This window comes from Marmota monax, unplaced genomic scaffold, assembly GCF_021218885.2.
Source record: "Marmota monax isolate L192 unplaced genomic scaffold, Marmota_monax_Labrador192_F-V1.1 WCK01_AAM20220418_F8-fsc00056, whole genome shotgun sequence".
In the NCBI taxonomy this organism is placed as follows: Eukaryota; Metazoa; Chordata; class Mammalia; order Rodentia; family Sciuridae; genus Marmota; species Marmota monax.
The window spans coordinates 12755435-12899613 of NW_026695212.1; the positions used below are offsets into that span (position 1 = coordinate 12755435).

General features: G+C 35.2%; 2 protein-coding genes across 2 annotated transcripts; one reads left to right on the forward strand and one right to left on the reverse strand.

Moving 5' to 3' along the window:
- The first annotated feature begins 19547 nt into the window (after positions 1-19547).
- Zdhhc17 (zinc finger DHHC-type palmitoyltransferase 17) lies at positions 19548-119153 on the forward strand. The gene is made up of 17 exons (XM_046430661.2): positions 19548-19743; positions 57683-57786; positions 67031-67153; positions 71858-71935; positions 72533-72677; positions 77461-77525; positions 78171-78333; positions 84843-84968; positions 94141-94283; positions 96095-96195; positions 108174-108298; positions 109106-109168; positions 111720-111813; positions 112650-112733; positions 113965-114122; positions 115053-115147; positions 116266-119153. Exons 1-17 carry the CDS (start codon positions 19651-19653, stop codon positions 116402-116404), a joined length of 1899 nt encoding a protein of 632 aa, XP_046286617.1. The 5' UTR covers positions 19548-19650; the 3' UTR covers positions 116405-119153.
- Positions 119154-123228: 4075 nt separating this feature from the next.
- On the reverse strand, positions 123229-141854 carry Csrp2 (cysteine and glycine rich protein 2). The gene is made up of 6 exons (XM_046430750.2): positions 141706-141854; positions 130136-130248; positions 128139-128307; positions 125521-125650; positions 124000-124093; positions 123229-123538 (listed from the first exon to the last, which is right to left on the reverse strand). Exons 2-6 carry the CDS (start codon positions 130245-130247, stop codon positions 123462-123464), a joined length of 582 nt encoding a protein of 193 aa, XP_046286706.1. The 5' UTR covers position 130248; positions 141706-141854; the 3' UTR covers positions 123229-123461.
- Positions 141855-144179: the final 2325 nt, after the last annotated feature.

Here is a 144179-nt window from a genome sequence, read left to right on the forward strand (position 1 = left end):
GAAGGTTCAGCACACATATTATCAAGGTCTCTGTCCATTACCCCAATGACCCTATAAGCTTCCTATAGAAAAGGGATAGGAAGTGGAGAAAATTCTATATTAAATTCTATATTCCTGATCCTGCAAAATAGCTCCTACTGCCTTACCAAGATGGCAAAGAAAGGACTATAAGAGGAAAAAGATGGACAAGATACAGAAGGAGCTTCACTAAAATATAAAAAGTATAATTCCATACAATAAACTCGATCTTTTTTTTTTTTTCTGGTGCTGGGGATTGAACCCAGGGCCTTGTGCATGCAAGGCAAGCACTATACCTACTGAGCTATATCCCCAGCCCTAAATTGATCTCATAATATAAAATATAGCAGTTCATTTACACTAGCACTCATAGTATCTACATAGATAAAAAATGACTAACCTCTAAATTTCACTTTTACATACTTTGTGTTGATCTTATACTTCAATTTATTAACATCTTAAAATACCACCCACTATGAGAGTAGCTTATAAGTTTTAATTACTAATTTTATAGCAAAGTTTTATTGCATTTTGTTGTCTTATAGGTTGTATAGCAATGCAAAAGTGTGACTGAAATAAAAATATACTTTATTATAAAAGTAGTATATGTTTAAGTATAAATAGTTGAGAAATAAGACATTATCTTCATCTTTCTTCTCATTTAAATTCTACTTCCCAGATATTACCATTTCATATGTGCCATTCCAGATGTTTAAGTATATACAGTGCATTTTCCCCCTAAACGCACTTATGCTACACATACACATATACATAACTTTGTAACCAGCTTTCTCCATTTAGCAATCTGTCCATGCCACACAGATATGTCATAGTATGGTTTTACTATAACACATTTGTTTCTCTATTTAAACACAATTAGAATGATTTTAGATTTTTCACTATGACAAACACTGCTATAATACATAACTCTGTAATATATGTTCTTGCATGCTTATATGATAAATCTGTTGGGTGAATTTCTAGAAATGGAATGCTGGGTCAAAGAGTAGGTGTACTTGAAATCTAGATAAATACCATGTGAACAGCTTGTGCCAAGCTGTGCTCCTACCAGCAGCATGTGTTTGAGAGGATCTGTTTTTAATCTCCAGCCTGGTAGTAAAAAATGGTACAGCATTGTTATTTTAATATGCATTTCTTTTATCATGAATGAGATCTAGCACTTTATCATAAATTTATTAATCACTTATATTTCTTGTTCTCTGAACTGTATTCTGTGGGGGGGATGGAATCTTTTTTATAGTACAGACAATTTCTAAGAAATACATGTTTTTGAATTTCACATTAAACTCCTGAAATTTTAAAAGTATACAATTGAACTTAGAATTAGATTGGCACTATGGTTATATATAATGGATTTTTGATATAAGATAACAGTTTGCATGGGTCCCAGTGGAGACTCCCTTTTCCCATAATGCAAAGCTGCAGTCTACTTGCATCTGCACTGTCATTCTTAATACATGGGAACTACAGTCTCAGAGATTCTCATCTTTTTAAAATTCACATCCTCTCAAAACTGCACAACAGTATAGTTTATTGTAGTTTAAAGGCTCAAAAATATAAAAATCATAGAGGATGTGCTGGCTCAACGCCAACAATACAGAAAGCAGCTTATGAGAGGTTATATAAGAAAGAGTAAGACAAAAATGATTATGCCACATGTAAAACTGAAAAGCTGGGATTGGCCCAGATGGAAAGTGCAGCTGTGAAAGGAACAAAAGGCAATAGTCAAATGCAAAGAGAAAATCGCTAGTAGTAGGAAGAGTATAAATACTAGAATGCCACACAAAGATTAAGCAAAGGTCCTATTTAACTTCTGATGATATCCAAAATAAATACTTCAACATACAGAAGCTACTGAGCATGACAAACCAACTGTTACAGTTTTTGTTTGTGTTGTTGGTGATGTTTTTTGTTGCAAGTACAGGAGCCTGACTCAAACTAGTTCAGGCTAAGAAAGAATTCACTGGTTTATATAAAAGGAAGTATAGGGATCAACAATTTTCAAGTATCAATGAGTATAGGGCTGACTCTTCAGAGTTCTGTCTTATACACCAGTTCTCACCTGCTTTTCCCTGAGCGTGAGCTTCCTCCTCAATGGGTTTTTCCTATATGGCAGAAGAGATGGCCACTTGCAGCATTTAGGTTTTACTACAGAGCAACTAACAGATGCCAGGTGACCTCTCATGTGCTGGGAATACATACATAAATAATACTTCATTTGTATTCTTTTCTTTATTTAATAAAAATTTATTTTCAAGTCCATTTCCAGAGAATTCTGTATTACCTTTACCTAAACAACTTTATCTTTTCTTGGCCTATTTTCATTCTTTTTTCACATGTGAATATTGTAGTAAATTCCAAAAGTATACAGCTTTGTGCCTTTTACTTGCCATTTGCACTCACCCAAGAATGTAATCTTTATATTTTTATTAATGGTTGCCTAATTGTCTATTGATCAATGTACATTTTCAAAGCATAGTTAAATTTTTTTTTTAGTTGTAGATGGACAAATGCCTTTATTTGTTTTTTTTTAAGAGAGAGAGAGAGAGAGAGAGAGAGAATTTTTTTAATTTTTTTTTTTTTTTTTTTAGTTTTCAGCGGACACAACATCTTTGTTTGTATGTGGTGCTGAGGATCGAACCTGGGCTGCACGCATGCCAGGCGAGCGCTACCACTTAAGCCACATCTCCAGCCCCACCTTTATTTGTTTTTATGTGGTGCTGAGGATGGAACCCAGTGTCTCACATGTGCTAGGCAAGTCCTCTACCACTGAGCCACAACCCCACCCGCTAAAGCACAGTTTTCATTTGGAAAGTTTATAATGGATCAGGGTGAATTCAAATTATAAGCAGGGTGTCCTGGATTATCATCAAAGGAAAAGAAAGTGCTAGATTTCCTAGAAACCTGCCCTTCGTTTGTTTTAGAGCTCTTCTCTCCTGTCTTCTTGGAATATTTACTGGAAATATACTATATGACAACAGGCATTGTGCTAAGTGCTTGAGATAGATAAATCCATACATGCATATATCTATGTATATGAATAAATATATATATTCCTTTCATTTAAAATTAAAAATGTTCATTTTGACAGTTTCAGATCTCTGTTGCAATAACTTAAGAACTGCTATATATCCTTCACATCTTCATATTTCTTCAGTTTTCCTCAAATATTCAAATTTTATTATTATTTTCTCTTTCAGAATTTCAGACATGATGTTCCATTATCCTTAATATATTCCAGCATGTATTTTCTACCTGAAACACAGCAAATGACCAAAACCAGGCAATTAATATCAATGCAAACAATATTGTTTAACTAACAATCATATTTAGACTTTATCAATTGTCCCAATAATATCTATTTCAACAAAACAAAATTCTGGCTCAAATGCTGCTGGAACAATTACTTGGTCTTTGTCTTTCATGACTTTTTTTTTTTTTCAGATTATAGGCTATACATTTTATAGAATACCCCTTAATTTGGGTTTGTCAGATGTTTTCTCACAACTACATTCAGGATAAGGCTTTTGGCAGGAATATCTTATTCCCAGTTCGTCACTTCAGTAAGTCAAGCATTTTCTTGGAATAGGGATGACCTGTGAACAGTTAAAGGACAATGATAATTATAAGACCTGTGGACGGTTCACTTTTGTTAAGGGTGCGTCAGACTTAAAAAAAAAAAAAAAGGCTCAAGTAATCAACTTGCAATTCAAGGCAGCCTATGAAAAACCGAAAATTTATTTTATGGTTTGATATGAAGTGTCCCCCTAAAACCTGTGTAAGATAATGCAAGAATTTTCTTTTTTTTTAAAGAGAGAGAGGGAGGGAGAGAGAGAGAGAGAATTTTTTTAATATTTATTTTTCAGTTTTCGGTGGACACAACATCTTTTGTTTTGTATGTGGTGCTAAGGATCGAACCCGGGCCGCACGCATGCCAGGCGAGCGCGCTACCGCTTGAGCCACATCCCCAGCCCCAAATGCAAGAATTTTCAGAGGTAAAATAGATTATGGTAGGTATAACATAGTCAGTGAATTAATCTACGGATATAAATTAACTGGGAGATAACCACAGGCAGTTAGGGTGTAGCTGAAGGAAGTAGGTCACTGGGGATGTACCTTTGGGGTTTATATTTTGTCCTTGATGTGCCAAGCTCTCTTGCACTCTGCTTCCTGGCTTAATAACCTGAGCTGCTTTCTTCTTCCATGCCCATGATGTTTTGCCTTATCTTGGACCCAGAGCTATGGAGTCGGCCAACCATGGACTGAATCTCTGAAACTGTGAGTCAAAATAAACTTCCTCCTCTCTGTGGTTATTGTCAGGTATTTTGGCCACAGTGATGAAAAGCTGACTAAAACAGTCTCCAAGGCAGTAATTAAAGAGGTATTTGTCTTCTATATACATACAGCAAACCACTAGTAATCAGACTCAAGGTTGAACTGTGAGGTAACAGAGATACAAAGGAGACTGAATGCAGTGCCTTGACAAGTCTTCTGTTGGGAGGGAATGAATGGAATCCTGAGACCTGTCATGGTATCATTTAGGTGGACAAGACTAAGAAATTTCCACTCCAATATCCTAAACTTTGATGGCAAGGACAGCTCCCTGTGCTTTGTCTGAGGAAAATAGCCTCCTCTTGCCTGTAGACTTCAGGAGGTGATAGCATATATATAAACAAAGAATGTTAAGACCAGAACTGGTTAATATTCACCTGAAGGAACAGAGAATACAGTGGATCTTGAAAACATTATAACAGAAAAGGCAGAATATAAAGGTGGACAAGAATCGACATTGGAAAACACTTGTAGTTTCATGATATGGCAAGGAGCCATAAAACTCTAGAAGGGATACAGGCATATAGCAGACTAGAGAGATTCTAGAAGTACCTTGATATAAGGAAGGTGTCAGAAGGCTAAGGGAGGTTAGAATGTCAGAAAATTTATAATAGGAGACCTGAGAATCTACTATCTATGTTCCTTGTATGAGCCCAAAACACATACTCATCTCTAATGAGTATGCAGAATTCCACTGGTGGGGGCACCATTGGCATACCTGGGAAACTCAATGATGGCTATCTACTGTAGTTGACAATAAGAAGTGCTGCTATGGAACTGGACTTCTTGATGCAACTGAACTGATAAAAATTCAAAGTAGCAGAGACTATATGGTAGCACCTGATGGACAGGAGAATGTATCTAATTATAGTAATGGGCTGCAAGGCCAGAGTGGCAATCAGAATGCCTTTACCCACAGGGCTCTATGATAATGGCCCATAGTGTTCCTTGGAGCAAGTTAAATGAGCCCTCATTAGGGTGTTACTTGACTTATATGTATGTATACTAGAAAGAATGTACTACTGGTGAGCAAAAGGCTGATGCCAGCTGTCTCAATGGACAATTATAACCTGTCACCCAGTTTACAGATCTAAGCAGGTTCTCAGACCTAAAGCTCATTATCTGAAGGGGAAACTGAATAATAAGCACTAGCCTACTACTATATATTCCCTTAATAATTCCCCAAAGGATATATACCTATTATTGGGAAACGGTAAACTGAGGAAAGAGGAACATCAGTCATTTAAAGGCCTGGTGGATATGGGGTCGAGATGACACTAATACCAGGAGGCTGGAAGCATTATCACAGCCTCCAGAAAGAGTGGGAGTTCATATATGGGTTTGTCTCATGGTGATCCAATGGAGTCACAGACTCACTCTCTGCTTATATGTCTAGTTGTCAAGTCAACAATTGAAATGTGTATATATAATAACTGGCAGAACCCTCACAAAGGATTCCTGAATTGTGTAGTAATGGAAGAACCAGATAGGAAGAACCAGTGGAAACTACTGAAACTACACATCTTCACTGGCTAAGAGAGTAGAGCAAGAGGAATTTACAACATAATAAGAGGAAATACAAATATCAGTGTCACCATCAAAGACTCACAGAATGTAGATATGTTGGTACCCATCATATGCTTGTTTAAGTCACTTATTCAGCCGGTTTGGCCACTGCAAAAACCAGACTCATCATAGCAAGTGATGGGGAACTATTGTAAACTTAATGTAAGCAATCTCAGCTGCTATACCAGTGAGGCACGTCTACTATAAAATAACAACATAGCTTTTGGTGCTTGGTATACTGCTCAAGTGAATAGGTTCTTCTCGATCCCCACTAATAAAGAGGAGCAAAAGCAGTTACCTTTTATGTGGGAGGGACAACAGTACATATCATTCTCTTGCCATAGGTAGAACTATGTTAACTTTTCTGCTCTCTGTCACAATATAAATAGTCCACAGGACATTGGTCAACTTGATATTCTGTAGATTATCATTTGACACAAATGACATCATGCCAATTGGACTTTTTCAGTGCAATCACTACCAAGGATAACCACACATGGGCAAATGAAACAATCATTACAAATAAGGATAAAGCAATATAATTCTCCATTCCCTCCAGGATGAAGACTTGGATGACCAACCAAGCAAACAACCTAGATGGGATAGTAATAGAAGAGATAGGGGATGAATATCAATTTTGGCCTTGAGTCCCGTTACAATATCAAAGACTATTTGCTCCTCTAACACTCCTGTATTGATTCTTTTGTAGGCACTGGGGGAAACTACCATCTTGAAGGCCCTGTGATAGACTACATATAATGGAAACTATTAGCAGATCTGGGTAATATACACTGTGAATAAATCAGACATCTCTGGGGTAGTGCACACCTATAATCCCTGTGGCTCCGGAGGCTGAGGCAGGAGGATTAAAAGTTCAAAACCAGCCTCAGCAAGTTAGTGAGGCCCTAAGCAACTCAGTGAGACCCTGTTTCTAAATAAAATACAAAGACAGGCTGGGGATGTGGCTCAGTGGTTAAGTACCCTTGGGTTTAATCTCCGGTACAAAAAAAAAAAGAATACATATAATTTTTATCTACGAACATCAAACTTTGAATTTTACAGAAAAATTCTGTCACAAAATATTACAAGGGTACCTCAGTACCAGAACTCCCACAGATACAAAAATCCATGGAAAAAATCCCTTATAAAATGGCATAGCAACTAACTTGCATATATCATCCCATATACTTTACATCATCTCTAGGTTACTTATAATACCCAAAACTGTATAAATGCTTTGTAAATAGTTATTATGCTGTATCATTTAGGGGAAAATGACAAGAAAAAAGCCTGTATGTGCTCAGTACAGAACCAATTGTTCTTTTTCAAATCTTTTCAATCTGAGGTTAAGTGAACCCACAGATCCAGGACCTGTAGATACAGAGGGTTGACTACACTCAGGATTTTTTTCAAACACTTAAGAATGTAAAACACATAGCTATGGACCATGAAAAAGCAGACAATTGGTCAGATTTAATCCATAAGGCATAGTTTAGCAATCTATATTGTATGCTATTTAGGGTGATCTTATTTCCTTGGTCAAAGATTGGTTTAGTATGCACAAGTATTTAAATCCTGATCAATGAGACCTGCAAGTTTTCCTTGAATCAAACAAGAACACGAGGAGGAATATCCTTTAACTGCCTGTGGAGGCTGCTTGTGTGATGAATAATGCCTATAGCTGCTGAAGTCACATGGAGAACATGAAGTTTCTCTTCTTTATCTGAGAATAACAAAGCCGAGAAAGGAATCTGAGAGAATCTTCATGACATTAACTGAGTGGTTCAATTAACTTGCATAATACTTGGATCTTCATATTACTGAACTGTTGAATTAAAGTGACTCCAGACTTCTTGTTGCAAGAAATAATAAAGGTTCTTATATGTAAGTCACTTTAGTCAAATTTTTCTGTTAAACTGAAAGCCAAAAATATTCTAAATAAAATAAAGGACTCAGAAGAATAATATATGTTATTATAAATGCTGCCTTAGAAAGATATCTAAGTTATTCTAAGATAAAGTGAAAAAAGCAAGATGTGTAGCATTTTGTAAAGTTAAGATGGCATGTTTTAAGGATATATGTACAAATAGATACATATTTCTCAGACGGAGAAATGTGTTGTAGAGCAGTTTTGTCATTGTGTGAACATCATAGACTTAGACAAACCTAAATGGTTTGGCCTATTAAAAATCTAAGCTATATGGTATAGTTTATTGTTCCGAAGAGTACAATGAACAAAACAACATGAAATTAAAAATGCACAAGAAAAAATTATGCAATCAAGAAATGCAGTAAACACGAGATGCATGAGGCTGCTGCTGGTGAAACTTGGCATACTGTTTCACAGTGACATTTGTTTTTTCTTCAGTACTGGGGATTGAACCCAGGGATACATCCCCAGACCTTTTTTTTTTTTATTTTTGAGGAGTCTTGCTAAATTGTTGAGGCTGGTGTATCATCTTCCCTGGTAGATGGGATTACAGGTATGTGCTACTTCACTCATATTCACAGTAACCCTTTTTTCAATAAGTACTAGAACACTCTAAAATAACAATAAAAAGAGTGTGGCAAATTCTAAACACTGTGTCACAGTTATTATCATAATTGTGTATTAAATACTATACAAAATTATATATGCTATACTTCTAAAAATATTTTTAGTAGCTGAGTGTAGTGGTGCACACATATAATACCAACAACTAGGGAGGCTGAGGCAGGGGGATTATAAGTTCAAAGCCAGCCTCAGTAACTTAGTAAGGCCCTCAGCAAAACCCTTCCTCAAAATAAAAAAATAAAAAAGGTTGGGGCTATGGTTCAATAATTAAGTGTTCCTGGGTTCAATCCATGGTACAAAACAAACTAACAAACAAACAAAAACCCCTGCCTTTTTTTTAGATAAATTATTTCACTTTTATTTTATTCTTTTAATGCAGTATCTCTGGCCATGTCACCTTCTTCCTGAGTGAAGTTTAGAAGGGTATTATAATCTAGAAGAGTAGGGAATACCATATACTGTAGCTACAACCATTTGGCTCCTCTTACTTCCCAGAAATATCCAATGGACTGCCTTTGGGTGTTGGTACTGTCTCTTGTCTCATTTACCATGTATAGTAATGATTTAGAAGTGGGAAGACGTGCTTTTACTGTTGGCAGTTCTTCTTAGTTTTTACTAATAAGACTTAACCAGTCTGGGAATTATTTAGGTAAGAAAGATAAAGAAAATATTAAGAGGATTGGAAAAAAGTAGACCTAAAAATGAAGGATTTAGGACAGAAATCAGGAAAATTTTCTGATAGTAAAAACTTCATAGACAAAACAGAGCAGAGGTTGACTGCAGAGACTGTGGACTTTCAATTATAATAGTTTAAAAGAAAATTATTATATAAAATGGTATTATTATTATTAGAATTAAAGAGATGAAAGACATCTTGAAGAGCACCTATTCCAAACTCTTTATTTTACAAAAGACAAAACTAAGGCTGAGAAATTAGATGAAATGACAAAAATTATACCATTAATTAGCTGTAAATCCAGAAAAAATATTTAGTTTCTTTTAATATTTTTTCTTTGACATCACATTTGTTAAGAATTATTTTGTCTAAAGACAACAGTATAAACTACATGGCTTCTTAAAGTCCTAAACAAATTAAGAACATTAGTCAAGAACTAAAGCTATAATTTATCATGATCAGAGATTGTTTTCATTGGGGTCCATGGATAATGCTTAGTTGCTGAACCTCTTTGATATTTATGCAAATTTGTGTGTATATATATTTGGAAATCTGTAAGTTCCCAGTACGTTCCCACTAACAGCAAATATCCCCAAAGTGAAATTTATTACCACCCTCGGGAAATAAAATTAGGTAAGAGCATTCAAATCCAAAGCTGATTTGGTGTGGAGGAAAATGCATGTTTGGGAGATTCACAAGATGTTCATCTACAGCACAGACTTTCTCTACTTAATATCTGTTTAAAAAAAAGGCCTAGAAAATTTACCAATTCATCAACCAAGAAATGAAGGTATTGTATCCTAAAATTAAAAAGAAGAATAAAAAAATTGGCATATATACAAAGATGTAACTTGAAATAGCAGAGAAGAATGAATGGGCATACTCCCTAATTTTGCCATCTTATTCACCCAACCTATCTCAAGCTACATGGATAAATATTCTAAATTCTGAAAGTCATATGAATATTCCCAAATTTGTGGAGAAGTCAACCTCATTCTCCTTACATTTTTTATTTTCTCACTATACATTACTAGAAATAACTACAAGAAAAGCTGGTGAAATGGGGACTATAAACTATGGGTTTGACTTTCTGGTAAAAGCAAAGGCTTTTAAGGATACAACTGAGACAGGAAAACTACTTAATGCCTGAGGATGTCTCCCTATGGGATGCGATATAATTCCCACCTAGATGGATGGACAAAACTTAGGATTCAGGTTTTCTAATACAGCCTGTATCTTGGTGTCCTCGACCAAGCTTCTCTCTCCCACATAGTTTCCCAGAGGTACAGAAAAGTAAACAGAAGATTAAATATTTAGTCCTCAAGCAGAAACTCAGAGTAGAAACCAAATAGGTCTCAGATATGCAGGATAGAACATAAAAAGATCACCCATGCTGTATCACAGAATGTCCATCAGGACTGTCAAATCTGAGCAAAATGGAAAGAAACAGCATGGAAACTATGCAAACATATTACAGCCAGAAAACTTTTTTTTTTAATATGATAAAGTACAAAAATCACCCAGTTTGTTTCTAGCCTTGGTTTGGGTCAGTAAAGATGTATGCAAGTTAGTCCTACAGTCATGCTGAAAAACATAAATGATTTTAACTGCTTAATAAACATAAATGGCAGTATACAAAGGACAACCAGGACTGGGCAGAGGTGTGGAAAGGATGTGGGAAGTCACTGGGAACACGTCTTGACTTTTCCACATTTTACACTAATTCATACAAAGGGCTATGTCATACAGTTTCTCTCAACTGCTTTCATTGCCTAATGGTAACAGTTTAAAAAGTTTATTTTTAATAAGAATTAATTTTATTTCCTCTTAAAGTTGTACATTAATTATAAGTACTATATTGGTAGCCAACAATTTTCTGGGATTAAATTGTCACAAAAAAGCTATTAAGTACTATATTCGACATTGGATCAGAAAATCTAATCATGGTTTGTGTGTGTGTGTGTGGTGTTGGGTGTCAGACCTAGGGCTGTGTGTGCTATGCAAGCCCTCTACACTGAGCTACATCCCTAGCCCCAGAAATGTAATCTTAGCTCAACAACAGTATGTCTTCTTTCTGTCTACTCATGATACATAATTGTTTTAGTTAGTTTTTTTTTCCTGCTGTAACCAAAATACCTGACAAGAACAATTTTTGAGGAAAAAAAATGTATTTAGCAATCAGTTTCTGAGGTCTCAGTCCACAGACAGCCAAGTCCACTACACTACTCTGGGGTAATCTGAGGTAGAACATCATGGCAGAGGAAAGCAGTTTAGGACATGGCAATCAGGAAGCAGAGAGGGCTTTGCTAACTAGGAACAAAATGTTCCCCAAAGGCACACCCTTATGACCTACTTCCTTCAGCCACACCCTACCTGCCTATAGTTACCACCCAATTAATCCATGCAAGGGGATTGATGCACTGATTAGGTTAAGACTGTCATAACCCAATAATTTCACCTCTAAACCTTTTTGCATTATTTTGCACATGGGCTTTTGGGGGACCCTTTATGTCAAAACCATATAGCATGTACCAAATTCATGGCCTATTAGCTGTTGTCTACATATATGATTTCAGTAATTGTTAATGCATTATTAGTCAGTTGCAAACCACCTCATGTGCAGATGTCTAAAGACTCCCTGGTGCAATTCCATATAGCCATCATGTTAATTCTTAGGTTTCATATGAAGATTAAATAATGCACATGAAGAACTTGACTAGCACACAAAATATGTATGAGTCAGGACCCCTACAGGAAACAGAATTCCTTCCACTTGGTCCAGATGAAGAAGAGTTAGTGAAAGTACTACTTAGAGTGATATGGGAGGACTAATGGGATAAATGAGGGGTGGTAGTCATCCATAACTATAAGTACCCTTCAGGCTGAAGGGGCATAGCATGGGAAAGAAAGTCTTACAGAAGTTGAATGAGAGCTGGAAGCTTAAAAAAAGCACCATCAGGTAAGCACTGTAGACTAAGGGATGAGGCTGTCAACAAAGATGCTTTGTTGGGAGCTGGGGTTGTGGCTCATTGGTAGAGTGCCTGCCTGGCATGTGTGAGGCACCAGGTTTGATCCTCGGCACCACATAAAAATAAATAAATACAATAAAGATATTGTGTTAAAAAAAAGAATACTTTGTTAAAGCAGGGTGTGACTGGGAGGAAGTATTCTGACCTTCCTCCTGCCTTCCTGCCTCCTTCTAGAGCTAGAGACTCCCATTGGCTAAACCCAAACAATGGCCAACTGCTAGACTCCAGTTTTGTTAGAATCAGAGGCAGACAAGAGAAAAGAATAGATTTGAGATGGAGAAAGGAAGGAAGAATGCTGGTTAACCAATATACTTTGATTCATTTTATTTATTGATTGGTACCAGGATTGAGCCCAGGGGTGCTTAATCACCAAGTCACATCCCCAGCCCTTTTAAAAAATATATTTAATTAGAGACAAGGTCTCACTGAGTTGCTCAGGGCCTTGCTAAGTTGCTCAGGCTGGGTTTGAACATTTGATCCTCCTGCCTCAGCCTCCCGAGTGCCTAGGATTACAGGCTGGGATTATAGGTATGTACCACCACATCAGCCTGTGACTCATTTTAAACCAAAATATACTATCTCAATCTTAACAAAGTGGATAGAATATTGTTTTTCCTCCTGCCATGGAAATAAATTATATGGAATTTTGTTCATATATAGACTCACACATGCCTTCCTTTTTTTCTTAACTTTTTCATTTATAATTCATTCATTTAATAAATGATTATGGAATAGCTACTTTATCCTGCTTCCCTTTTAGAATAGCTACTTTGAGAAATATGTTGGTATCAAGTATAGTATTGTTATTCTTTCCTAACGAAGACTATCATTTATAAACCACTCATATCAATTAATATGCATTAAAATAATATCATATTATAAAAATTCTCAGTATGAAATTTTCATTTATAAAAGGAAACAGTACTTGTTAAAATGTGTATTTCACATTTTAAATATTCCTATATTTGAGCAATCTTTTTGGGATTGTATGCCCATTTTAAAATCTGATGAAAGCTATTGATCTCTAGAAAAAATGTGCAGAAGGGCTTTCATTGGTACTATCTCTGGAGGGAGCAGGGCAGGGTCTTAAGCTTACTCAGTGAACTTTCTTAGATACTCCTCCTCTCTCTTCATGTGCGGGTCCTCAGGGGTTTTGTTTAGATTTACTGGTGCCCTGGAATATTGCACAGAAATGGTCAAAAGGCAAAGAATAAAACTTAGTGGCACTTCCTACCATGGCCACAACTTGAGTTATTCCTAAAGAGTAGTAAAATGATGGATCATTGGCGCATAACAAGAGAAATCTGCCCTGACATATAGAATGAGAAAGGTGTTAAGAGGTTTGAAAAGTCTGTAAGGAATCTTGCCCTTTCTAGGGATCCCTTCTTTCCTGAGTGAAATTAACCTATAGGTCTGGAAGCAGGATATTTGTAGACAAGTTCAGATTTAACAATTCATCTTCTCTCTCTATGCCTTCAATACATACATTGCTTCAAATCCTCATTTTTCTCAACACAAATCTTCTATCCTCTTTTTTGCAAAAGATATTGATAACCCTTGAAGGCTGACTCCCAGTTATTAGCACTAATTCCACTCTCTTAAGGACAAAATAAAAAGTTTTGTCTTTAAACATTCTCTGGAAAGGAGAGATGTGCATATCACACTGTTATGCTTTGTTTCCCAAAGTTTCATGTGCTAGAAGCTTGGTCCCCAATGTACAGGTATTAAAAAGTGGTGGGCCTTTAAGAAGTGGGGCCTAAGGGAGGTGATTAGGTCAGAACTGCACTCATGAAGGAATTAACATTGATCTCAAGGGGTGTGTTAGGTCTTGCAAGAATGGGTTAGTTTGAGAATGAGGCCTTCATCAGATGCTAATGCTAGTGTCATGCTCTTGCAACTTCAAAACTGTGACCTAAATAAATCTCTTTTTATATAAAGTACCTAGCCCACATATAAAAAATGTTTATCATCTATAAAGTACCCAGCCTCAGGTATTTTGTTATAGCAACACAAAACAAATTAAGATACACACCTACCCCTCCCCTAATAAAATCAATGAGTAATAATAAAACATGTATATATTCCTTCTAAGGAAGCAAGTTTAGGGGAAAAATAACCTGTTCTGATAAGTGATTAAATGTTTTCATCCTGCTGGATTCTTATAACTACACAATTTGTAGACGATTTTGGGAGTTTCGGGCTTTACACACTGAATTATCTACTGTTACATAACAAATTATGCCCAAATTTAGCAGCTTAAGAAAATAAATAATTGCATTTTACACAAATTTGTGGATCAGAAATCCAGGGGAAACTTAAGTAGGGGGCTCTGGCTCAGGGTCTCTAAAGAGCTTGTGGTTGAGGTATCAGCAGGGCTAGAAACCATCTGAAGGCTTGATTGGAGCTGGCGGATCCACTTTTAAGATTACTTACTCACAGGCCTGGTAAGTCAGCAGGGGTTGTTAGCAGCAGGCAATAGCTTTGTGCCAGATGGACAGCACCACAGGACTCCTTGGGTGTCTTCATGATATGGCTACTGGCTCCCCCAAGTTAGGGATATAACAATGAACAAGGCAGAAGCCATGATGCATTGTATTACCTGGCCTCCAAAGTCATACCCCTTTTTCGTACAATATCTTATTGGTTATACAGGTCAACCCTACTCGGTGTTAGTGAGGGCAAAGGTGAGAATGCCAGGAAGCAAGAATCAATGGTAGCCTCCTTGGGAGCTGGCCATTACCAATGCCAAATTTCACACATTTCCTTTAATGTTCCAGTTTGATTTCTTCTACATCAATGATTCACACTGAATATGACTGTAAAAAAAAAATGTCTCTACTTTGCTTAAAATAGGAGTACTGTTATATGTACTTGCTTTCTTTTCAACTCCTGTTTCATCCCAGTTCTAAGTAGTCAGTATTCTATTTAGTTCTAGAGTCCACAATTCCAATGAGACATAGAAATCTGTGAAATGGCTTATAAGAACATTTTATCATTAATATACTTAATGAATTCATATGATTACATAATAGTATTTAGCTGGGCTAAATAATCTGACTGGCATCTTAAAAATATCTCTGACTACATTATGGTTATTGTTTCCAATATTCATGCAGAACAAATGTTTAATAAGTAATTGCCAAATGTTAGAATGAACGAATATAGTAAAGTTGCAGTCAGCAAAATCATCATATAAAAATCAATTGTTTTTCTATACACTAACAATGAACTACTTAAAAAGAAAACAATACCATTACAACAGCATCAAAAAGAACAAAATAAAAATAAACTTAACCAAAGAAGTAAGATACTTGTACAATGGAAACCACAATTTATTGATGAGAGAAATTAAAATAATACAAATAAATGTAAAGACTTCTCATGTTAATAGATTTGATTAACATTCAGAAATTAAATTAATATTATTTATAATGTTCATAGTACTGAAAATGATCTATAGATTCTAAGCAATCCCTTTCAAAATCCCCATGGCATTTTTTTATAGAAGTTGAAAAAAATCCTAAAATTCATACAGAACCACAGAAAATTGAATAGCCAAAAATGATCTGGAGAAAGAATAAAGAGGCATGACATATCCTGATTTTTAAATATATTAGAGTGCTACAGTAATTTAAAAAGTATGGGACTAGCATAAAAATAGATAAAGAGAGAGCTCACTAATAAACTACACATACGTGGTCAACTGATCTTTGACAATGGTACTTAGAATACACAATGTGGAAAGGACATTCTCTTTGACATATGGTGCTGGAGAAAGTGGATATCCATACGCAAAGAGGGAAATTGGACCCTTATCTTGTAGCACACATAAAAATCAAATTAAATGGGTTAAAGAATGAAATGTAAGACCTGGAACTGTAAAAATTCCTAGAAAGAAAACATATGCGAAAAGCTTTATGACATTGGGCTTGGCAAAGATTTCTTGAATATGACATAAAAAGCACAAGCTATAAAGGCAAAATTAGAGAAGCAGGATTACATTGAGTTAAAATGTTTTTGTAGCACAAAGGAACCAACCAACAAAGTAAACTCAACCTATGGAATGGGAGAAAATATTTGCACATCACATATCCAATAAGGGATTAATATCCAAAATATGCAACAAACTCTTACAACTTAATAGTAAAAACAAAACAAAAAAAACCCACCCAGATAACCCAATTAAAAGTGGGTAAAGGATTTAAGGACAAATGGACAAAAGGTATGTGAAAAGATGCTCAACATTACTAATTATTAGAGAAATTCTAATCTATACCACAATGAGATATCACACCTGTTAGTATGGCTACTAGAAAAACAAACAAAAAACCAAAAGATAACAAATTTTGGCAAGGATATGGTGAAACTGGAACCATTGCACAATGTTGATAGGAATGCAATGTGGTTTATCATGCTATAGAAAATAGCATGATAGTGTCTCAAAAAAAAATAAATAAAAATGTTGAACTACCATAGCTTTCAGCAATCCCACTTCTGAGTATATAAAATTGAAACCAGGATTTCAAAAGGGATTCATATGAACTCCTGTGTTCCTTGCAGCATTATTCACAATAGCTAAGATACGGAGCCAACCTGAATGCCCATTGGTGGGTGAATGGAGAAAGCAAATGTGTTGTATAAATGTAATGCAATATTATTCAACCTTTTAAAAGAAGGAAATCCTGTTATATGCAACAACATGGATAAACCTGGGGGCATTATGATAAGTGAAATAAGCCAGTCAGAGAAGGATGAATTCTGCATGATTCCATTTATGTAAGGTATCTAAAATAGTCAAGCTGATAGAAACAAAGACTAGAATGGTGGTTTGCAGGGTTGAAGTGGGGGAAAAACAGGGAGTTTCTGTTCAATGGATATGAAGTTTTAGTTATGTAAGATGGGCATGTTCAAAATATGTGTACAACATTGTGCCTATGGTTAACAATGCTTACCACGCACTTAAAGATTTGAGAGGGTAGTTCTTACCACAATTAAAAAAAAAGTATTAAATGAAGCAAGTAAATCATTGAAGATAATTGAGAAGAAATATGTGGTAGTGGCAAGAGTAGTAGATGGGGGGGGATTCAAAAGGCTTCTAGATGTGATCCTGCTACTAGAACCAGGGATTCTGTGACTTTAAGAGGGTTTCTACATTTCTCAACCATCATTTATTCATTTGTGAAATGATAGAATTGTACTAGACCTGAATGATTGCTAATGCCATCTTCAACTCCAGTAGTCTCCTGATGTTACATATGAAACCTTATTTCTATAATACCCCATTCCCTGTCTTTAAATCCATTTCACAATTCTTCTCTAACAAGGGCTAGTCTTTTCTTGGAATTTTTATATATTTTTAGCTACTATTCTGTATTCCTCCATAATTTTATGCCATTCTTTTGTCAGCCTATCCAATCAGTATACTTTTTGGCGGTGCTTACACTCCAGTGAATATATTGTCTCAAATTTGGGGTATGCTGTTAAGAGCTCTATAATTACCAAATGGACTCCAATTATATCTAATGAATTCATTTGATCCATACTGAACACAGCCCAATTCAACATGTTTCTGAAGAATATCTGCTTTTTTTTTAGTTCAGTTGTTCATTTAAAAACTATTTGTCTTCTTACAGTGAGCAAGGCAGTCACAGACCTAAGCTAAATTGTTTCAACTTTTCAGTTTTTAGTATTTTCTCTATGTTAAAGTTATATAATTCTCAGAAGTCACAAATAAAAACGTCTACAGTAGCATTAGTGAAATATTCTCTAATGTTCTCCATGCCTAGTTTCTTCACTCCTTCAATTCATTCAATACTTTATTAATGACACCTCTCAATCTCTTCAATTTCTTTTCCTTACTCCCATCTTCTATTCCAAGTAAATGCATGGCATAAGGAAGGGTATGGAAGAGCAAGAAGAAAACTGAAATGTTGAAGTAAAAATGATTTCTCAACACATAAATAGGTTCTTAAAGCAATTTGATGCTGGAAAGACAGACCCCTCATTCCATCTAGCTTTGTATGAAGATTCTTGATTTGGGGCAGGACTAAAAGAATGAAAATCAGCTGTGCTGGGAGGGCACACATGTATAAAGCCAGCTGCAAAGTTAAGAGAACGTTCTTTTTCTCATAGCCAACAAGCAGCTATAGAATGCCACATCCTCTTTACCAAGGAGCTATTTTCATTTACTACTGCGGGTACCCAGTTACTAAGTTGCCCTAGCTCAAGACAACATCCAATCGCTTGTTATTTCCTGCTTTTCTACACCCCGCCTTAGAAACAATGTCCAATCCTGAACTGATCCCCAGTCTCCCCAGACCCTCCTCAGGATCCTTTGGCGGGAACCTAAATCCTGTCACATTCTTCAGTTCCTCTGGTGTGCCTTTTCTCCTGATTTACAAATAAACCTAATTTTGTAGGACCGCAGGCTTCTTTCTGGTGGTCTTTGGCTGATTTGACTTTAATATTAGACAGGCTGGTAGCACGAACATTTCCCGATCTCAGCTAAATCTTCCTCTGAGCTATTTTGATGTACAATCTTTAATAGCTAAAAACAAAGACAAATGTTTTCTAAAACTGACACCAGCCCATTTCTAGGAAGCAATCTCCCCTTCACGTTCCAATATCCTTTATAGTCCTAATATCCTTTTAAGAATGGCTTTAGTCATTTTATCCGGGTCGCGCTTCAGTGAATTCAGTTTAAAAGACTTCGATTCAGAATTCCTGGGTTTTACTAAAATGCAGGCTTTAAGCTCCTAAGTATTTTTTAATGTGGTACTAACGCAAGGCCAAGGAGGGCAAGCCGGGGTCATTTAAAAAAGGTTTATCCAGAAGGAAGTCCCACGAGTTCTTCCACACCCCCCGCCCCACTCCCGCAGGATAGGTTGGGAGGTGACCTTTTTGACTGTGGAGGAAAGGGATGCTTCTTTCGTCTTCAGGAACGATGCGCGCCTGGACTCGAGCCTCAGCGCCCCAGAGCCTCTCCCTGGGTCCGGGTGCTGGCTCCGCCCGGGTCTGAGGAGGGCGCCCGGGATGGGAGAGCCGGGCGCAGGGCGTGGGCCGCCTGGAGCTCGGGAGCTCCGTTTTGGCTCCCCTGTCGCCGCTAGTTCCCGCAAGCGAACCTATCCGTGGCCGCGCCGCCTCCGCGGGGTGGCCGGAGGCACACTTCTGCCTGAGGCCGGGGACCCGCCTCCCGGCCGCTGCGCCCACGCCCGGAGCGGTCCTCTGGCCCCAGCGCAGTGCAGCAGCGCGCGTTCCCGCCCGGGCCGGCCGTGCTTGCGCGCACGCGCGCAGGGACCCGCACCCTCCGAGCGGGGAGGGGGCAGAGGGGGCGTCACGGGGGCTGGGGAGGGAGGAGGCGGCGGCCGCGTCGCCTCCGGCGGGGCTCGCACTTGCCTTGGCGCTCGCCCTCCGCTTTGCCCGAGCCCCGCGAGGGTGAAACGCTTTCTCCCGGCATGCAGCGGGAGGAGGGATTTAACACCAAGATGGCGGACGGCCCGGATGAGTACGATACCGAAGCGGGCTGCGTGCCCCTTCTCCATCCAGAGGTGAGGGACCGCTCCGAGAATATTCCTCCCCTGCCTCCCCGACCTTTCTTCCCAAGACTCGCCGAGGGCGGTGGCCGACGTGTGTAGGGTAGTGGGACATGCCGAACTTGGAGAGGGTGGGGAGGCAAATCCAGGCCCGAGCGCGGCTGCGAGCGGATAACGGGGGAGGAGATAGCGGGGCGGGCCCGACCGGGGCGGGCTCTGGGACGCAGTCCCTGGCTGTCTCTAGAGGACCGAGGTGGGGCTGTGCATGGTTCTGCTCTGCCATCGCACTCCTTGCGGGTGCACAGGTGACCCGGGCCCAGAACCGCGGTTTGAGCCCCGGGTGTTCCTCCAAGCCTAGGAGGGCGAGGGGGCGAGGAGGAAGCGCGTCTGTTTTGGATATGTTCTTGTCCTTCGCGGGCCGGCCGAGTGGCACTGTTCCTTCCGTTTAGCTCACTGTTTCTTGGCCATAATGATGTCCTTCCACGTTATGCCATAATAGTACCTCGGGCACCTTGTGCCAGGTGCCCTTATTTGAGCATTTGTCCTTAAGTGATGAAAAAGAGCGGTCAGAACTTTGGGGAATAGACCCACGCTCACATTAGCTTGTCAAAGTACCGCTTTTTTTTTTAGGAGCTAGGGGAGAAGAGTGCAACACGTTTCCCATCACAATCTGAGTATCTTCCCGTGTAAGTAAACAGTTCTCTGCTCTAGGATCAGTCACATTCTGTACTTGTTTACTTCTTAGTTTGTAGCTGAGCTAGGGCTAGTTAAGGCCTGGAAGCAATTCTTGATGCATTCTGGGTTTTAATGATCTACATTGACCTGGGGCTGGTGGAGGGCCGTGGCTTCCTGAAGAAGTCAGGTATTTTTTTTGAGGTTCAAGAATGAAAACAAATCAGTGTTATGGGGTGAACAAACATGGAAATCTTCTAATCTGGTTACTTTGCATTAGAATGATTCTATTTCTGGGTTTGTAGCCAGCTCCTCTTTTTAAAATAAAATGTAAATAACAATCACCTTCTCTTATATTAATATTCAGCCACCCGCACATTCATCCTTTTGGCTTACCAGAAATAGTTGGGTCACTTCCTTAGGAATATATCCCTGGGTTATATTTTTTAATGTGGTACTAACACAATAGAAAAGGCTACTTTGGATTTCTGACAGAACTAAACATTTTTTTTTTTTTAACTATAGTGGAAATATTTCAGAACTGGCATTGGAGATATTTCTTTTGGTTTATATACTTAGGCCCTAAAAATATGTCAAGAAACGAAGTAGTTTTCAGATGATGCCTTGAAAATGTTGCTAAACACTTATCTGTTTCTGTGGATGTATTTCATATACTTAAATGTTTGTTTATTTTCATGTACATTCTTCATAAACCTTTGTGTTGTATGTTGTCACTTTAAGAATAATGTTAACTGGTAACAAATTCAGAGATTGCTCTGAATTGGGAGGCTTAAAGTTTAGAGAAAGTGTTTAGGTTGCCATTTAATAGGATAATCATATTGGAAGTGAGAATTGGTGTAAATGATATGTGTGTGTTTGTGTGTGTACATATATTGTTCCCTCTTACCTAACAAGCACAAGATATAATTCGTTTAATTCATTTGGACCTTAAGCTCATAATGGTGCACTGGGGTCTTTCTGTATTTTTTTTCTGTGGTTAGTGTCTTATATCTGGTACAGACCTGGTATTCTACTGCTTCCTAGTAGTGTGTTCTTGGTCATACTATTACATTTCTAATTTTATCATTTATAATAATGGGGTGATAGTAATATTTAACTAATGGGCCACTGAGAAGATTAAATGAGATAATGTATTTTTGTTAAAAAATGTTTTTCGTCTCCCTTGGAAAGAAAGCCATTCTTTGTCTTGGTGATCAGTGATAGTTCTTTTAACTACGTTTTAGAGAACACAGCATTGGGTCAGACAGACTTGGATTCTAATTATGAATCTTCCCTAGGTAGCTAAGTGGTCTGAATCAAGCACATAATTTCTTTAAACATCACTTTGTTTATTAGAAAATAGAGATGTTTCCTAATTTGCTTGCTGTTAAGGGATTAGGTGAGACTATGTTGAGATTTAAGAACTGTCACATTGTAGGTACTCAGTTAATGTTACTTCTTTTTCCTCTCTTCAGAAGGAGGGAAGTGTTACCATATTTATTTTGGTTTTGGTGAGTGATTTTGAAGCTTATGTGGGTTTTAATTTAGTGGAATAGGATCTTGCAGTAATGTTTTTATTTTACTTTTTATCTTCAGATTTAGTGTTATCACAAAAAGTTTTTCACTAAATATGTTGAACAAGTGAATTTTTGTGGAATAAAGAAATCAGCCATTTCTTAAATCTCCAGTTAATATGCAAACTGTCCACTGTTGAAACCTTCCATAGAGGATTATGCAATTAGATGAGCAATGAAAGTCTCTTTTTTGAGGCATTTGGGGGTATGAGAACCTTACTTTTTTAATGAATTAAATAATCCATTTAGTTTATCCTGTTTGAGTCGGGCATTGTTCTGGACTGAGTAAGACTTCAACATTTTTGTGGTAAATTCAGTGAGAGGCAATGTAGAATATTGGTAAAGAGCTAAGTTTTTCTGTTGTCAAATTGAAAATCTGGGTTTTGCCACTTATTACCATGATGGTAAGTTGCATTTTCCTCATTTATAAAATTGACTTTAATGTTACCTTTCTTTTAGAGTTATCATATTAGGTAGGGTAATGTTTGTAAAACAGCCTTCAAAGACCTAGGCTGCCAAGCCAATGGAACCTTCTAAAAGCCATGGCATATAGTAAATCCTGAAAGGGAAGTTGCTATTACTTTGTTTTCTGTTGAAATAGATGATTATTAGTTTATCATAATAGAAGAATTAAAGGCTTTTTGCAAAAGATGAACTGATTATCAGGGGATTAGGGTGAAAGTCCTAGCTCTGTGACCTTGAGCTATTGAGCTAGTAAGCTTTTAACTGCAAATAGTTTCTTTGCTTTTAAGGTAAAGGGGCCAGACTAGATGATCCCTAAGATTTGTTTGAACTCCGATGTTCTGATTATAAATTGTGATTTTCTAAGAGAATCAACTTGGAACATCTAACTATTAGGTACATAGCACTGTATTTGGTTTTATAGGTTACCATTATGGTTTGGATGTGATATATACCCCAGAAGCTCATGTGTGAAATGGTGGAAGAAGGGTTAGAGGAGAAATAATTGGGTTTTGAAAGCCTTAACCCAATCAGTGAATTATCCCCTAATAGTGATCAACTGAGTGGTAACTGATGGCAGGTAGGGAATGGCTGGAGGAAGTGGGCATTGAGGGTAAGGGTTTGAGTATATATTTTGTATCTGGTGAGTGAAGTCTTTTTCTGCTTCCTGATCATCATGTGAGCCACTTCCCTCTGCCATATTTTTCCACCCTAATGTTCAGCCTCACCTTGAGCCTTGAGGAATGGAACTGGCTGTTAGTAGACTGAGCCCTCTGAAACTATAAGCCCCCCAAAAAACTTTTCCTCCTCTGCAGTTGTTCTGGTCAGATCTTTTAGTTATAACAGTGAAAAGGCTGATTAAGATAGTTATAATAAAAAGAATAGTGTATATTTTTCCGGAAGGTGTTGCTCTAGTTAGGAACATATATGCACTTAAAACACTTGACAGAATCCAAGTAAGTCTGGATACTGTAGCCTAAGTAGTGTCAGGTTTCTGTCTCTAGAATGGTTAGAAGAAAGACTTTGAGGGACAGATAACCATATGCTGGCCTGCAGACTAGCAGACTTGCTATCACTCGTCTTCTGTTTTACCTACTAATACATCTTCTGTAAATTACCTCATCTCTTCATACACCAAAATACCCTCTCCTGCCAGAGTGTCTTAAGAGCTCTCTATTTCAGAAAGCTCTGACTTGTATGTGAAACAGTGGAAGAAGGTTTAGAGGAGAAATAATTGGGTTATGAGAGCCTTAACCCAATCAGTGAATTATCCCCTAATAGTGATCCACTTGAGTGGTAACTGAAGGCAGATAGGGAATGGCTGGAGGAGATGGGCATTGGGGGAGAGGGTTGAGTATATATTTTGTATACAACTGGATTGCCTAGATCACCTGTGACTTCCATTCTTGCTTTCTTTCTTTTTTTCTCTCAATTTCAAAACTTGCTACTATCATTTTTCCTAGTTCTCCTGTTTTAAGTGGTAACACTTTTTATTTTACATTCATTTATCCCCTTTCTTGTCTCATCATTTTTATTGTTTGAATATTAAACTGAAGTATCACAACATCTACTCTTCATAGATTTAATAAAATTTACTTTTTGAGGCTTGTCTTCAGTGATACTGATTTTTGTTTCTATTTCTAGTCTTACTATGTATTTAGAGAAATATATTTGCATACGTATGTAAGTTAACTCATTTGCTTTCAGAAAGCAGAAAATGTATTTGGAAGTTGATTTTCTTCTGGTAGGTTATGGCATCTGTTCTTGTTCAAACAAATCTTCCTGCAATCTTTAGGATCTGATGCTTCTTTTTTTCCAGCAAAAAATGCTATAAGTCATATAGTTGTAATTTAGATTTAAAAATACTCAGTAACTACTGAGTCAATACATGTAAAATTAAAATGTACTAACTGGTGACCTCAAGGATTGTGGCAAATCCTCTTAAAGCGTCATCTCATTGTAGTATTTTACTGTTCAATTTTATTACAGACGGACAATTCTTGAATAAAAGCAAAATGTCAAATATTTTAACTTTAGAGTTTGAAAAATAATGATTCAGGACAATATTTTATTTATAAAATACACAAATAAAAAATTAATCCCATGGAATATTTATTCAATCCTAGAATAATAACTTCATTTAGTTTTTTTTTAAAGAATTGTAAGCCACTAATTCAAGAATTGTATAAAACTTCAACTTTCTGTGTAGTAGATACTCTGAAGAACGTATATTCTGTTGTAAAGGCTTAAACAATATTTTTTTTTCATTTTGAAAATGTACCAGACAAATCACTGTTGTTTTTTTTTTTTTGGAAGTAGTGATTGAACTCAGGGGCCCTGGGCCACCACTGAGCCACATCCCCAGCCCTATTTTGTATTTTATTTAGAAACAGGGTCTCACTAAGTTGCTTAGTGCCTTGCTGTTGCTCAGGCTGGCTTTGAAGTCGGGATCCTCATGTCTCAGCCCTCCTAGCCGCTGGGATTATAGGTGTGTAACCACAGGGCTCGGCTCAACTCACTATTTTTGAGAATTAATATATACTAAATATAATAGAATCTTTCTTTGATAAATCAAAATATGACAGTGTCTAAGTGTTGTCTTTTTTGATTTTCAGTGCTATTGTTGAGGATATGGAGATGATAGGGCCAAATGTACCTGAAACAATTTTTGTATATGTCAGATGGCTTGTAATTTTTATCATGTGTTTTTTTCAGCCAGGTATGGTAGTGCTTGCCTGTAATCCCAGCAGCTAGGAAGGCTGAGGCAGGAGGATTGCGAGTTCAAAGCCAGCCCTTAGTAACTTAGTGAGGCCTAAGCAACTGAGCCAGACCCTGTCTCTATATAAAATATAAAAAGGGCTGGGGATGTGGCTCAGTGGTTAAGCACCCTAGGTTTAATCCCTGATACCAAAAAAAAAAAAAAAAGAAGAAGAAGAAAGAAATTCTTATTGAGATGTTACTATTCTATACCCTTGTTTAGCTTTGAAGAATAATTTTCTATTATGAACACTTACTTTATTAAGAATTTAATGAATGATGAATAAAACTAGTGACTACCCCTATTTTCATGAGGGGAAAAAATGTCCTTTGAGCTGAATACAGAAGTTCCTCATTTTGTTAATGAGAATCCTCTGGTTGCAAATGTCAGCAACCCTGTTGAAACTTAACATGGGTTAAAAAAAAAAAAAAAAAAAAGAATTTACTGTCTCAACTCCAAAACTCAGGTGGCAAGAGTGCAGTTGGACTCAAAGAACTTTGGAACCTGAGATGAGAATTCCCTAAAACTCTGTGTCTTATCTCTGTCTTCCTTTCAGCTTTATTTTCTTCAAATGGAAAGCAGCTTCTTTCCTACATGTAGTGTGGACATGGATGCCAGCTTTATTTATTTTTATTTTTTGACCATGTATCTCAAATATAGCTGCATATTCTCCCTTTTTCCACACTGAAAAGTGCCATTTTTGGTTCTGATATGGTTTATATGTATACTGTATGACTGTGGCACTGTAATTGGCCAAGATCACTTGGTTGGAGTTGGGGGAAAAACAGCTGGGTAGTCAAAACTATTTCTGTCTTTTATACTCTTATGAGAACTCTATATTTGGTTTGTTTCCAGCCTTCTAGTTTTTAACATACTTTAAGAGATGTTGTAATTACATTGAACTTATTCATCACAGTAAATGTTCTAGATGAGCTACTGAATAGCATTCTTTATGAATTAAATCTGGACTAGGAATTGCTAAATGTTTTTTGTACAAGGCCATATAGTAAATATTTTCAAGTTTGTGGGCCACATGAGTTCTGTAGCAATCACTCAACAGTGTGGATGTATGAAAGCAGCAATGAGCAAAGTGGAAATGAATAAGCATGCTGTGTTCCAATAAAACCATATAAAATTAGGTGATTGGCCAGATTTGGGCCATGGGCCACTGTTTACTAACTTTGGTGTACACAATGCATAGACACTCTTAAGATATTTATGTTAAAATATATCTTAACACAGAATTCTATTGATCTCTGATATGTAATAACTTCATTATAAATGGATATATATGGGGGAGATGGTTGGATGAAGTAAGAGTATGTGTGTGTACATTAGAATCTCATGGGGAGCTTTGTCAGAATATACGTTTCTATATATAACCCCTCAAAATTTCTAATTCATTATGTGGGTTTGTGATGTGTATTTTGAAAAAAGTTCCCAGATGATTTTGATAAACATTTTATTTTTATCTCCAATGTCACTTTGATATGTGGGAAACATTTATTATAGGAGGGGGAAGGAAGCTCTTTCGACATTTAATATATGAGACTTTGTATTGAGAACTTCTAATGTTATCTCCTTACTCTTCTAGACAAAAATAATGGTAATAATTGGTAACACCAAATTATAGCTATGAACTAGGCATTATCCTAAACATATTTGTATATATATTCATTTAATTCTCCCACCTTTGTGTATCTGTTTTACCACTGAGGAAATTCGGGCAGAGGAAAGTCAATTATCTTGCTGATCAGTGGCAGAATTGCATTTAAATTCAGGTTGCTTTTGTTTTTATAGCACAGTACAATGTGATAGAGATGATACAGTTGTAGAATTGATTATTGTTTGATAGGATTAGTTATCTATGATAGCAAAAGTATTCATTTATGTTTTGTTTTAGAATATTTTATACTTGATTTTATAGACTTAATTTTTTAGAGCCATGTTAAATTCATAGCAAAAATTAGTAGAAAGTACAGGAAGTTCCCATAAGTTTCCTGCCTGTAAAACTACATAATCTTACCCACTACCGACATACACCAACAGAGTGGTGCGTTTATTGTAATAGGTCAGTCTACATTGATGCATCATTATCATTCAAGGTCCATCCTTTACGTTAGAGCTCACTCCTGGTGTTTTAACATTTTATGGGTTCTAACAAATATATGTGTGTGTATCATTACAGAAGGTCCTCTACTTAAAATTTTTAACATGGCGTCAGAGCCATATGCATTCAGTAGAAACCATACTTCAGATACCGAGTTTTGATCTTTTTCTTGGACAACAGTATAGGAATACTCTCATGATACTGTAGGTTAGGTTTATTTAAAGCTTTTTTAGCTTATGGTGAATTCATTGGGGCCTAATCCCTTTGTAAATTGAGGAACAAATGTACATTGTCATACAAAATAATTTAATTGGCCTAAAAATCCTGTGCTCTGCCTATTTACTTGTCCCTCTTCTTTGAGGTAACCATTGATATTTTTAATGTCTTCATAGTTTTCTCTTTTCCAAAATGTCATATAGTTGGAATCATAGAGTATGTTGCTTTTCAGATTTCCTTCTTTGACTTAATAATATTTATTTCAGGTTTTTCCATGTCCTTATCAGACTTGAGAGCTTATTTCTTTTTTAGCACTGAGTAGTATTTCATTGTTTGGGTCTATACAAGGATATCTTGGGTTCTTCCAAGCTTTGCTCAAATACTTTTTGCTGTAGTTCTGCAAAGTACATGATGAACTGTTCAAAACCCTATTTTTGTTATTAATAATAATATAGTATAAAAACAGTTTTGTTTTTTTTTTTGTGGTGCTGGGGATCGAACCCAAGGGTCTTGTGTTTGCAAGGCAAGCATTCTACCAACTGAGCTATATCCCCAGTCAGTTCTTCCTTGATGTTGAAGGTTAGGGAAGATTCATTTTTTTGGCACTTGTTCTAAGGCACATTCAGCAACCCTTTGACCCTTTCTTTAAACATCATTCCCCGTTAAAATTCCCTTCTTTAAATTGGGGCATTATAGTTACATCTCTAATAATGGGATTCATTGCAATATGTTTGTACATGCATATAACATAATTAAATCAATTTCATTTCCCATTACCTCTCCTTTTCCTCCCCTGATCTCCTTCTACTCTACTGATTTCCTTCTATTTTCGTGTGATTCTCTCCCTGCCCCCCATTTTTCTCTAGCTTCCATATGCGAGAGAAAAGATAGAACCCTTGACTTTCTGAGTATGGCTTATTTCACTTAACATGTTGTTCTTCAATTCTGCCCATTTTCCTGCAAATGACATAATTTCATCCTTCTTTATGGCTGAATAAAACTGTTGTGTAAATATACTATGTTACTATATTTTCTTCATTCATTCATCTGTTGACAGACATGTAGGCTGGTTCCATTTTGTGGCTATGTGAATTGCACTGCTATAAACATGGGTGTGCATGTATCACTATAGTATGCTGACTTTAATTCTTTCGGATAAATACTAAGAGTAGTGTTATGGCTCCATTCATAGTCTTTTGAGGAACTTTTATACTGATTTTCGTAGTGGTTATACTAATTTAGAATCCCACCAACAGTGTATAAGTATTCCTTTCTCAACATCAAAATTTCTCAACATCACTAACATCAAAATTTTCTTTTTTCAGCCTATTATTTCTCCTGCTTAGTGGAAATTAATAATAAGGTAAAATATATTTCATTAACTTTGAAAGAAGGTGATTTTCTTTGGAATAACCCTAAATGTTAATGGGATTGGAAATAGATATTCTCAGTGTTAAATCTGTGACAAAAGTTGATGAGAGAACAGGTGGTACTGATTTATTTATAGGTGTCTCAGGTTTAATCCTTTTTGAAGAGTCCTGGGATCATTTGTATTATTTGTAAATCAGTCTAAAGATTTGTTGGTGGTCTGCATTCTTGTGTTTTGGATATATTCCTGGGAGAATGATGTATAACATCCGGCAGTTAGTAACTGCATCATCTTGGGTAAATTAATTCACCGTTGGTACCTTAGTCTTCTTGCCTGAAAAATAGAGATAGCAGCATGTACCTTAGAGTTCTTGTGAGATTGAGTTAATGTACTGTGTGTTATAGATTTTAACATGTATATATTTTCTCAATCTCTGAAAAATATTTGTGTTTTACAGTTAATACTCTTCTTACTTCGGTTAAGAAGCACTAGTGATTAGTTATCATTGCCTGTGAAGGGAATTGTGGTTATTCCTGATGGCATAATTGCATACCTGCAGCTTCCATTTCAGTCAGCAGTCTGTTTGAGAAACATTTGACAAAATATGATTTCCTGATGATATGAAATGCTATCATCAAAACTTGTAGAATGTATATTAGCTTAGAAAAAAAATCCCAGAGATAATAGCAATATTATTTTAGGAAATACTGTATTCTAGTGTTCCTGGTAGCTCATAATCAGTATTGTAATGAATAACTTGGGGATTGGTAACTCTAGCATGAACAGTGATTCAAAAAAGGTCAATCTTGAAGTTTTACCAATATAGTAATTTTATTTTTCTCCTTTTGATAGGTCCCAAACAGTGATAAATGCTTAAAATCGTTCTAAACAAGTTTATAAAAGATCTGTTAATTAGTGTAAAAAATCTTCCAGTTAGTAAATAAAAATTCTAAGTGATACAGCATAGTATTGTAGTCCAGTTGGCAGTGTTTTTTTTTTTTTTCCTTTGTAATACCTACAGTAATGGTACATCTTAGTCAACAGCATCTTTAGTTCTATGAAATTCTTGGCCTAAATATTTGAAGTTTAGAACAGTACCTGGGAAATAGAATTATGTATTATTGATCTTAAAATCACTACTTTTTCCTGTAGTTCAAGATTCTGAGAGAAGATGAACACTATTGTTAATCTTATTTGTATCTTGAAGATTTTATTTGTCCTGTACCTTCACTGAAATTGTAATTTATTCATTAGTCTTTGTTCATATTTGATAAGTCTAATCATTAATAAATTGTAGACATTGATTTCAAAGGAAATTTTGTTTTCTTTTTGAGCACTCATAAATATTAAGGATTTTCCAGTTATTTATGTAAGAAGTTAATTAATTTGATTCCAAAAGCTCCTATTATTTAAACTTATTTTTTATTTGTGTCCATTTTCTTGTAATTGAATGTAATCACATCCAAAAAATGGACATTCTTAGAAAAAAATTTTGATACACTAGAATCTAGCATTATTACATACAGATCCATGTAAACTTACTTTCTGTACTGCTAAACTTAATACTTAATTTATTTCATATCATTGAATAATGTTTTGAATTTTCAAGGTACCAAAAGTTTAAGCCCTCACACTATTTTTTTTGTCTTAAGAATCAATGACACATGATTATTTTTATACATTTAAATAGTCCCAGAGGTCCTTGCCTCCAGTAAATATATACTTCTCTTATTCCTTAGAGGTAACAACTAATTTTTGGTGCAAGTGTAAATATTTTATATAATTTGTTTTGTTTCTATTATATAAATAGTACATTATAAAGGTTTTCTAAATATGTTTGGACACATTCTATGTAGCACATAATAGTCTTTTCTATTCTTTTTTACTGTTAAGACTTTCATTATCCAGTATGATAACAAACATGGCTGTTTAAATTCAAATCAAAATGAGTAACATAAAAATTTAGTTTTCGGTCATGGTACATTTGGCTGTGTGTGGCTACTAACTAATGTTATTGACCACACAGGGTTATAAAACATGTCTCCATAATTGCAGAAAGTTCTGTTTGACAACATATGTCTGCACAGTGTTTTAAAAAATTGTATATCTTTTAAAAATGTTTTTTTTACTGCACAATTATTTTTATTGAAGTGTATTTAAGTTATAAATGGAACAAGTTTTAAATGTTTAGGTTGATAACTTTAAACATTTTAAGATAATTACAGATTCATGTGTGTTTGTGTAAAAAAACAAAACAAAACAACAACAAACCAGGACCCCTGGACCTGTTACTCAGGTTCCCTGAGTTGTAACAGTATGCAAAATTATAGTATATTACAACCAGGAGGCTGATACTGATATGGTTAAGGTCCAGAACATTTCTGTAACTATAAGGATGCTTTCTATTGTCCTTTTATGATCATATAGTCTTTCCCTCCAGCTCTCAACCTCTCATTAACCCTTGGCAACCACTAATCTACTCTCATTTCTATAGTTTTGTAATTTTATGAATGTTACATAATTGGAATTGTATAATATGTAACCATATGGGATTGGCTCTCCCCCATCGCCATTCAGCCTAGTTCTCTCAAGATTTATCAGGTTGTATGTGTATCAGTAGATCTTTCCTTTTCATTACTGAATGATAGCATGATATGGGTGTACAACAGTTTTAACTACTTACCCAAGGTAAGTTATCTGAGTTGTTTACAGGTTGGTTATTAAACATTTGTGTACAGATGTTGATGTAGATATAAGTTTTTATTTCTGTGGGATTAAACACCCAGGAGTACGAATCATACGGTGGTTGTTTCCTTTATTTCTCCCTCCCTCTCTTCCTTTTTTGGTGCTGAGGATGGAACTCGGCCTAGAATGTGCTAAACAAGTACTCTGTGGCAGAGCTATATCCCCATCTCTCCCATGATAGTTGTATATTAATGTTTTTAAGAAATTGAAAAGCTGTTTTCCAGAGTGGCTATACATTTATGTTGCAACCAGTAGTGTGTAGTGATTGATCCTATTTCTCTGCATCCTCACTGGCATTTGGTGTTGTCACTTTATTATTTCTGTCATTATGGCTTCTTTCTAATTTGGTTTTCCTTGTAACTAATCTCTGGGAGAGTCCTGGTAGGGGGTGGTGATAGGGAGGGGGATTAAGGTCAGGTATGTGTGACAGGTTAGACATGAAGTAGTGAAACCAGAATTCATGCAACAAATTTATTACATATCCCAGAGGTAAAGGGTGCCAATAGAAAGTGGGAAGAGGGTGAAGGATGGAGAGGGGATATCTTTGGGTCAATGGCAGTATACTGTTTGTTGACTTTCCTGTGGGGGGTTTTGGATTAGCTAGTGTAAACCATATTGGCTAATTAAACGGAGAAAATCAGGGAGCTTACTTACAGTATAATGGTGTTGCCCATTAGGTTTTTTTATCATGGTCAGATGCTGTGTGGTGTGATTGGTTTTGGGTCAGTGAGGTAAAGAACAAACGGACTTTGTTGCAAACAATCACACAAGAAGGAGAGTTTTAACTAGGCCAGTGATGACAGGGTTCTACCATATTTCAGATAAAGTTGGGCCTAAAAATGGATGGCAAAGTAACAACTATATTAAGCAAATTTGTACTTTTTAATTTTAGCCCATTTCAATAGGTATGTGATGATAAGCCATTGCCATATTTGAATTTCTTTAGTGGCTAATGAAGTTAATTTTCTTTTAGTGTACTTATTTGCATTTGTGTATCCTCTTTGGTGAAGTCTATTCTTGTATTATTAGTTTACTAGGGCCACTATTACAAAATACCATAGACTGAATAGCCAAAACTATAGGAATAGGGAATAGTTTTTTCCCTACACTTTTGGAAACTAGACACCCATGGTGTTGTCAGGTTTTCTTAAGTCTTGCTGCTTGGCTTGCAGGTGGCTACCTTCTCAAAATATCCTCACATAGTCACTTTTGTATATACATGTTTCTTCTTAAAAGGACAATAGGTTGGATTAGGGCTACTCTAATGACCTCATTTTAATTTATTTGCCTCTTTTAAGGCTTTACCTCAAAATGTAGTCATCTTTGAGGTTTTGGGGGGTTAGCGTTGGTAAATATATGAATGTTGGAGTATACAATTCAACCCATAAGAGGCTCTTTTGCTTATTTGCTAGTTGATTATTTTACTGTTGAGTCTTGACAAGTTTTTTTTTTTTAATGCATGTTCTTTAGGTACTATTCTTTTGTTGTGGTTTGCAATTATTTCTGTGTAATTTGCATTATTTTAATTTTTTTGGTCTTTATAACTAACAGTGTCTTAGAGCAAAAGAAAAATTGTGTTTTTGGTACTAAAGATTGAATTGAGGGACTCTTAAACACTGAGCCCTATTCCCAGCCTTTTTTTTAAATTGAGAGGCAGGGGCTCGCTGAGTTGCTTAGGGTCTCGCTAAGTTGCTGAGGCTGGCTTTGAACTTGTGATCCTCCTGCCTCAGCCTCCTGCACCACTGGAATTATAGGTGTCTGCTACCATGCCTGGAATCAGAGCAAAATTGTTGATGTAGCTTATACATTTTTTTCTGTTTATGGATTGTACTTTTTTTTTTTGTCAAATCTGAGATCTCCTGGGCTGGCCTTAGAGAGGTTTTCTTCTGTTTTTTTTTTTTTTTTTTCTTTAAGTTTATAATTTTATTTTTCGGTATTAGGGATTGAACCCAGGGACACTTAATCACTGAGCCACATCCCCCTTTTTATATTTTATTTTGAGCAAGGTCTCACTAAGTTGCTTAAGGCCTTGCTAAATCGCTGAGGCTGTGAACTCCTGATACTTCTTCCTCAGCCTCCTGAGCTGCTGGGGTTACAGACATGTACCACCATATTCAGCCTTATAATTTTATTTATTTAGTTTTGGGGGGGCTGGGGATTGAACTCAGGGGCACTTGACCACTGAGCCACATCCACAGCCCTATTTTGTATTTTATTTAGAGACAGGGTCTCACTGAGTTGCTTAGCACCTCACTATTGCTGAGGATGGCTTTGAACTCCTGATTCTCCTGCCTCAGCCTCCCAAGCCACTGGGATTACAGGCATGAGCCACCACTCCTGGGATAATTTTATCTTTATTTTATTATTATTTTTTTTTTTGGTGGTGGTGCTGGGGATTGAACCCAGGGCCTTGTGCTTGCGGGGCAAGCACTCCAGCTCCTGGGAGGATTTTATTTTTAACATTTAAGTTTATAATTAATTTTGAGTTAACTTGTATGAAGTATAAAAATTAGAGTGGGGTTAAATTTCTTTTTTTTTTTTTTTGTTTTTGTCCAATGCTTCAGCACCATTTCCTCCATTGAATTGCTTTTACAGTGTGGTAAAAACTCAGTTGAGCATATTTGTGTGTTTTTATTTCTGGGTTTTGTGTTCTGTTTCATTGATATATGTCTGCCCTTCAGTCAGTACTACACAGTATTGATTACTGTAGCTACATAGTAGGTGTTAAAATTGAGTAGACTATTTCTTCCTCCTTTATTCATCTTTTTCAAGATTATTTTAGCTGTTTATTTTTTTGTATTCCTATATAAATTTTAGAATGTCCTTGTCTGTATCTACCAAAAAAAAAAAAAAAAAAAAGTCTTGTTAGAATTTTGAAAGAAATTACATTATCCTTGTTTGGGTGAGAATTGACATCTTTGCCATGTTTAGTCTTCCAGTTCATAAATATGATATATCTGTTTATTTAGATCTTGAAATCCTTTCCTCAGTATTTTTGTAGTTTTTAAGCACAAAGGCACTGTAGATATTTGGTTGCACTAATTTCTGTCCCTTCATGTTCCCTCTGGCATTTCTCTTCTCTTATATCTGTTTTTGTTCAGCATTTCTCCTGTCCTTCAAACAAAACTAATACCATATTTTCTCTTTGATCCCATTTCCCTTCTAGCTGCTGCCTCATATGTCTGCTCTTATTTGTAACAGAATTCCCTCAATGAGTTGTCAGAATTGTCTTTACTTCTTTCCACCCACCCTTTCCTAAATGATCTCCAATCTGACATATACCCCTGCCTTCTCAAAGTATTGTGACTTCTTTATTGCTTAATCTAGTGGTCATCTTGCAGTCCTCATTCTTTTCTGACTTTCAGCAGCATTGATACAGTTGGTCTCTCCTTGGTCAACTTTCTTCACTTTGCTGCAGAGGAATACAGATCAAAACAAGATAAATATGATATCTCCCCAAGTTAAGAAGTCAGATAAATCTAAATATAGTGAAAGAAAAAGTCATATTTAAAAAAATATTTTTTTAGTTGTAGATGGACACAATATATTTATTTATTTATTTGTTTTTATGTGGTGCTGATAGACCCAACCTGATCTTTTCTTAAAATTGGGAGCAATCTCGCCACAAAGCCATGAAAAAGATAATTTCGGCTTTACTATAAATTACTGCAAATTCTGAACCTGCTTGGAATGCCTGCCCGTGCCTTGAACTCACCCATGCCTGGCTCTCTGACCAGATAGCATCCCTCTCTGAAACTTAGTGACACCTCATAAATATTGGCCTTCCCTGGCCAGACAACGACCCTCTCTGAGACTCTAATGGTCCTCATAAATTCTGATGTTGGGACCAGCAAAAAATGTAAACTACCATTAGTGTGATGCTTGTCAGAGTTCTGTTATCTGTAACCCCCCTTTGTGTAACTTTTTGGGCTATAAAGCTGGGCTGAAGGAAAGCTGGGGGGCTGTCTTGTTCCCGCCGTTTTGGGAGGGAAAGGCAGCCTGGCCGGTCGAAATAATAAACTTGCTTTAATTTGATTTTAATTGGAGTCAGTGGTCTTTTCTTGCGTCCTGGTCTAACACTGAGGACGAAACCCAGTGCCTCACCCGTGTGAGCAAGCGCTGTACCACTGAGCCCCAGCCCCAGCCCAAGGAAAACTTGTATTGCTGGTAAAGAGTCTAAATTAATTCTACTATATTGGAAAGCAGTTTAATGATAGTAAAGCTGGAGATACTCAGTCTTTTTAGTCATAAAATTTATTCATAAATTCTAATAGGTGCCCTCTTAAAGAAACCTTTTTTTCTTTTTTATACTGGGGATTTAATCCAGGGGTGCTTTCCAGGTAGCTACATCTTCAGCCCTTTTTATTTAAAGACCTTGCTAAGTTGCTTAGGGCCTCCCTAAGTTGCTGAGGCTGGCCTCAAACTTGGAGTCCTTCTGCCTCAGCCTCCCAAGTTGCCAGGATTACAGGTGTGTGCCAGCACACCCAGCTTAGAGAAACTGTTAATAGATGAAATTTGTGTAAGATTGTACATTGTATTATGACTTAACAGTAGTATAAAGTATAAGCTATCTAATTGTCTCGGTAAGGGAATGTATGTGGTTTATTCATGCAGTGAAATACTATTTAGTCAATGCATTGAATAAATTAGAGCAATGTGTATCAGCATAGATAAATCTCAAAAACAATGTTAAAAGAAAAATACTAGATGAGAAAGCATTAGCCACCACATTTGTGTATATGAGGTTATTAAATGAATACCCTGTCATCTCAACTTTTTTCCTGGAGCCCAAAGCTAGGAACACTAGTTGACAAAGGTTCCTTGCATTGTAAACAGAGGTCTCAAACTTGCTGGAAAGTGGTCATGATTGGCCTAGAACTCCATCACCTCTGGCCTGTCCAAGAGAAAGAGAATTTAATGTGAGGGCAATTCTTTGAAGCGTTAACCAGGGTAGGGGATTCTTCCTAAACAGGATGCTTAGCATGATTCTTGCTAAAATTGAGCTGTGAAGGCCTAACAAAGGTTGAGGTGGAGTTCTAGTTAAGATGAGGGCACACAGGAACTTGGTTAAGGAGAGGGTCTTTTGTTAGTACCCATAGGGTGAATTTCAGAACTCTCAAAATGTCCCACTAAACAGCCAGTAGTTGTACTTGTCCCATGATATTCTGAAGGTTGTAACTTGGACTTTGTTTCTTGTCACTTCTCTACACATATTCTTATCCTTTGGTAGGCAGAATAATTCCATCCATCCACTGTGCCCCCCCACCCCCACCCCCCATGGTAGGTTCTTGTATCTGGAACATATAAATGTTACCTTGTAAGGAAAAAGAATACAGAGAAGTTAAGGAATCTCAAGAAATAGATGGTTAAGGATCTCAAGATGGGAAGATTATCCTGACTTTAGCTCAGTGATAATGATTTTGGATTTCTGACCTTCAGAACAATAAGATAATAAATTGTGTTGCTTTAAGCCACTAAGTTTGTGACAGTTTATTTCATGGCAGTGATAAATTAATTATAATGATTTGTTTGCATAGCAGAGGGAGAACAGATAATAGGGCAGTTAACTGCTTAAGGTAAACAAGGAAGGCTATGGTGAAGTTTGAATTGTAAATTGAAGGGTTTGTAAAAGTTTGCCCAAGGGGCTCGGTTTGTGGCTCAGCTGTAGAGCATTCACCTAACATGTTTGAGGACCTGGCATGTTTGAGGCCCTGGGTTCGATCCTTAGCACCACATTAAAATACATACATACATACATACATACAAAGGTATTGTTGTAACTAACTCCATTTAATTAGCCCCATCTTTCCAACCCAATAATTTATTATCTATGCTGACAATCTGTCCTTTGCTCCTGTCTCATTCCCCCTCTCTAATTAAGGGAACCCTTACTGCTGTAAGGGGAAATGGGCCTTAACTCTGGCTGCTTCAGGCTGAGAGGGGGCGATGTAAGGCAAGCAGTTTGGGTTTCCCTTTTAGGGATGTTTTTGGTTGGTTGAGGGGTCTGTGGTAAAAGTTTGGTTTGGAAAAAACAGCTTGTAAAATTATCTGGGAGATGAGTGCTTCTCTGAGAGAAACAAGTCATGAGTACTAGAATGATATTAATACAAAATAAATGCTGTAGCATCTGGAAATTGTCAGTGAATATCATGATGGTAGAGACCAGACCTCGTCATAAGGTGCAAGAGCTAAGAAGTTGTTCCCATGACATGGCCTCTATTTGGGAATGTAAATTTTTAAGGATATTAGTTACATTGCCAGATTTATCAGGAATGTAAACACAACACTTAGTTTTTATAATATCACAGCCATCCCTTTATTTCAGTCTCTTAGGGCTAGATAATTATACTAGCAAATACAGATCAAGTCTGCCTATGTAGGAGGTTAGGAAGATTTGTAGGTATTAAATTGATTTTAAAAGCTTTTTGGGGCTGGGGATGTGGCCCAAGTGGTAGCGTGCTCGCCTGGCATGCGCAGAGTGCTGGGTTCGATCCTTAGCACTACATAAAAATAAAATAAAGATGTTGTGTCAACCGAAAACTAAAAAAGAAATATTAAAAAAATTCTCTCTCTCTCTAAAAAAAAAAAGCTTTTAACTCTTGACAGTCTCTTCTGATAGTTATTAGGCACTCCTGTCTAAGAATCCTTTCATAGCCTCCAGTCTTACTTTTGGTAGGGCTGACACAGTGTACATCTTAAGTTACATTAAAAGAATTATTGTTTTTCCTTTTAAATGCCCAGGTATGGCTCTGCTTTGGTTATAACTTTCTTGCCAGGTATTTAAGACCATGGTAGTCAAATTGACCTTGTTTCTATTATTAGGAGACAGCTGAGTTTCCTTAGGGGATCACTTTTAGGAACTTAGCTTCTCTAGTGCCATCTTCCAGTATAGGTCAGGGTCTTACTGACCACTTGGGGCTTTCTTTGAAAGCATCAGGGATGTTTCCTCTCTAGTAACCCTCCTCTGTAACATGTACACTGGTTGATGTTTTGCTCTCCAGTATCTCATTGATTCCCCCTTATCTGGAGGTCATGTGGCCCAGAGTTCCAAAGCTGTTAGAGAAGTCCCCTCATTTCCTGATTTGAGCTGATCTCAGAGGACAATAACCAAATATTGGCTATTTTCTTCTTGTCCCTTTTACTTACTTTAGTCTCCAAGTTTTAATTTTCAACATTTAGCAAGTCAGTTTCACCAGTCTTAAAAATTGGAGTATTGGGTTTTAACTTAATGTCTATCTATAACAGTTATTTATCTCTTCCATTTAATTGGGGTCAGTATTACTACTGGAAGTTAGTGTTATGTTCTGTACTAACAGAAGTACAGGTGATGGCCTATTATCTCAAATTAATTCAGGTTGTTATAGTGGATGTTGTACTTCTGTAAGGCACTAACAGAACAGTTATAAAGTTTACAAGGAAAGTACAAGAATGGAATTAAGGAGCAATCAGTAACCAGTGAATCAGTGAAAACCCACATCCAAGACTTGTAGAATGGCAGCTTGCACTAACTGCATTTAATTAGCCGACAGGTGCCGGTTATTGTCCTCCAGAAAGAAAGAAAGTCAGAAAGATGTGAGGTACAGAGGAGCTTAACCTTGGTGATGACACCCATCCCCACGGAGTTCTTATCTAATACCAGGCTTGAAAATCAGGATTGGGTCCTCCTCCCCATCCTTGTGTACACCCCCCCCACACACACACACACTGTGTTGAAGGTTAAACACCCAAGAAGTGCTAAGGCAAGCGTGGAAAGTAAGTTTTCTTTAAGGGATAGAACAGAAATAGTAGACTCCTGGAGAGGAGGGGACCTAGAACTGGGATCCATGGGAGTGGGGGTTTCTTGCCCCTTGATAGATCTTAGGTTTCCTTTCCTCTCACTGTCTCCCCCCTCCTTCTTGTCTGTGTGACCAATAGGCAGGAAAAGAGCTGCATGGGACACTTATTTTCTGCTCCTTGTGTTGGGAGGAGCTATTCCCTGAAGGTGTCAATAACCTTGAGATAGGGGAAGTGCTCTGGAGGTGTTAGCATTTTATTTCCTTTCTTTGAACTAGAATGGCTCCCTTCACACAATCATTTACTATCTAGGCTTGTTATGGAAAACCACTCCTCCAGTTGGGTGTGCTCAGGTTTGTTTAGGCCATTGGACCCAGATGACCTAGTGCTCTAAAAGTTCTGGGCTCCAAGCTGAGGTTGCATGAGCTTTTAAGGAAATTTGACATCATTTCTTAACCATTACAACATTGATGGGTTTGAATTCTTGGCCCTTCACAGAGAATTTACGATAAGTAATTCACAGGTGTAGAACAAAGTCAGTAAAACACTTGCTAGTGTTATCACTAAGTGGCCTTCACCACAGGCAACAGAGACTCTAAATGACTTGAGTTTATTTCCCTAAGAACTATATTTTTAAGAACTAAGCCTAGGAGGTTATAGTTTAGATAGCATTTAATTAACATAGCAATTAAGTGATGTAGCTACTTTCCTACAGAATTCAGAAAATTTCAAAGTATAAGTAAAATTTCTTCAGCCATACCTGTTGAATTTCTGGCCTTGCATGTTTACATTTTAAGAGAGGGAGACTCCTAGAGAAAGCCATTTACAATCCAGTAGATAGGTACCCATGGTTAATTAGGTTCCCTGAAGAGAAGCCTGAGGGTGGTGGTTTAACCCCTTCCCTAGGCATTGATTCTTCATCATAGTGTTCTTATAATTTCATTTCATAATCAGGTCTGGTTCCTCCATCACACGCTGACTATCTCTCCTTTACCCCATCTCACATAGACATGCCTTTTAATAAATGGTTACAAGGACCAGGCCCAGTGGTACATGCCTCATCAGTCTGGATTGAGGCAGAAGATTCATGAGTTCAAAGCCAGCCATAGCAAGTTAGTGGGGCCACAAGCAATTTAGAGTCTGTCTCTAAATAACATTTTTTTAAAAAAAGTTCTGGTGATGTGTGTGGCTAAATTGTTGAGCTCCCTGGGTTCAATCCCAGGTACCAAAAAAGAAATAAAACGGACAATGGTTTCTGGATTTAGCTTAGTGGTAGAGTTCTTGTGTAGCTTGCTGGAGGTCCTGGTTTTGAATGTCAATGATCAGTTTTATTCAGACACAGAAACCACACCTGGAGGCTAACTGTAGACATATTAATGAGCACCATCAAGGCCTATTTCAAGTGTAAAAGGCCTTGAGGCTCACCTGTGGGAACACCTCCAGTCAACTCCTTTGACCCAGAGGTGGAAAAAGGAAGGGGGGGGGGTGGGATGAACCCAGATGGAAGTTTTAAGAAGAAAGGTGAATCCAGAGGTAAAGGAAGACAGTAGCCTTGATACTTTTTAATGCCTTTTTAACATATATTTTGCTCCTTGATCTACCTAGAACCGTACTTAAACTCCTAAGCTGGCACACCAAAATGGGTTTTTCTGCTATCAGGCCCCCTCCCACATGGCGGGAGTTCTGTCTCTTCTTGCTTAAGTAAATCCTGCTCTGTTTACTCTTCCCTTCTGTGATTTCCTGAGGATTTTCTGACTTCAAAACTCCTTTATTGATCTCTATTGCTTACTCAACTGGATACCTAAACGCCTTTGTTTATTCTCATTGAAGATGAAATTTTTGCATTTTATCTAAGAAATTGTTCAAAACAGACTTCAGGATTTTCAGTTTCTTTACCATTCAAATTACATTTTGGTAATTAAATAATTTACATGTGTAGGTGACTCATAAACTTAAACAAAAATATTTTATAGTGCTTAAAAGATATTTTCTCCAAATTTTTGAGAATCTGTGTCTTGCCAGATTTTTAGAGTCTAATTGGAAATGAGTTCAGGACTTAAGTTTGGGCTGCTGGTAAGAGCAGTTGGCCTGTGGTAGAAGAAGCGAACAAGAGGGAGAGAAGGTGATTTCCACAAGATTATCAGTCTAACTAGATTGTGCATTAGAAAGATTCTATTCAGAATCCTAGAATTGGAGGATAAAATTGAGAATAACTGTCAACTGAAGTAAAAAAATTGAATATATTCCAAAATGCAAGGGTGTGGTGCTCCAAAGGACATTTCTGTCCAAATACAATGTTATTTATTTTCTGAAATATGTTTGGATAAGGATTGTTTAACAGCTTTGTACATGAAAGCACATGGAAGGTTATAAAAAAATAAAAATAAAAATGGAGGCAGACCTATGGACCAGCAATGTTTTATTCAGTCCAGAGGGGCACATCTTCAGGGGCAAAATGGCATTGGCAGGGGGCAGGGCCAGGTCATGGGAAAAGTTTTGGTGGTGGGATCATTTAGGGCAGGGTGGGAAGGCAGGTAGGGAAACAGGAATATAAATTCCTTTTGGGTTTATTGTTCATATCCTTCATTCCAGACTGTGAAAGGGGAATATTGAATTGGGGCATCAATATCTTTTCTGGATGCTTCCTGCTGTAAAGGAGCAAAGTAGGGGAACCCCCTTTCAGAATTCTGGGAGAGCACAAAGGGATTCTGGTGGTTGGAGCAGAAGAGGGGTATATGTGGAAGGAGCTTCAGGGTAACCACAGGCAGTTGTTGTGGTGTGCATGTGTGTGTGGTGTGTTACATGTGTAGGTGACTCATAAATTAAAAAAAAAAAAATTGTAATGCTTATTGTGGTTTCAGGAACTCAGATTGTGATGGAGGAGGAGAATGGCTTTGAGATGTTCCTGGGAGCCGGTTTGGGCTAACTGGGTCACCTTACTAAGAAGCTATTTCTGCATAAAGTTAAGAATACAAGGAAGAAAAGCTATTATGAAAAGGCTAAATATTAAGGTGAATAAAAGGGAGAATAACCAGGAGGATCACCAGGAATCAGCCAGTTCTTGCTTCTGTTGTTTCAGGTCTGGTGTGGCTGTTAAATATGATATGTAGAAAACATGGAGAAGAAAGAAATTTGGGTGGGGGTCAGGTCAGTGAATGTCTCTTGAAGCCAGAGATCCCAAATGAGATGTAGTGTTTGAGGAGGAGAAAGGTGAAGGGAGAGTAAATATGATAATTAATTTGTCTCTGAGTATTGTTAAGAAAAGATAGATGATCATCTGAGAAAGTGACATTAGGAATTTTGGGCAAGAGAGTCAGCAGCTTCAATTATATGTGAAAAGAGGTTCATTAAGAAATCAAGGGTGTCAGGACAAGAATGAGAAATCACAGGGGCAGAGGGGTTTTTTGTTGGGAGAAGAGTGGCAGGGTTTAATGGGAGGGGGATTGTCTTGCTGGAAGATAGTTACGGGATCCATGAGTAGTGCAAGCAGTAATTGGACTCTGGTTGGGGGAAAGGAGAAAAATGAATGAGGACTGAGAAGATCTGGGAGAGAATGTATGTATGGTAAGAACAGTGATGGGCTGATATAATGTAAATTTTCTGGCCTCAGGGATTGGGAGGGCTGCTGTTGTTGAAACCTTGAGGCATTGGGGCCAGCCTTGATAACCTAAGTCTAATTGTTTCCCCCTGACTTCTGGTAAAGAACTCCCAAGGCTTGTCTGAGTTCTGAGTGAAATGATAGGAAAAAAAAAGTTTATTAGGCTTTAGTAAATAAAGAGTTGAGGATATGAGAAGAGAATTCTGTAGAGTAGAAATGGTAGATGAAAACGAGGAGATGGAAAATTCCCCTTGGAGACCTTGTAGAAAGGTTTGGCTATGAGGGAGAATTTTGGTATTCAGATGTGAAAATAGTTTAAAAAGACCTAGGAGGGAAAGTATGTCACTTTTTGTGGAGGGCAGGGGAATATCATTTAAGGCTTGGAGTCTCTCTTGGTATGGTGTGGGATGTGGGGATTAGTAGGATGCCTAATTATTGTACCTGAGGTGAGCAGAGCTGGGCCTTAAATTGAGAAACCCGATACCTGCAGGAGGCTAAGGAGTTGAGGGTGGTAGTGTGATGTGTGGAATGTTCTAGGAGATCATCTATTAACTGTATGAGATGGCTAGGGGATAGATTTAGTGTGACCAGGTCATGTTGGAGAGCCTGACCAAAATAGTGGGGGCTATCTTGGAAATCTTATGGGAAAACGGTCCAGGTGAGTAATTAGTATCTGGGTCAGTCCAGTAAAGGCAAAAAAGTGGGTGTGAGGCAGGATGAAGGGGAACAGTAAAAAAACTCTCTTTCAGGTCTAACACTGAGAAATGTGTGGTGGAGGCTGGGATATAAGAGTGTAGGGATTTCCCACAAGACTTCCAAGATAGCCCCTACTATAGGATATGTGGGAACAACTGCCTCATTGATTTTCCTGAGGTCTTGTACTAGCCAGAATTAGCCATTGGATTTCTTTACACTGAGGATGGGGGACTTGTAAGAAGAGTGGGTTGATACGAGGAGATGGACTTGTAACACATGGGAGATGATAGGCTTTAAATCTTTGAGGATTAAGGGAGTTAAAGGATATTGGGGAAGGATAACATAGTGAGTGGGATCTTTTAGTTGGTATGAACAAGGGAATGGTGTTTAACTATTTTAGATTGAGAAGTATCCCAGACTGTGGATTAACCCCACCAAACAAAGGACAATCAGGAGGCTTAGGGGAAGCAGGGACCAGGTCTGGGCCAGAAAGTATTAAAAATATGGTAATGGACTTTGAAGGGGGTAATGATAGTGGAGGCCTTTAATTTGTGGAGGAGAGTCTGACCCAGTAGGGGGATGTGGCAGCTTGGCACAACTATTAAAGAATGGGATAATGAGAGGGATCCAAATGTGCAAAAAAGGGGACGTGTCTCTAGTGTATATATAGGAGTCCCTGAGACTCCCATAATTGTGGTATCTGCCATAAGAGTGGGTCCATGCCACTGAGAAGGCTCGCCCCAGTGTCAACCACAAACGAAATAGCCTCAGGGGGCTACAGGTTAGGGCAGACTTTTGCCCAATGTCCAGTCTGCACACATCAGAAGCAGAGATCGGGAGGTGTATTAGAGGGTCCATTGGGGCTAAGAGTAGGGAATTTTTTAGGGCTCTTGCTGAGGCCAGGTGGTGTTTAGTTTAAGCTGTTTGTATCTCTCCTTTTTGGTCTCATCTTCCCTATTATTAAAAACTTTGAAAGCAGTGTCTAGAAGCTGCTACTGGGGAGTCTTGGGGCCCTTTTCTAACTGTCTAGTTTTTTATAGATATCAGGTGCTGACCCATTGATAAAGTTAAAATGGAGAGAGAATGCCACCAGTACTATTAAGGCCTAGGTTGGTATATTTGGTAACAGCCTCAGTAAGTCAGGCCAATAAGAAGGTGGGGTTTTCATCAGGTCCCTGGGTAATTTCCTTTTACCTTATCCCAGTTAACCTGGGTATGAGAATTTTTTGCCATGCCTTCAAGGAGACAAGTAATCCTGTGCTGGAGTCTGGTAACTCCAGCATCTTGAGGCTTATATGTCCAATCAGGTTCAGCTGTAGGAATGGCAGGAGTCTCTGCTGCAGGATAGATAAGAGGTTTTTGACCATTAGGAGGTCAGCATGTTCTCTAGGTACTTGCTGAATACAGAAATGTTCATCAGGAGTCACGGATGGAAGTTAATATTGTAGTACACATCTGCCCAAGTAAGGTGGTAAGCCTGAGTCAGATGGGTGAACTCCTTCCTTTACTTAGGTTTTTCAGAAAATGAGCCTGATCTGACATCTATTTGGGACATATCTCCCATGGAGAAAGGGACATGTACCCACACTGTCCCTTCAGTCCCTGCTACCTCCCAAAGGACGGGTGTTTTGCTAGGAGAGTTTTAAAGTCATGTTTGGGGAGGGGATAGCAAAGGAGATGGGAAATGGGAGTTTGGGGTTTGAGAAGGAGTATCAATGGGGCTTTGATGGGGAGGCTGTGGGACTCTGGGGATGGGGCCCAACAAGGAAGCTGTGGGACCCCCTGGATCTGTAAGGAGGGGGTTTATTCGCTATTTCTATAGCTGTGAATGAGGAAAAGAGCTGTGAATCTATGAGGATTAATTGTAAAAAAGGGCAGGGCTAACATAATGAGGGCTTGAGCTGTGGATAAAGAAGGTCTGGAGATAAGTTATCTCAGATCACTTGCCATTCTGTAATAGATAATTTTTAAAAATTTGGAGAATTTCTTGATCAGAGGTCCTGTACCTGGGTCATTGGTGCAATTAGTTTAATTTATATTGTGGCCAAATCTGAGTGCTGAGCCTAAGAGGCATTTGACTTTGAGGTCAGTTTGGGAGTAAAGGGCCTTAAAATTGCTAATGAGACAACCCAAAGGGAAGTCCCTTGGAATGGACTGAGAAATTCTCATATTGGAGAGGTTTGACTAGAATGTCAAATAGTTTGAGATTAGAGCGTCCTCCAAAATCTTCCCAACACTAGACTGAATGGTTCTACCAGAGAATGAGAGAATGTCTTCACTCCATTCTCAATGGTGGGGGGACCCCTGGGGTCCCAGTGTGTCAAAGGGTGAGGTTTCAGGGCAGGGTACCTATCTACTGGAGACTGAATAGAAGTCTTACCTCTCTGGATAATGGGAAGGGCTGTGTTGGATGTAGGAACAATATGACAAAGAGGTCTCTGAACCAGAGGTCTGCAGGGTGTTATGGAGGGAGGGATTGGGAAGAGGGTGGCAAGAGTGAGGGGAGGGGGTTTGAAAGAGGATGCCTTCAGCACCAGTAGAGGGTTAGATATAAACCCGTGTACTGTCTACATAGCATAAAGCTGTGAAAACCTAGCCCAGAGTTGGGGTCAGTTATGGGTCGTGTACTGGCAGCTGGGAGCCAAAGTGGACTTAGAGGGTGTGAAGGGTCTCTCACTGTAGGGAGGGTTAACACTGTCAATTTGGGGATTCAGCCTTAGCTGCATGGGTGATCTCTGGATGTGCCCCCACCCAGAGATAACCATGGCGGTGGTGGACACTCAATGGTCACTTCCCAGGTCTCATGAGCAATTTATTGTGATTGTTGGGGAAGGGTAACTTTGTAAATTAATCAGATATCTCTAACAAATACATTTATGATTAATCCTTTTCTCAGATGAGTGTATTGAACAGCATTAACCATCTCTTCCTTGTTGAAGAAAAATCCTAGAAACAATGGGTATGTACTTAGATATTTTATAGACATCAACATTTTATTAGTAGTTTGACCACCTTGAAAAACTTGTAATTTTAAAGACATCTTTACTCTCATTTGTTTACCTAATTTAAATGGAACTTTTTAAATCACAGAAATTAAAGGTATTTGGATCCATTTATGAGCACTCATTTATCTCTGTCAATTTTGATACCATGTACATTATGTATGAACACAAGCACATATGTAAACAAAACAGTACACAAGTGTGCATATACAAGACAGGAAATGGAGATCCTGCAGTTGTTTGTAGGCACATCTCCACTGTAATGCTACAGATGTTCATACATTAAAGCCTCTATTGGATTGAGAGCTAACCCTTGAAAAATTTGGCCTCTGAACAAAAAGTGTGAAAACCTCTATAATAAAGGACTGATCAGAAAAATATATTAATTTAGGCATGCAGGATCAAATGTGAATTCACTATAAAGTGAGGTAAAAAATATAGAATTAAAAAAAATAAAAAACGAGTCCTAGAAGAAAGAAAAAATAACATGGCCGTAATTAAAATAACCTTCTATTTATTACTTTTGAGGATGAGGTTTTCCTCTGAACAACAACAACAAAAAGAGCAGAAATATGGGGGCCTGTGCTGAGAAAACTGTTTCTTTGGCTAGGGGACAGCTCCCCGATCCTGGATCCTCTAGGGGTCAGCAGTTTCTGTCTTTCCTTCCATGACCTCTGGCTGAGGGTGGGGGGCTTCACTCAAAATAGAGGTTACTAACTAACTTCTTGATAACTATTTTAATTTAAAGGAGGATATATGCCAGCTAGTCGTACCCTTAAAATTTTTTTTTCATATTATTCACAAACCATGATTTTGTATTATGCTCCTCAATTTGAAATAGGAGGCAAGACACCTAGTACTCTGGATGATATCTCCACTAGAGAAAATAAATAATATGGATTCCTGAACTAGGACAGATGAGGGGTAGTTTTGGTCTTTTTCCTGCCAGATGAGGATCTGGTCATAAAAGATTCCTCCTTCGTGGGCTGGGGCTGTAGCTCAGCAGCAGAGTGCTTGCCTAGCATGCATAAGGCACTGGATTCGATCCTCAGCACCACATAAAAATAAACAAATAAAATAAAAGCATTCTGTCCATCTACAACTACAAAAAAAAATCTAAAAAAAAAAAAAAGATTCCTCCTTTAGGGAAACCGAGTTCTTCTTATCAACATTATAATGTTTTGGGACCTGTATTTTTCCTTCAGTGAACAGGTAATTTGCTAAGAAAGGGACATATGGTTGTCCTTAGAAGTTAGGCAGGGCTGCAGGTAAATTGCTTCTTGGAAGAGAAAACATGTGAGTTCAGCATTCAGCATGTTCTGTCGTCCCCCATCCTTATATAACTAGTGATAAAAGATGAGCTAAAGGTGGAGTGATCAAGGGCAGTAACCATTCCGCCCAAGGGCCATTCATTCATTAAGGGCTCCTTCTAGGGAGGCAGGTTTTCTTAATAACAGGTGGAGGAGGGGGAAGTGTCCGAAGATATTAACATGTTCTCCTGAATTAGCCCCTAATCATTTATTACCTGCCGATGGGGAAGCAGTTTTCCCTTTAAGAACCCCAGGTCAGTCAGGAGTCTGTGGCAAAAGCCTGGGGGGGACACTGTAAAATTGTGAAGTCATCTGGAATGAGATTAATACAAAATAAATTGCCAAAGTTGTCAGGAATGTGGATCAGATTCAGGACATGAGAGCTTCAAGCAGTATTGGGGGGTGACTCTGGCCAGATGGCTTCAGTTATTTCAAGCCTTCCTCTGTCCTACCCACCAATTTTCTCCCACAGAAAAGAAACTGAATCAAGTCAGGGCAGACATTCCCAACACTTGGGTTAAGGGGAATCTAATCCACCTTTTTTGATGCAAGATGGTGGAGAACTTGTGGCTCCCCATAGGTAGCCTCTGGGCACACATCCCTAGGGTGTGGCCCCTGTGCTTCCTCCTTGAAGCTGGCCTTGGCGCCAGTGGTGACTATGGGAGCACCCCCTCCCATGCTATAGCGACAACTGGGGCTTCCTGGAAGGTGGGGTGAGGGTCTAGGGAAGTGGGACCATCCTGCGCAGACCTCCATTAGAGACAGTGACCTGAATGCAGACAAGCGCTCTACCCAACACAAACCTCACCTCGCCAGGTACACTGGTGACCTTTCCAGGGAATGAGAAGGCCCCTGGGGTATGCGGGAACAAAATGGCAGAAAGTGGCATCTGATCCTGAGGTCTCATGGAGAGAGAGAAAACTTGAGGTTCCTTTGAAAGTGGAGGGGTAAAAAGAACCCCAAAGCATTTAGTTTGCTGTTCAGGGAACCAAATGAAAGCACATGGAAGGGAAAACAAAGAGAAAAATAAAAATGGAGGCCAACCTCCTGGATCAGTGATATTTTATTTAGCACAGGAGGGACACATCTGGGGGGTGTGGCGTGCCACCACTAGGATTTGGGTTTTATAGCCTAGTCAGGTCATTGGAGGAGTTAGTCAGTTTGGCAGGCCCTTTTGGAGGTATGGGGTAGGGCCAGGTCCTGGGAGTTTTGGTGGAGGGTAGGGGTGGGAGGACAGGTAGGGGAATAGGAGTGTAAGTTTCTTTTGGTTTATTGTCCATATCCTTCAGTATATAACAGAGAAATGCTAAAGACATTACCTATTAAAATTGGGAGGAAATATATTCTCATTTTCCCCCCAACATTTAATTTGATCTTTTTTTTGCCAGTGCCATAGACCATGGAAATGGAAAACAACAACACTTATGGACAGGAGATTTGATTTTTCTTTTTTTTTAATTGGTTGTTCAAAACATTACAAAGCTCTTGACATATCATATTTCATACATTAGATTCAAGTGGGTTATGAACTCCCATTTTTACCCCAAATACAGATTGCAGAATCACATCGGTTACACATCCACATTTTTACATAATGCCATATTAGTAACTGTTGTATTCTGCTACCTTTCCTATCCTCTACTATCCCCCCTCCCCTCCCCTCCCATCTTCTCTCTCTACCCTACTACTGTCATTCATTTCTCTCCTTGTTTTTTTTCCCCTTTCCCCTCACAACCTCTTATATGTAATTTTGTATAACAATGAGGGTCTCCTTCCATTTCCATGCAATCAGAGGTTGTGTTTTAATATTGTGACCAGATATAAGAAATCTGTTAACAGTAGTAGTCAAACCTTATACAAGTTGTAACCAGCTCCAAAATTCAATGAAAATGATATATGGAGATATGTTTGCATTCTACTTAACAAAATAAGTAACTCTTAAAATTATGTTAGGGTCTGGAGATGTGGCTTGGTGGTAGAGTGCTTGCCTAGCACATATGGGTTCAATTCTCAGCACCACATAAAAATGGGTAAATAAAATAAAGGTATTGTGTCCATCTACAACTAAAAAAAAATTAAAAAAAATATGTTAGGATAAGCTAGCTAGTTTTTGCTTCAGTAGCAACCCTAAAATTTTAATGGCTTAAATGTTGGTGGTTCATGCTACATATACATTGTGCGTTATATAGTGGCTACTCTGGGACCTGGAATGATCATACTTGTCAAAGATTGTCAGTCTCCATGACAGAAAGAGAGAGGGAGAAACATGTTGCTTTTACTTTTATGTCATTGGTTAAAAATAAAGCTAATCTCACATACACTCCATTTTTCAAGGGGCAAAAGATTTACAGTCCTATTGTGTGCTTAGGAGGAAACTGGAAATATTTGATGAAAAACGCCGATGATTACAGTAGTTTTCAGTATAAAAATCAAGACAAAAAAAACCTGAAGAAAAATTTATTTATGTGACTATAAAGGAATATAATCTGCTGGGAGCAGTGGCGCACGCCTGTAATCCCAGAGGCTAGGGGAGGCTGAGGCAGGAGGATACCAAGTTCAAAGCCAGCCTCAGTAACTTAGTGAGACCCTATCTCAATAAAATAAAAGGACCAGGGATATGGCTCAGTAGTTAAGCATCCCTGGGATTATTCCCTGGTTGGGACACACACACACATACATACACTCACTCATAATCTCTGAAATACATTGAAGTCATAAGTCAGCTACTCTGAAAATGGGATAGAAGTCTATATCAGTATGGAAATGGTTAACATTTAATCTTGTTTATAAATAAGGGTATAATTCAAATTGTTAAACAAATTTTAGAACTCAAGTAGAATAAAATGGCCTAAGGATAACAACAGAAAATTCTTAATAGATGAAATAGAATAGGAAAGTATTTAAGTTTGAAATTTCAAATATTACTCTAAATGGGAGAGAATATAAGAATAACACTCAGTGCAAGTGAGTTAAATATTGTTAAATATTACTGTTGGGATTACAAATATTCTTTTCAAAACAGTTTATGGTTTGTCTAAGCCCTGAAAATATTCATACCTTCTCCAGGAAGTTTATACTAGTTGGAAAGAAGAAATGTTAATGAGTTAAAGGAAGTATTTATTTCATAACGGTACCAATACTATGCCAGCCTCTGCCCTAAGCACGGGAGTATACAAGAGATTATGATAGTTTCTGTCCTGTCACAGCTTTAGATTAAGGTGAATAGAATGTTAGAAGACGTAGAAGAGGAATGATTAAGAATTTTAACATTTGAGTTTATTTAGGACATGTAAGAATGACCTAAATGTTCAGTGATTATAAGTAGTTAATAATATCACTCCATTTCAGTGTATCAATATAAGCATTGGCTAAATACTTAAAAAAACTATATATAATAGTATGAGGACATATAAAGCAGAAAAACATAAAATGTGAGTACTATGATTACAGACTACATGAACCATTTGGGCAAATAAAGATTGTATAGCAATGTTGAAAGAAATCTGCAAGTTTAAGGTGAAAATTTTTTTCCGCAGACATTTGATGAACATTCAAGCTTGCCAAATTTACATGTATTGTTACAAGAACATGCATACATATGGACTAATACTAGAAGGAAATGAAGCGGAAAACCAGTTTTTTTTTTTTTTTTTTTTGTGACAGGCGTTGAACTCAGGGACTTGCACATGGTAGGCTGAAACCAGTTTTTAAAGAAGTTAGAGGTTGATGAACATTTTTCTAGTTAAAAAATTCCTTTATTGTCATATCATGTCAAACTTTCTTGTTGGAAGCAAGAATGTTAATTTGATATTTTGGATTGAGACAGTGGTGGTACATGAAGAAGATCGTTGCTGCAAGTTGGAGTCATTTTACTTATTAGAACCAACAGTGGAAACACAGTCGAATACATATTATATAAAGAACTTGTTATTGACTGAAAAAATTGGTTTGAAATCTTTCCATTAAAATATTCTCAACCAAATTATTTTTGTCCAGTCTTCCCTTAAGATGGTGCATTAAGTTCTTTAATAAAGGGTTCTGCCTTGAGAGTAGTGCCATCTGCTGGCACTGTTAATTAATTACATTTTAAAAGAAAGTTTCTTTATAATGTAGCGGCAAATGGTTTCTTTGCCATTCACCTTTCTCTTGGTTTTATGTTTTGTTTATGTTGTCTTCTCATTGTAAACAATATTTCCCTTTAAAAATTCATATGACATATTGAGAATTCAGTATACTACCTCAAGTTTTCCTTCTTTGCCAAAATTTTTTTTTGTGTGTGTGTTTCTTTGTGACAGTATGCCTTTATTTCACAATAAAAGAATAAAGAATCAAAGTTCTGGTCCCCTCCCCCCAGTGAACTCCATCTGTGTGCTATTTGTTTCATTTTGTCCTAAGGACACATCATTTGGTTCATCAATATTAAATAGGACTTAGAAGTGAATCAAGTACCCATAGAATTCTTTTTTCTTCTCTGTCTTCTTGTCAGACATGTTTTATAATAATTAAACTAATTTAGTTTCTTGATGACACCTGGCATCAGTCATTTGTACAGTGACAGTACTTCACAAACCTTTGGTTAAGCCCTTTTGATATGCTAATACATTTGTGAACTGTGCACCAAAGCAGGCAGATTACATATGTCTTGTGGTTAACTATGTGCCTAGAGTTGTGTTGGATTAGTTTCTTTTCCTTTTTTTTTTTTTTTTTGGTTTGAGAATGCATTTATTTAATTATTTGATAATTTCAGCATCTATTCATGAATCTATGTGCCATCATATTTTGCCCTGTTTGAATTACCTTTTCTCTTCCAGAAGTAAACAATTCATATATTTAAATTGTGTGCCATTCTGAGTAGCATGATGAAATCACAACATTCAGTGTCATCCTGCCTGGGACTGAATCATCTTTTTTGTTTACTGTACTCACACTATATATACTACCTGACCTTTGGTTACTTAGTTGCTATCTCCTATACCAGATCAACTGTTTGTCTCAGGTTTCAAAGTGTTTGTGTTCAAATCAACCCTATTTTACTTAATAATGGCCTCAAAACAAAAGAGTAGTACTGTTGGCAATTTGGATATGCCAAAGAGAAGTAAAAATGTGCTTCCTTTAAGTGAAAAGATAAAATTTTTTGACTTAATATGGACAGAAAAAAGATGCTGAGGTTGCTAAGACCTACAATAAGAACAAATCTCCTGTGTGAAGTTGTGAAGAAGGAAAAAGAAATTGGTGCTAGTTTTGCTGTTGCACCTCCGTCTGCAATAGCCACAGTGTGGTAAGTGCTTAGTTATGATGGAAAAGACATTAAATTTGTATGTATAGGAAATATTATATTAAATATATATCACTATATATTTTATATATATATATATATGTATAATTTATATGTATAGGAAAAGACTTAGTATATATAGGGTTCAGTACTGTTCTGATTTTACGTATCCACTTCTTGGATTGTATCCCTATGGAATAAGGGAGACTATATCCCAAGAGGGAATATGAATAATTACGAATTCTGGTATCTATTGTCTTTATACATGAGCCAGCATTTACCTGTACTTGCTGTATAAGTTTGAGTTACGTTATATTATGTTGATTTCTCTTGTAGTAGTATATATAGCAGTTATACCTATCTCAAATCTTCTCCTTCCTCTCTGCTTGTTTAGTGGCAGATCTGAAGGTAATCTCTCTTCTTCTGAATTGTCTCAAATAGCTGCCAATGCCAGGGCTGCGAAAACCTTTGACAACTAGATACATTTAGAATTTTTCAATTAGTTATTATTTATATCAATATATTAAGTTGTTATATGTTAGTTTTAGAAAGGACTTGGAGGACTGCCAATCCAGAAATGTCTGAATAGTTTTGAAAAGCAGCTGAACCTTTTTTTAATTGAAAAAAATATTTTCTAAAGCCTAAAACTAAAACAGATTTAATTGTGAGGTCATTAGGCTCCTGCAGATAGCTCCTGCAGCACCTTAGGTTCCTACATAAGCAAACCAAAACCTAATTTAACAAAACAAAAAAAGAAAAGAAAAGAAAATTTCAACTCTTTCTAATGTAAAATTGCTTGTCAACATCTAACAGACTTTACCAATCAGAAACCACCAACTAACTTCTAACTTGGAACTTTTTCACCACATGTATACCCAAATAGGACCAATGATTAATTGTAGCCAACCAAGTAATATATTTTGCTTCAGAGTTGAACTTTTAAAAGCCCTCAGCTCATGACGTAAAGCTTAGCTCTCAGAACCTCTTATGATTGTTAGTACTGCCCAATTTTTGAATTGTGCTTTGTGCAAATAAACTGCTAAGTTTAATTCAAAAAAAAAATTAAAAAAAAAAAAAACAGACTCTCAAAGCACATAAATAACAAAGTACTTTGTTTAGGAAGGGAATAAATGAGTGCAACTTTCTATCTGTGTATACTTGTTGGTCAGCGAACAATGTGAGCACATTAAAAAACAATTTTAAGAGGTAGGGATTTTGGTGAAAACCTATAATTCCAGCTGCTAGGTGGGGCAGTGACAGTGATAGCTAAGGCAGGAGGATCACTTGAACCTAGGAGTTCAAGGCCATCCTAGGCAATATAGCAAAATCCTCTCTTCTGAAAAAAGATTAATTTTAAAGTTTTAAAATTACAGTTAAGTCTAGTAATAATTACAGTTATCTTCATGGAGTGTGTTGTCCTTTGTCACATTTGAGGTATTAGAGATAAACCAATATTGAGTCTGTAGGAAATGAGAAAAATAAGTTCCATATTGCAAAATTTGGTAAAAAAGAAGGTTGAGATTTACTTAGACACCTTTCTTCTACTGCTTAAGGGTTAGGTTGAAAGACATCCTTAAAAAAAAAAATCAGTTATCTTTTACTGGAAAGTAAAAACAACCTAATAGATAGGGCAAAACAGATTTTGGTATTGGTTAATTTTAAAGTATTACTGAGGAAAAAGACTGATTTCCAGTAACATTTGCAAGATTGCATTTGGTAATATTGATTATGACAAAATGGCTGGTAGAGAAACTGAGAATACAGTTTAATCATCTTGAGTAAGTGAGGTCTCTAGGAATGAAAATGAAAGCCTTTAAATAGTAATCCTCAAAAATAAATTTATTTTTATGGTTGTTCATTATTTACATGTACAAGCAATATATTTGTTCCTAGTAACAAAGAATAGCAGCTGGTCTTAGCGGATTTTCAAGTTAGAATGCTTTCAGAAGTTATATTTTTTTGACATTGTGTTGTCTATTTCTGTGTTTTAACTTATTGGGAGACTCTTGCTCATAATCCTTGCATTCTGCATTGCAAAGTTCTTGAGGGCTAGATACAATGTTTTGTATATTTGTAGTACTGATTTGAGAGATAATAGAGTCTGATGTGAAAGAAAAAAATCTGTGATTCTGAAGGTCTATATTTAAAAGGTTGATGTTTGAGTTCATCGTGGATTCTTTTTTCTTGGCATTGGTTTTCATTTTTAGAACATTCAGTTTTTTATCTTGATTACCTACTTTTTATGTACTCTGAAACTTTGCGTTTGCTTTACCCTGTCATAGTTCTGGGTTCAAGTATTTTGTTGAGCTTTATGTATAGCAGTTTCTTATATTTTGTTGGATACATTATTCTGTTCTGCTTGAAAGCTATCACCAGTTTATTACTGTCTCAGGGGATTTACAGTCCTATAAAAGTCAGAATTGGAGATTTAAAAATTATTTTTCCTGTAGAGGAGAATAGAATCAGAAAAGAGAACCCAGAAATAAGGAAGTGTTACTTGCCTGAGAAGTATCTTTTCCCTGATTATATAGAACACAGAGACGTTGAAAAGTGGAATTCAGTGGAGAAAGTAAATGCAGAAATTTAAAAAAAGATGATGGATAAATCTTAAATATTTTATCACTTATTTAGAATGTTGAATATACCCATAATACTTAACCTGTTCATGTTCTAATTTTAATGGAATTTGAAATAGTTTCTTTAAAAATTACTTAGTAAACGTGCATATATTGTGAAATTTGGTTTAATTATGAGATCTGTTTCCATTCTTATGCTATATGGATATATAATTATTAGTGGTATTTTAATATTGGCTAAAACATTTTCATAAAGAACTGGGTAAGCATTAACTTGTTGGAAGATTGTAAATAAGCTAAATTTGCTTTTGTGAAACTTTTGGAATCCCTATTCTTATTGAAAATACTTGTATTTATAATTCTATATCAATTTTTAGAAATTTCAGATTAGTAGTCTAATTTATGGCTTACTTAGACTTTATCCAGTAAAATTCTCTTAATTTTGTATTGTTACATATCAGTGGTACGTGGTATATGATCAGAGGCAAGAGAATATAATTTGTTACAAGAAGTTATTTCCAGGGGCTGAGGATGTGGCTCAAGCGGTAGCGCGCTTGCCTGGCATGCAGTGGGCGCTGGGTTCGATCCTCAGCACCACATAAACGGTGTTTTGTCCACCAAAAACTAAAAAAAAAAAATAAATAAAATAAAAATAAAAAAAATTTTCTCTCTCTCTTAAAAAAAAAAAGAAGTTCTTTCCAGATGTTTTGTTAGGATTTATCCTGTTATTTATTTTTAAACATGTCAAATGTTGCAATTTGAACAAACTATATTAGAGCTGGACATTCTCAATTTTTCTGTTTTCATAGAAAAACAATTGTGTCTTAGTGCTGTATTATCTTGAGGAAGCTGATTAGAGCAAATTTTGTATTTTAAATAAAAATTGCATGCAACATATGAGATTTGAATACTGTCATACCCTGGTGTTGTTATTTAATTAAATTTTTATACAAAAAGTTATTTAAAGGATATGGATATGCTTAGAAATACTGTCATGCTTTTCTTAACGAATAGGACACATTCTGAGAAATGTGTTGTTAGGTAATTTCATCATCCTGTGGACTTCAAAGAGTGTACTTACACAGTCCTGAATGGATAGGTTACTACATACCTGGGCTGCAAGAGGTAGCTTATTGCTCCTAGTCTACAAATCTGAATAGCTTGTTACTGAGTTGAATATAGTAGGTAGTTGTAATATAATCACAAGTATTTGTATAGAAAAGGTACAGTAAAAATACTAGGTGATGGGAAATTTTCAGTTACATTATATTCTTATGGGATCACCATCATATGTGGTCTGTCGACTGAAATGTTATATGGCATATGACTGTATTTAAGCAGATGTACATTCTATTGGAGCTGTACCATTGTTCTTTATTTACCTAGTGGTAGAATAGTAAGTCTTCAGCATGAAGGTGTTTGAGAAAAGTAGTAGCTGGGAATAACAGAATAAAATATTTTTTATATTCTATGAGAATACAGAAGTTCTTTCCTTTGGGGACCTTAGAGTTTATTTGGGAAATAGGTAACTGTGTTGGAGCTAGGGATTATGTTAGAGTAATAGAAAAGCTCCCAAGAATGAGGGTTGACTTCATGAAGAGGTCAGAGTGTTCCATGGAACTAAAAATGGATTTCAGTTACTGATTGATCACTGGTCTTACAGTTTTTAAATTTTGAGGATGTGAACAATGAACAAAGTAAAACTTAATCATTTCAACAATGAAGATTCTTCAAACATCACAAAGCAAAAATTTTCGATTATTTTTTTATACCCTTTTTTCCCCTCATCTTTTGCTTCTATGATTTTGTCTTTAACAGGAAATCAAACCCCAAAGCCATTATAACCATGGATATGGTGAACCTCTTGGACGGAAAACTCATATTGATGATTATAGCACATGGGACATAGTCAAGGCTACTCAGTAAGTTTGTTGTTGTAGTTTTTTTCTTCTTTGACATATTTTGAGTGAAATATGAATCTGAATAACTCTTATGCTGGAAAAATTCCAGTATCTTAATTAGTTTATTTCCCATCAATTTATTGAATTTGTCTATTTGCTTTCGGATTTGATAATCTTCAGAGAAGTTTATTATTATGCCATAAAGAATATTAAGATTGATTATGGAGAATTGGAAAAAGTTGGTTAAAAGCATTATAAATGAAAAACATTAGTGCATATCCCATATTGCCCTCCTCCTTAGCCAGGTACACAAATTAGAAATAAAACGTAGTAAAAATCATATGTTTGTTTATTTATTTAACTTATATTGAGAGAGATACTGTAGTTACCTAAAATATTTTCAAAATACCAAATTAGATCAAACTTTGAGAATAGGACAAGGAAAATGACAAATCTAAGACTAGTATAATGCAAATCATGTGGAAGTTGAAATATAGCACGTATTTTCACCTGATGATAGAAGAGAACATATGTATTTTTTCATAGGTGCTTCAGCATTTTAGAGTTGTCTGAAGTTTGTTGCATCTATAAGAGTTAATACTTACTGGATAATTACCTCGGGTATATATGATTTTTCTAGTCTTTCTGATCATTTGCATATCTTCTTCAGTTACAAAGGATTTAGTGATGTCTATGATCAGTAAGTAGATCAAGTAAAGCTTAAATATTTGAAAATTTCTTTAGACATGCTTTCCTGTACTTTTAAATATTTTTCTTCATTTCCAGGTTGCTGAAAGCCTTTGGTTAATTTCCAGAGTACTGAAAGAGTTGATTTTGACCATATTTGCCAAGTTTTTATTGCTTTTATGAACAACTTTTCTAGGGCTTTAGTCTGCTGATGTTGCCTTTCATTCTTGAATGTTATTTATAGTCAAAGATCAAAGCACCTTTGTGCCAGCTGTGTTTAATTTATGAAACAAATTACATTCTTTTCAGTGAATATTAGAAATGAAAGTTTGTTATTCTTTATTAATTATATATATGTAACATTAAAAATTTAAAACCTTTTTCTTTCATTCATATCATTTGTAATTTAATAGGTAGAGGTCACTAGTTTTACGTTAGTTAGGAGATATTTAGACATTAAGTAACTTTATATTTTCACTAACTTCTCATGCTAGTTATAAATATGTTTTTTCTTTGTTGGTAGATAAGGACTGGCTTTGTTCTGTTTAACTGCTTTAACCTAATTTATTTTGTTGTTTGTTGTTTTCTGTCATTGAGTAGTTTTATGGGACTTCACATGTAGTTCATCCTGTTTAATTGTCTGTGTTTTGTTTTTGCTTTTTGAAAGCTTAGCCCATTTTTTTCCTTCAGTTTTATTACATATTTGCTTACGTGGACATTTAGTGCTTCATATCACAGATTCTAAAGACCTTACCTTTTCATCCCCCATTCTGCGCACGTACCTACCATGTATGTTTTTAATTCTTCTCAGTCTAATTTCTCTTTTTGGAACTTTGCTCCTTTTGGTATCTTTCTCTTCTTTGACATTGATATGTCCCACCCTAATGTATCATTCCTCTTCAACAAATGAGTATACAACTTTAGGAAATAAAATACCTCTCTTTATCCCACATATACCATTCTAACTATCTTGTTTCTTAAAAAGTATCTATGGGTCGGTTAGCAATTTTTTAAAAAACATTTATGTAAATTATGAAGCATTTCAGTCCTATAGAAAAATATTCGAAGTATAACTGTCAGATTAAGCAGACGCTAACATTTTGCTGTCATTGCTACAGGTTCCTCACTGGTGTACCCTTTCTCTAATCTCCTGGACAGAAACCTTCCTTGAAATTGCTAGGAATCATTGTCATTCACATCCATTATGTAAACAAAATATGCTACTGTAATATATGTTTAAAATTTAAATAAATCATATTATGTAATACCCTTGCAGGTTACTTTTTACATTTTTTGAGAACTGTAAGGCTATTGTGATTTTTTTTCCTTTGCTGAAAGATAAGGACCTCCTTTGTTCTGTTTAACTACTTTAACCTGATTTATTCTCTTTACTTGTTTGTTGTTTTCTGTCACTGAGTGGTTTTTATTTAATGTGAGTTCTTTTAAAATTTAGTCTTTTTGGAAGTATCTTAAATTCTTCTCTACTCAGGATCATAAAGATAATTATATGGAAGGGCAAGTGACAGTGACAGTTTTAGAGTGTTTCAATTGTTTTATTACTTGGTTTGACTGGTGATTATGTAGATATTTATTTTAGTTGTTTAAAATTCTATGTTTTTAAGTGCTTCATGTTTTAAAATGGAAACATCTATTTCTTCAAATAATTTTATGATTTTTGTCTTTTTACATTTGCATGCTTACATGGAATTTTAATTAGGTATATTTTAGTATGATAACATGATTCTAGCTTCATCTTTTCAATATAGATAACCAATTATATCTCAGACATTTTTTTAAAGAGAGAGAGAATTTTAATATTTATTTATTTTTTTTAGTTTTCGACGGACGCAACATCTTTGTTTGTATGTGGTGCTGAGGATCGAACCCGGGCCGTACTCATGCCAGGCGAGCGCGCTACTGCTTGAGCCACATCCCCAGCCCTCTTAGACATTTTTTTTTAATTGAACAGTTAATTCTTTCTCCACCGATTTTTTTTTAAATACATCTCTTTTATGCCACCTCTTATATCATTCATTTCTAGATACTTTTTTTTTGTTCCATTTGTTGAGATTTTTGTTAACACCACATGGTTTTACTAAAGCTTTCTTCTTACTCTTCAAAATGAGTTTGGGTATTATTGATCTTTCACTTTTCCAAAGTAAATGTTAGTGTTTTACTTGGAAATTTATGAAATACACATTTGAGATTTTAATTAGAAATGCATTTAATTTGTAGATCAGTTTGGGAAAAATGTTTCTGTAGGTCTTATTCTTAATGTTTTTCATCAGTCTTATTTACAGTAAGTAGCATAATTAAATATGCTTTATCATTTGATGTTTTGCTACAGTAATAAGGACATCTGATCCTGTTTTATTTGGATTTTTCATTTTAGTGATTATCTTGCTTGAAAAAAGATACCTCACAAAGATATGTAATACCCAGATGGAAGAATTAGAATGTGGGTTATATTTTCTAAGTCACAGTAATTACTTTCAGTATTATTCACTAGTCAAGCAAGAATTTACTGAACTTTACCTAGTAAATATACATTTTCTGATGATAATCACTCTTGAGAACTAATCAGGTTTTGGTATTTTCATAACAAGAACAAGTGGTTTCAAATGTTAGAAAATTGTTTCAGGTTTTTTAGTGTGTGCACATAAGGTTTTTATTGGTGACATTTTTAGATCTTTTCGAAAATGTGAATAATGATAGAAATATTTCCAAACATGAATTTGAGAAGTATAATTTTATAGCAGTAGTTTTTCTTAAATAAAAATAGTTACTTTCTCACTTGTCTTTACCTCCAAGGGGAACAGGTTAAAATCATTACCCTTTTTAAGAAAATATGACTGGTAGCATACTACATAGGCTCATCACTGCCCTTCTTACCAAAAAGAAAAGTCAGTAAATTTTGAAACACTTTTATAGCTTTTTTTGTTTTTGTTTTTGTAATAGGGATTGAACCCATGGGTGCTTACCACTGAGCGACATCCCTAGCCCTTTTAATATTTTATTTTGAGATAGGGTCTGGCTAAGTTGCTTAGGGCCTCATTAAGTTGCTGAGGCTGGCTTTGAACTCACGATCTTTCTGCCTCAGCCTCCCCAGCCACTGTGATTACAGGCAAGCGCCACCATGCCAGCTTCATTTGTCTGTTTTGTTAAAGGAAAAATACATATTCTCAGAGCTGGGGCTGTAGCTCGGTGGTAGAGTGTGTGCCTCGCACATGTGAGGCACTGGGTTTGATCCTCAGCACCACATCAAAATAAATAAATAAATATATTGTGTCCATCTACAACTAAAAAATTATTTTAAAAAATACATATCCTTTTTAAAATTTTTTTAAATTTATTTTTCCATTTCTTATTGTGGTAAGATACAAATATTAAATTTACCATATAAACCATTCTTAAGTGTACAGTTCAGTTATATACTTTCATAATATTGTGCACCTCCGTAACTCTTCTTCATCTGATAAAACTGAAACTATATACTCATTAAACAATAGCATTTCTCTCTCAGCCTCCCTGTTTCTATGATTTTGACTTCTTTAAAAAAACCACATATTAATGAAATCATACAAGTATTTCTCTTTTTTTTGGGTTTATTTCACTTAGCATAATATTGTCAAGATTTATTCATTTAGCACACATTAAGTTTCCTTTTTAAGGCTGAATAACATTCCATTACATGTCTGTAACAAATTTTTATAATAGTAGTTTTTTATAGCAGTAGTCCATCTGTTGATGGACGTGGATTGCTTCCACTCTTTATTGTGAAAAATGGTGTCATAAGCAGAGGTGTCCAAATATCTCTTTGAGGCTATGCTTTCAGTTCTTTTCAGTATATACCAAAGAATTGCAGAATCATATAATTCCATTTTCAGTGTTTTGAGGGACCATCATATTGTTTTCCACAGCGGCTGTCTGTTGTTGAGTGTTGTGAATTTGTTTGATGTAGTGATTTATTGGGTTGAGCCCTGTATTTCCTTCCTTATGTCTGGTGGTTGTAGCTATTTTTGAGAGTTGAATGATGAAGTCTTCAGCTATTATGGTAGGGCTGTCTCAATTTTGTTTTTGCTTGAGATATTGTGGTGGTCTGTTATTAGGTGAATTAGTAACATAGTTTTATCTTCTTGTTGTGTTGAATCTTTTATTAGTATATAATGTCTTTCTTTGTCTCTTGTCATCTTTCTTGATGTAAAGTTTATTGAGCTGGGAGCTCAGTGGTACACATCTGTAATCACAGCTACTGAGGAGGCCGAGGCAGGAGGATCATGAATTTGAGGCCAGCCTTAGTACCTTAGTAAGACCTCTTCTCAAAATAAAAAGGGTTAGGGATGTTGCTCAGTGGAAGAGTGCCCCTGGGTTTAATCCCCAGTACCAGGAAGAACAAAATGGTTTTTTGGTCTGATTAGTATAGTCACCACTGCTGTCTTCTGGTTACTATTTATTTACATGGAATGTTTTTTTTTTCATACTCTTCACTTTTCTGCCTTTCACTTTCCTTTTCTTTGGATCTGAAGTCTGCCTTGTAGACAGCACACAGTTACATAATTTGTGTTTTGTTGTTGTTTGTTTCATCCATTATGAATCTTTGTATTGGAGAGTTTAATCCATCTATATTGAAAGCAATTACTAATAAAGAGGAACAGCTGCCATTTTACCATTTGTTTTCTGTATGCTTTATAGCTTTTTAGTCCTTATTTAGTGCGTTATGTCTTTATTGTGTTCTATCAATTTTTTAAAATAGGGAAATGTTTAAATTCTTATTCCTGTAGCTATTTTTCTTTGATTGCTGTAGGTGTTACTTTTAACATCCTAAAATTATAGCTCTAAATTAGAATTTGGTTTTGAATGTATATATACTACTTTTTTTTTTTTTGGTACTGGGGATTGAGCTCAGGGCACTTGACCCCTGAGCCACATCCCCAGCTTTATTTATTTATTTATTTATTTGTATTTTATTTAGAGGCAGGGTCTCACTGAATTGCTTAGCGACTTGCTTTTGCTGAGGCTGGCTTTGAGCTCGCAATCCTCCTGCCTGAGCCTCAGGAGCCCCTGGGGTCACAGGCTTGTGCCACCGTGCCCGGCTTATATACTACTTTAAATTTTTTTTTTAGTTGTAGATGGATACAATGCCTTTATTTTATTTTTATGTAGTGCTGAGGTTTGAACCCAGTGCCTTCCTCATGAGAAGGTACAACCCAGCCCCAAATACTACTTTTAATAATACACAAACTGTGTTTATTTATATTTTTTTCATATCCCTTTCAATTGTTAATTTCACAGATTTACCTATTTATACATTGTGTTCTCCAAAACCTAAACAAATAATTATTTTAAATGCATTAGTCCCTTAAATGATGATAAAAACAATATGTGGATTTAAAAGTCAAAATTGCATTAACATTAGCTTTTTAACTAGTAGTTTCTTTAAAGATATATTAATCTCCTAAATCATGTAGGAAGTAGAGTTACAAATCATTGTTAAATACTAACTTTTGTAATCAGTTATGTATTGACTTTTATTGAAATCTTTATATGGCTTTAAGCTACAATCTAGTGTCCTTCCATTTTACCCTACAGGATGTCCTTGAGTGTTTCTTGCATGGCAGGTTTAGTGGTAATGAACTGCCTCTCATTCAGAGATTTCACTCTTTTTAAAGGGAGAGGAATGTCTTAATTTCTCTCTTTTGAAAGGCAGTTTTGCTGGATACAGAATTTGTGGTTGACATTGATTTCTTTTTAATACTTTAAATACATTGGCCTGCTGACCTCTGACTACCAAAGTTTCTGATGAGAAATATGTTAAAAAGATTTCCTTCACTTTATTTAAAAAATATTTTTGTACACAATACCTTTATTTATTGTTTTATGTGCTGCTGAGGATTGAACCCAGTGCCTCATACACACTAGACAAGTTCTCTATCACTGAGCTACCACCCCAGCCCCTCCCTTCTTTAATTCAGTCTTTTTTTTTCTCTTTCTACTTCTTACATTTGATAACTTCTCCTGTTCTAGGTTCATTTGCCTACTCTTTTTTTGCCTCCTCAAATCTGCTTTTAAATCCATCTGGTGAATTTTTCATTGTCTTTTCAGTTCCAGACTTTCTTTTTAGGTATTCCTTTTATTTATATTTTCATTTTGTTCACACATCATTATCTTTGTCCACATCTTCCTCTGGTTCTTAGAGTATCTTTAATTCAGTTGTTTTAAAGTAGTTCTCTAATACATAAGCCATCATGTCTTTTTCAGGGACAGTTTGTATGGATTTTTTTCCCCTTGAAAGGTTTATACTTTATGTTTTTTTTTTTTTTTAATATGCCATCTAGTTGTTCTGTTGAAAACTGGACATTTGAATGTAATGATGTGGTGACTAGTAAATCAGGTACTACTACTTCCCCAGGGTTTATTTATTTATTTATTTTCCTTTTTGATTATTAAAGATAGTCTCTGTGCCAAGACAGCTTGAGGGTATAAACTTCAGGCTCTCGCAGGACTTTCTGAATCTGCGCCCTTCTCTGGGCATGCATAGTTTCTGATTTTCCCTATGTATGAGTTACCATTGAATAACCTACTCTTTATTGTTTATTCTCAAAGGAGGAAAAAGAAAAACGAAAGAGAGGAAGAAAAGGGATAAATAAGTAATTTCACCCAGAAGGGGAGAGGTTTGCAACAGTTGAGGGTATGTGCTACAATAATGGCCACCTCTTTTTGTCTGTACCTATGTGATCTGAAGAAGCAATTAGAGCATGGGTCTCTAATATGTGGATGACAGGGTCCACCCTGATTAGCTGTATGCTAATTACTCTAGGAACAGATGAAACAGGTGCATTCCTGCCTGCCAGGGAATGGAGGGTAGGGATTGGTAGTGTGAGTGGGCCAAGCACTGAAATTAACTGCAATTTACCATCCAGGCATTCACCTGGAAACTGCAAGCCTTCAAAAGACTCCAGAGTTCCAAAATAGATACATCACACATACTCTGCCAGTGCACTTTTTGTCTAGGTAGAGAAACAGATTTGTAATGCTTCCTATTCTGCCAAACTCCAAGAATCCTCCTCAGGAACTTTTAAATGTGAGAAAATAACCAGTGTTTCTGTGTAAGGTTCAAAAGATTTCCTTGCTCACTTAACATCTCATTCATAGATTTCACTCTTTAATATGCCTAGTTTAATTATCAGGTGTTTCTGAAAGAAAACAAACAACTGAAGGTATCATTGTCATCCTCTCCTGCTATTTCTTACCTTAGGTTGATGCCTCTGGGTCTGTCTGTCTGTTTCTCTATGTTGCATACATGCAAATCAGAACCAGGGACAGCAGCAGTTTGAGGGCTGTGCTAAATATTGGTAGATCTAATTTATTAAACAAGAGATGAATATAGGTAGAAGTTCCATTGTTTGTTTCTAGCAGCTCCTTATTGTGCTTCCTCTCTCCTACCCTCACCTTGAGGTGCACCTTTTTGGATATCACTGTGCTTAAGAAATTAGAAATATTGTAGATGTACTTAAATTTGTTTTTGTGTTACTTATTTCCAGGGATCCAGTGAAGATAATTGTTGTGGCTTGATGATGGAATCTTAGTGGTTTATTGTATTGTTCTTTTTACTTTTGTGTATATTTAAAAATTTCCATACTTAAGCTCTTTGTTTGCCACAGAGTGATGGGAAATAGCAAGTGCAAATTAGATTGTCTGTGTGTGCCTCTCTTTTATTAGATATGAATGTCTTTCATAGAGCTCTTCCAGTGGACTTTCTCTTAAGTCTCATTTGGATCGACTTGAATTACAGGACTGTTCTTCACCTACTTCCCACACTTGCACACCCGTTTTTATTTGCTTTCAGGAATATCAAAGGTAGATTTATAAATAGAGAATGCTGGGGCTTTTAAACATTCTTTCCTTTTGATGTTCTGCTAATTATTACATGTTCATTGCTATTTATTTTTATGTATTTTATATTTTTTTAGCTTGATTGTATGTATTTTTACAATCTGCCTCAGTGTTTCATGAATAAGTAGTGCTGTAAAGAAAAATGAGAAACTGATTTTCTCTTCCAGTTAATGAGATTCTGTGGTTTCATAAATGAGATATTTTAGAACTGTGAAATGGATTAAAGCTGTTGAAATATTGGTATTTTAAAATCTGGGGGGCTCAGGATGTGACTCTACAGTTGAACACTTGCCTATATGAATGAGGCCCAGGGTTCAATCCCTGGCAACATGTGTGCAGGCGCGCGCGCACACACACACACACACACAATGAGTTTAGAAAGTCAGATGGGGAGAAGGAAAAGAAATGTGATATTTTATGTTTAAATACATTTTAATTTCTTTTTAAAATACACACTCACATTTTAGTTGTTGCTGGACTTTTATTTATTTATATGCAGTTCTGAGAACCAAACCCAGTGCCTCACACAGACTGTACAAGCATTCTACCACTGAGCTATAACCCCAGCCCATATTTTAATTTCTGAGTCTGAAAATGGAGCAATATTGTCTTCTTAAAATGTTATTTTCATCTTTGAATTTGTTGTTAAATAGTAGTAACAATCCATATTTTCTTTTTTTTCAAGATATGGAATATATGAACGCTGCCGAGAATTGGTGGAAGCTGGTTATGATGTACGGCAACCAGACAAGGAAAACGTTACCCTCCTCCACTGGGCTGCCATCAATAACAGAATAGATTTAGTCAAGTATGTATTTTATGCTTTGATTAATTATTAGTTGGCTTTATTTTTAAATCATTGGGGGTAATGATCATAAAATGAATAATTTCCAAAATTCATGACTTAAGTGTGTATCTGTATATCTTTTTTCTTGAAAAAAATTACTTTTAACATACATCAACAATATGAGCCAAGCACTTTTCTGAGTGCTTTTCCATGTGTGTTTCCTTTCATTTTAATTCTTGAAATAACCCTAAATGAAATGTAACAGTTACTACCATCTCAGTGATGAGAAACAGAAGCACAACTTTTAAATATACTACACACAGCTATTAATGGCATGCAAATAATAAGTTGGAATTGGGATCTGAATTTAAGCAGTCTCACATAGCAGTCACATTCTTACTACGGATTCTATGGGGAAAAGCAGCAAAAAGAAAGAGGGTTTGAAACAGTAATAGGCAATAGTCTTATTTAATTGTTCATATCAGCTTAACTGATAAGTGTTTCATGTATGAAGTATAAAATGATTTTTATTCTTCACTATTAATCTGTTGTTTTAATATTAGAAAGAAATAGTCACAGAGGCAGAGGATACAACTCAGAGAAAGAGCCCTACCCAAGCATGAGTAAGGCCCTGTATTTGCTCCTGAGCACTGGAAAAAGAAAAAGAAAAAAGTTAGTGCAGCAAGAATTGAACTGATAGGAAGTCTTTCTTAGTAATCTTATTTGGTAGTCTTTGATACTTTGAACATTTTAGAAAAGACAATCTAAAATGAGCTGGTTGGAGATATATAGTTAAGTGTAGCATACAGAGTCTAGAGGCAAATAGAATATTAATGCCAGATAAAAGAATTTGTCCTTAAAAGTCTTAAGCAAAGATTAAACAAACAATAACTCATTGAACACCATGAGTCACTTTCTTCTAGAGAGTGTATTTCCATTTTCTTTGTTCCTTTTTTCTCTTGTTACATCTCTTTAATTTTCCCTGTGTCTTCAGTATGGATCGCCTTATATCTAGTTGTTTTTGTCAAAAAATGTATTTGTTTCATCTTTGTGAAAGAAATTTTCACATTGGATGAAAAATTTTGCCTTTTATACACTGAGAAGATCATTTCAGTTTCTTGGCTTTTGTTACTGTTAAGCAATTATACTAAGCATTTAAGATTTTCTCTGTTTTTTGGTTTTCCTGAGTTTTACAATGATATATCTAGGTGTCAATTTCTTTTTATTTTGAATGAGATGACAAGGAATTTTGATTCTGTGAATTGATGTTTTCCTCAGTTTTGAAGAGTTCAGCCATTGTTGCTTCAAATAGTGCTCCTGCTCCATTCTCTTTTAACTTCCCTGCTGGAACTCCAGTTGAATATATGTTAGTTGTGTTTTTTTTTTTTTTTTTCTTACTGTACCCTCTTTCTTTTCATTCTGTATGTTCTCTTCTTTTGTCTCTGCTTCACTTGGGAAACTTTTTCCAACCTGTAGTTCATTACTCTCTGTGTTATCTCCAGTGTTCCTAATTTTGGGGTTCCTAATTTTTAAAATCTTATCATTCTGTTTTAGAATTTTTGTTGTTGTTACTGTTTTAAATCTGTATTACTCAAATCATTAGTTGTTGAAATTTTTAATCTTGTCTCATATACTCAAACATAGCAAATACCATTATTTTATAATCTATCTGTAAAATTATAGCTTCTGTAGCTCTCTGTGGGTCTGTTTCTATTCTGTTTTTCTTTGACATGCCTGATTGTCCTTGGAGATATATATATATATATATATATATATATATATATATACACACACACACACACACACACACACACACATATATATACATACTAGACATTGTGTTGGAAAAATTATATGTTGATTAATTTGAGACTTATGTTGCAAAGATTTGTTTTTGCCTGGCCCAACCTAATTTCAAAACTTTAGATTTCCCAGATTTTGGTAGCTGAAGACTATGCTGTATTAGGTTTACTTCTATTTCTTCCTTCCTTTATAGAGCAGCTTTTTGGGGGATCCCAACCTTTAGTTTGCTTTTTATCTCCTTTGCTTCCCTCCTGGCCAACTCTTCTGCATCAGCAAATTGTCTTTAAGTCAAAATGCTGGGCATTCTTGTAACTTCTTCAGGTTTTAACTCTTTCCTGAATCTTGACTAAGTAAATGCTGTTAATTTTATTAGGCTTTGCTTTTTAGGAAATGTTTCTTATATTTCATTGAGCTTTCTTTGTTCTTTTTAAATGAGAGGGTTAGGGTTGGTTCAAGTCACATAGGCTTCCCTGATCTCTATTTTCTCATTAAAAAATTATTTTAATCAAAATAATACATAAAGAATTTTAAAAATCAGGTATTGTTCAAAGACTTACAATGAGAAACATCAGCCTTTCTCTACCCTTTAGTTCCATATTTAAGAAGTAACATTTTCAATACTTAAGTTGTTCCATCCAGTATTTACTCCCCCCCCACCCCTAGTAGGGGTGGGTAATGGGTATTGAACTCAGGGGCGTTCAACAACTGAGCCACATCCCCAGCCCTTTTTTGTATTTTATTTAGAGGCAGGGTCTCACTGAATTACTTGGCACCTCCCTTTTGCTTAGCCCTGGCTTTGAACTCAAGATCCTCCTGCCTCAGCCTCCAGAGCCTCTGGTGTTACAGGTGTGTGCCACAGCACCTGGCCAGTATTTACTCTTAAACTTGATATGTTTATGTTGCTACTTTTATATGTATTTTTTTAATGCAAATGATAGCAAACAATTTTGTTTTTTCATTTAATCCATGTCTTCCAGGTTTTTTATTATCACTACAAATAGAGCTGCATTATTCTTAAAATCTGTATAACTGGTGATATGAAGTATTTATTTACTGATTTCCTTATTGATGGACAGATAAATGGATTGATTCTAGTGTCTTTGCTGTCACAAACAACACTTCAATTGATATCTTATACACATATCATTTTGAATATGTTTATATCTGGAATTCATTGGAGTAAGAAAAATGCCAGTTTTTAATTTGAATAAATATTGATAACTTTATATTATTTCTTGATTTATTAATTTTTAACATTATATTTTGTCTTTTTTAATATTTAAAAAAAATTTTTTAGATGTGTAGACCGTTATTTTATTCATTTACTTATATGTGGTGCTGAGAATCGAACCCAGTACTTCACACATGCTAGGCAAGCGCTCTATCACTGAGCCATAGCCTCAGCCTATATTTTGTCTTTTTAAATAGATGTTCTAGACTGCCTTTCCACTAATTCTTTTTCTGTTACTCTTTCATGGTTTAGTTACATCATTATGCAATGTTTAAATTGTTAGGTGTATGTAACTATGCACTGCTAAGCACAAAAGCTATTCTGTGATTAACTGTTCTTGTAGAACTTTGGATTTTGTCTGAGTTGTCAATTTGCTTCATGTGTTTTTCATTTTTTTTTAACTGTCACTAATTCTTCCCATACACTTAGAACTGGAAAAATCCCCCTTATGCCAACAGTATTAGTTAATTTATCAGTTTTGTTTTGGTGGAGGAGGGAAGATGATATAATTCTTAGACTTCTCCACTTTGCTATGTCAGCCCAGACTTTTTGCTGTGTAGGACTACCATACAACCATTCCTTGAGATTTTTGTTTGCCATAATTTCGATAAGTCCCTTTGCTTCAATGTTTGTATCTGTTTTCTAGATATTAGGGGTTTTTTTGGAGGTAGTTTTTCGCCCCCTCTAAAGAAGGGAATGGAATTGCTTTTAAAAAATTCCAATTGGTATTTTAAAGAAAATATTTCCTATGAAAATAGTTTTTTGAGCTGTAATTCTTTGAGTTCTAGTCTAACCACTCTCAAGAAACATCTTCAACATTGTATAATGTCTAACAGGTACCTTAAGAACCAATTCAAAGATACCTAAATGTTCGTGTTCTTAATTGATTAATTCTGGAAATACTTTGTTAAGTTACTTTGAAATATATTTTACATGACAGTGGAGTTGGTCCCTTAATTACATAATGTTTTAAAATCACAAATTTAACAGAAATTTAAATGAAGCAGAAAATGTGTGAATTATATATGTAAGTAAGAATGATTATACTGTGTACTTTAAAAGTAAGTGCATTAGTGATCTAAAACAGTAATCACTTAGAACAGTTTGAGAGCCTCAGTGAAATATATGGATTTCACAGGATGTCAAGATGGTATGACATTAATACATTAAACATTGAGGTTGCTTTTTCTTTTAAAGCAACATGGCTTTAAATTAGGCATAACAAACAACAAGGCATAATAAAAGACCTTCTGTTACAGTTTATAGTTCATAAAATTCTTGCATGTTTATTGTTTGATTTAATCTTACAATAATCTTATAAGGAAAGTAAAGTTAAAAATTTGAGCTATCCAAGGTAGAACACATCTTGCCTGTGGTACCACTATTCTGATTTTAATATTTTACATGCTGCTACTCAAATCTTTGTGATTCTCTAACTACCTTCTTTTTTCATATGATTAATTTGGCATTTCTATTCTTTTTTGTAATTAAATTTTTTTTCCTATAACAAAAAAGTGATGTGTTTGTATAATAAACTTCTAATTATGTTTCTTAAACTATCAAAAAAGATTGCTTATTTTCAGAGGCACAAAGCAGCATAAGATACAAAATGAGAACTTTCCTTATTTTTCGCATAATTTCTTAACATTGAAGATGCACGATTCTAAATGACTACAAATTTTGTCTTATAGATACTATATTTCGAAAGGTGCTATTGTGGATCAACTTGGAGGAGACCTGAATTCAACTCCATTGCACTGGGCCACAAGGTGTCAATTTGCTTCTATATTATTTTTCCTTTGGATCCTTCATTAATATAAAACAATACAACTTCTTTTTTAAATGATATTCCAAAATTAGTGGGAGAGTTTATTATGCTAATAGTTAATATCACTAATATGCCAATGTATTCTTGTCCAGTTTTACCTGCATTAGAAGCTGAGTTTGTTGTTCAAGGTGTCTTAAGGGAGTTAGCCATGCTGATGATAATGTAGTTAGTTATAAGATTGCATTAAAGTTTGGATTTGTAAGTTTATCATTTTGCATCCTGTATATATATTCAGTTAATGAACTAGCTCAGTTCATGGAATGAATGAGATATTGGAAAAAAACAATACACTTATAGTAATTATATATTATATTTAAAGAAGTTATGACTATTTCCATAAATTATCAAGTACTATTACTCTAGTTAAGATTTTAAAGAACCAAAAAATCCTAAATGTATTTTGACATATATCTATTTTAAAATAACTTCATAAAATGTGTAATCTTTCTACCATTGCCTTGTTTTAAAACATTCTTTCAAGAAGATACTGTTTGAAATAACTTTGTATATATTAAGTGTTTATTCTTTTGTATTTTAGACAAGGCCATTTATCCATGGTTGTGCAACTAATGAAATATGGTGCAGATCCTTCATTAATTGATGGGGAAGGATGTAGCTGTATTCATCTGGCTGCTCAGTTTGGACATACCTCAATTGTTGCTTATCTCATAGCAAAAGGACAGGTAAAAAAAAAATTGCAGTGGTGTAGATTTTAATCTGATGTTCTTCATGGCTTAAATGCCTAACATGTATAACAACCTGGTGATATTTAAGTAGTAGTTCCTAAAGAATAAAGAAAATAAATAAGTATATAGTTAATTTGATATTGAATTTTTAATGCTCTTAACATAAAAATAAGAAATATAATCATGAGCCAAATAATGTTTACTAAGTTGGGTCTTTTATTTCTGAGATAGATGGATATAAGTACTGGAAAGTAAAGGAGAAAATTTGGATATTAATTCTCCCCCCCCCCCCCAATTATGGTGTTTGAATATATCCTCTGAATTAATCCAAACATTTTGAAGTTATTTATTGGTTATCTTCTATTTTAATTCCTCCTCAGGGCGATAATTTCTTCAAGATTGGTTTCTCATTTTCTGCTCTATAAAATGCTGCTGCTTGTCAGAAAGTTCCTCATGATTTAAGTGGTTCCTGATTTTTCCTGAATGTGCAGCAGTGACCATAATCATATTAAATATCACTGGTTCATGCTACTATGTTTTTATAGTAAATGTATTTTGTTAAAAGTAATGTAACCTGTTTTTTGTCCATGCATTTTTTTCTGGTTGTATTAAAACATTAGTTTTAAAATAAGGATCTCATCACACAAGAGTAAGAAAAATTAATTTAATCCATTTCTGTCAACACATATTTATTGTCATTTAATTTAAAATTTTACACTGATTTAGAATTTAAATACTATATTTTTTAATAAATTCTTTGATTTTTTTTTTGTTGTTGACAGTATTAAGCAGTAGCATTTGTATATTGTACATTGAAGCTTACGAAAAGAGGCATAGGCTGATTAAGTTAACTGTTAGAAGAGGAAGTTTATTCTATTATTGTTAACAAACCACCCTCAAATTTGATAGCTAAGATCAACAACTATTTATTGTGTCTCACAGTTCTCTGAGGTGACAGTTTTGTTTTCCTTGTGAAAATGGCTGGGTGCTGTAGTCATCTGGGGACTTGACTGGGCTGGAGAGTTAGCTCACTTATACACATCTTGTGTCTATTTGGATAGAAATGGCTAGAAAACTGTTCTTGGCTGGGATAGCAAGGTCTCTGTCTTTGTCCATGTCAGATCTTCTCCACACCACTACTTTATGTGGTTTCTCCAGCAGGCAACTGGAGTTACTACATGATGGCTTAGAGCTCCTAAAAGAAAGACAAAAGCTATTTTGTCTTTTGTTTTAAGTCTTACGTCTCATGGCACAGCAGCATTTCTGCTCCTTTCTATCAGTTAAGGTGAGGTTAGGTCTAGCCCCTTTTCAGTGCAGGGAAGGGTCAATGTGGATGTGAATTCTAGGGGGCAAGGTCTATTAGGATCTTCTTTGAAGACCAACCACTGAAGGGGATAATTCTTTTTCTCCCATCTTCTCCTGGGAATTGAAGAATTAACAATACAAATTCACCTTTTTTTCCTTGCAGTTTTTAACTGGGAAAAAAAAAGAGGTGTAAATTTTTGAGCCATCTTTTTTGTTGTTGTTGTTGTTGTTAATTGATTGTGGAGTTTGGATGATTTTGTATTTTTAAATCCATCAAAATTATGTAGGCTATAAAATTCTCAAAGGGTAGATTTTCTACCTATCATAGTATCTTTTTTTTTTTTTCATTTAGTTGTAGATGGACACATACCTTTATTTTATTCATCTTTATGTAGTGCTGAGGATTGAACCCAGGGCTTTACACATGTGAGACGAGTGCTCTACCGCTGAAACACAGCCCCAGTCCTCATAGTATTTTTTGTATGAAAAATGCATGATGGTTGTGATAAGTGTCTGACAAATGATTAGTTTTTTCCTATGAGCAGTATTTTCTGTGTACAAAAATTACACATGCTTATTATAAAATAGTTAAATAAAATACAAGAGTCTGGCTTAGAAAATGAAATCCCATTTCTTCCCTTGCCTACCCTAGACTGAGGTTACTTCAACAGTTTAGAATGTAAAAGATTTTTTTCCGTGTATGTGCTAAATAATTACAGAAAACACCCTTCAATGTATGTTTGCATTATACTTTGAATATAGTCCAAAGTTCTCTGCCTTACAGAACCATCTTTTGAGTTTTCTTCTGTCACCTCTTATTTCTTGTTCTGCTTCAGCTATACCATTCTTGGTATTCCTTGAGCAACTCAGACTTGCTGTTGTCTCAGGATCTTTGTGCTTGCTGTTCCTACTGCTGCTGTGTGGTGGCCTTTCCTTACTTAGTCATTCCCCCCACCACCTCTGTTTAGTCAGGTAGTTGCCCAAATTTTATCAGTTCCCATTTATGAGCAACAAAATTAATGTATTTTTATTTCTTCTTTCACTTCTCTTTCACTGCTCTAGGTCAATAATATTATTTTTCTTAGTGTTAACTTTGTTGTGAAAAATATAAAACTGTATTTATATTACTTTGATTTAGATAATACTCTTTAAGTCTTAGCTATTACAGACGAGGCTTTCAGCATACTCTCTCTTCAGTTTTGTTTTTTTTTTTTCATTTTTTTCTCCATTTTTTGTAACCAACTTTACATTGTTAAGATAAATAACATTTCCATTCAGTTTGCCATTCTATTCTTCATAATTGTTTTAGTAATCTGTTAAATATATTCAGTGCTTACTGTCAATTCTTTTGGATGATTTTTAAGAGAAAGAGGGGAAAAATACTAGTTTTTGGAGCCCTTTTGATCATGGGATTCCCGTAAGCTTTTGTTCAGAGATTGTTATTTCTTCCTTCTTCCTAATAGAGAATACACATGTGTCCAGACTAAACTTGAAAAAGAAGTACCAAATTAAAAATTCCAACCCAAAGAGAGAAAAGATTGAATTTCATTTTTTCTTTTTCTTTTTTTTGGAGCTGTGACATAGTTACATTCTCTAAAAAATTTTCTTTCTGTATTTTTGATACTATCACTTTTTAAAAAGGATATGAAAAGACTTGTTACTACTAAGAAATTTAAGCATAAGAAGTCACATGTTTAAAGGCTGGGAATATAGTTCAGTGTTTAGATAGATTGTCTGGCATATATGAGGCCCTGGGTTTGATTCTTGGCATATGATGGATAAGGCAAAACACTGTATTATAGTATTTGTGGTGAGGGACTAACTATTGCCAACAAGGATGTATTCTAGTTCTCTAATATAGTAATTCTTAGCTATTTTGTCTTCCTCAGTTCACTTGGATAATATTAACATTTGAGACATGGTCCCATCAGTAACAGTGGCTCACAGAGAATTGCTACATGGAGATATGCAGTGTTTTATAGGATACTTTTCTAACTGTTCTCTTCTCACTGATTGGTAAATTAAGGAAGACATCTTGGATTAGAAGTGCTTATTTGATATAACCTGGAAATGGGAGATGAGGAAAGGAAGCAGAAAAACTTAATATTTACTGAATATGTTATATTCCAGACTATGGGACTTAGTATTCACATTACTCTATTTAATAATCATTAAATTCTACTTAAGGGTCTTATGAAATTGTTTTTTGAGGTCACTTTTTTTTTTTTAAATGAAGAAGCTGAAGTTTAGAGGCTTGATCCCCACCCCACTCTTTAGTATAAAAGTGATTAAATAATGGTACAGCTAGGAATTCTAAAGCATGTTTATCTTATTCTAAAGCCTATCCCTTTCTCAATCCCAGAAGAGTCAATGAATATGTCTTTTCACTTAACATTTTGATCATTTACTCTGTTAGGTACTGAGAACACAAAGATAGATTAAATATTGATTCTTAGAGATTCCTATTCTGATTGAGAGACAGATTCCTCAGGTATAGAGAGGATAATCAGACCAGATTGGGGTGGATCAGAGAGGGTTATTTCAGAGCAGTGAAACTGATACACTTCCTGATACATCAGAATGTCTTCAAAGGAGATTTAGAGTTAGGGTAGAATTTTTATTTAGGAGGTGGTAGTTTTATTTCAGATTTGCCAAAAACTAAGCAAAAGGGAGAAGACAGTTCCAGAAAAAGTAAAAGTTAAGTAGAAGAGGGAAAATAATTATAGTTTACTACATTGTTTGGCCAGGGAGAGAATACATATTTATGATAAAAGTAGTGAAAACATGAATAACATAAGTCACAGTAGATATCTTGATAAAAAACAATAGAAAAGATGTGTTTTTGTGATGAAGCAGAAGGAGGAAAGTTCTCATTTTTCATACTGAAGAGTCCCAGAAGATAATGCCTGAAGCTGAAAAATCAAGATATAGTAATTAGAGAGTCTATTTTGAAGATATGAAGTTAAAAAAGTTGAAAGTGGTGGAAAGTAAGGTAGAGGATTGCTTTATCACTTTTTCCTCACAAGCTTTGCAGATTTATTTAACTCTAAAAATGTACATCTGTAACATAATAAAAAATAAACGTTTGAGTTTATTTAAAAAATTACATCTTTTATTCTGTTTTGAAATACTTAGGGCTAAATAGGGTTGTTTTTCCTTCCTATCAGACATTAGCATAAACAAGTTTTTCAGAGATTTGAATCACTTTATCTGTCCTTTGTGGCTGAAAGGCAGAATAGGTAAAGATTCTTAAATACATGGCATCTTAAAAGGGAAAACTGTGAAAGGATAACATGCTGATCAATTAAAGTATTAGTGGCAATACTTATTTTTATTTTAAAGATTTTGAAAGTTTTATAAGCCATCCTTGATTGAGTAGTAATGTATTGGCTTCCACAATGTGTCAGTTAGCTTTTTCCAAGTAATTTTGGTTAGAAACTTATAAAATTTTTACTGTTTTACTTTACTCTTTCAGGATGTAGATATGATGGATCAGAATGGAATGACACCTTTAATGTGGGCAGCTTATAGAACACATAGGTATGTAACCATTATAACATACATATTCAGATCATTTTTAGGATAATACATTGTGAAGCAAGTAATGAGAAAAAGCAATAAATGTTATATTACTAATGTTTACAAGTTTTATGTGACATAGTATATAACATAAATTACCTCTTTGGATATTTTGATGTCTATGTTTACCTCTACCTCAGTAATTGTATTTTCTTAATCTATTCCTCCTTTTAACAATTTCTAAGAATTGACAGATTATCTTCTTTGAAAAGTAATTAATTTTTCATATGATTTACATTGGCAAGTTTATGTATTAATTTGTAAGATGTTTTAAATCATTTTTGGAAAAGTCCAGATTGAACTTTTAAAAAATTAAATTTTTTAATTACATAGGAGTTAATGATATCAGTTCCTACATTAAAATAGAAGATGTTAGGACCAAGTATGCTGTGCTATCTCTTGGAACTGTATTACTTTATATGGGTTGCACATGCGTCATACATCATACTAGAATATTGTCTCATTATTGATATAAAGTTGTTGAGTAGATTAGAAGTGTTCCAAGATAGAATGCCAATGCAACCACAGTCAGTTTAGTATCTGTAATGATTTCGATAATTGAAATTAGGGTTGTTGTTGTTGTTTTTTTTTTTTTTTCCTTTTCAGTGTGGATCCAACTAGATTGCTTTTAACATTCAATGTTTCAGTTAACCTTGGTGACAAGTATCACAAAAACACTGCCCTGCACTGGGCAGTACTAGCAGGGAATACCACAGTCATTAGTCTTCTTCTGGAAGCTGGAGCTAATGTTGATGCCCAGAACATCAAGGTAAAATTATCTTGTGTTTATTATGCTGTATAAAATGTGGCTCTTAATATATGAATTCCTCAATAAAAAAAATTTTCATAGACTGTGAAAATTGGAAGAAACTTCTTATTTAGTTGAACCCATTGCTTCCATGCAATAATTTGTTTTGAAAACTTGGATCATTTACTGTCATCTTTTGGTATTGAAATAATTTTTATAGTTTGGTGGTCTTTTCATTAGTGAGTGAATTTATGCTGGTTTTTGGAAATTACATTGTTTGTATTTTTGTAGATGAAAGGGAATAGTTTTCTAGATTCTTTTAGATCATTACAGAGAAGATAAGTTTGTATGTAGTTAGACCATATTATTCATAATAAATTTTAGTAATTCTTTGAATTGTTCATTTAATTGTCTTATTTTTTTTAAAGGTCAAGACTGCTAAACTTGATAAATATCTTTATGATATTTATAGGAGAACCTCCTCCCCACCCTAAATGGTGAACTAACCCAGGAAAAGTATAATAAAATTAGCTAAGCGCCACGCACTGTTAACATTTACATTTAGAGATTTGTATACATTTTATGAATATATTCAAGAGAATTCTATTGGTAGTCTCAAATTTTGGTTGATGCTTCTCATTTCTAAAGCTTCAGGATCCACTATGTCTTTAAGGAACAGGGTCTTCTTGTGAAATGACTGTCAGAAATAACTGTGCCCTTTGACAAATGTTCTTTAATTTTGGCTATAAGTCATAGTATTTTCTGAGTCATGTTTCATAAATGTCTAAAGGATATGTGCTAATTAAGTATGAAGGTAGTTCAGGCCACATACTAACCTGAAATGGCCAATCAAAAAGTAGGTATCTCTTGCTGGATCAGGGCATTTCTTTATGTTCCAATGTGTAATTTTTTCCTAGATTTGGTTACTTTAAGAAGAGAAGGTTAAACTATTATGATAAAATAGCTTAGACTGGTTGTTCATTATGATTTATTTAAGATTATAACCAATTTTCAGAAATGAGTCTAGTTACAAATATTAATTTTAGTTAAAAGTAATTAATGAAAAATAAGAAATGATAGAATCACATATTTTCTTTATTTTTTAAAACTTTCAAATTTTCTTGTCCTTACCCAAAGTTATCAGAAAAGTTCATTATCTGCCACTAAACAGGGCAAGAGGAAAATTAGCATACCATAGTGCCTGAGACATGATGTGCACTTTTAGTATTGGCTGAACAAATGAAGATATGCGTAGTCTTGAATTTTACCTAAGCTGGCATTCAAAATGATTCTTCCAGGATCCTTTCTGTCACTTCAGAAATTATAGAGAGATTTTTGCTTTTCCAAAAAGTTTTAAATAGTATCCTTTAAAAAGTTCACGGCACTGGGACTAGTAAATTAGGCTGACCCCAGGCCAAAAGGATAAGGAAGAAGTTTGACTAAGTGAAAAATTTAATGAGGTTTTCTCATATTTTACTATCTGAATTGCTTTCTAATATTACTTGTCTTTGCTACTAGACAGACATTACTAAAATGATCGTGCACTAGAAAAAACATTTCAATGTATTTAGTATTATCTTCTTGAAGAAACTGAACCGTTTCAGAATGGCAGATAGTAAGAGTCTGCATACCTTCTGCCAATAACCATAGTATGTTGAATACATAACAGTATATTGAAATTATGGTGATACTAAAGAATTATAATTGTAAAATGACACAGTTGTAGAATTTGAAACCAGTAGTTTATTTTTGAGCTTTATTTTTTTTTTCTATTTATATAAAATTTTAGGAAACCTCTTCAATCGTGATCTTTAAGTATTTGAGGAATTGTTTATAATTTAACATATCTTCAAATAAATAATGGAAAGTTGTGATTCCCATTAACCATTGCATAAATCTTTAATCTTAATAAAAGAAATATTATATAATGAATTTCAACAGAGAAGTAATGGTAACAGTAGAGAAATTATTTAAGTACTTTTGTACCTTTTCTTTTTATTGTCCTTTAAGTTCAGGCACATCAGGCTATTTGATACCAGGATCAGATAAAATGAAATGTAGTTTCCTTGGCTGGTAGTGCAATTTCATGTGAATACTTTGTAGAGTATAGTGACAAATAATGGAGCTAATTATTATGCCTGTGGGCATTTTATTCATGTAATTTTTTCCTGCACAATTTTATTAGTGTTTTAGTTTTTTTGACATACGTTCAAAGTTGGCTATTTTACAAGGTTATTTTAAATGTAATTGTCTAGTGGCTTCTAGGTGACATTATTTCTAAAAAGAATAAAAAATAAAGTTTAGGGAGGAATTCCATTTGCTCAAAGCAACATATATACTTTTAGCAAAAAAAAAATTGTCTTTTTATCCACTTTGCTTAAAAAGTAGACTTTTAATTAGATTGTGTGCATGTATAAATATGTATCAACAAAGCCCTCCATTATGTACAACCATAAGGTACCAAAAAAAAAAATGTGGGATAAAAAAGTAGATTTTTGTTTTAAACTCCACTTTTTATGTAATTAAAAGGATGAAATAAGTATCAAATGCCTTTTCTTCTGGGATCTGACATTCCCATTATGCATAAGTGTAGTTACCACCTTTTAATAAAACCATTTTCATTCATTTACAAATATTTGTTCAGTTATAGGTAGGCACAGTGTTTAAGATAGATATGATCCCTCTTTTCCTTTTTCTTTTTTTTTTTTTTAGTTGTAGATGGACACAATACCTCTATTTAATATTTTTAATGTGATACTGGGGAGCAAACCTAGTGCCTCACACGTGCTAGGCAAGCACTACCGCTGAGCCACAACCCCAGCCCGATCCTGTTTTCTTAGAACTTATGGTTTTTTTCTTTTTTTTAATATTTATTTTTTAGTTATAGGTAGACACAATACCTTTATTTTATTTTTATCTGGTGCTGAGGATCGAACCCAGTGTCCCACACATGCTAGGCGAGTGCTCTATTGCTGAGCCACAACCCCAGTACAGAACTTATGTTTTAATGCGGAAATAGACAATAAGTAAATTTTTAAAAAGACAAATGTAATTGAGTGATAGTACTGAGAGGGCCACATCAGTTGTGACTTGAAAACACTTCTGAGAAGATGATGTGTACTTTGAGAATCACATGATGAGAAAGAGTTGTGCAGAGATGTGGGAAAAAAACTTCCTTGTAGAGGACCATGCAAGCATGCAGGATGAGGTTGCTGTGTTTGAGGTGTAGAAATACAGACAGTTTGGCCTGTGAACAAGGAACTGAAGTCTCTTGGGAGGCAGGTGTCAGATTGTGCAGTGCCATGACGAGAATCTTCAAGTCATGGGAGGCAGTTAGAATGATTTATGTAGACTGCCTGTGGGATGTGCTTTTTGTTTTAAATATCTTTAAAATTTTACTTTGATTGGGGAAGAATGCATTGAAGAATTAAAAGAATGGAAAGAATAGAGGTCAGTTAGCCATTGTAGTGAATCAGGAAAGTAACTGATGTTAGCTTAGCATACCATCTGAGGAGTAGGGATGGAAAGAAATGAATGGAGTTGGAGATAATATTTTAGAGCAGAAATGAAAAGGTATACTATATAAGGGAATGAAAGAAAATATTATCAGTCACTTAGGTTTTCTTTTAATTGTCTTGTGATACATGTTGAGGTTGTATAGATTGAAGAGGAAATACTTTTTTGGCAGTGAAGTTAATAGGAATTAATTCTGTTTGGATTATATTCAGTTTGCAGTGATGTGGACTGTATTTAACTAATTGAATATAGATTGCTGCAAATTTTGAAAGGGAAAAAATTTAAAAATTGTTTTTTTTCCTTTGTCTAGAAATTTGACAAAGTTTATACCAATACTTTTTTTTTCATTTTAAAAGTCTTAGGAAAGAGAATCTTATTGATAAAAATGAATTGCAACAGTAGGATGTAGCCTACAAATCTGGATTTAACTCTAAAGTTATTCTTCAAAGAAAGTGAAAAAGTATACTTTGTGTAATAACTGCTAGTTGATCCTATTTCTTCTAAAATCCTAGTAAAATTAAGCTTAAATTTCTTAGAAATCTGCCTAAAGATTTGCTCTTGTAAATAAGTTGAGTAAGGAATTTACTTCTTTTAACATAAAAATGATTCTTCTATCAGTATAAGATAGAACTTAACTTTGAAAACAATTGATATTAAATGTCAGGCAATTTTTTGATCCTTGGAAGGATCAGGAATAGCTGTATACTCTATTATAGAGGGTCTCATTTTGGGGTCCACCAATGGACTTCCTAAAATTGTTAGAAAAAAGTTAATGTGAATCAGTATTTTATGAGGAAAGAATCATTGGCTTTCATCAGATGTGACTCCTTGAATTTAAGAACTCCAGCTATAGATAATAGTTACATAGAATAAGGTTGAACCTTTCCATTTAAGTAGCAACAGTGTGTGTATGTGTATGTGGGGTGATTTGGTGTAAGAAGAATAAAAAACAAAACAAAACAAAAAATTATGGCCTATGCCATAGCTCTTTTTTTATGGTAGTATCTCATTTGTGAAGTTTTTAAAGATAATATTTTATCCCCTAGTGTATGTTTTTGGTTAAGTAGGTTAATTTAGATGAATTGAGTTTGGGGAGAAAAATTAATCACTGAGTGCTGCGCAAGCATTTATGATCTCTTCTAAAATTATCAAAGAATAATTTTAGCTTTATGGAATGTAAAATTACTGAACTCTCATAATTAATTAATATATTTGAAAGATTTCTGGGTTCTTGAAAAGAGGTAAGAAACTTTTCAGAAAATAGTTGTTCATTACCTCTTCAACGCCTGACCTAGATGGTCTCTAATGAATTTTTCCTTAGTTTTTACAGTAAAATTCATTCTCATTTAAGGCAAAACTGAGTGATCTTCCACCTTAGACATAAAGTTTATCTGACCAAAACCCTTAAAGAATTTCTTAGCAGTTACACAGTCTATAAATACTCCATGTGAATTCTTGCTGAGGTCACTATTGTTAGTATTATTTTATTATTTTGGCTGAGACATGGAGTGATCAAAATATAGACTTGATTCAGAACCCTGCCTGGTTTTAGTATGATCCTTTAAATTAATTGCTTGTTTATTTTGCCAGCTGAATAAAATAGCTATACAAAAACAGTCAGATGACTAGAGGAGTTGAAAGATTTTTTTAAAGCTCCCTCAATCTTTTTGTCTAGGCAATCCTTAGGTGTCACATGGCCCTCTAGTGGAAGGGATGCTCAGCTGGACCGAGGCAACTGCAGGATATTCTCTGGGAGTTGTTACCCAAGGGATTGCTATTATTCAGGTAATATTTATAGTTTGGATTAATTAGCTGGTTCTGACAACTTAGGTGATGGAATTCTGGAATAAGCAAGGAGATATTTAAAATAAATATCCCTATTTGTGGAAGAGACACCTAGATTAGCCCATTCCTTATTAAATACCATTGATTTTGATATTAAAAGATTGGTTGGGCTTTTTGTTGTTATTGTTGTTTTGTAATAGTTGTTGCTGTTGGTGGTAGTGGTATATTTTATTTTTTGTTTATTTTTAATTTTAGTGTTTTGTTTTTTTTTAATCACATTTCAAACTTGATAAGTAATCATCTTTCATGAGTAAGGTACCCTAAGGCTTCTTATTCCTTTATTCTTTTTCACATGGTATTTTGAAAATTTTTTTTTATATTTTTCTGAAGTAATTTGAATATCTGTCTATACATTCATCAAATTTTGACAAACAATTTTCATTTCAGTTTTCTATTTGACATAGTAGAAAAATAAAGGAGGACATTAAATAAAGTGGAAATGTAGGTATCGATTTTGCCAAAGTAGAAATTCAATTTTAAATTAGTAAAAGCAAAAAGAAACCTATAGAATTGGGAATGTTTATTTCTTAGCTTGTTTAGTGCATTTTAGTTATACTTGCTTATACTCCCTGGCATTCTTTTTCTTAGCATTAAACCTGCTAGTTTATACCTTGTACTACACTATTTTTATCACTTCTATTCTCTTTGGAAATTTCTGGTTGGGTGAATGAATTTAAGATAGGTCAAGAATGCCAGTACAGTAGTAGCAGAATAGAACTTGACATTTCTTTTTCTTCCCTATTCTCTTCCTTTGACTCTTACCATTTTACTGAGATTTCTGGCAACTTGGTACTGTATATAGCAGAACGTTTTATATCAATAAGTATTACTAATCCATACAGAATATGAAATAACTGATAAATTAAGTGATAGCCTCTGATCCAGCAGGTACTAAAATACCTACTTTTTGATTTGCTCTCTAATATGTCAAAATGCAAGCAAAAATAGAATCTATAGAATAAGATGAGACAACACATTTTTTTTATTGTACTTTGGAAAATTGTTAACAGATATGTAATGGTTTACATACATAATTTTGACTTTAACTGATAGCAAAATGATGTAAATGAATTAATAATATGGTTGATTTATTTTTGTGGAAATTTAGTTATTAACTAAAGTATTCTGCTTTTTCTTTTATTTTAAATATAAAATTCTTATATTATCAGGGTGAATCAGCACTTGATCTGGCAAAACAGAGGAAAAACGTGTGGATGATCAACCATTTGCAAGAGGCAAGGCAAGCAAAAGGATATGACAATCCATCTTTCCTTAGAAAGCTAAAAGCTGACAAGGTAAACTCATGACTAAAGAGTTTTATTCTATAATCTTTTAAGTAAGATTTGTGGCCACACTTACTTAGCATGAGTATTCAGACTTTAATTTTGGCTTTCCCAGAGCAATTTTTACAATATTGCTTTAACTAGGATAAAGTGGAAGATAAATAGCAAAGTTTCTTAGAGCTCTACTTACTTGGTTTATGTCAATGTTGGTTTCCTGATAATTAAGAAGGATGGGATATGAAATTGCTTAAATTTCCATAGGCTACTAACATAATTTTTAGCATATTGATTCAACTAGCCTTATGTTCATTTGTTAGTATAGTAATAAGTCATGAAACATCATAGTCATAATATATATATTTTTAAAAACAACTGTAGTTCTAATTAATTTGAAATTTTTATTCTTTTGTGATATGTTGTAACTTCTATAGAGAGAAAATTTATGTTCTTGACTACTCCATGGAAAGTCCATTTTTAGATCTTTCATATACCTTTAATTTCCCCCAAAAGGGGGGGTCTAGATTTAAAATTTTTTGTGTGTTCCTCCAAAAAAGGAAAATTGGTTGACTGACAGTTTTTTTTTAGTATACTTAAATAATTTACAGTGTATCTTCTAACTTAGCAATAATCACAACTTGAGTGATATTAAGTTTTGACTACCGTCTTTATGTATGTCTTACTCAGGCTATTCTAGTGGTGATAGTAATTGTTTAAATTTAACATTGATATGTTATCAAGATGGAAAGATAAGTTTTGAATAAAGGGAAAGCAGTGTCTCAATTACATAACAGGTATTCAGACTCCTTGATGAGCTGAAAAGTTCACTAGTTTATTACATAAACATCAGAAGAATTAGATTTATAGTTTTTGAACTCTTTTCAAACTTCATAGCTAAAAATAATGAACATTTTCCACATCATGTTATTGTTTCCAGTTAATTATTAAATATGGTACAGAAAGTGATTTATTTATTTATTTTGATGTTGCTTTGTCTTCTAAACTTGGAGCCATTTTGCTCAACAGGGAAAAATAGCTAATGTCTCATGATAATTTTGCTAGTAATAAAAATATCTTAAATTACTCTGTAAATATTGTAATCTTAACTTTTTTTGTTGTTGATTTTAAATATTTTGAAGTCTTATTTTGACATACAGTCAGATGAAAATAACATTTAAATACTAGATGTTTAACAATTTGCAAAGTTACTTATTATAGCATTAAGAAACTATGAGGTTTATGAGTTTGGCAATTATTTCTTTTTAAAAAGAGAACTTCTTAAAAATTTAGTAGAATTTTTAACATTTGTATGTTATTGTGAACAGTTCATAAGTTGAATTTCTTTCCTGTTTTTCTTTCCATTAAGGACTTTAAAAATGCTAAGTTTTGTTTAAAAGATTACTGAGGCTGGAGCATAGCTCTGTGATAGAATGCTTGCCTGGCATGTGTGGAGCCAGGGTTAGATTCCCCAGCACTACCCCCAAACCCCAAGAAGTTACTAGTTAAAAATATATGATGATTGAAATCTCTGATATGTGAGATTAAACATCAGTAGTTAAGTAGACTCTTCATTTTCTTTACATTTCATATTAGAAAAATTTAAATCATGAACATGATTTTTTTGCTAGCCTGTGAAAGTATGTTCTATATTTAGAATTAACCATGGGGGTGAAAAACTAAATAAGAAAATAGTGACACTTAGGACTCAATATTATTAGAAAAATCATCCTTTGAAGCAAGAAGTGGAAGGGGTGGATATTTTAGGACAGTGCTAATAAATAGACATGGAAAGAATCTTGATTTTAGAAAATGATTTTAAAAGCTCTTAGGATTTTAAACAGATTTATAGGTAATCGTGAACTGCTTAACAAGTTAGAGGAAAATCTTTAAATTAGTACTCTCAACATTTAAAAATATATGATCCCATTGTTAGTTAAATTTCACATATCCTTTTAGAAATGTTTATTGATTATGTAAAAATAAATCTTGGAAGATTGAATACATACTCCTGTTAAATACTACTAAAATCCCTGAACATTATATACAAAACAAGTGTAATAAGATTCTTGAAGATGGAGAGAACAAAGGCTAAGTGTCTTGGGATTCAGGACCTGAAGAAGGACATGGTGGTGAATTCTATGGGTTTTCTGTTTTGACCCATGTACCCTAGACTAGGGGCTGGCAAAGCTGGCCACTCAATACTATCCAAATGTATACAGACAAAAATAGCCAGAACAAAAGCACACTCTAGTCAGAGAGCCAAAAAAGAGGCACCCCAGCGAGACAGAAATCTTCTAAAAAATAACTGCTGTCCCATAGCCAAACACTAGAGAAAAACGTGTGGCTCTACCTTGCCTCAGAGCAGCAAAGTCCCACTGCTTAGCCTAGATTTCTACACTTACCAGGTTGTAATGAAATGCCCCACCTTCTCTCCCAAGGTGGGACTTTTATTGTCATTGGCTGTTAATGAAGTCCTATCTCTACCCCTAGCAATCCTACCTCTTCCAGCCAGAGAGATATCAGAGGTATACTGAAGGGTGGAACTTCTAGCCCTTGCCCAGCATTAATGAGGAACCTTCTCCTCAGGTGGCAGTGTAAGCTAAAGTAGGGGTCCTGGACTTTTATCCCACCTGAAGAGGAGAGATTCCTCCCTACTATCTCTTTGAAACTGTTTCAGAAGAATCCATCAAAGAGAAAGTTCAATAAGATCCCTAATCTCAAAGTACCCAAAATATCCAGGTTTCAATTGAAATTTTCTTGTCATATCAAGAACTAGGAAGATTTGAAACCTCATGAAATAATTGCCAACACTATGATGATGGAGGTTGAAATTGTCTGACAAAAGATTCTAAAGCAGCCATCATAAAGATTTCAACAAGTAATTATGATCATGATTGTTATGAACATAAACAAATAATTATGAACATGATTGTGAAACAAATAAATAGCAAAGAAATAGAATGTAGAATATAAAGAAGAATCCAATGGAAAATTGAAAATTACAGGAACCAAAATAACAATAACAACAACAACAAAAGACCTCTCAATGGATAGGTTCAACAATAGAATAGAGAGGACAAAGGAGAAATTCAATGATCTTGAAAATAGAACAATAAAATTTACCCATTTTGAATAGTGAAAGGAAATTGGAGGTTGAGAGGAGAGGAACAAAACCTCAGGGGCCTGAATATGATCCCACATTGTTATGATTAGAGTCCTAGTAAAAAGGAGAAAGAGGATGAGGCTGAAAAAATAAAGATAAAATGACGAAAAATCCCCAAATTTGTCAACATACAAATTTACAGATTTAGAAGTTGATCAAACTTTCAAGAAATCCTCACTAAATACATCATAGTCTAACTTCTGGAAACTAGAGAAACAAAAAGAAAATCTTAAAATCCTCTTACCAACAAGGGAAAAATAATTCAAATGACAGATTTTTTAAAAGTCAGAAACCATAAATGCCACAAGCAACTTGTACAGTTTTCAAATGTTGAAAGAAAACTTAATTCAAAATCCTGTGTCTGGTGAAAGTGTCATTTAGGAATGAAGGGGAAATCAAAACATTTTCAAAACTAAAGAGAACTTAACACCAGCAAGTACCCTGAAAGATTGGCAAACAAAGTTTTTTAAATAGAAAGGAAATAATAAAAAGAAGGAATCTTAACGTTAGAATCTGGTAAGCAAAATTATGGGTACATAGAATCTTCTTGTGTCTTCTAAATTATGCTTAAGAATTGAAGCAAAAATTATAATAGTTTGATGTGGTTCAACAATACTATACATAAATTAAAACAGAATTCTAAAATATGTTATAGTAACCCCCAGGTAGGCAGGAAAGGGGGAAAAAAAAAAAACAATGGGGAAAACAACAAAACAAAAAATAAAATTGCATACTTATTTAACCCAGGATTGAATTCAGGGGCACTCGACCACATCCCCAGCCCTCTTTTGTATTTTTTTAAATTTAGAGACAGTGTCTCACTGAGTTGCTTAGCACTTCACCATTGCTGAGGCTGAACTCACGATCCTCCTGCCCCACCATCCTGAGCTGCTGTGATAACAGGCTTGCGCCACTGTACCCGGCAAAATTGCATACTTTGACATATCAATAATTATGCTGAGTGTAAAATGGTCTAAGTTTACAAATAGAAGACCACTATTGACAATGTGGATTATAAATTGTTTTCCAACTGTATGCTTTTTACAGAAACTCATTTGACATATAATGATACAGGCCAATTGAAAGTAACAATGGAAAATAATGCTACCATGATCCCAAAGTCAGATAAAAACAGCCCAGAAAAGAAAACTATGTAGATCATTATCCCTTATGAATGTGGACTTAACAATTCTTAACAAAATATTAGCAAATAGAATTAAGCAATATATAAAAGGAGTTACCATGACCAGGTGAGAGTTTTTCCCTCCAGAGATGCAAGACTGATGCAGTATTCAAAAAATTAGTCATGGAGTCTACTCTATTAACAAAGAATAAGTTCATGACCATGTTAATTAATGCAGAAAAAAACATTTCATAGTTGAATGTCCATTTATGATAAAAACTCAAGAGAAGTTCTTCAGTTTTATAAAGAATTGTTATTTATATAACTCAAGTCTGTCATTATACTTAATGTTGAAAAACTGAATGCTTTCCCTTCAAGATTAAGAACAAGGCGAGGACATCCCTCTTATTGCTCTTATTTTACACAGTGTTGGAAATTCTAGCTAGTGCATTAAGTCAGGAAAAGGAAATTAGAACAAACAGGAACAAATAAAAATATCCCTATTTATAACTAAGCAAGGTCACAAGATGTAAGTTATTTTTAAAAAAACCTACTTTCTTCATATTTGCCATAAGAATGTAGAAACTACGATTAAGAAATTAAGAATTAGAATGTCTCAAAAAATTATTGAAACATTTAAACATAAATCTAACCAACCGAAAATGTAACTGTATGCTGAAAATCAAAGATGCTGATGAAAGAAATCAAAGATGATCTGAGTAAATGGAAAGATGTATTGTGTTTATGAACTGAAAGACTCAACAGTTAATATTTCAGTTGCTCTAAGTCAATATACAAATTAATGAATTCATCAAGATTCCAGCAAGAGATTTTGTTGTATATAACAAAGATTATTCTAAGATTAGTATGAAAAGGTAGTGGATCTAGAAGAGCTGAAACACTTTTGAAAATGAGGAATCACTACGAATTTTCCTGTTACATTTTGATCTATTATGTACCTACAATATTTAATTACTCTCTGATATTGCTGGAGGGGATAAACTCATAAATAAATGGAACAGGCTCTAGCTTAGCAATAGAACCACACAGAAATGCTCACTGACTTTTGAAAGAAGTGCAAAACCAGTTCATCAAAAACAACCTTTTCACCTAATAGTTTTAAAGCATTTGGATACTCAGAGGCAAATAGATGAGTAAGTCAGTCAATCTATCTTTCTTGACTCATACCTTACACCTTATACAAAAATTAACTCAAAATGATTGAGATTTTACTGTATGATGTAAAGCACTTTTAATTATATGTTAGAAAAAAATGAAAAAAAAACCAATTATAGCGCTAGGTAAAATGTTACTAGATTTGATACAAAAAGCATTATCTATAAAAGGGAAAAAGAGAAAAAAATGATATCATGCAAATATAAAACATTTGTTCTATTCAAGACCCTATTAAAATTCCAAGAAAGTCTGTAGTTTACTTAATAATATTGTACCAGTTTTTTAGCTTCCAGGCTTTCATGATTATACTATGGTTCTTTAAGTTGTTAACATTAAGGGAAAAATATATCATCCAATTAATGAGTGCAAAATTCTATTTAAATCTATTAGATCAAGATGAATGTGATATTCAGGTCTTCTGTGTCCTCACTAATGTATCTGCTTGATCTACCTAATATTAAGTATATTTAAAATGCCTTACTGTGATAAGGGGATTTGTCAGTTGCTTCCTATTGTTGTCAGTTTTTACTTAATATGTTCTGAAGCCTCATTTAAGATGCATTAAATTTAAAATACTTTATCTTCCTGCTAAATTATAACTCTAATACTATAAGGTAAACTTTTCAATTTCTAGTAAAGTTTACCAACAGATTTATTTTGAACAGCATGAAAATTAATGCATCTTTTTCCATCTTTCTTATTTTCACCTTTCCGAGTCCTTTTAGGTATGTCATTTGTAAACAGTGTATTGCTGAATTTTATTTCTTGATCCAGTCTTTACAAGAATAATAAATGTTTTAGATAGAAAAATAAAGACCCTATTAAGAGAATGGGAAGACAAGCTATAAGCTGTAGACAGATAATATTGGCAAGACAGATATCCAACAAAAGACTAGTATCCAAAATATGTAAAGGAACTCTCAAAACTCAGAAGTAAAAAATCAAAGAATCCAATTTAAAAATAGTTTAAAGACCTGAAGACATATTTCCTTAAAGAAGGTATACAGTTAAGCAGATAAGCACATGAAGAGATGTTCAACATTATCAGCCAGCAGGAAAATGCAAATTAAAACCATAGTGATTTACCTATTGGAATGACTAAAATGGTGGAGATGTAAAATAAAATAAAATAATACCTAGATAACAGCTTGGAAGTTTCTTTGGAAAAAAAAAAACAGACATGCAATTACCATATAACTTAGTCATCTCTCTTGCAGACATATCATCCTTGTATATGAAAACTTACTTTTACACTAAAACCTATACACTAATGTTCATAGTAACTTTTGTTTATAATAGCTCCAAACTATAAAAATTGTGCTGTCCTTTATTGGGTGAATGGCTAAATAAACTGTGGTGCATCTATACCATTAAATCAAAGCAAGAAAAAAGAATGAATTAATAATGCAATAAATTGGATGAATCTCCAGAGAATTATTATATAAAAAAATATTATGGGTTATATACTATGTGACTCCATTTATATAAAACTCTTGGAATTATACAAATGAAGAACAGATAAATTATTGGTTGCCAGGGGTAAGGAGTTGTTGGAGGTAGAAGGGAACTTGGCAAAGTGATGGAATATTCTGTGACTTGACTGAGTTGAGGTTAAATTCTGGTTGTGATAATATCTTACCTCTAGGAGAACTTACTCACAGGGTACCCATATCTGTCTATATTATTGACTACAACTGTGTTTGAATCTGTAATTATTTCAAGATACAAAGTTTATTTAGAAACAGTTTGTCCAATAGTAGAATCTAGGTAGTGGTTATGAAGGTATTCATTGTAAAATTCTTTCAGATTTCTTATGTAATTTAAAGTTTCCATAAAGGTAGGGCAAAGTAGATTTATCATATCAATATAGCAGCACATCATCAATTCATCTTTATAATGTCATCTCACACATATTAAATGATAGTTTGAAAATTTTTTTGAAAGAAAATATGTCTTAGAGATCCTACACAGATATTTATCCAATGAAATAAAAAAATCATTTATGAAAATGATTGTAATGACAAAACTGGAAACAATTCTGATTTGTTAAGTGGGGAATGGATAAACCTAGCAGAGGTACAGAATAGAATACTACTCACCATTGAAAAATGAACAAACTGAGATATACCACACAGCAATATGGAAAAATGCTAGATACATTCTCTAAATGAAGAAACCTGACTTAAAAGGTTACATTCGTTATGATTCCTGCAAAGAACAATTTACAGGGATAGAAATCAGATTTGTAGTTAAACTGAGCTGATACTGGAGGTCGGGGAGTAGATTCGGGGATTGATAGAACTGTTAATGTTACCTTGGCTTTGGTGCAAGTTATACCATTCTAAGTGTTAGTCAAAAAATTAGGGATGGGGTTGTGGCTCAACAGTAGAGCACTCGCCTAGTACATGTGAGGTCCTGGGTTTGATCCTCAGCACCACATATAAATAAATGAAATAAAAATATTAAAATAAAAACTTAAAGAATTGTACTCAAAAGTAAATTTTTACTATGTATAAAAAAGTATCTCTATTTTTAATGTGACTAGTAATTGAGGGAGAACAAGTGTTTTAACTAAAAACAAATGAAATTGAAGATAATTTTAGTCTATCTTCTCTCCTGCTAGTACCCACATAATCCTCCAAGTTGAAAAACTCTGATATCTTCATAAAAGTTCACATAAATGTAGAAAAAATTTAGATTAAAAATTAGATTAATTATTGGACTACAATATTAACTGATGTTGATATTTATTAATCTGTTACAATTACATTCATATTAGAAAAAGTGAGTTATAATGGTTTAATTAGGGAAAATATGGTCATTTATATAAAGAAATATTTTATTTCACTAGAAACCATAGTATGAAAACAGTGCTAAAAGGTATAACATAATCTTAGCCTTCAGAAAGATAAATCAAAGAGGAAAATAGTATTTATATTTTCAGCTTTGTTGGGTCACAGCTGAGTATCTCATAGTTTTGTCACGTAAGGTAACTCAAGAAAGACTTGATTAGCTGCCCATAAGGTTGTGAGGGCTGTTACTTTGAAGAGATAACAGTTTGTGTTTCTCTGAAGACAAAATTGTGATAGATATTATAAGGAAGTATATAGGGTTTATACTTGGCAAGTGTGGACTTTCTAACAACCAGCCTCAAACAGAAATGAAATGGAACTCCTTGTGGAGTTTGGCACACTCTGTCTTGATTTGTGTTCAGAGGCACTTGTCTCCATTCTGTGGGTTCCGGGAGCCTGAAGATTATTTGATTTTATTCTCATCTCATTTTAAGGTTTTGATATACTGTTACTTTATGTCATTTAGAATGTCTTCTCTGGGTTAGGTTTCCTTGTTCTGATGGAGTACTTAGACCATAGTCATTTTGATTGTCCTCTATCTAGTTATCAATGTCTTTGTTAAAATGGGATGGTTTTTGTCGTGAACTATTTTCTAGTCTCCATGATAGCCTGTGGTTCTGCAGCCTTCTGTATCTGACCATGTAGAGACTACTTCTATAACTTCTATTTTCCTTTTCCACAATCTTAACAAAGTCCTTTTGAATTGTTTAGTATTTGTCTCCAGAAGACCACTACCTTGAATAATACCTGCACATAACAGGCTATTTTGAATGAATTTCACTCTGTCTTGCATACTTTCACAACAATTACAATGATTCAGATTGAGGTTACTTCAAACTTGCAAAAACTTTCTAATTATTTGTTTCTGTACAGGAATTTCGGCAGAAAGTAATGTTAGGAACTCCCTTCCTAGTTATTTGGCTGGTTGGGTTTATAGCAGACCTAAATATTGATTCTTGGCTCATTAAAGGACTAATGTATGGTGGCGTTTGGGCTACAGTACAGTTTCTTTCAAAGTAAGTATGTTGTTTTTAAACTATGTTTTTAACTGTACATGAATTTTATTTATTTATTTATTTGTTTGTTTGGTACTGGGGATTGAACTAGGGTGCTCAACCACTGAGCCACATTCCCAGCCCTTTTTTTGTATTTTTTATTTAGAGACAGAGTCTCACTGAGTTACTTAGGGCCTTGCTAATTTGCTGAGGCTGCCTTTGAACTCACAATCCTCCTGCCTCAGCCTCCCAAGCTGCTGGGATTACAAGCATGTGCCACCATGTCTGGCTCATTGATTAAATTTGTACCCTTTTACATAAAATTAATGTTTTCTATGTTTAGAATACTATCTGTATGTGGTATGTTTGATCTTAGTTCATTTTAAAGAATTTTGATAATGTGAAAATCTTTTAGATTGTCAAAAAATTGTTACTAAAATGATTTAAAAGGTGCTTTAAATATAAAAAATGTAACATGCAATTTTAAAGACTAAACATATTTTTGGCAATATTTAAATTATTTTTGTAGTGAACTTGAGTGTGAAGAACTGTAATTGTAACATACATACTGTTTATTTCTAAGTAATTATAATACTTAAATTCACCTTTTCATTGGTATTATATTTTCTTTGTTCATAGGCATTAAATAGGCAAGAGGTTTGATTTTTGAAGCAAGGTAGAGTTTAAGCATAATTTTGAATTAGTCTGTGTTTTTAAAAATTCTTTCCTTTTTTTTTTTTTTTTTTTTTAAACATTATGACCATTTTCTTTTTCTATTATCCATAGGTCTCACTGTTCTAAAAGTTGCCCCCATTCAGCAAACCTTGGAAGCTGTCTATGATCTAAAATTTACCATTTAATTTCCATTCTTTTCATATCTTGTTTTTTTTTTTTAATTTTTATGTTAGTTGTAGATGGACACCATATTTTTATTTATTTCTTTATTTTTATGTGGTGCTGAGGATTGAACCCAGGGCCTCATGTGTGTGAGGCAAGCGCTCTATCACTGAGCTACAAACCCTAGCCCTCATATCTTATTTTTGCCTTAATTTTGGAAAGGAGTTGTGAAAATAATTAACACAGGAATAAAAATAACTAGTAATAAGCAAAGATGTCAACTGTCAAGAAAAGGCTGAATTCTAGTTAATTAATTTTAGTATTTCTAGGCGATCCAACAGAGATTACAAATAGGAAGTTTCCAAGGCTTCCTACTTAACATGCATGGATAATTAATACTGTTTATGATAAATGAAATTTATTAATACTTATTTTCCCCTATTTCTTAATATTAGAAACACACACCTTCAATTTCACAAAATTAGCTTTATTTGAAAAGATGTGTCCTAACCTTAACTGAAATGTGTAGGTAAGGAAAAAAGTTGGTGAAACAAAGAAAAACTTGAGCACTGTTTTGTACTCCTTTGTTGAAATTACAACATCTCTTCAGTGAACAATGTACTGGATTATAGAGTTGCTCTATATCCTACTGGCGACTAATTAGAGGAAATTATATTACATACTTTTATGATTGTGGCAAAATGAATCCTAATGTTATGTATAACTTTAAAAAAACAAAAATTACAAAAGAAAAAAAAGTACATGGAATATAATTTTAATTCTTCATAAATTAAAAGAAACTTCATAATCTTGCTGACTCTTCTGTGAACTCATTTATTTTTACTGTGAAAATAGTCTCAGTATTTAAGCATCTTGGACTTCTAGATTTTGTTTAAATCAGTTCTTTCTACATAGAAATTGCAATTTTCATCTGAATGCTCTTTGTTTTTTAATGAATTATAGAATTCATCTTATCTATAACTTATGTCTTACAGGTCCTTTTTTGATCATTCAATGCATAGTGCATTGCCCCTTGGAATATATTTGGCAACCAAATTTTGGATGTATGTGACGTGGTTCTTCTGGTTTTGGAATGATATCCTTTGATTAAAAAGAGCATATCTAACACAAATTTTGTTTGTTAACATGGTCTTTTTTTTGTTGTTGTTGTTGTTGTTGTTTTTATGGTACTTAGTATTGAACACAGGGCCTCTTTAAAACTGCGTTACATCCCAGCTCTTTTTACTTTTTATTTTGAGACAGGGTCTCAGTAAGTTGCTGAGACTGGCCTTGAGCTTGTGATCCTCCACCCTCAACCTCTTGAGTTGTGGGAATTACAGGCACACTGTGCCATCACACCCAGCTTAACATATGTTTAATAATAGTTTGATCTGAGGAGTGAACTACTCATGATTTACTACAGTAAAACAGTATTCCTAGAAAGTGTGAACATATGTTTTTAAATGTTTCATATTTAATAGGTTGCTTTTGAAAGCTGCTTTTAACAACTATAATTAATAACAATAGCTTTTGTTTAGTGAGTTTTAAAAAAGCATTTTTTTAAGTGTACATTTAACTCATGTCCCATAAGTTAGTATTGTTTTTCCATTTTATAGATGATAAAATTTAGACTAGTGGAGTCCAAGGCCACATAGCAGGTCTCTGATAAATCTGGCATTGAAACAAGTATTTGTCTAACTGTAAATATATTCTAGACCTTTCATAAAACTGATTTTCATATCTTAGTGTCAAATTTTCTCTAATTTTCTTTTTTAATAAGTTCTACAGAATTTCTTTGTTACTTCATTAGCCACTCACTGATTACAGAATGCTCTACGATCAAAGAGAAATTCTAACTTTCTATCAGTTGTTGTTGTGTTTTTTAAAAAATTTTTAATTGGTGCTTTATTGATATAAAGGTGGAATTCACTATGGTATAATCATATATGTTTATAACATAATCTAGTCAGTTTCACTCTGTAGTTCCTCCCTTATCCAGTCCCTCCTCTCTCTCCTCAACTCCTTCTCTACTCCATTAATCTCTTAAGTATTTTCTTAATATCATTATTTTGCTGTGATAGGTAGTAGATAATTTTCTTTTTTTTTAATATTTATTTCTTTAGTTTTAGGTGGACACAGTATCTTTATTTCACATTTATGTGGTGCTGAGAATCGAACCCAGTGCCTCATGCACGCTAGGCAAGCGCACTATCATTTGAGCCACATCCCCAGCCGAGTAGTAGATAATTTTCTATTAAAATCCTTCATCACTTTTGCTTTGTTAAAAGCATGTAGTGCTGTATTCTTGAACATTTGCTCAAACTTCAGCAAATCATCAGTGTAATACACTTTTTAAAAGCAATATAATTTGAAATTGTGTTTGTGTGTGTTTGTATGCACACACATGTGTGCCTTATCAAAGAAATAAAACCACAGTCAATTTTTTATATTTTTACATAGAAAAAGTTAATTTGCTAAGACTCATTGTATAATAAGGACCCATGTTTCATAAATATCTACTAAGTCTTTTTTTTTTTAAAACTTTACTATGAAAAATATGTTTTAAATGACATGCAATTTTGGTGACTTGTTCCAAATAATTTTAGTAAATACTATTTTCACTCATAGTTTTGCATGTTATAATATTGTATTCTTTTTACTAAGAGGCCTTGTATTTTAGTTGAAAAATAAAAAGTGTTTATTTTTAAATAAAAAAAGTATTTATTTAGGTTTATTGAGACCTAAGTCCCAGATTTGTTGCCACACTTATAATTCTTATATTCTTACCGCATTTTGTGATTATTGTCAGAGTATACAGTACTTTGTACTTTTAAAATACATTCATAGTGTATCTGTTTAAATTCTTCCATGTAGCAATTTGTGCTAATTCTGGCCTTGTATTATAAGTTAACATAAAAATTACTCTTTAAGGATTTATTAAACATTGGACTATCTCATTGGAATATTTAATATGAGTAAAACAGATCTGCTTGTTTTTGTTACCTCATCTAGTTTAAATTTAAGAAATGCACTGACCTCTATAATATCTTTAGTATTCCAGACATATTTTCTAATTTTGTGTTTCCTAAACTGAACATTAAAATTTATGTTCCAGGAGAAATGCCTCAGATTCATATCTCAAAATAATTTTAAACTTTGTCTACTTTTAATCTGTTAAGCAAAAGTGGAGAAAAGCAGTAAAAATAGTAAATTATTAAATAATGAGAACTTAATGTTTGAATACCCCCCTTTTTTCATTTGGAGATATCATAAAATAACTATAGACGTTTGCATAGCTTGGGAGTTGAGAATATAAGAGGTAGAGTTTGAAGGGAAATCCAGAAGAATCAAGTCTGTTTGAATTATCCAATTTGAATAATTCTGTCTTTAAAGATACATTAAGTAAATGTTACTTGTTCATTTAATTTTTCAAATAAAAATTGTAGTATGAGAACACTGTTTTATAGTTGCTTATTTGTATTGTCTTAGAGAGTTCTTGAGAAGCTGAATACCTTGAGACACACCTGACATGTAAATAGTATTAAATAAGTACATGTTGTATGCATGACTGAAAATCTGAAGTTTATATCCAAATAGGCTTTAAATGTACATTTAAGATTTTTATTTGAAAGTTTATATGTGTGTATGATACTCATGAAATATGGAATGAAGTCATAAAAGAAAACTTTTTAAGTTCTGATAATCTTGCCTGAAAACCTTGTGTTTTTCTTGTTATAAAATAACTGTATTTCTAGATCCTATATGATATTGGAGCATCTTTATTTCCAGTGTTAACTTCTGAGGCTGGGAGGGGCAGACTAAGAACCATGTAGGAAGAGGACAGAAAAAGGCACAGAATAAGTTATAATGGAAGCTCAAGAATAGAAAAGAAGGAGCCTGAGGCTTATGATACAGGTAATGATTAAGGTACAGAGACAAATATGGTAGCAGCTGTCAGGAACTATCTTTCTCTATGACTTCAGCCTCTTTTCTGTTGCTTCTACCATTTTATTCCTACAGCTCATGATTGTGTAATTTAAACTGGTTAAGACTATTGTTGAAAAATAGAATTATAACTTATTTTCACCATCCACAGTATGTTTTGTAGTAACTGCAAGCATTGCAAGTTGAAAATGCTGAAACATTGTGCATAAGGAAAATAAAAATTGTAGTATGAGGATTAGGTTCCTGAGAGACTGGTCATAATTTTTCAATAACTGATGAGTACATTATTTTACATATTTTTCTATTTTATAAAACCTAACAATATGTAATAGTGACTCATTAACATTGAACTCAACAGCTAAGAGCTTTGTAACTCATGACTGAATGAACCATACCTAACATATTTTCTGTGTTTAAGGCACATGGCAGCCTCTTTGTGCTTAAGAACCTTAGGTAGCACTTTAGCACTTTGCTTGGGCACTCTTAAAAGTAAACAAATGGCACAAAAAATAGACCCTGAAAGCATACTTGTTTGTGGCACAGGAGCCAGAACAAGGATGCACATTTTTCTATTTCTAGGAATGTGCACATTGGCTAATAACCAGTTTTTTACCATTTTGTGCATGTTTATTGAGTGACTGAGAAAGTACTATAGAGATTGATTTGGGGGTTACATATAAATTTTAGAGTATGCATGAGGATCAACTGTATAAACTTTATTTTGGTTTCTCATAATACCTACCTTAATAAATTATACTTTTATAGTGATAATAAATATATTTATATCAGTATAAACCATTTTAGTAAATAAATGTTGATGCATTTTAAGGCCCTTAAAAACAAGAACAAACCAATTCCAAAACCAGTAGAAGGAAGGAAATAATTAAAATCAGTCAAAATCAGTGCAATAGAGAATTAAAAAAATAATACAAAGGATCAGTGAAATGAAGAGGTGGATCTTTGAAATAAAACAGATAAACCCTTACCCAAACTAACAAAAAAAAGGGGAGAAGACCCAAATTAATAAAATTAGATGGAGAGAAATCACCACAGACTTCAAAGAAATCCAGAAGATTTCTTAGGGACTATTTTGAAAAATTATACTACAGTAAATTGGAAAACCCAGAAGAAATGGATACATTTCTAGACACATGTGACCAGCCAAAATTAAATCGGTAAGATAAAAGAAAACCTAAATGGTCCAGTAACAATCAATGAGATAAAAGCAGCATTAAAAAGCCTTGCAACAAAGAAAAGCCTAGGACCAGATGCATTCTCAAATGAATTCTTCCAGACCTTTAGAGGAACTAATGCCAATGTTCCTCAAATTTTATTTCATGAAATAGAACAGGGTTTGTAATTCCAAATACACACTGTGAAGCTGGTATCTCTCTGATGCCAAAACCAGATAAGGACACATCAACGAAAGACAAGTATAAATCTACATCCCTGATGAACTTAGATGCAAAAATCTTAATATTATCAAATTGTATTCAACATTTTAAGATTATCCAACATGACCAAGTTGGTTTCATTCCAGAGTGGCAAGGATGGTTTAACATAGACAAACCAATAAATGTAATTCATCACATAAATAGAATTAAGGACAAAAATCACGTTATCTCCATCGTTGTAGAGAGAGCTTTAGACAGAATTCAATACCCATTTGTGATAAAAGCACCAAAGAAACTAGGGATAGAAGAAACTTACCTCAACATCGTAAAGGCTGTATTTATGACAAAGGCCAACATTATTGCAAAGGGGGGAAAGATGGAAGCATTTTCTTTAAAATTCAGAACAAGATAAGGATATCCTGTCACCATTCCTATTTAATATAGTACTAGAAATTCTAGCTAGAGCAGTTAGGCAAGAGAAGGAAATAAAAGGGAAAAAAATTGAAAAGGAAGAAGTTAAGACTATCACTGTTTGCAGATGATATGATCTTATACTTAGAAGATCTAGAAACTGCCACTAGAAGGCTGCTAGAGCTAATAAATTCAGCAAAGTAGCAGGTTACAAAATCAATATGCGAAAATCAGTAGTTTTTCTATATGCCAATAATGAATCTGCTGAGAAAGAAAATAGGAAACAATCCCATTTACAATAGTCTGAAAGGGAGAGAAAACAACAACAAAAGGCAAAAAAACCCTAGGAATAAATCTGACCAAGGAGGTGAAAGACCTCTAGGTGAAAACTAGAACACAAGAAAGAAATTGAAGAAAACACAAGAAAATGGAAAGACCTCCCATTTTCATTTTCATGGACAGGCAGAATTAATAGTGTTAAAATAGCCACATTACCAAAAGCAATATACAGTTTAGCGCAATCCCTACCGAAATACCAATGACGTTCTGCACAGAACTAGAAAAAACAGTCCTAAAATTCATTGGGAAGGGGGGAAAAAGGAATAGCTAAAGTACTTCTAAGCCAAAAAAGTAATATTGGAGGCATCACAAATTATATTTCAGAGCTATGGTAATAAAAAATTGCACGTCAGTGGAACAGAACAAAAGATACAGAGACAAACCCTCACCAATATAGTCATCTGATCCTTGACAAAAGCATGCATTGCAGAACAGATAGTCTTTATAATTGTGCTGGGAAAACTGGTTATCCATATGTAGAAGAATGAGATTAGATCCTATCTCTTACCCTGAATAAAAGTCAACTCAAAATGGGTCAAAGACCTAGGAATTAGACCAGAAGTCTTGTATCTCCTACAATAAAATATAGGGTCAACACACCAATATATAGGTACAGGCGATGACTTTCTTATTAGGATTCCAAAAGCTCAGGAAATAAAATCAAGAATTAATGAATAGGGTGACATCAAAAGCTTCTGCACAGCAAAGAAAACAGAGATCCTACAGAATGTAAGAAAAATCTTTGCTAGCTACTCTTGTGAGAAGATTAATATCCAGAATATATAAATAATTCAAAAAACTTACCACCAAACAACCTAGTTAAGTATATGGGCAAATGAACTAAACAGATACTTCTCAAAGGAAGAAATACAAGTGGCCAATAAATTATGAAAAAAAGTTCAACATTTTCAGTAATTAGGAAAATGCAAATTAAAACTACACTGAGATTTCATCTTACTCTTGTTAGAATGACAGCCATCAGGAATATGAACAATAATAAATGCTGGATTAAATATGGGGGGGAAAGGAATAGTTTTACATTGCTTGTAGGGTTGTAAGATAGTATAACTACTCTAGAAATCAATAGAGATTCCTCAAAAGACTAGGAATGGGACCACCATATAACCCAGGTATACCACTCCTCGATATTTATCCTTAAGAATTAGTCATCCTACTATAGTGATACAGGCATACCCATTTTGATAGCAGCATGATTCACAGTAGCCTAGCTGTCTTGTCAGTTGATGAATGGACAAAATTTGTTATATATACGCAATAGAGTTTTTTTCAACCATAAAGAAGATTTACATGTCATTTGCAAGGTAATGGATGAATCTTGAAAACATTATGTTAAGTGAAATAAGCCAAACTTAGAAAGTCGAGGATCAGAGATTTTCTCTAGTGTGTAAGCTAGAGAGAGTAAAAGAAGAGAAAGGCGAAGGGGAATCTCATGAAAAGTGAAAGGAGACCAATACAGTGGAGGAAGGGGATCAGTTGGAGGGAAAGGGAAAATACTGGGGAGTGATACTGGCCAAATTATATTGTTATATTATGTGCATGTATAGATATATAACAATCCCAATATTATGTCTAATTATAATGCACCAATAAAAATATGGAAAAAATAAGTAACTGTTCTTTTCATTAAATAATTATCTCCCTGTATATGAACTTTTATGTTTATTCAGTGCTCTTTGGTTTATAGTTCTTTCAGATATATTATTTTACTTGGTTTTCAGAATAACAGTTCTTTGAGAGAAAACACATAGATCTTAATGCTGTTTTCTAATTGGTGGAAATATTGGGACTCAGAGAAGATGTATGTTTTGCTCAAAGTTATATAGACAGCTAATTATAAAGAAAGGTGTAGAATCCAGGTTTTTTACTTGATTCAGTGTATCTTCAAATGTCCTCATGTTACATTGTGAACATAATTTGTAAACTTTTCTGGAAAATTTGACAATGTAGAAAGAGCTTTAAATATACCCTCTGATCTCTAATCACATGCAAGTAGTACAAGGCATAATATAAAAAATTATTTATAAGAGTGTTTCTCAAGCATATTTTGTAATGGGGAAGAATTGGGAACAACTGAATATCCAACCTGAATAAAGGGATAATTTTATCAGTTATACTACATATTGAGTGGGATTAAATACCATTAAAATGCTTTTCTAAGATTTAATGATATGGGCTCATTAGAATATAATAAAAATACTAAGTTTTATATACAAAGTAATTCTGATTTTAAAATGTACCAAGGGAAAGAACTGGAAGTGAGTGAATATATAGAATTTTCAAAGTGATTATCACTGGATGTTGTACTCATGATTTTTTTTGTTGTTGTTCTTTATTTGCAAAGAAACAGCTTTGGGTTTTATTCATCTTTTTCATCTTTTAAAATTTTTCATTTTTTTTTCTTTAACTTCTTAATTCTTTCCTTTTCCTTATTTTTTCCTAGAAGCATTTAGAGATAAAATGTTCTTCTTTATGTACTATTTCAAAATGTTTCATTCTGCATTTAAAAATCAAGCTTATTAATTGAGTTGCTCAAGGGAATATATATCCTTACTAAATTTTTATCTTCCTCAGTATCACTTATAGAGCATATTGTGTCAAATCTTTCCACTGTATTTATGAATGTGGAGGTTTTCTCTTTGAGTTTGGTTTTAGCTTGACATTTTATTGTTAAATCATTAAATGCTTACAGGTTTAGAATTATTTCATTCAAAACTGTTGAACCTTTTATCTGTATGTAGTAACTCAAAGTAAAAACCATTAACAGTGAATGACTTATTAATATTTGCTCTTAACCAATGATCTTGAATTTTGTAAATGTCTCTAGCAAACTTTTACAGTGTCTCCAGTAGCATATAGGTATAAGCAAATACCCCAAAAGTAGACATTACAATTTTAGAACAATGTGCCTCTAGATTTGTACTTGTTTATCATGTCTACTCTTCAGGGGATCCTCTTATAACTGCTCAGCAACATGTTTTAAAAAGATCTTTAAAAAGAATCCTATGACATTATCATTATGATTGAAGAACAACCAATAGGTTTTAGAGGATGTTAATCTTTGTCCTTCACATTTCCTTAATATATAGTACAGTATGGCTTTTCAGTACGATATATTAAAATGGAGGTCATAATGTACATTACATATATAATATACAAAAATGAACATTTTTCCTTTTTCTGAAAAATTTCGGTAATATCTCTGAATTCTTTTCTTTTTATTGTATTTCCTTCTTTGTGCATAAAATCATCCTTACATTGAATTATCTTTGGCTGCCATTTGTGTTCATGCTCTTATTTCTAATTATTTTGTCTTAGTTTCTTGATGCTCCATGTATTTATATTTACAGATTTTTTTTAGTTCACTTATATAATAGGTTCTGTTTGGTCTCAGTCTGTTTTGTTATATCTAGAATGACCCTTTTTGTGGATTCTGGTTAGGGCTGTCTTCCTAGTTTTTAGGAATTTTCTTGGTGTCTTCAGAAATCTCTCATTCTTCTTAGTTATTATACTGCTATTGGATTAGGGCCCTACCCTTATGATTTCATTTAACATTAATTGTCTCCTAAATACCTTCTCTGTAGATGTGGTCACATTGAGGGGTAGGGCTTTAACATATGGTTCTCAGTGAGGCAGATACAAGTAAACTGCAGAATTAGTGTGAAATTGATCACATTTCTTAGACTTGGCCTTCTTATCTAGTTTTTCAATCTACTTGTATAGGTGGAGGTAGGCCCGAGGCCTCTACTAGGCAGCTTGCCTCACCAGAATGGTCTGTTTTCCTTGGCCTTCAGTTTTAAGATTTATGGTATAGTAGAGCTTGTCCCTTTGCCAAAGTTGTTAGTAGTATTTTGGGGAGTAGTTGGTTTGATTTACTGTTTGGGTTTGTTTTGTTGGGTACAGTGATAAAGAAATTTAGTGCAGGGATTTCAATTGATTAACTTAGAAAATCTAGTTAGATATGTTTCTTTTAAAATAATCAAGTGAGAGCTGCAGCCATCAAAATAATATCCAAATTGATTAATTACATGTAATGATTTCATAAACATTGAAATGAAATTGATAACATCTATCTCTAAGTGACGGACTATTTCTGCATAAAATCATAAGTTAAAAGGATAAAATAACACTATTTTGCCTCTGAAACTAGCAGCATTTGTCCCTTAGTGCTAATCAAACAGCCATTACTAGTGGGGTTATAAATTGATGATATCTTTCTGGAAAATAATTTGACATTATGAAAATATATAACAAGGCTCAAAAATGTTCATAGATTTTTTTCGTAATATTTGTTGACCCAGGAAATTCTGAACACTATATAGAGCTAGAATAGCATAGGTAATAAATGCCAGGCTTTTAATACTTGCTCTCCTTCTAACTCATTCTGCAGTCTTGAATTTAGCCTCTGCCCACATTTCTCATCTATAAAATGGGCATAGCAGTGGGAATTATCATAGGGTTCTTGGTTTGACTTCGGTGGCACATTGATGGTGACTAATCAGTGTTATTTATTAGGTTAATCTTAAATATATTATGATCCTAATTATAACGAAACATGGAGATCACCAAAAATAAAGCAGTTATTTTTGGATTGTAGAATTACTGGTGGTTTTTGGTTTTGTGGGGTTTTTTTGGCTTTATGGTTTTTAAATGTGCTCTTATTTTGTTTAAGAATCACATTAATAATAAAAACAACCATTCTATTTGTAGAGAATGTACAATTTTAAAAATATAATGAAAATTAAATTTTAAAAATTAACCTGTTTAATCTATTATTAAAACTGAGTTCAGATCATTTGAAGATATATAATTTGCTTGCCTTTGAAAGCAAGTGAAGAAATTTTTAAGTTCATCTGATATTTGATTCCTGAATGATCCTGTCAAATATGTGGTCATATATAGGGCTGCTAGTGACCCTCTGCAAATTTAATTCAGACTGTAAGAGCCTGATCTGTTTATTGAGATGTTAACATTTTTTGAAACTGTTGTAATCAGTAAAGGTGCTGTATAGAGTAATGCCAGTATTTAGCATTCTTTTTACATAATATTTACCCAGCTATTCTCAAGAAGATTCTGAATGTAGGAATAGCTGAAAGTTTGACTTCTTACTTGTTTTTTGTTGGCTCGGCCAGTATATTTTGTGGAATAAAGGCATAAAAGTTGGGGGAAAGACAAGACTGGAGGAAAAAAGGAAAGGTAAATCACTCTTGAGTATAGCAGGTAATAATAATTGGTCTTTCTTTTTCACTTTTCCTGCATTTTGAGTGGTTATTGGTATTTGCCAAACAAATGTAGGATGATTTCATTCCAGAAGTTGTTTTCTGTGTATGTGAGAAATATAAACAGTGTGTATATGCATGATAATGTAAAAAAAAAGTTTTTTTTTTGAAATATTTATTTTTAATTTTTTTTTTTTAATTTTTTTTTTATTGGTTGTTCAAAACATTATAAAGCTCTTGACATATCATATTTCATACATTAGATTCAAGTTGGTTATGAACTCCCAATTTTACCCCAAATACAGATTGCAGAATCACATCGGTTACACATCCACATTTTTACATAATGCCCTATTAGTAACTGTTGTATTCTGCTACCTTTCCTATCCTCTACCATCCCCCCTCCCTCCCCTCCCATCTTCTCTCTCTACCCCATCCACTGTAATTCATATCTCTCCTTGTTTATTTTCCCATTCCCCTCACAACCTCTTATATGTAATTTTGTATAACAATGAGGGTCTCCCTCCATTACCATGCAATTTCCCTTTTCTCTCCCTTTCCATCCCACCTCATGTATCTGTTTAATGTTAATCTTTTCTTCCTGCTCTTCCTCCCTGCTCTGTTCTTAGTTGCTCTCATTATATCAAAGAAGACATTTTCCCTGAAGACCTTAAAAGAGCGTACTACAGGGATACTGCTACATCGATGTTCATAGCAGCACAATTCACAATTGCTAGACTGTGGAACCAACCCAGATGCCCTTCAATAGATGAATGGATAAAAAAAAAGTGGCATTTATACACCATGGAGTATTACGCAGCACTAAAAAATGACAAAATCATAGAATTTGCAGGGAAATGGATGGCACTAGAGCAGATTATGCTTAGTGAAGCTAGTAAAAAAAAAGTCTTGTAAAATTCTTTCATAATTCTTGTATCCAAATGATATCTTAAAAATGGTTTATTTCAGTATACCAGATGTTTTGTTTTCTAGAAATGCATTGCTCTAGCCACATTAGTTTATTTTTTATATATTTATAAATATCTAGCACATTTCTTCTGTTTTCATTAGGTAGAAAAATGTGAACTGAGAAACTATTGTGTTCTAAGCAACTTTATAAATACATTTTCTAAGATCAACTGAATGTGTTCAAAAAAGGCATAGGCGAGAATTTTTCTCTTTTGGCTTACCTTTAGTTAAAGGCAATCTTTAAAATACATAGGTCTATATCTGAAGTGTTTGGTAAAAATACAAATATATCTTAATACATGTAGATAAAGTATATATGTAATAACTTTGAACATGAAAAAAATCCCTGAATTTTTGTCAGACAAAATGTTGATTGCTTAATCTGTTTATCTAATTTTTATTCATATTCACTGACTTAATCCCATCAGCTTGAGGCAGGAGGATCACAAGTCTAGCCTCAGCAATTTAACAAGATCCTGTCTCCAATAAATACCTACCTACACACATACATAAAATAGGGCTGGGTATGTAGCTCAGTGGTATACTGTCCCTGGATTCAAGCCCCAGTACCAAAAAATAAATAAAGTGTCAGATATTCTACATCGTTTAAAATTTATAAGGAAGTCACATTTTAATTTTTTAAATTTAATTATGAACATAGTGGGAAAATACCTATTTTGTTTAAAATTTATAATATTTTCATTGGTAATATTGTGAAAGTTTATGGATTATAAATTTACATATAATAACATTGCTTTAGATTCCTTAACTTGAGGAACATCTCAACTTTTTATTTATTCATCTTCCATTCCTTGCCAATAGTGTTGCACTTTTCTACAATTTTGGAAAATCTTGGAAATCAGATCCAGGGATTATTAAAGCTACAGAAGAGCAAAAGAAAAAGGTAGGAAATACAGCTTACATGTTTAACTGTCCAGTGTATCAGTATTTATAGCTGATATTTAGAGTACAAAGAAAAAAGCTTTTGGCATATAAAGGAATTTTATACTAAATTGGGATTATGTATATTTTATTTGGTGCTCACCTATGGCAGTTTTGTGATGTCTGTCATTAACATTTCTATGACATTGTATAATTTCATGTTTCTTTTCCTTACAAGACAATAAATAAATAAAACGTGATTGCTTTGAGAGGCAAAGACATTATCTCGCATACCTCTGTAAATCCATAGCAAATAACATGCATTCAGTAAATATTTGTTGAATAACTATAAATAGAAGACCAGTAAACTGATGATAGTTCAGTTAAAATATTTGTATATATGATCCAGGGTATATCTCTCCTATAATATAACCTGGGTACTTGAAAGTAAGTTCACAAAAGCTGTTATGTAGAGAATTGCACTAGAGGCATTTTAGATTATTTTAAGGGCTGTTTTATCCATTCTCTATTCACAAAACAAATCTTGATGATTTATTCCTGCCCACAGTAGATTAAGACAGTGGCAGATTCTTATGGTCCAATACCCTTTTGTCTGGGCTGCATAGAAATTGCTCCCATGATGTTCTTCGGAATTCATATTGTAGTTAAATAGAAGTAAGTGAGCAAAACATTTCATTTCTTATTTTGAACTTAAAACTTTGGAACATTAAAGATGAGCTTCATATTCATTGACTCATAGTAATGACAAAAGAATTGGGGAGCCTTATTCATTTCTGAAAAAGTAATTTTTTGTTTGTTTGATTCATAGACAATAGTTGAACTTGCAGAAACGGGAAGCCTGGACCTCAGTATATTCTGCAGTACCTGTTTGGTAGTATTTGTTTGTTCTTTCCTCTTCTTCCTTCCTTCTGAAGGCAGCATAGCATTATAGGATTGGGGGTGGGGATTAAGGAGAATTTGTTTTGCTGGGCACGTTTTTAACCCTCACCCCACAAAGTACCATTTAGTCCATGGTACAAAAGGAAAGATGATTAAAGTATTTCACCTTCCCTGGTGCTTATTTCCCTATAGTAGATCTAGACTATACTTCTGACTCAGAAGTGCTATTTATTCTCCTTCTCTTTTTACATCTTAAAATGTAATTCAATAAAAGTATAATTGTAAAATATTTAAAAAGTTTACTGTAAATCCCTAATAGATTTCTTCACTGAGCTTTAAGAAAATTTGTTTTTGAACTTAAAAGTCACAGTGGGAAATTCATTACATAAATTTTCAGACAACATGGCCACATAGCATCTTCAGTTGGAGTATTACTTGTCTGTAGCAAAGTTGTTTTATGCAGCTTTGAACATTATTATTGATTTTTAAAGTTGTCTGATTTATGTCATATAATCAGATATGTGCAAAATTAAATAGTATTTGCTTATGAAGTCAAATATAGTAATACAGTTTTTAGTTTATTGTAGGCATTAAATCTTAATGTCTTAATTTGTTCTTTGTAAGTATTTTGGAAAATTTTGCTACAGTGGTTAAACCATATTTTTCTACATTTGAATATTTGCAAATTATACAATGAGATGAGGTGCTCTTTTATACCTTTAAATTAAATGCTGCAGGTAAACTAATGCCTTATCATTTGATTAATAGTGGAATTGTTGGCTTAATTTAGGATTATAGAATGTTTTTGAAACAGCTTTCATTCTGCAGAGTTCTTTGTTTCACTGAATTTTTTGACTAGTTATAATTTTGAATATTTATATGCTTTTTTACTTTGGGGAGCAACTTTAAGGTACTACATAGATTCTTTCAGTAAGGCATTCTTTGAAAAGGTTTCTGTGTTTCATTAACAGTCTTTTTATAAAATTGGTATTCTTTTCTTAATGTTTAGAATCTTTCCATGTACTGCTATTCTGTGGAAATACTATTCTGTTCCACAAAGTCAAGGATGCAATGTGGTTCTTGCTGTATGACTATTTAGTGACTCAGTACAGACAGCAGTTTTGTTGTTAAGTAATCTGACAAGAACAATATTATTTTTGTCATTATATCATAGACATTTAATTATGTTAAGAGCCATGTACTTTGGAATAGATAATTCCTTATTGTAAAGAGCATTTTCTGTATAAAATCATTCAAATCTAAGGGGTAATCTTCACTCTAGGTATGCTTCACTTTGATTAATAGTTCCCTAAGAAGGCACATGTACAAAAGAGTTTTTTTTTAAAGAAGGATTTACTTGGTAATGAGCCAAGGATGTGTTATGTTTAGGGAGCTTGAGACCAAGGTACCCCTTAACTCCTCATCCTGTTGTTCAAATTTTTGACTATTGTTGAGCCAAGGGGAATTATAGCTGGGGGTTTTGAGTGTAGTAGCACTTTGATATATCCTGCTTTTCTCTTGAATAGATTTAGTCTCACATCAGTGATGAAGAACTGTTTATCCTTTTCTTTGATCCACAGATAATTTTTAGTAGATACAAGAACTGCACATCCACCTATACCTTTTCCTGGGTATCTCAAATCAAACTAGTGTCTACCCTTATACAAAGTAATAGGGAATGTAGGCTATTGTAAATTTTATTTCTGTCATGGGTTAATAACTCTAGCTTTTGTTATATATCCATTATTGGAACTGCTAGCCCTTTGAAGATTATTCCTTTGGCTAATTTAGTATAATATAAAGTGAAAAGCATTTTTAAAACACTTAAAACAGATATCACAAACATAAATTTTTTTATTGCCTGTGAAGGGTTGAATAATGGAGTTTGCTTTTTGACTCTCTAAACTTGATATGCATGTTCTGCTTTCTCAGATGTGTTCATAAATTCCTGCAAGGAAAATGTTGAACTTTAATTTGAAATCTCAGGAGGCACTTAAATAGAAGTGTGAACTTAATATTTTTGGCTGAAATTGTTAGTATCAGAAAGGCACTTTTATTACTGATTTCAAATTATAAAAGCTTCTTTTATTCACTTCTAACCTGATCTTTCTTTTATTATTAAAGAAAAATTTAATTTGATTTATTAGAGTAACTAGTATTAAGACCATTAATCAAATGGATCTCAGAAGCCTAGAGAATGATACACACACATGTATGCACACACGTACATATGTACATATACACATACATATGTACGTGTGTGTATATATATATATACACATATACATACATACACACATGTAGGAGTATGTGTGTATGCATGCATGTATTTATTTATCTTTTTAGTCTTTGTAGTTGCAGTTTCATTAAATAATAAAGAATAGTACTTTTTTTTTGGTTTTATTGATTTGGAAACCTTGATATAATCGTATTCAAAAAACATAGTTTTGATTTTACATATTTGTATTTTGAGAAAATAAATGTTCAGCTCTTCTCTATAAAGTACGTTGTCTTTCATAATCTTTTAACATGCTTATTAACAGATACGGAAACCAGTGAGGTCCAAACATTGTGGCGTGTGCAACCGTTGTATAGCGAAATTTGATCATCATTGTCCTTGGGTGGGTAACTGTGTAGGTAAGTTACATTAGTAGTTTCTAAATGTATTGTTCATAGGTTACTTAGGTAACTAATGAAGTACAGTCTTAAAATAGGTAGCAGAAAGTTTACTCCTGTATCCTTGATCCTTCTAGTTATCTTTTGGTTAACAGATCAACCAAGAGAAAGAGATAGTGGGAAAAACTTATACAATCACTGTCTAGAAAAGATTGATTTCATATCTCTGTCCATTTTCTGTACGTCTGCTTGTTCCTGCTCTCTGTTGGGTAACAGTGAAATTGCAAAGGAGATAAATAATACTGGTTTTTAAATTAAGCTAGAAAAAATAAAACAATAACCATGCTTGAAATGATGTTATGTACAAAGATAGGAATAATGCATAGCTGAACACACCTCAGTGTTGAAGAATGGTATTATCTGAGGAGATGAAGTAAGTGATCTAAGAGATGATCTTGGAGATTTTATGAAGAGACAGAAGAGAAACATTACAAAGATTGTGTGACTGTCATAGAGAAACCTTTGAAAAGCTGGATTATAAGATTTATAAAATAGGTTTATTTTCAACCTCACAAAACAAAGAAAAGAGCAAAGGTCAGAATTGTGATTTATTTCGTTCTTTGGGACTCCCTTGCCTTCAGAGTGAATATCATTGCAGTCATCACATCTTTGTGTAACTATAAGCATTCTTATTTTAAGATTTTTATTAAAACATTTGTTTTCTTGAAAGCCGTTTTATAAATAACGTATGTTATTATTGTCCAAGTTAATCACACCTTTCATAGCACACCCCTCAAAGGTGTATTACCAGTCGTTTTTTCTTAGCTGAAAAACATTGCTTCTGTGTTGTTCTTCAGGTGCAGGCAACCATAGATACTTTATGGGCTACCTATTCTTCTTGCTTTTTATGATCTGCTGGATGATTTATGGTTGTATTTCTTGTGAGTACAATTAGTTTTTTGCCTTATTAAAACATAAATGTTGCATAATCAGATTATAATTAACATTACTTATGTAATGAAAAAAGTCTTTTAACATAAAAAATATATGATTTGGGGAACACCTTATGAAGGATAAAGAAAAAATTAAAACAGTTCTATCAGATATCTTCAACATATAGTATAAGCAGTTATCAGTTAGCCACCTTTTAATATGTGTGTCCCCTGGAAAACATGGTTTAACAAGCTTTGAAAAGCTTCTGGGTAAAATACACCAACATTTCACATCACACGCTTGCTTTATTCTGGTGGTCTGTAGATGCAGCCTTTGTGCCAGTTCCTCTTTCTTACCAAACAGTTGGGAAAATATATGTAGAATTAAGGTTGCACAAAACTTGGAATCTTATTATTTATTATTGTCTATTAAGGAATATTGGGTATCAGAAATTACCTTTTTAAGATATGTTGTCATTTATTTGACTACATGGTTTTAATACTTTAGAGGAAGTGGTAGTTTTTATTACATTGAGAACCCAATCTGTAAAAGTTTAAATGAAAATGTAAGTTCAGGGCTTAATGAGGCTTGGCATAAACCATTAGATTCTGGTTTAAAAATAAGTCCTATAAGGATGGTTTATTAGTCTTCCTACCCTTGGAGATAATAAAAATGATCAGTGCTGTTCCCTTGATGAACAAAAAGAAGCTACTTCCTCAAATAGAGATTAAGAGAACTATTTGGTCAAAGAGCTTGACCTACTTTCTGGCCCAGCATACCTGAGAGAGAACAGTTTCCTGCTGACAAAAGTAGTTTTTGATTGCAGCAGCTCTCCAGCCAGAGATTTGTGTTAGAAAAGCTTACCTTACCAATGTGATTCTATTAAATTCCCCTCCCCTTCCCCAATATTTCACTTCTCAACTTTGTTTAAAGAAAAGGTTCTTTTAAAGTTTTGTGTATATGCAGTACCAGTCAAATAAATCTGCCACAAGATATAGAGCAATTATTTGAAGATTGGCTGCTGCTTTCCCCTTTCTGTCTTGGGTGTGCTTTTTTCACTAAAATATAATGGGTTTATTTAAAAATGTAAAAACATTTGCCATTGTGTGTCATCAATTAAATCTGGACCATCAGACCTTTTTTAAGTTGTAAAAAAGCATAACTCTTTAGCATTAATGGCTGCATAAGATGCTTAGATGATAAATGAATGAATGTGAGGCCCTCATGTTCTGATTTTAGACTGGGGACTTCACTGTGAGACCACTTACACCAAGGATGGATTTTGGACATATATTACTCAGATCGCCACATGTTCACCTTGGATGTTTTGGATGTTTCTGAACAGTGTTTTTCATTTCATGTGGGTGGCTGTACTACTCATGTGTCAGATGTACCAGGTAGGTACAAGTGCATTATTTGTTCCTGAGTGTGCTGTTTTAAAAATTTTCTCCTTTCTTTTTTTAAAAAATATTTTTATTAGTTGTTGATGGATCTTTATTTTATTTACTTATTTATTTATATGCCGTGCTGAGGATCGAACCCAGTGCCTCACACATACTAGGCAAGAGCGCTACCACTGAGCCACAACTCCAGCCCCTCTTTCCTTTCTTAAAAGATGGTATTCTCTTCCTAACCACTGTGACTTTTCAAGGATAAATTTTATTGTTGATTTACTTTTCATCTTCATCTCCTTTTCTCCTTTCTTTTTTCATACTATGAAAAAACAGAAAATTCTCAACAGAAAATTTTATTTCTCTTATTCCTGAATAAGTTGGGTATGTGTGAGTTTAGATTGATTATGCCATTAGTTTTGTGTTCATTTATAGTACTCTTATTACATGCAAATATCAGTTTTTCCACAGTCAAGGGTTTTTATTTTGGCAGGGGGGGCAGCAGGTAACAGGGATTGAACTCAGGGGAATTTAACCACTGAGCCACATCCCCAGCCCTTTTTTCTGGGTTGCTTAGTGCCTTGCTGTTGCTGAGGCTGATGCTGGGATTACAGGTGTGCGCCACAATGCTTAGCATTAAAATTAAAGATTTTTTGAAAGCTCATTCTGAAAGAGGCTGATGGAGGGGTGGCATATGTAGTATCTGCGTGTCTCCAGTGCACAAAGCCAACTGACCTGTTATTAAATATCTTTCCTATTTAACTGGCTACTTTTCAGAGTTAAAATGATATGATGTAAACTAGCTCAATAAGCTCCTAGTGGGAAACTAAAAACAGTTCGTGTTCCTCTCCATCTTAGTCCTCTTGAGAATTAACTTTTTCTTTTTGTATATTAAATAATCAAGAGAATAATAGGTTGCTTTCTCTTTCCTTTTAGATATCATGTTTAGGTATTACTACAAATGAAAGAATGAATGCCAGAAGATATAAGCACTTTAAAGTCACGACAACATCTATTGAAAGCCCATTCAAGTATGTACATTTTTATAAATTGCATATTTTCCTTTGTTATATAAATTCCTTACTGAGCAAACAGTAATAATCTAGTGAATATGTTGAAGAGAGGTGTTTTTGGTATGGCAAGAAGATGTGAAATAGGAAATATTTATTTTACTTAGCAATATAAAAACTAGTTTTTAATTACTACTGAATTTATGATTTCTGCAGAAGTAGCATTGGTTAGTGTATCAACACACCATAACATAACATAGAATTCATCACATTAACTGTGTATAAATTTGTGGTATCTCTTTTAATATATATATATATATATTTAATTTGATTACATGAAATATTTAAAACTGAGTTTTGTGTAAGCTGATACCTACCCTTGAGTATTTGTAATATTATTAATTATTGCATATGTCTAGAAGAAAGTAAGTGTGCTTTTATATAAAAGAGAGGATTCTCTTATTGGTACAGTAATTATACAAGATGTACAACTGACTGTTTTTTCAATAACAAAGATGTTATTGAAGTTCTAAAATTCCCTGAACTTAACTCTTGACATTTCTTTTTTAATTGTTACTAGTAGTTCTATTGCCAAATTCATGCCATATACAATTATTTTGTCTTTTGCTTCCTTTCTCAATTTGGAGAGGAATTGTTTCCTTGCCAAATAAAAAATTATTTGGACCACTGGGTGCATAGGGACATCCTACTTATTCTGGAGACTGAGACAGGAGGATTGCAAGTTTGAGGCGAGCCTCAGCAACTTAGTGATATTCTGTCTTCAAATAAAACATTGAAAAAAAAAAAAAAAAAGGACTGGAGACGCAACTCAGTCTTAAAGTGCCCCTGGGTTCAATCCCCATTACCACTCCTCTCCCTCTGCAAAAAACTGTGTGTGGCACAGGAATGAAGTAAATGCAACCTTTTAAATTAGCAAAAGAATAAAATCAGTTGTATCAGAGTTGTGGAAAACATAATTCACTTTAAAAAAAAATAATGATAAATTGGTTCTTTTTTTGCAAGTAACCTGAGTTTTTATGTTTGAGGAAAAAATGGATTTAACACCAAAATTATGTTGAACTCACATTAAATCATTTGTATTAATTAATTTTTTTTTCTTTTTGGGTGGCCATTTATAGCCATGGATGTGTAAGGAATATTATAGACTTCTTTGAATTTCGATGCTGTGGCCTCTTTCGTCCTGTTATCGTGGACTGGACCAGACAATATACAATAGAATATGACCAAATATCAGGATCTGGGTACCAGCTTGTGTAGCAACATCTTTATCTTATGAAGCATATTGCTGAGTGGTGCCTGAAAATTGTGTCTGTCCGTGTCTCTCTCTCACTCGAATCCACATCCTTGAACAATAGCATGCTATATGTAGGGCTAACAGTGAATTTTACAGTCTTTTTTTTTCAACATTTTTATTAACAAAAGTCAACATGGACAGAACACACTGCCACTTCTGGGAAGAATAAAGACCATAAAAAGAATCTTAATGGTTGTTAATGTGGGGATTCACAACATACTCAACGTCTGGTTTTGTTCTCATTACATTTTTCATGAAAAAAAGGTGAACTTATTCTTTTGACAGACCTGGTATACTGATCAGAAATATTCATTTCTAACTAAAACTAAATTTATGTTACATGGTTACATTTTATGATGCATTCTATCGAGTATTGTGCATCTAATTCCAGGAGAATTGTCTAAAATTGATTGACTAGTATTATGTACATTTTAGAATGTACATGTAAATACTGTGATGAAAATCATGTGGTTTTATTAGGGATCTACTGTGTAATGTGTCTCCAAAGGCACAAGAAAATAATGTTCACAAGAAATGTGCTAATATTTTGTTTCTATCAGCCATTGCAATGCTGGTATGTTTCTAGTTCAGTGAAATAATTTGTAGTAACCTTGCTCTGAGGTTTTATGGTCTGATAATAAAGCACTTGCATGAGTATAGTAAGTCATACTATTTTGTTCAAATTTCAAAGCCCTACTATGTGCATGATACACTGCATAGAATGTATACTAGCAGATATTATCCAGTGAAGCATAAATTAGAATTTAATTTGATGTGCAAACAGTCCAATTTTTAAAAGAGTTGAGGTGAGATTTTCAAGAAAAGGCAAAATAAATAAGCTAATGCAAAAATTCTTAGTAATAGAGGTAAGTGGATATACTTTTTTAAAATTCTGAGCTGCAAAATATAGACAAAATAACCGAGTTTAAGCTATAGATGGAGCATGATCTCTGTACATAGCACATGGGAATAAAGAAAAGCTAATGGTATTATTTCTGGTTTTTAAAAATGACCTATCAGAAAGTAGGATTTAATTTCCAAGATGATTTCAATTTTCTCAATATTGAATATGTTTTAGAGTTTGTTAATGCTGTCTGAAACAAGTTCAGAAATATTTCCTTATTGTTAAATGTGATGCACTGATCAATTTTTGTTGCAGCATTTCCATACCTTCATGGTGAACTACTTACTAGTCACTGCTTCCATGAATATTGTTTACAAAGTGAGACTTGGTTTAGTCCTCTTAAATGCTGTAGCAAACTGTGGTTCAAGCAACCCGTGGGAAACCTGTGAGAGGGAATGGGGTGGGCTAGGAGGGAGGAAGGATAGTCAGACTGACGACAGATCCTAGACCAGTGTAAAGAATGTGTATCTGTATATAAATAATTTATCAAATAGTTTTCTCTTTATGTCAATATGTGTTAGTGTTTTTAAAGCTGCTGATTTCATTTTATCCAACCAAAAAGAAAAGGGAGATAATTAATGAGCTTCTAGTGATGTTCAATATTGCTGTTAATAGGCATTATACCCTGCAAGTTCACTGCATGTCTGATGCTTGGTAAAATTAGTATTCCCTGTAAAATGCAGATTACAGGCATTAAAGCAATCTAGTGGTATACCCGCCCCTTGCCTTAGTAAGAGGAGCAGTGAAAATGTATATAGTTGATGTTCAGTATTTCCAACTACTACCATTTTTATATAGTAGTTTCTTTGACCATAGTCACACATCAAAAAAGATTATCCTTACTGTATCTGGGTGTTTTAATATTAGAAAATTGGCCTATGTCTTTTATTTTTGAAAAGGGAAGAGATGGGTGTGTGGTGGCAATAGCATTGTGCCATTTTGTCATAGAATGTTAAAAAGAAAAATGGTTAACTTTACAAATGTGTCTGCTAGTTTTAACTAATTGGGGGAAATTTCTGAAAATTTTTAAATTCAAAGTTATTTATAAAATGCTATTATTTGTTTAATTTTGTTATGGGCCACTTCACCTGAAGACTCAGTTGCAATTTTTATCAAATACATTTTAATCAACTTAATGACTGGTGGTTTTCTGAGTTTGAATAAGAATGTTGTTACCATGTTCTTTCTTTGTGGTACAGTATTCTTTTCAATGCAAAAGAGATGTTTCTCAGTTGAACAGGCAAAAATCTCTAAATGTGTAATTACATAGAAAATATTTGCAATGAAAATGCTTTAGTACTAAACTATTTCATAGTACCAGTGATATCTGTAATTCAGAAATGGTCAGATGGTCAGGAGCCAACTATGCAGCAGTGAACTTACTGTTTAATTATTTTGTAGGTCCTGTGTGTAGAACCAGTTTAACTCAGCTCTAAAGTTATGTATGAAGGTGAACCTTTTGGGAATAGTTCATATCAGCCTCGTTGAATACTTTTAGCAAATAGGAACTTAATTCTCAGCTCTGAACATGAATTACTTCTTTGGCATTTTTTCATTCATAGTTTTTTTCTTTGTAGGAATTTATTTGAAATATTAATAGACGTAAAATGACATCATTATACTTAAGCCATGGGTATTTTTATTTTATATTTTCTTTATTTATAACTGTGCCAAGTATTATTTTGCTACTTACTGTGTTACTCCATGGAAAGAAAAACCTGTAAAGTGTTTAATAAATTAGTTCTCCTTACATAAATTAAATGTCAAAATTTTGTAAAATATTAATCAGAATAAATATTGACTCGTAAGTGTGTGCTTGTCTTTAATTTTACTCAGTTAACTTATATTGAAGAAACTATGGTGGTACCTACAAGATGAAAACATTGTTCTGCATATTTATTATCCTAGTACTAGGATTCAAGTGGCAAAAGATTATAGGAATTTGCTTAAATAAAAGGTGAAGTCGGTATTCTAGTAATTTCTAATTCTCTGTGTATTGTGTGTATCATTTTTTAATATAAATAATACATTTTTTTCTAGGAATTTTGGGTTTCATGGGATTAGGATCCTCAGAAAAAAATCTCAAGTTTAAATAAATAAATAAAATATTGCAGAATGAAACATTCCAAACACTGATCACACCCTAATGGCAAGGAATCTTTGAGAATTTAAAAAGGAGAAAATTGTGGAGGGAGCTTATCCTTTTGTTCACATAATTGTTTATGGTTTGAGAACTCACTGGTATTAAATGAAAATGTTTTCAATTCATAATATTCAATTCATAATTATTTTGCGATACTGAAAGAAATGCCTCTAGAGCTCAAGCAACAGTATTTTGAACAGTATACAAAATAAAGCAAGCCATCAGTGTTCCTTCCAGTCAAGTTCTTTAATCCTCTTCATTATCTGCTTATCCATGTGCATGGCAGTCCTTGCCAGACTGGTGGACTGAACCCGGGATGAGGATATGTGGTTCTCATTTATAGATGTATTTGGGAATAAGTTGTACACAACCAGGACAAGAAATCTTCGCTTCTTGTTACAAAGTAAACCTTCAGTTTTGTCAAGTGCTTAATGTAAGAGTTTTTTTAATTTAATGTATTTATGTGACATTTAAAATAGAAAATCCACAATTCCAAGTCAAACATTCATAATGCCCCTTGACTAGGTCAGCAAGTCATAGCTCAAGGAAACCAGATGTGGCTCTTTGAAAATTCTTTTGCCTTTGAATTGAATGTAAATGTTGTGCTCAGGTAAATTTCTGTCGCCATTTACTAGCATTGACAAGTATTTTTTTTTTAAATATTTTTTTAGTTGTCAATGGACTTTTACTTTTGTTTATTTATATGTGGTGCTGAGAATCAAACCCATGGTAGAGTGCCTTACTCATGCTAGGCAGGCACTTTACCACTGAGCTACAATCCCAGCCCATGACAAGTATTTTTAATAGGAGGCAGTATTTTTAGTACTCAGATTGTTTCCGTTTCTGGCATCAGAAGGGCTTGTTGCTTATGCTGCTGGCATCTGTTGGTTTAGTTTTCATCAGATTCGGAAATCTTCCAGTCCTTATTTCAAATATTTTTCCTTCCTCACTTTCAGGAGACTTCAGTTACACATATATTCCATCATTTGACATTGTCGTATAGCTTACTGATCTTTACCTTCTAAATTCTTTTTCCTTCATGCTTGGAGTTTCTGTGTCTTTTAGTTCATTAATGTTTCTTTCCGCATTGTCTAGACATTTCATTTATACCAGTGTATTTTCATCTCATTTTATAATTTTTACCTGCAATGTTTAGACTTTAATATCTTCCATAGTTTGACTTCCTGAAAATATGTAATGTCCTCATGTGCTAATTTTTACATCTATGCCAGTTCTGGTTGGTTTAGGCATTTTTCACCTTCATTATGGTTTTTTCTTTGCCTCTTTGCATGCCTGGTAATTTTTGGTTGAATGCCAAACAATTTGGTACTGGATATTTTTATATTCTTCTTTTTCATTGGCTTTTTTTTTTTTGGTACTTGCGTTTGAACCCAGGGACGCTTCATCACTGAGCCATATCTCCAGCCCTTATTTGTCTTTTGTTTAGAGGCAAGGTCTTACTGGAGTTGCTTAGGGCCTTGCTAAATTGCTAAAGCTGGCTTTGAATTCACGATTCTCCTGTCTTGGCCTCCCAAACTGCTGGGATTACAGGTGTGCACTACTGTGCCTGGCTTATTTTTATGTTCTTGACCAATTTTTAAGCTTTGTTTTGGGATGCAGTTTCTTGGCAAATTTGATCCTTTCAGGTCTCACTTTTCAGATTTGTTAGGCAAGACCAGAGCAGTGCTCAGTTTAGAGCTAATTATTCCCCATTACTGAGGCTTAGGTCTTTTGTGTACTCTCTGAAGTCCTGGGAATCTTCTTTCCCCATCTTGTTGGTGGGACCAAGCACTTTGTTGCTCCATGTAAGCAGCAGACTTTTTTCTGAGAGCAGTGGGTCCCCCCCCCACCCCCAGCATCACAGGTATCTAACATGCATTTTTCAGAACTAAGCTGAAGACTTGCAAGTTGGGGTGGTGGTGTCTACATGTCTCAGGTTCTCTCTGCACAGCTCTCCAGTCCTGCAAACTAGCAACCTTGATTCTTTGGCACTCTCAGCTCTGTTTCAACTCAAGGTGGCTTCCAGTTCCACTTACACTTTTCCTTCTTGCAGTCTATCCTAACAATTCTCTAAGGAGTAAGCTTTGGTTATTTGTAGGCTAATCTCCACCCCAGAAACTATCTATCCTTTGTTGCCTTATGTCTCGTGTCCTGAAGTTTTTTGTGTAATTTGCCTTTGTTGCTAGTGAAAGGATAAATCTGCCCGTTATTTAATCTTGGCGATAGATGAAGTTTGAAGTTTAAAAAATTTAATTTCTAATGTGGAAAATATTGAGATAACAAGAGTCAAAAAAAAAAAAAAAAAAAAAAAACTCCTTGGATTCTTCAGTACCTCACCAATGTAAAGGGATTCTGAGAGCAAACATTTTGAGAACTGAATGTTCACCCCAACATTTCCCTAGATGATAGTGGTACCGTGGACAGTTCAGTACTCTCAGGGCTTTCAGTATGTTAGTGGGCACTGTAAATGTATAGGGATAAACACATCCACAACACTCTCAAGTGGGAATGTCAAGGAATTTGTGGACTTACACAGAATCAGTCTGATCCATAACTCTTCAATTCCACTTCTGATATTGCCAATTAACTATTTTCCAGCTTTAACTAAAAGGCCCTCCCGTCCCCTCCCACATTGATATTGGTATGCTGTATAAAATACCTGAAGCTGCTCAAGGATATGATGTAGAGAACGCATGAATTGTTTTGCCAAGTATACCCTCAAACAACCTCCAAAGTTTCTTTTTAAAATGTTTTCTCTCTATCCATTCATCCATCCATCCATCCATTCTCCCCATTAGCTTTTCTGAATAAGCAGTTTTGGATATAAATGTGGGCTTGGGAAAGACTACGTTCACAAATCAAGCTGGTGCAATTTTATAACATACATTACAGACCAACTTCACACCTGAAATTGAATCAGAAATCTTCTGGGGGGGGGGGGTGAGTAATGAAAATTCCTTGTTTAGTCTAATACCCTTTTCTACCCGAGGCAGATGAATATGTTCAGACAATGCAATATTCTTTGTTACTTATACAGAATTGAAATGTGAAAAAAGCACCTCAGTTTCTAGAATTTAGTTAACATCTAAATTTACTTAACATCCTGTTCAAGTGGAGCTAAGCCCCAGATTCTTGTTAGCTATCATGACTTTTTAAAAAATTTTATTTTTATGCAGTATTAAGGATTGAACCCAGTGCCAGCTCCAGCTATAATGACTTTTAAGTACAGATAGCAAAAGGTTGTTTTTTGTTGTTTTGTTTTTTTAATAGTGTGCCCACTACTCTGGGTCTGTTTGTGCCTTTTGGAGGAACTTGTTAGAAGGACTTTTGTGCCTCACCTACTTCTAGAGATTCTGCTTTGGTGGGGCTGAAGCAGGGCTTTCAGATCTGCCTTTCAATTCTCCCAGGAAGTTTTAATGCAGGTTCTCCAGAAGCCACACTTGGGGAAATTGCTCCAAAAGAGAAGTTCTAGGCTCTGAAGAGGCACAAAGAAAAGATCTGTACTCCTCAATGCCAGCTCTGAGGAGCTGAAATGGTGAAACCACCTGCCTGACAACACTCCTAAGGCACATCCTCCAGATTAAAAGAAATGCTTTTCAACACCTGTGTCTCAAACATGAGCCTAGTGAGTCAGCTAGATAGGTTGTCTTTAACAAAATAGATGTAGGGTCCCAAATGATTTAAAATTAACAGAAATCAAAACAGCTCCTCCAAAAGATTAATTAAACAAGGAACACATATGAAACTGAAGTTTTATTTAAAATATAAAAGAATTGGTTCCTGAAAATGCTGGTGAATTAAAGTAAAATGATATAGTGCTTTCTTCCTACAAGTTAGCCAGCCTATACAAGTACAGGGTAATATACAGCACTTCATGCTGGCAGAATTTCACAGTAGTGGAGTGTTACAAGATTATATGTGTAGATTATGAAGAGATTCTCAGTGTGTGATGCTTAGTTCTGGGTTAACACTTTTACTGAGCATGAACAAGGGCTCCTGCTCCTTGGCCATAGCCAAATCCCTTGGGGCCAAAGTTCTTGGCATAACATCCTACAAAAGAAAATGGAGAATTAGTGCCAAGTCCATTGTGTTTTGCTAGCATTACTTAAGAAACTCCTGTAAGTTAAAAAAAACCAAACTGTTGACTATACCAAAATCAATTTATTTCAGATGCAAAATGTGCCTTGTAGTAATTATCTTCAAGCTGTGAAGTTATATCCAACATTCTGGTTCCTTTGAGTTCAGCTCATGTTGACTTAACAAGCATGGCAGTCAGATCAGCTAAGTTGTCTGTTACCCTCATATACTTGCACACTTTGAACAGGAACTTGATATTGTGGTTCTCTCATCATCTGTAAACATCTCTGGATGTTGTATTTTCAAATAGCTAGCAACACTGCCTTTCTGTTTTCAGAGTACTTTGGCTTTTTTAATACTGGTGATACTTCATGAAATAATAGCTATGGAATACTGGAATACTCATATTGATAACAGTAGGACATTAGTTTTACCTTTGCAATAGATTTCACCTTCTTTCTCGGTCAGAGTTGTGGATTCAAGACTCTTCCCACATTTGGCACATCGGAAACAGTTTTTGTGCCAGGGCTGGAAGAGACAGATGTGTTAGCATGTTTGAGAGCCCTGGTTCCTGCAATATAATTTAGATGTGGCAAGAAGTGTCTCAGGAAGATAAACCCAAAGCAAGCCCCTGGCTGCTGTGGCTCAGCTCAACTAGAAGGCTACACTGGCCCTCCTCTGTATCTGCATTCTTGGCCACCCACAAGAGGGCTGTCTTCAAACTTCATTCAGAGGAGACTGGGAGCTATATTATGGAAGACTGTTTTTAAGGGAAATCTTAGGTCTTGCTACAAACCTAGTATGCTCTTTTTGTTACCTTTTGGTTAAGAACTGGGCATCTTAATGAGGCTAAAATGATAACTTTTAAATCTACACACCTAATTAGCATCTGATGTCCTGACCCTGATTACATGGACTAACCCGAAGATCCCAGGTTGTTTGACAGTCTTGCCCTTTTCATTCATGACCTATGGGAGTATTCCCTATGAAAACAAGTTTTAAACATAGAAGTGACATGTCAATCTGTAACTCACCTTGATGTTGGGTTTCCAGACCCTGCTGGTGTCCCTCAGTTATACAAACAACAATAAGTGTTGGTGAGGATGTGGGGAAAAAGGTACACTCATACACTGCTGGTGGGACTGCAAATTGGTGCAGCCAATATAGAAAGCAGTATGGAGATTTCTTGGAAAATTGGGAATGGAACCACCATTTGAACCAGCTATCCCTCTCCTCAGTCTATACCCAAAGGATTAAAAACAGCGTACTACAGGGACACTGCCACATTAATGTTTATAGCAGCACAATAAACAATAGCTAAACTGTGGATCCAACCTAGATGCCCTTCAATAGATGAATGGATAAAAAAAGAAGCATATATACACAATGGAATATTACTCAGCAATAAAAGAATAAAATCATGGCATCTGCAGATAAATGGACGGAGTTAGAGAAGATAATGCTAAGTGTTAAGTTAGCCAATCCAAACAAAAACAAACGCCGAATGTTTTCTTTGATATAAGGAGGCTGATTCATAGTGGGATAGGGAGCGGGAGCATGGGAGAAATAGATGAACTCTATAGATAGGGCAGAGGGATTGAAGGGAGGGGGCATGGGGTAATTAAAGATGGTGGAATGTGATGATCATTACTATCCAAAGTACATGTATGAAGACATGAATTGGTGTGAATATACTATGTATACAACCAGAGATATGAAAAATTGTGCTGTATATGTGTAATAAGAATTGTAATGCATTCCACTGTCATATATAAATTTTTTAAAATTTACATAAAAAAGAAGTGATATGTCAAAAAATTGATTCTGATGGAAATTTGGTTTAGAAAAAGTTTACTTCAAAGCAGAAGACACAAAACTGAGACATGAAGAGGTCTGGGGCATCAAGTGAGCGGAGAGGAGTCATTTATTGTTAATAATTCAAATTAGCACTTTACCTTTCCAGCTCCAATTATCTTTTCGGCAGCATATACAGAATCCCCACATCTGGAACACTTCTCAGCACCTCCATATTTCTGAGCAAATTTTGAAGTGTTTGGATTTGTTGTAGGCCTGTGAGGTTGAACACTTGTAGAAGGGGGGAAAAATGAGGCAAGGTTTCAAAAAAGGCCCTTATAAGTCCAGAAGACAGGAACTATGGAACTGCGGAACTTAATTGCTATCCTGTCTCAAGGCTGGAGCCTTTGCAGCCAGCATAGGGGAAAGAATACAGAAATTACTCTCAGGTGCTGGCTGGAGTTGTTTAACCTGTTTATAGACTCATTACTACAAAAAGACAGCCAAACTCCCATACTCAAATATCTTGTTCCTGAGTCTCAACAATCCATAAGCCCTGTGCTAGCCTCTTCACTAAGTAATTATTTTTATCCCAGGTTCACAGTATCAAAATCACTGGAATCATATCTAGTTTTGTACTTCATATGAGACTGAAAAATCAATGTTAAACAATTCTTCAGTTAAATTCTGCAAACTAGCTGGTCTCCGATAAGCAGCTCAAGAAGCTGAGGCAGGAGAATCACTAGTTCAAAGCCAGCCTCAGCAATTTAGTGAGGCCCTAAGCAACTCAGTGAGACCCTGACTCTAAATAAAATATTTTAAAAGTCTAGCGATATGGCTTAATTATTAAGTGCCCCTGGGTTCAATCCCCAATACCAAAAAAAATTATTTTCTACAAACTGATCAACTGACTTAAGTAGTTACTAATAAAGTTAAGCATGTTTTACAGATCAGTTTCCCAGTACATCTTGAGCAAGGTAAAGTATGACTAAACTATTTTCTTCGTAGGAAAATATTTTAGAAAATTTGGCTATTTCAGTTTAGCTTTATTTTTTTTCTCTAGACAGAATAGTATTTTGTCCCTATTTCCAGGCCACCAGGGTAGAACATATCTCAGCAGAAATTGTTTTTCATTGAGTTAAGTAGATATACTAACATGTGCAGAATAGCATCTGGGCTTTGAGGCCCTCCTTGTAGAACCTTGTATGTTAAGCAGATAAAATAGATGACACCACTGAATAAGCAGCGGCTTAAGTGTCAATACTTTCTACTTGGAAAAAAAAATGTTTTCTAGGTTATCTTATTAAGTTACATACATAAAAAAATCAAAATCTTAATTTAGAATATTGCTTTTTCATAAAATAATTTTATTCAAATACTTCCTGTGCATCTTCAATATCTTCATCTTCACTATTTCCATTTTTGGGAATTGTTCATACACTTCTATCCAAGTTGTTTAATATACAACATCCTTTGTGGGTGGCCAACGGAAATATTCTAAGCAACAAATACCAATTCAAAGTACTAATTCACTGTATTGGTTTCTCCAGTTGACCCTAATGTAGGTGTATTTTTTAAAAAATCTCCATAATCTACTTTTTAGAGTGTTCTTTAAAAACTTGTTAACAATGATATCCATCACTTGTAGTTATGAGAGTCCAAGAAAAATTTCCAAATCTGTCAATTGTGTCAACTTCAGATGGAGTCTTCCATCTGCCTTTTAACAACTTCATAGTGTATGGAATTATTAACTGTATTACAGATGAAGAACTTGGGGCTCAGATATTAAATAACTTAGTGAAGGTCTACAGAATTAGTAAGTTGTGAGCCTGAACTGAAAATGCAGGTTGACCTCCATGAACGTGTTCTTCCCACTTGATACTGCCTCTAGAGACCAACTCTGTGAAGATGTTCAATCTCCACAAGTATTCCAATTACCACATGACACAAGGATTTCAGAGTCATTAAGAAGGCTTAGGAACCTTGAGTGTGGAAAGAAAGTGTTCTGAAAAAAACAGAGGTGAGACATAATGTAATACACATTATTATTTAGCCTGAATATAACATATTAAGTGAATGTTAACAGATTTAGCACCCTGATACTATGGTACTATAACCTTCAAAGTTTCACATTTGTCTCTCAAAGGATTAAAAACAGAAAATTATTTCATTTTTTTTAAGTTAGAGAAAAGTAATTTCTTGATGAGAACATTATGACATGGAAGGAGTGACTGAGGGATTTGCACTGACTGCTTAATTGCATGTAAGGAAAGCCTGTCATGGTTAAGTACCATGTTTCTCTGATTTCACTTCATGATATATGGTCTCTAAAGTGCTATGAAATCACTTGCTTTTTAGAACACCATGACCCTTTTATACACCATGAAATGCTATAAAACCAATATTAGAAATCACTGGAGGAGTGGGTTGTGGCTCAGTGGCAGAGCACTTGCCTGGCATGTGTGAGGAACTGGGTTCGATTCTCAGCATTCCATATCAATAAATAAATAAAGGTCCATTGACAACAATAATAAATAAACATATTTATTTATTATTGTTTATATATATAAAATCACTGGAATAGTAAGAACTTCATTAGGTACAAAACACAATATTTTGAAATTAAAGAATAGTTAGTAGTTTACATTAGAAAATCTGAGTCACATTTTGTTCACTTAAAATTAAAGTAAAAATCCAGAAACTTCCAGATTCCTGACCATTAAGCAATGTTAACTATTGTAACTCACTTCTGAAGATAACAAATATCCTCCTATCTCACCTCTCTGGCTTGATGCCCAGCCTCTCGCCGCGGTCCATGTTGAGCGTGCCTGCACCCTGGCCATAACCATAGCCTTTTGGCCCATACTTTTTTCCATAGCAGGATTTGCAATAGATCTCCTCATCATGAATTGCCACTGTTGTGCTGTCTAAATTTTTCCTGCAAACCACTAAGGGGGAAAAAGTTATGATTTTAAACATGTTCCAACAAATACCCTTTTCCTTAGAACCATGAGGTCCACAAATGGTAATGGCAGAGGCTCTCATTCATAACCTCTCCTGTGGTTCCCAAAGTCACAAGATAGCAGCTAGACTGGTCAAGTTACAGATGAAAATTATTGGCCTTCCTCCATGATATGCTTTAGAAAGTATTGGAATTTTAACGTCTAGAAGCTTCAAACTTTTTCAAAGGATCTGCCTTTCTGACAGGAGGGAAACAAGTTTCAGAGATGGCTCCGATCATATGCACAAAAGGAATAAAACTAACAATGCCTAAAATCTTAAAACCTTTGCTACCAACTTTTAAGACTTAACCCTTCTTGGCTTTTTCATACCAAGTGTTGGCACATCACAATCTGACAAAAAGGGTAGTGAGTGCCTTATGGGGCTGCCTTTGTAGGTCTCTCCTCTAAAAACACCCTCAGGGATAAAAAAGTTTTAAATCCACAATTCTAGCTGTGTTCCCTAGAACAGGAGAAAGTGCCCTCCTTTCTTCCTTACTCCTAGCTTCTCCAGCAGTGAATGTGTGTCTGAAAACTAGCAAGTGGTTTAAAGCCTGAATTTGTTTTCTCTTGTGTCTCAAAGGAGAATACATTCTTTCTTGATGGATTTCTTGCCACAAATCATTTCCACATATCCCACTTCATAAAATTGCCACATGTCATCATGTTTTACCCAGACATTATTTCACTTTCTAAAACTTCAATTAAGCTTGAGAAAAAGTATATTGTGAGAGAACTCACTGATAGCATAATTGGGCAGCTGGAAATCAAACAGTGCAGCAGAAAAGGGGAAGGAGGACAAAAATAAGGACAGGAGGAAAGATGACTAAGCTGGCTGGTTGAAAGTTATATTCTGAAGTTTCTATTATTTTACACTGAAGACTTTCTAGTGGAATAAAGTGACATCTATTCTGGCAACAAACTACCAAGAACTTGATGTTTTCTCAATGCTGACTTTATTATGGTGTAGACATTATGGCTTAACCTTAGATGAAATTGTGAACAATTTCTAAAGTATTTGCATTTCTCTTTGTCTCTATACTTTCTTGCTTACAAATTTGATGAAAACTTGATTACTTAAAAGAAACAAGAAAGTCACTAACTTCCTCCCCAAAATGGTTAAACCAAATCTTCTGAGAAACAGTAGCTATTATACAGATGTACATAGCAAACACTGATCTGGAGAACTTTTTTTTTTTTTTTTTTTTTTTTAAATAACCGCAACTCTTTGTTATTTCTCGTCATCTGCAAAGCACTCTCACTATAAAGAAGTCCAGGTACCTTGAATGTTGCTTTCTATGGAAATCGGACAATTCAAATTTCAAATATATTTTTCCTGAAGATTATTTCTTATAGTAAGCAAATTTATTTTCAACAAATGGTTTCTTACCGTAAGTTTCACTATATATATATAATATATAATATATAAGGCAAATATCTATATGGGTGGGATCCTTAGATGTGATAAATCCATCACTGAAGAAAATTTATTTGACTCACATGATCAATGAATGGCTTTCTTAAACTGATATTCAACTATTTTAAAACTGAAGACAGTTGTCATTAGAGGGGATTTGTGTGGGGGGTTCTCTTTAGCTCTATTTCTCTCATTATCAAGTATTTGCTATCTCACAATGTCTTTGACAACAGGCAGATAAAACCCACCAGTGCTTCTAAAATCATCTTCCTTAGCAAAACCAATTTTCTTCTTAAGAAGATAAATGAAAGCATTTTGCATGTAAACTTTGTCAAAGGTGGGGCATAGGGGGATACTTACTACACAGAAAGCAGCAGCGGTGGAAGCTCCTCCCATCACACTGCACCTCTTCAGCATGGTACACGGTCCTCCCGCAGGCCCCACACTTGTTTCCACCTCCCCAGACAGGCATTCTGTAGGAACAAAGGATTCATCAGAATGTCCCCTGTGCTTGTCTTACATGCTCCCTAGAGGGCTGTTTAAACCCAGGAGACAGCTGCAGATCTTGTTGCTTTATGAACCACTCAAACCACATCTTTGAAAGGCCTGCGTTCCTCCAAAATAACCTCATCTCTTCTCCCAAATTGCAGCTCTTTCATTAGGAAACTCTGGCTTGTCATGCAATTTTTTTTTTCCTACAAGACAAAGGACCTGTATTCAATAGAATGGTACAGGTCACCAGGCACAAAACAAACTATGCAGTAGAATCCACAGGAGTTAAGAAAGAAGCTGGGGAGTGGAAATGCAAACATGCCCTGAGAGAACACCCCAGTCTTTAAAGAGCTTTAAAAAAAACCCAGCTGAACAGCTAACACTTGGGTGGAGGTTTTTACTACATGTTTAATTCACTGTAACAGCACTAAATTCTTAATATTCAACATATATAAGCCATAAACAATTTCTAGGGAGGAAGAAAGTGTGCTGCTTTGCAAGAAAAACTTTTATATTTGTCTGCTAAAGTTAGGCACAATTATAGCACAAATAGCTGTGTTTGTGACCAGTACAACTGTGTGCATGCAGCTCTGCTGTAACCACAACAAACACCCACCCAGATGGCTGTGATTTCAGTTTCTATGCACAACTACACCCAACATCCACTAGTCCAGCCAACAGTTGGTTTTCCGTGACAGATCTGTCAGACCATACAGAAAAAGCTACCAACTTCTCTTCCCAGAAACATGAACTGTTTGTGTGTCAGAATAACCTCTGAACAATGTGGACTAATGTGATGTAGAGCTGGAAGGTTAAATCCTAGGCTAGCTTACTAGGACATGGAATCAAAAATCCTCTCAATTCCCTCTCAAATTGGTCTATTGGGACAGAGTTTTAAATGCCTGGTTCTGAATGACCAGCATCCTCAACCGCCTTAGCCAGAAATAAAGTCATTCTGCTAGAAGACACATTTTGTCTGCCGGTTCAAAAATAAACATTAGAAATTCTCTCTCTCTCTCAAAAAAAAAAAAAAAAAAAAAAAAAGAGTGGGTTATCACACTAGAGAGTTGTGATAAGGTCTTCTCTCATCCTGTCTTTGGATGCACCTGCTTGCCCTTCCACTTTTCCACCATGCATGCAATAGCACATGGCCTTACCAGAAGCCAGGGAGATAGATGCTGGTGCCCAATCTTGGACTTCCCAGCCTCCTGAACTATAAGCCAAATAAGTAGTAACAGAATACCTGAGACTGGATTATATATAATCCTGTTACTACAAAAGAAAAGGAACTAACAAAAATTTTTATGTATTATGCCACAATGACCAAGAGCATGATATCCGGATGGACTTGTACTTGGAAATTTTAAAAACATTTTTTTTTTGAAAAATCTGTTCCTGTTCTATGAGAAACAGTCACCAAAGGTGAAAGGGGTAAAAAGACCAAAGAAGAGGCACACAGATCCAGGACTGTACAAAGCGTAATTTGTAGGGAGACTTACTGATAGAAACCTGTCTTGGGCAGCAGAAAGGAGGATCCCCATACCTCAAGGGAGGTAGTAAGGATTTATATGCTACACTGAGACAAAGGTGGACTATGGCCAACTGGAATGTACCTGGCCTTTCTCAAAATTGATTAACATGTCCAATGTTTGTTAAGAAACATTCCAGGCATCAACAGCTGGCTCAGCTAACTATCTTAATGACTTGGTCCTATAGGGCTTTGGGTGTATGCCAGGGCCATCTGGTAGACAAAAGTGAGGTCATGTCCAGCATGGCTATAGTTAAGTCGAGATGGATTCCTACACAGTCCTTTACCACAAATAGTTTGGTTTAGATAATATTGACTCTATCCCGGTCTCAGCCTGTTTAATGCTACCATAAAAGAATACTTGAGACTGGGTAATTTATAAAGAACAGATATTTATTTCTCAGTTTGGGGGGCAGGGAACTCTAATATCAAGACACCAGGTTTTGTGTCTGGGCAAGCCCTGGTCTCCATTTCCAAGATGGCACCTCCAGAGGAGAAAGGCTTTGTCCTCACATAACAGAAGCGCAGAGAACCCCACCTACCCAGCCCCATAAGCCTTATTTATAGTGGTATTAATCCTTTCATTCCTAAATTCCTTTTTTTAGGCCCTACCTCTGGATCCTGTTATTAGAGATTAAATTTCAACAAGTTCTGGAAGGGATAAAACCACTCAAACCATAGCAACCTCAAACTCCAGGGCTGGGTATGTGACTCAGTCATTGCCAGTCAGATCAATGCACTCCCCCTTCTTGTTGTAGTTACTAGTTTAAGAATGGGTACATAACCAATTCCAATTTACTGAAAGTTAAACCCAGAGCTTTGATTTAGAGCTTTGTGAATAAGAGGTAAAGGTGCTTGCAGCAGCCTAGCCACTATAGAAGTACCGATGAATGGATCTAGCATAGAGGAAACAAGAGCCCTTCAGTCCCAATTCAGCTGTGCCTCATCTTACCCTGCACTCAGTTATGTGAGCCAATAAATTCCCTTTTAGGCACTTTGGAATTAGAACTTCTGCTCCTAGAATCAAACAACATCAACACATAGCTCCCCCCCCACACACACACTCATACACAATTGATAAAATAAAATCACTGAACTGTCAAAATCAGTTTGCAGATAGGAACAAGGAATTCCAAGGATCCACAGTGTTACCATCCTTACTCTGAAGGAATCCACATAGGATCAATATGTTGCCACAACACAGTATACTTGCAAGCTTTCCTTTGTGTAGCTGCATAAATCTTTTATTCTCTTTCCTGATGAAAGGTGCTCTATTATTTAAACCTAGAATGAAACTTGAGCCTGCTGCCAAACCTAAGACACAGAGCTTTGGCCCCACCAGCCTCTGCTGGCTTCAGTTTAGAGTGCAATCAGTGACACTGACTTGGCACCTTGACTCCTAAGTTTTTTGTGTTCTATAATACTCATGGACACAACAGAAACCCAACAGGTTCCCTCATGAGTCCTAAGACTACAAAAGATGGGAGTCTGGGCTGTACATGTAGACACTACAATTATTTGAACTGGATCCCAGCATCAGCTGGCTCTTAAAATACTTTGCTATTGTTGAGGCATTTCTTTTATTAGAAGGTGAAGAAGTGTTTAATATCTGGTACCTTTCATTTTCACACACACTTACTTTGCAGCAATCACCATTAAGGAGTCAGATTTCTATTAGGATCAAGGTTAAAATAAGATAGTCTTTGAATAATATTTGAAAATAAAATTTTAAAAACCCAACTAATCACTTTATGTTCTTCTCTTGCTAGTGAAGAGCCGCCTAGATTTTTTTAAAAGGAGGAAACAGCATTCCTTTTTCTTATGTAACTCAGAATTACTGTAAATTTCCTTGTTGTAAGTTGTCTTTAATTTCTACTGTACGTGCCACACTAGCCAAATGTGGAAGTGTCAGCTTTCAGGAAATGCCTACCATGTTTCAAAGCATTCAATGTACCATGTTAGAAACTTCTGTCCATTGAGGTGAGGACCACATCTCTGTATTTCCCACACCACCTACCAGACAATTGGCATATATCAAAACACTGTTCCATCCAGTTTAAGGGCTTTCCTAAGTTCTAAAATAACCTTTTCTGGCACACAGACAAATAATGTACTAGAGCATTTTCAGAAAGCCTCAGCTGAATTGATGTTTTCTTTTTTAGGAGGGATAGTGGGTAGTTACCTTTGGGTTTTCTTTTAAATTATTCTCTATTTTGTATATCTGAAATATTTCATAATGGAAAGAAGGAAGAATAGGTAGGCTGATTGGTTTAGACAGACTTGGGTTAACTCAACTACTATAATATTGTTCAACTTGAGGTTAGTTTTCTTATCTTATATATGGGGAAACAGAGTATTGTGAAGATAAAAATCAGTACTCCAATAGGAAAACCCACTGAACCACCCCTAAAGAGCACAGCTGCAGAGCTGCAAAGAGGGTAGGGAAAACATCAGTAGGTTAATCACTCAAACCTTTTTGTCTGGGACATTAAAATACACTGAAGTGTAATAACAACAGCTCCACCTACAGTGGTGATTAAGAAATGAAGTTCAAATTTACACTTTTAGGCTGAACCCCTAAGGACGTTTCCTGAATTTGGCAGGAGGATGTGTGATGATCTTCCAATTCTGTCACTCTTGGCATTGCTGTACATATTGAAAAAAATGTGAGGCCTCATTTTTCTTGTAAGCCTTTGGCGGCAGTACTCCACAACAGCTGCCATTAATCACAGCAAACTGGATCTGCACTGAGCTATGTGGACTGCATGCTTTTCCCAAATCTTATGTATTAATTTCTAGAATGGCAAGAGCAGAAATAAAATCCCACTTTACACATATCTCAGAAAATAGGCCAAACATAGGTTTAAATAAATGATTTGTCTAGTAACAATATTTAGTCTTTTTCTTTGGTTTTCAGAGTCTGACAGAGTTCCAGCACTAGGATTTACCCACTGCATTACAGTAAAACACTTGATTTACAATTGAACACCTATGTGCAATCACTCCTTCCTGCCTCTCCCCAGTCTAAGGCACCACCCAAAATTCCCAAGACTTACCCTTCAAGGAAATTACTATCATCTAAATCTGACTCACCTTGTGGTAAAGTTAACTATTCTCTAGGTAACCAACTGAGTGCCACAAAGTGACCATACAAGTCATTCTTATACTATAGGCGCTGCATTTACTTTAATCTGAGTGACCTGCCTAAATTCATACATTTCAAGTCTATTTGTGACTACTTAGTTTGTTACTTGATCTAGTACTGAAGGTCTGGAGTGAGTCTCTCCATAAACCCAGATTTTAAATGCTTCCAGAAGCTCTGACACTGTGTTACTACATAGAAGGTTTTGTTATTACACTAGAACCTGGCTATGATTCAATTCCTCAAAAGTGAAAATTTTTATAAATCAGTTTTATCATGAGCCAAGAAAGAGTGTCATGTAAAGAATATAAATTTGTAGCAGTGTCCCTAATTACAATGATTTTTAAAAGGCTAGTATTTGAGAGCTGCAGTTAATTAGAAAATAAGCTTTACTTGATGCCTGTCCTAAAACGTTTTTATTCTGCTACCCAAACTCCCTACTCAGTCTACTTCCTTTAGCTAGTGAACATGCTGAGCCAAGGACGGCCTCTCCATGTCTTGGTGATCCACTACATGGTCCATGTCTCTTCTCCTACTGAAGCCAAATCCTTAACCTGGCTTTTAAGACAGTTTTGCCTAAAAGCAAATTAAGAGCATGAGTTCTGCAGCCAACATAGTGTCATTTCCCTTTTATGTAAAATGAAGATAAGTGTACCTTCTTTATAGTTACAAGAATTTACTGAGACAGGCACTCAATAAATGATTAGTCTATTACCAATATTTCACAATGTTCAACATTCATTATCAATACTCACTTCCCCTCCCCATCCCATACAGTACATATCTAGTCTCTCATTATGCCCCAACCCCTTCCCATCAAGGCAACTGCCTTCCTTCCCTCCCTCATCCAGCTAACTTCTGACTTCATTTCTGTATCTCAAGTAACTGTTAGGGGCAGCTTATAAACACTGCACAGTGCTTTACTGTTTGGGAAGCTCTCCTATAAATGTAATACAGCATTTTAAAAGCCATACACTGGGACTGGAGATGTTCCTCAATGATAGAGTGCTTCCCTAATGTGCAAAGCCCTGGGTTCAATCCCCAGTACCACAAAAAAAAAAAAAAAAAAAAAAAAAAAAGTCATGAGCCATATACTGAGATAGAAGCTGAGGATAAAATGGTTATGAGGAAGGATGTCTGATTCTCAGGGTGTTTACACTGGTGGGAAAAACATGTAAATAAATGATGGCAATACAACATAACCAATGACAAAGAGGCACATAGAAAAGGCCTTTAGAAGTCTACATGGTTTCCTTACATGTTAGATAACCTCTCCTGGGCTCAAGCTACAGTGTTCATGGCTGTGGAGTCATTATTGCTAATGAACAAACAACACAGTCCATCTAGAAAAGGGAAAGGGAAATTCACCAATCTCTATGTGAGGCTTCTTCAGAAAATGCTAAAGTAACATCTACGCATGAAGATATGGAAAGGCAGCTGATTGTGTGGAGTCATGAAATGATGACCAAATTAAAAGGCATAGAGTACAGCATTGTTATAAGACTTTTTAGAGCCAAAGAAATTTATAGGCATATTATGTAGGGCCAAGAAAATGTTAAGCCTTTCTTAGGTAAGGTTATTATAAAGCAATACTGTGTTAAATTAATTATTTGCAAGAAAATGTATGTTAAAACAAATTATATTGTCATACTGTGTATTGTGTGAATGGACAAATATGTAACAACAAATTCCATCAGTATGTACAATAATGTACCAATCCAAAAATGTGGAGAAAAAAATAAAAATATTTTAAAAAGGTTTCTTTAAACAGAAACACACATAAAAATAAGGGTATTTATTGATAAGTTGTTGAAAATGTAACCAGAGGCCCACAGTAACCTACCCCTTTGTTTCTCCTAAGAGCAATGGCTCAGTATTTGTAAATTCAATGTTCATTACAACCTTATAGAATATAACTACCCTGAATTATTACAGTATATTTCTAACTGGTCATATTCTTAATACCATTATGAGACTGCTGTTTCTTCACTCTCAACTGAATGTTATTTCAAGCCTTTCATTATGTGAAAACTAATACTTGAAAAATGATATCTAGTGATTATAATTTATTTTTATTTATTATGAGTAGTGTAGAACATATTTTCATATGTTTTAGAGTTATTCATTATATCCTTTTTGTTTTTTCTTTGGATATTTATCTTTTTCTTATTGATTTGGGGTAGATCTTTTAGTACTCAAAAGAATTAGCCCTATGTGCTATGAATTGCCAATATTTCCCTAGATTTGTCATTCATCTCTTGACTTTTCTTCCATATGGTAAAATGCTATATATACATATGTATTTTTAAAATGCAATTAAATTTATTGATCTTTAAAAAAAAAAAGAAGTATGCATGGTTTTCATTTTGTAGGAATGGCAAAACAGTTTCATCTTGCAGATCCTCTGACAGTGGATTCCTGTGACTATGCTGAAGACGACTGTGAAGTTCAGTCATTGACCTGCATTAAAAATTACTGTGATTAGTAATGTCTGCCATGGAAACCACAGCAAGAAAGAATATGGAACTCAAGAATTAGGCAGACTTAAATATGAAAGTCAGTTAGCAGCTGGCCAAGTTCTTTAAACTCTGAGCCTCAACTTCTTTAGCTGAAATGTGAAAATGAATGAGAACTATCTCACAGGTGGTTGTAAAGATTTAATGAGATAGCATTTGCAAAGTACCTGGAAAAATGCCAGTATGCCACACGTGTTGGCTTCCTTTTCCTTCAGAAGCACTCCTTGACCTGAATATGGCTACCAGATTCCATTGTTAGGTGACTTGCTGAGTTCACTGATCTCCAAAGTAACTTCCAAAGCATCAAATCAGGCTCATGTTTTGTCTCCAGAATTACAAGCTGTCCCCAAACTCCTACATCTGATTTTCTGCAAAGAACAGTGAGTACTGAGGCCATCTGAATCACTGTGAATTATAAGTACTTGATTTACCAAACAACAAACAGAGGAATGTACCTCTCTCCATTCAATCTTCATTCACCCAGCTAAGTGGCTAGTGGCTTCTGCATGTCAATCTCACATCCAAACTACTTCTTTCTACCAAAAAGCTGTTAACCTCACCAAGAGGAAAACCTTCCTTCTACCTAATAAACCCTTCTGTGTTTACTTCAGCTTTACCATTCTAACTAATTCTATATGCTATTAACCACTTATGTCTTCAGCTTGGAGTACAGCAAAATTCTTGACACAAATCTGGATTACTACAGTATGCCAAATCACATACTGTAATTAAAATGCAACTATGCTATAAACTTGGTAATCCTGACCCCTGGCATCTGCCATAGCAATCCATAATCTGTGCAAACTACAAGATAGTTAACTATGCCAATAATTTATCATTTACATGATTTTCACATGGAGCTAGACCTAGAATTAAATGCTAAGACCCCTATCTATTTGCCAAATAATCACAAGTTGGTTATTTGATCTGCTACTTTCCTTTTTTTAAAAATGGAAACAATACTTATTTATATCATAAGGCAATTCTGTGAATAAGCAATATACGTAGAACACTTGGAATAGCGTCTGCCATGTGACAGGTAGTAATAATTAAAAGTACTTTATAAAGTTTACTGTATCCTTTAATCATGTTAAATAGTTTGCTTATTAATTTAATCCTAGGCATTAATTACCATTATTCCCACTTTATATAGAGCAAACCTGAGACAGAGAGATATTAAGTGATTCATAACTATGAATCCAAAAAAAATTACTAATTCAACTTAAAAACAAATACCAATAAAATCCCAATTCCAAATTACTAGTTTTATTTATTTATTTATTTGTAGTTGTAGATGGACAGATGCCTTTACTTTATTTGTTTATTTTTATGTGGTACTGAGGATCAAACCTAGTACCTCACGCATGCTAGGCAAGCGCTCTGCCACTGAGCTACAGCCCCAGCCCTAGCCCCAGCCCCAAATTAATAGTGTTTGTTAAAACTAAGCCACTGCCAGCAATAGAAATATAGTAGTACTGTCCTCCTTCTATGGCACAGGTTCTTTTTAAGCTGGGTATTTCCTGCACTTCTATGTACTAAATAAGGTCTCAATTTTCTATTTTTCTCCTTTGTGAAGCCACCATGAAAGTTTCTTTACTAGAGTGAACTTTGAGGTCCTTCAGAGTGTCTGTCTTTTTTCCATTAATCATAGACAATTAGCAGTGTTGGCACAATGAGATCTTAAACAAAAATGCAAGGAATCTGATATCATTTGCAAGTGATTCATAATATAGGTGGGATACTGGTTGGTTCTTCCTCTGTGATTTAACAATAAAATTTTTACAAATTGAAGCTGGCTTCTCTCAAATTCAGACTGATAGACACTCCTCTAAATCCGGACTCTTAACCGAGTCCACAGATTCCTTTAAAGTCTGGGTTGGCATCAGTAAATTCAGTACCATGTACTTTATCTTAAGAACTTAAAAGAATTTTGAGAAGGGACCCAGAGGCTTCACAGGGCTGTCAAGAGGTCTGTGACTCAGAAACAGTTAGAAATCCACACCTAGATAATTGAGGCCCCAAGGGAGTATGAAGATCCCAGTCCAAAAGAACTCAAGAGACAGCTGTAAAATATCAGCCCAGGAAATAATATGGTGCCTTGAGGAAAACCTGTGAATATTCACAAAGAGAGAAAAGCTGGCCCCTTGGCAAGGCTTAGGAGATACTGAGACAAGTCTGAGTCAGCTTTCTCCCAGAAGACACTTTCACTGCTATTCATTTCCCACGTATATTTAGAAAAGTGCAGAATGTTATCTAATCCCAAGAAATTTCTCCCATGCTGGAAATTTGTTCACACATTTATATTCCTTACAACAACCCTTTAAGGTATGTGCTATTATACCCATCTTACAGGACAAGTAATCAAGACCAGAGAATAAAGTTAACTTGCTTGAGGGCACTAAGCCAATGGGTGCTGCTGCTGGAATGTGAATTCTGGCCAGAGTGGTTCATTTCTGCCCTTCCTGCCTTGTCATGCCTCCTTTCCCTTAGAGGGCTCTCTCTCACCATCTCATTTGATGCATGTCATTTTTAACATAGACAAAAAAAAACGAGATACCCAGATCTCTACAGCTGTTTAGGAACAGGGTTGCATCTAGACCCAGATTTTGAAAGCTCCTCATTTCTTGATTTTTTTTTTTCTATATTAACATTCTGTTTTAGGATAAAATACAATTTCACCCAAATCTGGGTGACTCTGCAATTTCACGAGGAGAGGCCTCCAATCAGTACTGCTTTCAACATAGTACTTAGCATAGAACGGTACTGATCAAAATTCACTGAATACATTGGAAAGAATCCATTAAAAATTCATAATAAAAACTTTATATCAAATCTAAAATATCTATTGCTGAGTCAAATTAAATCTTCGCTCCCAACAATTGCACCTTATTCTCTCCTTCCTTCACTTAACCAGTAGAGGTTCTAATCCAACCAAGGCACACAAGCAAACACAGTTTCACAGATTCATGATGTAGATTTTGCCTCTGCAGTGCTCTAAACCGAATGCTGAGGATGAAGGACCCTGAGAACTAGTGATAAAAGAGTCAGTGACAGTCAACTTAAGAATAGTGAAGACCGGGTAGTACTTCATAAAATCACTAATACTTTGCTATGTAGTTTTGAAGTTATGTGAGATTTCCCCCTTTTAAAAATCTATCACCAATTCTTTCCTGAAAATTTTGGGTCAAAGTATAGCCAATTTCATGGTTGTCCTATTTGAATGAAGTCTTGGGTTTTGTTTTGTTTTAAACAGAGCTTTAAAACAGGTCCATTAGGAAGGTCAATAACTAAAGAGATTTTTCACAGTCCAAGTTTTAAAACTGCCACCTCAAAGAGATTTTCTTTATAACGATAAAATGTGTTCCAACTGCAAATAAAACAGGCTAAAATTTCCAGTAACCATTTAAACCACTATCTTTCAACATACATCCCAGCTTCGAAGGGGGAGGGGAAACCGCTGGTTTAGAGAGCCTTCCCCTCCCCCCGGGGGGTGGGGGGTGACTACGTGGAGCTCTTGAATCCAGCTTGGAACCCAGTAGGGGACTTTCAGGACCTGTTGCAGAATTTCACAACCAAACGTTCTGGCATCTTAATTTATACCTGACTGGTAGAAAGTTCTGGAAAAATATGAGATCGAGTGACATTTCCTTACCGTCCGTTAAACATTTAAGGTTTGGTACTTGGTGGGCAGAGACCACCAAACAATGGGGATGCCAGGAGCTCTGTTCGGAATAAGGGGACAAATGAGGGCCCGGGGGAACTGCAGAAGCCCCCACCTAACTCGACCAGCCCCTTGAAGGTCGAGCTCGGCTTGCACCCTCGAGACCCAGGAGACCCAGAGATCAGACCCCTTTCCCAACGGCGGAGAGAGGACCCGCTCCAGGTGAGGGGGGGGGGGCAGGCTGCTAAAAGGTGGCTTAAATAGCGACGCTAAATTCCCGACGCCGCCTCTCCTCTAGAGGCACCAGTATTGAGAAATTAAAGGTTACTCAGGGCTATTTACCTGCCCCGCGGGCTGGGATCCAAAGGCAGGGCCTGGGTGGCCGCGGGGAATACAGCAGGTGTGTTAGGGGTCGGGGGGTGGCTGGGAGAAACTGAGGCGCAAGGTAGGAGGACGCGTGGGAGCGCAAACGCGGGCCAGGCTGGGGACGTGAGACTACAGGAAGGGTGGCCGCAGGACCCAGGTGGCAGTGGGAGCCCCCTCCCCCAGGGTGGACTGCTGGGAGGAGACGCCCCCACCGCCCCTACTCACTCGAGTCAGAGGCGGGCGCACGCACTGCGGGCGGAGCTAGAGAGGCCGGACCAGAGAGAGCGCGCAGGGAGCCAGGAGCCGCGGCTGGCGCGCGCGGACCGCCTTTTAAAGAAGCCCCCGGAGGGCGTGGCCTCTCTCCGGCCCGCCCCGCCGCGCCCGGCGGATTCCCGGACCCGCTCCCGCGGGCTAAGGCGTCTGGCGGGAGGGCTTCTTGTGGCTGACTCCGGGCTGAGAACCAGGAGACAAAAGGCAGGAGTCCCGCCTCTTCCTGCCGCTTCCCGCCTGCCCAGCATCTTCCCACGTCCCGGGACCGCTCCCGCCGACCTCGCCCCCCCTTCCTCCCAACGGGACCGGCGGTTTCCAGAAGCCATAAGGACTTGGAAAAGGGGACTTCCTTACTTACTGGGGAGGCCCGGCGACCGGACGGCCCCGTGGGGAAGCCGCCCCCGCGGGGAAGCCGCCCCCGCCGCCTTGCGCGGACCTTCCTACTGGGGACCCCGTTCCCCTTCCTCGGGAGGGAGCGGTTCAAGGTTCGGCAGGCTCCAGCCATAGAAAGCCCGCCAAACGGGGGTTTCCGCCACCTCTCTCCCTCGGGGTACCCTTATAAATAAACTCAACGCGCTTTACGTCTTCGGTGGATGTTCTCTGGGCCCGTTTCCAGCCCCTGGGAATCCGCCACTTTCCTGTAGTTAAAGAGCACAATTCCTCACCTAGACTAAATAAATGACGTCACGAAAAGTCCTCATTCCTGAAGTATTTTCCCTTTCCCACCACGCATTGCTATGGGGGAAGAAACCAATACCCAGGTAGAAACCCCAGCGCCAAAGGGCCCTGGGTTTTCAGTTGATGTCAGAAAAGGCCAAGGTTGCTCATTCGGATGAGAACCAAAGGAACCTGAAACCTGAGCTTCAGGATGATTCATTGTTTTAGATAAAAAGGAAAATGATTCTCTTTTTCAAGTTCACCTTCTAGTCCTTTTGGTGACCTACTTCTCTGCCACCAGTAATGATTCCAAGCAACAATTACGAAACCTACCCCTCCTGCCACAAATTAGTGGCCTCCTCTGGTTCAAGGCTGGATAATTGTTTGGGGAGGAGGGCGTTGGGAATGGGATTTCCTGTGTATTGTAGGATGCCTCTACACGGTAGATGCCAGTAGCACCCCTCCCTCACGTTTTGACAATCAAAAATGTCTCCAGACATTGCCAAATGCCCTTTTGAGGGGAGAACAGGTCACGGGGTTGAGAACCCACGCTCTGGTACATATCTGCATGACAAAGCACAGAATTGGCTTATAATATCACTATTGTTTTATTTTATATTCTGGGGCCAATCCAGGGTAAACTCATTATAATAGCAGCCTTATTCTCTGTCCACCAAGTACTGTGTAAGAACACATAGTGGTGATTGACATCTCCTGATATTGTGTCAGGAGTCTGGAAGTATTCCTGCCTGCTGTGAGCTTTTCTAAATATGGGCAATCCTTATTTTAATGATTTCAGTGAACCTAGATGACTTGAATCCTGGGGCCAATGTGTCCCACAGATTCTACATTTGCTTTGGCTCAGCTGCTAGCAGTATTTATTTTTTCTTGCATAGGTCTATGTAGTGTTTCTACTGACTGAAACTGTTTACTTCACTGCAACGCTGTTTTTCAACAAACCATCGTCCTTTCTTTCCTATGCTTGAGGAGTTCCCAGCATCTTTATGTAGAAGGGACCCCCACCTGACCTTTTTGCTTTCTATCAGGCTCAGGTTGTCCCTAGATTCCACAGCGGCATCCTGTCATTTGAGGATGGGTTTGTTTCTGACCAAAAAGGTACTTTTACTGTCTCTGTACATTTTTATCTCAATATCTTTCACAATGAGTCTGGGAACAATAGATAACATAATAAATCTGTATTTGCATTAAATTATCAAAGTTTTAAAATATTTTATTTCCTTTTAATTTAAACATGGAAACCAGAGTCAGTTATAAAGATTAACAAACTCTTCTAAATTTTTTAAGACAGAGTAGTGTTAAGAAAGAGTGTGGCTTTGGAATCAAACATGGTTTTAACATGCAGTTTTGCAGCTGCCATCACTTGGGTCTGGAATGTCACCTAGATGCCCATGTATTAAAGGCTTGGTCCCTAGCCCTTAGCACATTGGGAGGTGGTGGAGTCTTTAAGAGGTGGGGCTTCATGAAAGGTCTCAGGTCATTGGGGGAGTGTCCTCAATGGGGATTGTAAGAACCTGGTCTCCTCTTTCTTTGCTTCCCAGCCTCTCTGAGGTGAATGAGCTTCCTGTGCCACATGCTTCCGCCATGGTGTACTGTGCTGCTTCACCAAAGACCCAAAGCAGTAGGACCAACCTGTCATGGACCAAAACCTCCAACACTGTGAGTCAAAATAAATCTTTCCTCTTTAAAAGTAGTAGTCTCCATATTCCATTACAATAAGGGAAGCCAACTAACAGTCACCTACCACCTCTATG

Excerpts from the sequence above, each read along its gene's own strand:
- Zdhhc17 (XM_046430661.2), top strand. The coding sequence starts at position 19,651 with ATGCAGCGGGAGGAGGGATTTAACACCAAGATGGCGGACGGCCCGGAT. Across the intron at positions 71,936-72,532 it reads CCATTGCACTGGGCCACAAG|ACAAGGCCATTTATCCATGG; the intron begins GTGTCAATTTGC and ends TTTGTATTTTAG. Across the intron at positions 84,969-94,140 it reads GAAAGCTAAAAGCTGACAAG|GAATTTCGGCAGAAAGTAAT; the intron begins GTAAACTCATGA and ends GTTTCTGTACAG.
- Csrp2 (XM_046430750.2), bottom strand. The coding sequence starts at position 130,247 with ATGCCTGTCTGGGGAGGTGGAAACAAGTGTGGGGCCTGCGGGAGGACC. Across the intron at positions 128,308-130,135 it reads CCGCTGCTGCTTTCTGTGTA|TGGTTTGCAGGAAAAATTTA; the intron begins GTAAGTATCCCC and ends TTTCCCCCTTAG. Across the intron at positions 125,651-128,138 it reads CTGGGCATCAAGCCAGAGAG|TGTTCAACCTCACAGGCCTA; the intron begins GTGAGATAGGAG and ends CCCTTCTACAAG.